This window comes from Haliotis cracherodii, unplaced genomic scaffold (genome assembly GCF_022045235.1).
Source record: "Haliotis cracherodii isolate W230 unplaced genomic scaffold, xgHalCrac1.p SCAF_10, whole genome shotgun sequence".
NCBI lineage: Eukaryota > Metazoa > Mollusca > Gastropoda > Lepetellida > Haliotidae > Haliotis > Haliotis cracherodii.
The window spans coordinates 43,248,306-43,392,484 of NW_027266265.1; the positions used below are offsets into that span (position 1 = coordinate 43,248,306).

A 144,179-nucleotide genomic window follows, 5' to 3' on the forward strand; every position below is an offset into this window, starting at 1 on the left:
AACTGGAGTCCTTCATCTCTTTCCTTATTTTCCATTTTTGACAAAGATAGTAAGACACAGGGTGGCCTTGTGGTTAAGGTGTATGTGTGTCATGAAAAAGACCAGGTTCTATTCCCCATCATCTTCCTTAGGCAAGGGAGTTATCTGACTATAAAAGTCCAGTTTCCACCCTTGCCGAACTAGGCTGGTATTCCAGAGTTACACTTTGGCTGGACTAAAGAGTCTATGCATAGTCCAATCAAAATCGCTTAACTAGACATCCTGTTTGTAAACAACATGAATTTTGCCATGCAGATTTCGGTTGACTGCAGGTTTGCAATGCATGTTTACTCTCAACTAGGCATTGTCCTGATATTTTGCAAATCTTTTCATGTTTTTAATCAAGGTGCTCAAGTGATTTGATGCACATCACAGAGTAAGTCCCGTTTTATAAAAATAAAGATCTTGATTCTGAATCAGATCCTCTAAACTGGGTGCCGCCATTTTGTTTGAAGCAAATGCAAGTGATATAAGAAATGGAATCTGATTGGTCAATAAAAGGGGAAAAGAAGGGACATAACTCGTAATAGCAACTGGTGGTGCTACGATCGAGCCTGGAAATTCCAGCGTTGTTCAGCAAGGGTTGAAACTGGACTTATATTATCAGTTAACACCCTTGCCTCAGGAAGATGATTCACCACGGGTACAGTGTGTGAAGACAATCCCTGACTTGCCCAGGTGTGATATTATTGAATGTGGGTGAAACCCGACTCCCTTGTATTCACTTAGGGGGCCCGTGGAGTAGCCTTGTGGTTTAAGTGTTCCTTTGTCGTGCCAAAGATCTGGGTTCAATTCCTCTCATGGATACTCTGTGTGAAGCCCATTTCCAGTGTTTCCCGACTTGAAATTGCTGGAATATTGATAAAAGCATTTTAAAAACATATTAACTTACATTGACTCATGATAACTTGTTGAAGAGATGCTTCCTGTCCTATATCAGGTTGTGTTTATGTGTTTGCAGGAGATTTACCACAATCAAGGCGTGTGCTACATGTACCTTCGAGACTTCCCCAAGGTTCGTAACTGTGGCCGTTTCACAAAACATTCATCATACAGGTCTGGTGATTACATCCTTGACTGAACAAAGGGAGATAACCCCCATCAGTTGCTGTGATACTGCTCTGATATTGCTGAACATTGATTTGAATTATTTTAGGTCAAGTGACCAGTTGGCTTAGAAAATAACTGGCCATCAGAAATGGAGCACCATTTGTTTTGTTATTTATTTGTATATCTGAAATACAGAAATAATTCACTCCTATTGTTTAATACTGAAATGTACAATGTTTAACAAATCATGTCCTTCCTTGGGTACATTGAGAAGATTTTTCTTGTAGTTTGTTGAAAATGCATTATTTGGTTCAGGATAAAGATATGGACTACGGTAAATCGTGAAATTAATGCGTCTCCAAAAGAATGCGACCCCTGGCCCCCAGTCAATAATGCGACTCAATATGAATGCGACACCCCCTCCTCTCAAGCATCAGTGGATTTATATCTAAAGAAAATGTCCTCTGTCAGGTTTACAGGAGAATCCTCACCCTCATCCAACCTTACATTAATCCAATCACACACCAAATAGCATCACTCATTGTTTTCAGCATATGTCTGAGTTGGTATTTCTGCTATCCAAAATGTCTTATTGTTTATATAAATGTGTTGTTTAATAATGTGAGCAAAGACCACTCACATTTTTTGCATTTAATTCAGGCTCGCATTAATTTCAAGATTTACAGTATTTGATATCAGCAATGTTCATTATATCTGAGCAATATCCAAATAATGCATCCTCGTTGTGCTGAACATCAAATTGTTTGTTATCACCATGCCACAGTTTTTTTTCTCTCTTCTGATATCATCCTTTTGTCTTCCAATGATTATTTCTGACTTGGCATTTGCAGGCCAAGGAATGTTTGAAGCAGGCCATTGAGTGCCGGCGCCATGAAATCTCTTATGTGATGCTGGGCAAGATACACTTGATGGAGAATGACATCAATGCTGCTATAGAGGTGTACAAGAGTGCAGTCGAGTAAGTCACACACACAGCTAGTACATATATCCACTCACTTGATCACCCACCCCACACCGCACGGCAACGCTCCACTCCACTCCACTCCACACCGCACACCGCAAGAGCAGCATAAAACAATACTCACTCACTCACTCACTCCAATCAGCACAACACAATCTCACTCACTCACTCACTCACTCACTCACTCACTCACTCACTCACTCACTCACTCACTCACTCTAATCCAATCCAATCCAATCCAATCCAATCCAATCAACAGAAAGCAACACAACACAACTCACTCTAATCCAATCCAATCCAATCCAATCAACAGAAAGCAACACAACACAACACATGAATATTATATCTCATTGTGAATTATCTTCTATTTTAGTTATTCCTCTGAAAATCCCGACCTACTGACGACTCTCGGCTTGCTGTACATGCAGGTATGTTCTACTGTAGCAGTACATCCGAGACAAGTCCCAGGACTCAGCCATCACCCAGTACAAACAAGGCCATGCATTTTAAAGTTTTGGGTTTACTGATGTTCTTACCAGTTAGCATGAGGTTAGGTTAAATTGGTGAAATTTGATTTACCCTCACATCAAGATTATTGCACTTATATAGCGAGGTGCATGCATGGGTGTGTGTGGCTGCTTGTACTAGTCAGGACTGATGCCGATTTATAGTGCTAGCTCACTGAGATGCCATGCACAGTTTAATGTGAATACCCCACTCAGACACAGAATAATGACTGTGAGCCTCTTAATGCCAAGTGCCAGACAGGGTAACAACAAATACCATATTTTAACATCTTTTGGTATGACGCGGCCGGGGATCGAACCCCGGACCTTCCGCTCACCAGGTGGACGCTCTACCACTTGACCATGGAGGCGGTCAGCATGGGTAGTTTGAAAGAACAATTGAAACATACTTTAGTAGTTCAATATGTTTTTTATTTATTTTTTATATCATAAACTGTTTGGGTTGGCCAACCTAGTGTGCAAAATTATTTGGTAATTGTGCATAGTTTAAATATTTTCACAGAAGGACCATATATCTTGTGACTTGACAAAGGTGACATATTCACCAGTGGTTTCGAAGATATCCACGTTGTCATGCCAATTAATGAGATAAGGATGTGATTTGACAAGAAAATACTAGTGTCCGCTATATCATAGCAAATGTTATAGAGCCCGGTCAATTCTGTGTCTCGTTTCTAACCATAGATTGGACAGTACCAGAAAGCCTTTGAGAATCTTGGCAATGCCATGACCTTTGACCCAACCCACACAAAGGCTATAATGGCTGCCGGGAGTATGATGCAGAGTCACGCAGATTTTGATGTTGCCTTGACGAAGTACAGGATCGCTGCGGTCAACACCCCAGAGAGTCCGCCCCTCTGGAACAATATTGGCATGTGTTTCTTTGGCAAGAAGAAGTTTGTGGCTGTAAGTGTTCTCTGTTGATACGGGTGGTGGTGATATTTAAATTGTTTCTTCATAATATATTCTCCCCAGCAACTACAGTAGAAAATTTTGAACTGTTCCCCTTACAACTATGTATGTACAACATTTCTCGACAATATGTGGTGTGTATTAATTTGGAACAAACTTTATTTACCATTCTTTTCCTTGTTACCTTTGGGGGCATGGGTCTAAGGCTCTGCAATTTGCTGTTCAAAGTTGAGTCCCTTGGGCACACCAGAAACCTACAGTGTGGGTTCAGATTCTTGCTCGCCCTGACTATGTTTCTAGGTTTATCAGTACCGTGCTCTTTCTCATGGATTCATGGACATCTAAGACTTCCATCACTGCAGGCTTACTTCCTTCATTAAGCTGATGTCCCGTGATATAATTGGAATACTGATCAATGTGGCGTTATACCAAACTCACTCACTCACTCACTGTGACCTTTGATTATTACATTGATGGTTTTGTAGCATGCATTGCCTGATAGATTGCTGCATATGTCAGATTTTGACTTCTTTGTGCACTTAATGCCATATTCTACCCCTTCTTTGATATAAAGTTTGTTTATTCTGAGGAAGTGGTCAGTTTTTGCAATTTTTGCCTTGATTTCTTTCCTTTTGGAATCATTGTGATGTAATGGTCAACCCATTCTACCACCACACTCAACTGCCAGGCCGTACAGGGCGCATGTTTGCCCAAACTTGCTAGCTCTATGCCATGCAGCAGTAGGGAGATAACTCCATCTATTCAATTTATTTCTCACAGTTTTTCAGCATTTCAAAAGAGTTCTTGGTTGGTTGGTTTGTTGTTTAACACCGCACTCAGCAATATTCCCGCTATATGACGGCGGTCTGTAAATAATCGAGTCTGAACCAGACAATCCAGCGATTGATATCATGAGCATCTATCCATGCAATTGGGATTGATGACCGTGCATCAACCAAGTCAGCGAGCCTGACCACCCGATCCCGTTAGTCGCCTATTACGACAAGCATAGTCGCCTTTTACGGCAATCATGGGTTGCTGAAGACCTATTCTACCCCGGAATCTTCAAAAGGGTTCTCTTCCCATGTCTGTGAGTGTGTGTAATGTGTTAACTGCCAATGAATGTAGAGCCTATTGACCAAATAATTCTGGTCAGTGTGTAATGTAACAATGATTCAGTTTCTGACTTAAATGAAGAGTTTACTCTTTAATCCATCTCTGTCTGTGTTTGAAAAGAATTGGATGCCCTTGGGTCTTAGAAGTTTTTCCAATGATATTTGAATCTGGGGAACTTAAAATTCTTTAACCTTAAAAGTTAGTGTTTTGGTTTGTTTGTTGTTTAATGCCACACTCGGCAATATTCTAGCAATATGATGGTGGCTTGTAAATAATCATGTCTTGACCAGACAATCCAGTGATTCATATTGTGACCAACGTTCCATGCCGTCATGGTGGAATGACACGCTATCAACCAAGCCTCCGAGCCTGATCCAATCCATTTGTTCGCCTCTAACAACCAGCATGGGCTTCTAGGGAATCTGTTCTAACCTGGAATCACCACAGGCCCCTCTGTTTCATGCTTACCATATTCGACGTAATAAGCGCCCAGGGCGCTCTTAAAATTAGAAATAGGTGGCCCTTATTAGAATATAATTTTCGTGAGAAAAAAAACAACAGAGGAGTTGAAAGATCGTAAATTTCATGGTTTTATGCTAACAGCCTGAAATGATACAAAAGAAAAGTCTGTGCGTATTATACACGACAGATATTTTTTTCCAGAATTTGATTGCCCATAATTAAGGGTGCATATAACACACGAGTGCGTATTATACACGAATAAATAAGTCTTGTGTACATTGATCAATAGGAAGGGGTGCTAATTGGGATTGATTACTAGCTATTCAATATATTAGCAAATATGGGCGTTTATTACGTCGAATACGGTAAGTCTGAACTCTGACTGTATGTTGCAGGCCATCAGCTGTTTAAAGCGAGCCAGCTACTTGGCGCCGTTTGACTGGAAGATCCTGTACAACCTTGGGCTGGTGCACCTCACCATGCAGCAGTACGCCTCCGCATTCCACTTCCTCAGTGCCGCCATTAACCTCCGACCCAAGATGGCGCAGCTCTTCATGCTTTTGGCTGGTAGGGACATTCTCAAATATTTATCATCTTTATTTTAATTAACAAAACATAGCTGCACTGTCCAAATATGTCATATTTGTCATGAATTTGCAACTGAGATACAAAAATCGAATTTCTTCCTTAATTCATACAACATACATGCCAATTTACAAAAAAGGGCTAATAACACACAAGGGTTAATTATCATAGACATATTAAAGAGAGCGCTTATGTATTTAGCCTTACACCATCTGCTACGAATGCAGGCACATCTTGTTTATGGCCTGGCATGAAATCCATCTATAATGTTTCATCTGTCCAATCGAGACACTCCTCTTGTATCATTGTAAGCAAGGGGCGGTCAGGTAGCCTAGTGGTTAAAGTGTTAGCTCGTCACGCCGAAGACCCGGGTTCGATTCCCGATATAGGTACAATGTGTGAAGCCCATTTCTGGTGTCCCCCGCCGTGATATTGCTGGAATATTGCCTCCCCACCCCCCACCCCCTCCCTCTATTTTGCAGTGACCATGTGACGGTGGGGATAGATCGGCTGTTACCTTGGGGTGGGTTAATACAGCAGACAATTTAGTTATTGCAAAACATATGTTATTCACATAAATCAGGCTGTAATTATTAAAAGTGATTTTAAATTTTGCCAGGGTTTGTGAAATAGGCTATTATGATGGCAGATTTTATTCTGAAAATATCTTTTTGAATGGTTATAAATTTAAACTGACCAAGTTTCATATCACCCATTCGTTTACCGGAGTTCGCTGAAGGGGCGAGGTGTAATTTTTTTCTGCACATAATATTCACATTATGTTTTTTCCAAAATGCTGAATTCGAGGGGGGTGCACATTATACTTGGGTGCGCACTATACTCAAGAAAATGTTTGTTTGATTGTTTACATGTAACTGTTATAGTACAGGCGTGTTTACACTGTTTCAGTTTCTCTGACCAACCTGGAGGACCCGGACAATGCTAAGCAGGCCTATGAGCAGGCCATGACACTAGATAGGTAGGTGTAGAACTTGTTCTGTGTCTCCACTCTATAGGAATTATTTACGAACGCTGTCATAGAGCTGGAATATTGCTGAGTGCGGCGTTAAACAACATACAAACAAACAATTCACCTCATGTGACCACAGGTATCAGGTTAGAGGAAAACATCCAGCTATGATCATAATTAATATTCTAGTTGTCAGGAGAGTGAGTATGGTTCTGTGGAACTTGTAGCAATGTTCCAGTAATATTATGGTAGGGTACACTAAGTCGGAGAATCAAGCCCAAGTCTTTTGGGGCACCTGCAAACAGTACAGCTGGAATAATGCTGAGTGCATTGTTAAGCAACAAACAAACAAACAAACAAACATCTGTACCCTGTTTGTGCGGCAGTAAGGACCCGTCCATCCCTCTCAACTATGCTGTGTTCCTGCTCAACACTGGAGACCGGAGGTCAGCTCAGAAGAATCTGTCACAGTTTGAACAGAGGGTGAAGAACTACAAGTCTGGCGTGCCCATCGATCAGGAGGTAATGTGTTGTTGATGACTGTACTCAGTGTGTACTGTGTGTTCAGATTAGGAGCTGACAATAATATATATCTACATTACTGTCATGCCAGGAGCTGCTTGTTGTATCCCCAGATTCACCCCAATAAGGGATCTGTCATCCTGATTGTGATGCTTGGTTTGTCAGCATCATGCTTGTGCTTGTAGGCTTCATCAAGATGGTCACTAAGCCCTGAAGACCCGTGAAGATTCCGGGTTAGAATAGGTCTTCAGCAACCCATGCGACTATGCTCATGGGCGGATACCGCTTTTTTTAAAAGGGGGGGTGCACAATTAAGATCTATTTATTGTCTTTGGTGGTAATTTATACAGAAATAAAGATTTTTTTTCGAAATAAAAAGGGGGGGTGCGCACTCATGCGTGGATCGATGCTCATGATATCAGTCACTGGATTGTCTGGTCCAGACTCGATTATTTACAGACCGCCGTCATATAGCTGGAATATTGCTGAGTGCGACGTTAAACAACAAACCAACCAACCAACAACATTATTTGTGGACTATGGACTTCTGTGTCTCCCCAGCTGATGGACGTGGCCAGCAAGATGGGGCCACTTCTACAGGTGGGGGGCAACCTCACCTGGAAACAGGGAGCAGCTGAACCCAAGAAAGAAGCAAAACCATCCACTCCAGAAAAATCGCCCCGTCCAACTTCGTCTGTATCTGACCCTGTTGTCATCCCTCAGTCTGGACCTCGGCCTACAACCTCGTCCGCTGTGGAAGCCAGTCTGTCGGCTACTCCTTGTATGTATCCTCTCATGCTGTGTCTTCCTTCGGAGTATTTTTTTTTACCTGTCTAATAACAATTGCAATACACTAAAATTAAGTCTTACCTTTGCGAACATTTATTTCTGTTTACAATTGGATAGTCAAATGACCACATCTTGTCAATTTAATCACGATAATGCATCGCTAAGGGAGACGAGTGAAGCAGGTGCCATCTTGTTACTGTCACTGATTTTGAGCCCCTCCCTGACAGTCAAGTTAAAAATAGATGCACAACATGATTGGTCACATGACATTGCAGACAGGAAGTTGCAAACAGAATCATCATCGGTGCATACAGTTGTTCTGATGCAAAATTATCATCAGATCAAGTTTGATTAAAATGTGCATTAGTGAAAAAGTAAGTTTTGAGGTATGCTTTCATTACTTATGTAATATCTTACGTCGTGTAGCTTAATTCGTAGCATTACTTCACCGAGCGTGGAAGCATCTACTTTGATTTCGTCATTAAGCACATAATTATGTATTGTTTAGGGGCTCGAATAGAGGTGAGGCTTGAACATATTACGTGGGGATATATCAGCTGTGTTAGGCTTAAAAAAGTAAAAGAATTGGTTATAGTGAGGGTTTTTGTTTTGTTTGTTGGTTAAATTAGTATGTAACCAAATAAACAGTTCACTACCATTAACCTGGGAAAGGTCCTCCCTACATAAACAAGCATACAAACTCCTATTGCAGCCATGACCATAAACACAAAATGTGCAGTAAAGCAGTGCACATGTAAAGGGAAGTAACTGCGTCCTATCTTGGATCGCATTGTTTTTATTAGTATTAGGATTTTAAAATGTTTTTTACAAATGGAAATATAAACAAAACATGCGTGAGACTTTAAGATGATGAGGGCAGTGTCTGAGGACCAAGACTATTATTTTCTTTAGCCTTAGTTGATCATGTTCCATCATATTGCCAGGCAGTTTGGTGGTTGAAGTGTTGGTTTAGTTTGATTCCAATTATACAGAGTGTGAAGTCCGTGGAAATTGTGGTCGCACGTTGTCCTGTGCACAGCACACTAGTCACAAATGAGGTGAAGTTTAGTAGTGCTGGTGGAGGAGAGTAGTTGGATAGGTGACCATGTAGCATGTTGTCCTGTGCACAGCGCACAGGTCACAAATGAGGTGAAGTTTAGTAGTGCTGGTGGAGAGTAGTTTGATGGGTGATCATGTAGCACATTGTCCTGTGCACAGCGCACAGGTCACAAATGAGGTGAAGTTTAGTAGTGCTGGTGGAGGAGAGTAGTTGGATGGGTGACCATATAGCATGTGTCCTGTGCACAGCGCACAGGTCACAAATGAGGTGAAGTTTAGCAGTGCTGGTGGAGGAGAGTAGTTGAATGGGTGACCATATAGCATGTGTCCTGTGCACAGCACACAAGTCACATATGAGGTGAAGTTTAGTAGTGCTGGTGGAGGAGAGTAGTTGGATGGGTTGACCATGTTCGCAGCTTGCCTCTAAGTGTTTATAGGACTTCAGTCCTGCCTTGCATTTAGACATTTTTTACATGAGGCGACTCTTTAGACAAGAGAATGAGTACTCAGAATAATGAGATGGTAATGTGGATGTAACCATCTAGCGCCTTTATCAGAAACCTACACCAAGTATTAAACTGTTTTCTTCCTGTACACTGATTATGACCAATATACATGCACATGCGTTATCAGCGATGCATGTGAAAGACTAAGAACTACCACAAACATGAGACAACCATATACTTGTAGTACCAAGCAGCCAATCATCTTCAACATTGTTTAGTGTAATGGTCTCCAAAGATAAGATATATATGTAGGCTGTAGTCATTAAGTTAGGCTGGTAAAACATGATGAGGGTGTGCTTTTTTTTATTGTCAACAGGCCCTCCTGGCCTGTGAACTTTGGAAACTACTTTTTCTAATGGGACAGATCCAGGGTAGTTTGCAGGATGTGACCTCATAGCACCAGTAGGATTTTGCACCTGTGAAGATCAGGGGTAGAATAGCTCTTCAGCAACCCTTGCATGCTGTAAAAGGCAACTATGCTTGTCGTAAAAGGCGACTAATGGGATCAGGTGATCAGGTTTGGTTGATGCATGTCATTGTATCCCAACTGCATGGGTCGATGCTCATGATGTCAATCACTGGATTGTCTGGTCCAAACTCAGTTATTTACAGGCCGCTGTCATATAGCTGGAATATTGATGACTGCTGCCTTAAACAACAAACAAGTAGGATGTTCTACCTCTTCAAATTTTCACCTCAAGATGATTCAAGACTTGACCCATCTGTTTCAGTACCAGACCTGGACAAAGAACCACCTAACTTGAAACCTGACATGCTGTATGAATCAGAGCCGACCGATCTGAGCTTGATGGGTGATGACAAGCCACCTGTCTCACGGTTCGACAACCCCTTCTCACCGCCCCCACCAGCATTGTCCTCGGACATCCCCAAGAAAGGTCATGACCTTCCCAATCTGGATGGAGGACTACCTCCGGTCAGGAGGGCTGGGATGTTGCCGAGTCTCGACTCCCTACCTGCACCACCTAGGAACAACCCGACCGAAGATGATGATGGCGATGACATTGAGGAGGAAATTGAAGAAGCAATTGAAAAGCCACAAAAGAGATCTGCTGTACCAGCTTTGTGAAGAAGAGATTCTTATATTTGATTTGTAAATAGATGGATCGTGATGTGATATGGTGGTAGAGATCTGACACTACCTTGATACTGATGAGTATCGTAGTATATAATGGAACAATGTTACAGTTTCTTTTTGTCCTCTTGGTCATTTTGTATTGGTTTCCACAAACATAACAATGGTCAGAATAGCAACATTTTTATTTTATTTTTCGTCCAGTTCAATTGTATTTCATGTTTTACAGATTTCATTTGTCAAAGACTTAAAGGTAGAAAGCACAATAAATTTGCTCCTGGAATAAAACAACATTCAAGTCAAAATTAGTTTTAAATTTCTTAAATTATGATTTACTTTTTCAAACTTGTTGGTTGGCCTTGACAAAGGAGTTGCTGTTCGATGTCTTTGTTTATCACTATCCACACTAACTAGTAGAATGCCAGTGTGAAAGTATGATTATCCCCTGCCCAACAAAGTTGGTGGGGGATATAGAAAGGGGCTCCGTCCGTCCGTCCGTCTGTCACGTTTCGATTCCGGAGCATACATGTAACTCAGAAACCGTTCAATATTTTTTCATGAAACTTTGCAGGTCTGTCATGTATGTTTCCATGGCAACAAGATGGACTTAGGTTCCAAACTCTTCTTTTTTTACAATTTCCATGACAAGTTCCACCTCGGTTGAAAAAGGTTAGGGTTTGTTTAGATTTAATTATGTCATAAATTCTGCAACAGGGGCGGGGGGATATAGCCCCGTTAGTTGCAAACACTTGTTGTTCTAATGATCCAAACCTGTGTGAACAAATAAAGATTATCTAAAGGTTCAAAGTTATTAACAGCCATATGGTAGTCTTTATGTTAATGCTGTGCTTAAGGCAGTGTAACATTTCTTCTCCCTCACTGTTTGCAATGTTTGTTTTCGGTTTCATGTAGCAGTACATGTATGTGGACATTCCATGTTTACACAGGAGTGTCAATTGAGTGAGTGTGAGTGAGTGAGTTTGGTTTTACGCCGCTTTTAGCAATATTCCAGCAATATCACGGCGGGGGACACCACAAATGGGCTTCACACATTGTACCCGGGTCTTCGGCGTGACAAGCGAACGCTTTAACCACTAGGCTACCCGACCGCCCCGAGTGTCAATTGAGAAATGTTTGTATGTTGAAATAATGGGGGCACTGGTGACCCTGTTGTCTTCAGAGTTGCTACACAGGGTTAAGTCTCTTACCCATGCCAGGATCTGCTGGCTTTGAATCCAGACATGCCTCACTTAAGATCCTTGGTCTGTCATGGGGTTCAACAAAGTGGTAAATCATCTTGACCTGCATCATGATAGACTTTCCACTCACATGAAGCACATTCAACTTGTATAGAATACTGAAATACTGTTTCAGTCTCAGAGTGAATAACCCAACTCTCTAGCTCGTTTATGTGTAAGATTGCGAACTATTGTCAGTAAGGGCCTATTTTTACAAGATGTTTTCTTGTGCTATACCTGAAAAGTAAAAGTAAGAAGTATTGCAATCTCAGTAAGTGACAGTCCGAATGTGATTTCTAATCATGCAACCTCTAAAACTTTAACTCTGAACGATAGTTACGGGTTTAATGACTGAATCCATACAATCTCGACCATTTATTAGCCATTCCAGTATGTTCTTTTGTTCAGGTTTCAAATTTGTAATCGAGAATTTGTCAAAATATGTTTCGAAGCATAGTCGCCAATTTAAAATTAGTGCCGCAAAGCACGAGAAAGCTGCCTTCTGATTGGTCATTCCATTGGTCGGTCAAATTTCGTGCAAGGTCGGTCTGACGTGACCCGTATCGGAATGTCCTCAGATCTTTGTTTAGCCATAGCGAGAACTAAGATCTGATTTTAATGAGATTGGAAGTAATGATTCTGACAGCTGGACAAACAAACAGTAGCCCTGACATCACTTTGTGAAATGAGAATCAAATAATTAATTTACTTTGGTCTTTTGAGCAGGTCATGAGAAAACAGCAGTTATATTGTTGAAGTGGGCTGGGCTGGGCTGGGCTGGGCTGGGCTGGGCTGGGATATGAGTGTTAGGGGTATCATACCTTACAACACTAGAGTGATTTAGTGAGTTTGGTTTTATGGTGCTTTAAGCAATATTCCAGTGTACCATAAATTGTACCCATGTGGAGAATCGAACATTGGCCTTTGAGCAGACACTTTAACCACTAGGCTACTCCATTGCCCTACAGCACTAGAAGTGACCATAAACCCAACTCACTCACTCCACCAAAAACCCTGTGAAGATTCCGGGTTAGAATTGGTCTTCAGCAGCCCATGCTTGTCAGGCTTAGTGACTAATCGTATCAAAACTGCATGGATCAATGCTCATGATGTCAATCACTGGATTGTCTGGTCCAGATTCGAATATTTACAGATCGCCATCATGGAAATGGAAGTAAAAATGAAACGTGTGGCAAACTTTATGACAATGTGGGCGGTGCCTGAGAACCAAGACTATTATTTTTTTAGCCTTATATTTTCAGATCAACTTGGTGAGAGGTATTTTCCTTATTATGTTTTGTAAAGCTGTGCATATTATGTAACATAATAAATAAAGTCCCCTCCCAATGCATGCTTTCCTCACCTTGTGATCAAACGGCCTTCGTGGTCAGGCGGTAAAGCGTCCGCCCAGAGTAAGGTACTGTACACTGTCATCATTGTGAATACCATTGACAGCCGTCAAATACGATTTATTAATGTGTTGCAATTGGTTTGAGCATCAATTTCATGTTGTGAGCTGCTCTCTGACAGGTTCCACTGGTTGTAGAAGGTTGTACTGATTGGCTCTGTCTCAAGGAACTCTTGTATATTTGTGGTACCCTATTCGACGTAATAAGCGCCCCGCTCTAATAAGCGCACACGGCGATATTTGCTAGTGAACAATTCAAATTCCTTCCGATTGATCAATATACACAAGACTTATTTATTCGTGTATAATACCCACTTGTGTGTTATATGCACCCTTAATTATGGGCAATTAAATTCTGGAAAACTATATCTGCCGTGTGTAATACACACAGACTTTTCTTTTGTATCATTTCAGGCTGTCAGCATAAACCACGAAATTTACAATCTTTTATTCTAATAAGAGCCCCCTATTTCTAATTTTGAGAGCACACAGGGCGCTTATTATGTTGAATACGGTAATCACTTTCTCCACCATGTACATAACTGATAGCATCAGTGGTGATGATGATGATGATGATGATGATGATGATGTGTATTTATATGCACGTGGAAGTAGACTCATTGATCTGCTTTGATCTCCGTCCATAAAGATGTACTTTTTATTACAGTGAAACTTTGTTAGATCTGTATTTTGTTTAAGAAAATTTGACTTTATCAGTAATCAACACTCAGCTTGTCTGGAGATGTATGTTTGCGAAGCTCCCGGTTTCCAGTTAGGAGGCTCCCTGTATTGTTGTTTATTTTTAATCATTACTGTTTGTTATTAATTGTCAGGAAACTGGAACCCTATATGGTGGTGAATAAAACATCTTGTTTTCTATAATTTGTTCCCATTCTGTTTCCATTTGCTTCAACTTTTTACCTTCCAGAAGATTATGAACTAGATCTATAGTATTACCTAACTCAAATCATGTGGTCATTAGTTTGGGACATTTATATTGGTGTACATTAAAAAAACATTTTCTTGTCAGAAGGATTCAGTTTAGGGTGGAGACCTAACTTAGGTGTGTGGTGACACTTGGAGTACCCAGACCCTGGCTGATGAGAGCAGTGACCCAACACATTATTGACCCCAGTCTAGCTGTACATGTTGTGGGTAGCACCGGTGGCCGAGTTTAGCCCTATATATATATTCCTTGATTGAATATAAACTTCACCCTGATTGGGGTTTGTGGTTTCTTAGTACAAGTGCTTGTGGGTTTCACTGAAGTGATAAACACATGAGCACACGCACACACACCACACACACATATACACACACACCACACATACTCACACAAACAGTGATTGTGGGTTTCACTGAAGTAGTTAACATGTGCACACACACACAAACCACACATACCCGATAAACAGTGCTTGTGGGTTTCACCAAAGTGATGCACGCACACGCACACGCACATGCGCACACACACACACACACCACACATACTCACACAAACAGTGATTGTGGGTTTCACTGAAGTGGTAAACACGTGCACGCACACACAAACCATACATACCCCATAAACAGTGCTTGTGGGTTTCACCAAAGTGATGCTGCTGGATCCAGTGTTAGACTAAATAGTTAATACATTGAATAGTCAGCAGGCAAGGTGTGTGATGCTACTTTTGAGACACCTTACCACTATCCCCTTACCTTGGGTGCAGTTCCTACGAAACACACTCTTTGGTCATAATCCTTGACCCAGCGCCAGTGGTGAGGCAGTGTAGTGGTTGCAGCGTTTGCACTGTGTACAAAGACCCAGGTTTCATTTCCCACCCCGGATGTGTAAAGCCTATTCCAGGCATTCTGCACTGTGATAAGACCAGAACTTGCTGAACCGAGCTTTATGCCACAGTCACTACTCTCCGTTTATCCATCTTTTCTGGAACATTTATTTGTGAAGGATGTTCACGTGACTGAGTGAGTTAGGCATTGAACAACTGTCTGAAGAGTTGCATCCCTTGGGCACGCCATACACGTTTGATCGTGGGTTCGAATCCCTGTTCGTCTTGATTATGTTTCTAGGTTTGTCAGCACCATACCATAATAGTGGGTTATATAAAAGTGGTAAACATCGGAGACCTACACGACATCGGTCTCTTCTCCCATTAATCTGATATAACAGGAATAATGTTAAAATCAGTATTATACCCAACTTACTCACAGTTTTTCATTTACATGTATGTCATTGCATGTCCGTTCATGTGAGAAGAAAGCAGCCGAAAATGGTCGTAATCGTATGGGGCGTTCGTGTAGACTAGTGGTTAAAGCATTCGCTCGTAACGCGGAAGACCCGGGTTCGATTCCCGACATGGGTACAATGTGTTAAGTTCATTTTTGGTGTCCCCCGCCGTGATATTGCTGGAATATTGCTAAAAGCGGCGTAAAACCATACTCACTCACTCACTCGTAACTGTATATTATTGACACTTAGTCAGGACACTGCCAAGCCAGTGTCTGGAAGCTAGTGTGGGATTCAGAACCACCTGTAGAGTAGTGGAGTTGATTGGTTTGTTGTTTAACGCCGCACTCAGCAATATTCCAGCTATATGACGGCGGTCTGTAAATAATCCAGTGATTAATATCATGAGCATCAAACCACGCAATTTGGATCAATGACATGCATCATCCAAGTCAGCGAGCCTGACCACCCGATCCCGTCAGTCGCCTTTTACGACAAGCATAGTCACCTTTTACGGCAAGCATGGGTTGCTGAAGACCTATTCTACCCCGGAATCTTCACGGGGCGTAGAGTAGTTGAGAACTACCACAGGGCAAAGGAGCAGCTACATGGTGGCATGTCTGTATTTATTATCATTCATGGGTGATCCCAAAACACGGTTTAGATAAAACTATTAAAAAAGTATCGGAATCTTAATGGAAGCATTAAAGAAGTGTGTCTATTACGGTGTAACGAAACAAGGTTTAAGCATTTCAAGAGTATTTAACACGGTTTAAAAGCCGTATCAACTGAAAATCATTTCATTAACAAAATGCAATGCTTCTGTGAGATAGCCTAGTGGTTAAAGCCTTCGCTCGTCACGCCGAAGACCCGGGTTCGATTCCCCACATGGTGAAACCCACTTCTGGAGTCCCCCGCTGTGATATTGCTGGAATATTACTAACAGTTGTGTAACACCATGCTCACTTTGCATGGCTTCAAGGTAGCGTCATAGTTGAAAAGTTAATGTCAGCAATTTCCAGCGAGTTTGTAGACATCGACGAATGCTTTGAGCGAAAAAAAAGCTTAATGATCTCGTTGCAAACACGAAAGCAAGAAAATAGAATCTTCGCCGGTCATGAAATGGTTAAATATTTTACACATTGACACGGTGTGCTGTGGCGGAGTACCTTTGACTGGCTAATTAGTTTAATCTTGAACGAACGCCGTGAATGGGAACGCTCGATAAAGAATTGTACCATTCATGTACTTTGTGCAATATTAACCAGCATAGAACTATACATATTGATAAACGATAACGAACCGCTGTCATTAGCGACAAGATGTACATGTGTAACAATACGAATGGGAAAATTATATGTTCAGTGTAATATTGGAGTGAATGAGGGGCTTCAATGTTCCTGCAATACCACGTCGGTGGTCAACAGAAATGGGCATCCCATTGCACCCTTGGGAGAAATCGAAACCTGTTTTTGAGGTTGAAGTTGTATTCTGGGCTGTCTCACTTATCCCTTATTTTGGAAAAAGCTTCTTATTAAAAAGTATCTAGGTAGGATGTGACCCATACTTGTCTGGTAGACATGGCCCATATGTTTCTAGGTCGGGTGTAAACTATAGTTGCCAGATAGACATGACCCATATGTTTCTAGGTAGGGTGTAAACTATAGTTGCCAGATAGACATGACCCATGTGTGTCTAGGTAGGGTGTAAACTATTCTAGTTTCCAGATAGACATGACCCATATGTTTCTAGGTAGGGTGTAAAGTATGCGTTTCTAGGTAAGTTGTAAACTATATGTTTCTATATAGACAAGGCCCCTACGTTACAAGGTAGGGTGTGACCCATACGTTTATAGGTAGGGAGTGACATATATTGATATGTGTACATTATGTATGACCATCACGTGTCCAGGCAGGCTATGACATTTTAATGAAAAATTTAAACCTTCTACTTAATCTTTGAACGCTACTTATGCGTTAACAATGACTTTTATTTTACAACATCTTTAACTGTCTTTGCAGGATGACATGCCACCAATTAGTATCTATCTTAGAGACTATATTGACCACCAGGTGTTGTTAGTACTACAACGTGTAGTATGATGTGCTTAGGCCTTGTTGTACGCCTGAATATTTTCCTTTGTTTGTTTGTTGTTTAACGCTGCACTCAGCAATATTCCAGCTATATGACGGCGGTCTGTAAATAATCCGCCCTGGACCAGACATTCCAGTGATTGACAACATGAGCATGGATCCACGCAGTTGGGATCGATGCATCGACGAAGTCAGCGAGCCTGACCACCCGATCCCGTTAAACGCCTCTTACGACAATCATAGTCGCCTTTTACGGCAAGCATGGGTTGCTGAAGACCTATTCTAACCTGTATCTTCACGGTTCGTACGCCAGAATACCCAACGGGGAATATAGTATGTGTGTTATTAAAGAAATAACACCAGAATTCCAAGTTTGTATTAATTTCTTACATTTTATGACAAATAAATCTCTCAAAAAATATTTTTATTACCCTCTCTCGTGAGAAGATATCGGGTGTGTTTGAAACAAAAACTAATCAAAAAGATTAAACACAACCGTTCGCAAGATATATCGCCTACGCACGATGTCAATAACGCATGTAAATTAAATGTCCACCGTTTTTCGGAAGGATTTCAAAGTAGCTCGATATCATTCGTTACGCTTTCAGAAGTTAACGTCATATCGCTGTGCGGAGCTTCGATTAGACATACACGGGTGAGAACAGCACTGACGTCACGAATAGTAATACCCATCAATTAATGAGTGGGTGGTTTTAGCATTGATTCATTAAAACTACCTTTTTAAATGTCAATGTGTTTTTTTAATTTTGATCCATTATAAAAAGTAAAAAAGCACCATTAACCAATGGTACATGCTGTAAGTCTCTTATTTAACGCTTGGAGCGACAAGTCTCGTTCACAATCACCAATCAAGCGGTACTGTTATTTTAGGGTTCGTAATTGGATCAGTTTTTTCGAGCATTAAATACCTTATCGCGACCACGCAATGGCGGACAAAACTTCCGCCCGTAACCGCTGCCTAGATTATTTTGAAAACCCAACCTTTGGCTTTTTTTCGGGCATGCCCACCCAAGGGTGTGCGGGCACTTCGTTAATATTACGCCGGAAATACTAATTAGTTTAAGATATATGGATGAACAGCTAATTTATTAAGTTGGGAGCGACGTTTTGGTGTAGGTTCCAACACCGTTATCAAGCAAGTGATAGATGTTAATGGTGTTAGAACCTACACCGAAATGTCGCTCCTCACTGTAATAAAGTTATTCTTCCATAAATCTTATCCTTAATTAGTGCTCCGACTTCTACATGCCTCTCAAAGAAGTTAGACGGTAGTACTGTTTTCAGCATGGTTAGTTGACGTGAACAATGACGTGTTTTGTACATAGCTATCAACACCACCGGCTGTGCTACTAAGAAGCTTGTCACAAGGTCTGGTGGCTTTCATAAGCTTATTCTAAAGCATTACGCTGGTTGTGTTAAGTTCCGTAGTTCACAAAGCCGCGCGGCCGAGCGGAACGACGGATCTACACAAGGCTTGTGTGGGTATTGAACACTCAGCACTGGTGAGATACAATTGTATATTTGAAAAACTTGGCAGTGACTGCGAAGTTTGGCAAGTGCGTCTGTGACGAATTCCTATGATCGGTTGTTATCGTCCACAGTGACTGAAGCACATTTATTTGTGTATGGCTGAAATGGTGTGATACGTTGACCTGTATGAGGTATTTCAAATTGTGATTGACGGGCCATGGCTGGTTCTATATTGCAATGGCTGGTGCATGCCACTACACTTTAGTCACGGAGTGTGTCCAGTTACACAACTGTACATTTCACTAACGACGTGATATGTACATAGTTTTATGTATGTTTCAATCATGAGGTTTGTGTTTCAAACGGATTGTGTATTTGTTAGGGACATGGACTCCTATGGACATGCTTGTGAATAACACAGGGAAATAAGTACCTCATTAACCCGCGCTCATATCGCCATGAACCTGAACGACCAAGTCTGCTTGTGGATACTGACAACAATATTGGTTGTCAAGGTCAAGGCTCAGAGTAAGTACGACACTATTTTGGAAACGACCGTTCTCGAATATCTCTTTAAACTTTCTCAGATTGAAAATCATAAACTGCCTGGCCAAAGGAAAGTATACACCTATGTTTGATGTCAGGCTGAAATGAAACAAACAAGAAATGGTTATTTGATAGTGATGTATCTGATACGGGTATCATAGTAGTGTTTTGGACCTTACGCCTGCATTGTTTCGGCGACTATTTTGATAAAGTAACGTTTTGATTAAATACAATTGTATACAAGAGTATACTTTCTTTTGCATGTCAGTAACTTGAAAATGTGTGTTAATATGAATATTATTAACAATAGCTATAAAAAATTTTAAAAAAAAGTTAAAACGTTAATTTTATTTCGTAGAAAGTGTCATTGAACAAAAAGTATCTCATTGGTATACTTGTATTCGTCTTCATGTTTGACCTGAACGAGTGAATGTTGTATCTGCAATATTTAGCTCGATCCGATCGGCCTATAAATAGTTCAAACAGAGGCTGGGACACTTCTGTTTGATAGCAAGAGCTATAGCAAGGGTCCATATCGTTGTGGAACAGTGACACGTACTCTGTCAAGTGGCATTGTAACCACCGATCCTCATTTCAGTAACTAACTTTAGGGTACAGGAGGCCCCACCCGTGAACATCCGGGGTAGAGTAGGTCTTCAGCAACCCATGCTTGCCGTAACAGGCGACTATGCTTGTAATAATAGGCGTCTGACGGTATCGGGTGATCAGGCTCGCTGACTTTGCTGATGCATGTCATCGTATCCCAATTTCGTAGATCGATGCTCATGACGTTAACTTTGGATTGTCTGGTCCAGACTTGATTATTTGCAGACAACCGTCATATAGTTGGAATATTGCTGAGTACGGCGTTAAACAACAAACAAGCCAACTGGGGATCCAGTGTAGCTTAGCGTGGTAAGAAGGGCACAGCGTTATAATTACCTTAATGAAGAAGCACCCGTGTGTCTAGATGTCATAATAATCAATAAGTGGAATTGTTGCTGATCTGACATCAATACAACTATTTGCTAATGTAGGAGTTAATGACGACCTATGTTTCTCATTGAGTTATAGTGTTCAAATATTTACATGAAAATCGATTTTCATTGCTTAATAAGATACAAGTCATTCGCGTATATCAGGCGTAGACAGTGTTACTAATTTGAATAAGAGTGAAAACCTGAAACCCAACCTTTCGCAAATTTAAAACACCACCACCACCACCAACAACAACAACAACAACACCATCAACAACAACAACAACAATATTAATACACCCTCACGCGAAGAATCATGTCAGACAATAGCTCCCACCACCCTCGCTCTTCCCTCAATCGCTTATATTTATGGGAGGACGTGGTTTGATTAACGTTGGGGCTATTCATGATAGAATTCTTGTGTGCACTTTTGCACACATTTATTTTGTCTGATGATCCTCTTGTGAAGCATGTCAAGCTCATGATGAAAACAAGGCATTCCACAGTATTCTAAAACTAGCCAAGGATGTGGGACATAATATCAATGTCGGTTTTGATTTTGTTGATGGTTCTGTACTGCTGGACGGTACAGAAATGAGTGTCAACCAAGTGAAGTGCCATGTCAAGTCGGTCCAGACTCAGTTTTTCAAGGTGAGGCTATCTAAACGACCACTGCATCGAGTTTATGTGCAGTGTATTGAGAAGATCAGCAATCCTGCAGAGTCCTTTGCTTGGATGAAATCGTCTGGCCTGAAAAGTGAAACAGAAGGTTTTCTGTTTGCTGTTCAGGACCAGTCACCTCCCACTCCAAACCGTCAATGTGTGATTTTGCATCAAAATTATGTAATGAAATTAATGAGACTGTCCAACGCATTGTCAGTGGATGCCCAGCTTTGGCACAAACACAGTATCTTAAACGACATGATGGTGTAGCTCGATAATTGTATTACCGTCTTCGCCATGCTATGTAGAGTGGGTCATGGAAAATGATAAATACAATATCCTTTTGAATCGGCCCATTTATAGCCTCAGACCAGAGACCATCTATTATATGGTCTCTGCTCAGACGTATCCAGGCCAACAAACCTAATCTTGTCCTTATTGATAAATCCAATGAAATCCTTTATATCATCGAATTTTCTGCCCTCCTTAACACTAATGTGATTGACAAAATTGAGGAAAAACATGGCAAATATGCGGACCTCGCTTTCGAAATGTCACGCTTGCATCCCAAGTACCAAGTTGTCCGACTCCCCATTGTTCTCGGTGCCTTAGGTTTAGTGCCTCCCAATCTGTTGACTGACATTAGGAAAGTACCCGTGTTTGCTCCCGGGAATGCAGCCCTTCTGACAATCTGGGTAATGCAGAAGGCTGCAGTGTTGGGGAATCTTCACATTATCCGAAAGGTTCTGGGTGCGTTTGACCAGGCAGCGCTTCCTGGGAGATGTCCCATTCGCTGTCTGGGCTGCGTGTAGTGGGGACAAGGGCCCTGAGCTTATGATAGGCCTAACCAGCCTGAGTGTACCAGGATCACCCAACCTCTTCGCTGCATTTTTAATTTTAATCTGTAGATAATAATAATGAATGCTTTGTTTGAGAGAAATATGCCCATTTCGAACATTATTTTGAATTATTGTTATAGCTATTTCAGCTAAAATCAACCCTGGATAAATTTTGTTTTTTTAATTTGCCAGAAGTGTTTTGGTACATTGCATGAAAAACAATATGAAATCGGTCTCGCTTACTGTATCACCTATATTAAAATGTGAAGAGTGTTAGATACATGTATAAGATAATAATACATAATGTTGATATCTCGTATAGGAAATAAACGACCCGTGGTCGTTAATTTCTTAATTAAAACACATGTGTGCCTTCACTCTATTGTACTAACGATCCGTTTACCTTCATGGATGGAGAATTTGTTGTTAATGTTTCATGCTTACATTATTGTGAAAATGCATTTCAATTAACATACATTTGGATTTGACGGATACATTTTGTTATTTTGACATTTGAATTTTGAGGGGAAAAGCATGTCGCCATCCAGAGCTCAAACAGACTTCAAAGAGCAATGGATTAGTTTCGAAATACTTTCATCAAAAGAATGTTTTGTCGTTTTTTTTTTATAGTTTGCTGTTGAACGTCTCACTTAGCAGTATTCCAGCTATTTGACGCCGGTCTGTAGATAGTCGTATCTGGACCACACAAACCAGTGACTGATATTGTTTACAACGATCCTCGCATTCAGGGTACGATGACAGCAATTAAGCAAGTCACCGAGCCCGACCACTCCATCCATTTGGTCGCCTCTTACGACAAGCATAGACTGTTAGGCCCTACCCCTGCCAAAGTATAAACCTATTTCAAATTTTAGAAAGTACAGATGTGTTTTAAGTCAGAAAACATACTTGTTACTGTCGGTTTATGAAAAGGAATCACCTCGCACCATGGGGTTCAACTTATTCACGAACCGACAACCTCAAGCATCCAGCCAGAGAAATTACAGTCGAACCTCATTATCTCGAATGTACCGATATCTCGAACCTATTCTTCAGCCCCGAAGGCCTCACTATATAAATACATATTTTGCCCGCTTACATAGCGCTATCTCGAAACTTTGACATTACTATAGACTTTTGTACCATTTGGCATTTGCCACATTTTCAGGTTTGAGAAGCGCAAATAAATTTACTACTTTCCTCACATGTGTAATTTCATTGTACGGTTAGTCGTAACATTCGAATCGGACCGTGAATGCGAATGGGTGCAGGTTATTTGTCGTAATACCCAGTGCATAAAATTCCCCCAAATTTCAGTCAGACAACCGGACTGCAAAGTTAGAGACCAGATAAAATTTTGCAAGTCCAGAGGTTTCTGGACTGTCGAACAAAAGTAACAAGAGGTTAAATAGGAGAATAGCATTGGGACAGAAACTTGATATTAACATGCCCGGAAGTGACTGAATAATGTGTTTAACGTTTACCGTTCTTTTACCTCTTACATTGGAATAAAACTAGAATGCTTAGGAAATGTAGGGAATACAATAATAGCCCGAACATCGGGCTTGAAACTTTTCAAAACTGACCCTGCATCTGCATAATAGACTCGGGCTGACGGGCAGGCTGGTAATTAATCGGTGACGCCTGTTAAGCCGATATGCAACTTACACGGTAAAGACAGGGTCTATTCTATGGGTTTATTGAGACATTCATACATAATGAACAAGACAGCATTATATATTGTGATCCAATCAAGCAAAAGGTGCTTACACCAGCTGCCGCGGGCGAGAATTAGGTTGCCAAGGCTCTCGTAGTATGTCCAACAAGATGTCGTTTAAAAGGACAATGAGGATATTTGCAAGTCATGCATGTTTTTTTCCAGTAGTGGTAAATACAATAACAGCAAATAATGAACCTTTCGTTTTTTGAAAAAAATGTATTCTTAGAAATCGAAAGAAAACTGCCCTTTTCATACATTTTAGCCAATGTCTGTAATTGTTCTTGTAAACATTTAACCCACTTACTAATAAAAAAATTCCAAAACACAATTTTAAAATTTGCCCATTCTTGTTAAAATCAATGTTCTGTCATTTCTGTTTGTTTGAGCTGACACGATAACCCACTGGTCTGGAAGCCGGATTTCGTTGTGCAGATGTGCATCTATCATGTGCGCCAGGAATCCATGGTCATAGGGATGATTGTTATTCTTGATTTGATCACCATGCTTGTGCTCCTTGGTGTCAAGATGGCAAACATCTACGAACTGTATCCTTTCAGGCTTTCCTCCCACATAGATGACACGCTGTGTCATAACGGAAATACTGTTCAAAGCGGCGTTAAATCCAACAAAGTCACTGTTAGTTTGTTCTCACTGATTTGTTAGGGGCGCTGGGTGTAGCCTAGTGTTTGAAGCATTCGCTCGTCAAACTGAAAGCCCGGGTTGGATTCCCAACATGAGTACAATGAGTCCACGTTTCTGGTACGCCCAATTGCTGGAATATTGTTTAAAACGGTGTAAATCCTCACTCACTCACTCACTCACTCACTCACTCACTCACTCACTCACTCACTCACTCACTCACTCACTCACTCACTCACTCACTCACTCACCCACCCACCCACCCACTCACTCACTCACTCACTCACTCACTCACTCACTCACTCACTCACTCGTTTTCTAAATGTTGTCTTGGACTAATATGATCACGTGTGTTCCTTGCAGGGTCCTCGTCCGGCATGGATGACTTAAGCAAAGCCTTCATATCGGCGGCCGGGTTGGTAGCAGTAGGTGTAATCGCGTTCGTGGTGTCCAAGCTAGTCGACTATTGCTACGACCGGGCTACCCTCAACGACGACGCAAGTGACATCAGCGAACACACACGGAAGTTGATCAGGGCTCGGATAGCACTGAGTCACTTCAAGAAACCAAAAACTAAGAAGAAGAAGAAGAAGAAGCTAATGACCCAGAAGGAGAAGAAAAAGAACACAAAAAGATTCTTCAAGTTATGGTCAAGCAACGCAAAAAGGAGAGGGTCTCAAAGGTCAACGGACAATGTTATAAACGTTGAAGAAGCTAATGCCAACGATAAACTCCCGGTTAAAGGAACTGTTAAGAAGTCATTAGCACATGTGACGTTTATAGATGAATTAGAACCACAGACTGAAGGAGGGATCAACGTACCCGCCATCTCCATCACGGAGCCAGAGAGTCATTACACCGCTAAATCGACAAAAGATTCAGTCTTCAGGGCGGCTTCAAAAGAACCTCCCCGTCCTCCACAGAAGGATAATGGAAAGGCGTCGGAAAACGGAAGAACCACTCCCGTTACAGCAAAGGCCACTCTCATATCTGGAAGGACAACACCCGTTAAAGATGTTTCTGGAAAGTCCTCTCCGCAGAAGGATTCACCTGTGAAAGGAAGTCCTGCGGTGGTGAAAAGGCCGGTATCGGGGGGAAGAACTACACCAACAAACCTCGGAACCAATACTGGGCGATCAAGTCCTGTGAAAGACATCTTCAAGATCAGTCCGTTAGTTGCTGCTTCTGGCAAATCTTCTCCTTCAAAGGATGTTGGGAAGAAGGACCACCCTCGCTCTTCCAGTACGAGTCCCACGAAGCTTTCCAGTGGGACCAAACTTTCAACTGGGTCCCAACGACCTAAAACAGCACCAACTCCCAGACCAGCAGCTAACAATAAGATCGTAGCTGTTAAACCAGCAGCTATCCAGAAGAACGCATCTACCCCAAAACCAGTATCAAAGACTCCATCGAAAGGATCATTAGTAACACCTAGGAGTTCCTCTCCTGTAAAAGTTGGGCCGGGGGGAAAAAACACTACGAAAAATACTGCCTCCAACAGTGCCGGTGACTGGGCTGAAGTTGAAGCATCCACGAGAACGGCAGCTTCTGTTGCTGTCAGTGTGGATGAGGATTTGCATAAAAAATACGTGCATTTTCGAGGGGATTCTGATGACCTGTTAATTCCTGTTTCGACAGACGTAAAATCAACGGAAGATCCGAAATCGTTCGAGAAGGATGTAAATTCTTCATCCAGTGGAGACTATGAATTTCTTCAATCCGACCAAAAGAACAGTTTGACCAAAAATAAAAGTGGTAAAAACTCAGGTAAAAAGTAAATTCTGACATTGAATGTTCGTCCGTGATTCTTTTGAAAATAGATATGTATATAATTATTGACTGTTCCAAACACTTCTACGCTTTGTTTTTTAAAATATTTATTATATACTTCAGTGTGAAATACTGAGTTTTCTGAAGTTGAAAAAGTGATATTTCAGTGAACACAACACTTGATATTTCACTGCAGTGAACATATTACTTTGACGGTACTATTATCATACAAGAGTTACCTCCCCTTAAACTGTCTCCCATCAAGCTCCTTCCAAGCGAACGGGCTATCGCTGCGAGGAGCTTGTGTCTCCCAGTATCGTAAATGTCTGACCCCTACTCAAACTGTTGACGTCCCTTTTACGTGAGCTCCACGTTGAAAAGGCAAAATAATGGCAGATGGTCATTAATGGAGTTAATATCACTTCTTGCCGTTTGTTTTTCTCTCGAAAATGTTTTGTTATAAACTGTGGATTTCTCATTAATAACTCGTCAATCGAGACTGTTCGTTTCGCAAAGCGCCATTTTTATTATTTGACCAGCGTGTATTTTTCCGCTTCTAACAGCGGTTAAAGTCGTTTTTGTATATAATCATATCCAAATGTATGCTAAAGAATTTTCGTGACCCTAAATATTTTTTTTTATACTTTTGGATATATTTTTAAAGATTTTGCCCACACGCATTACTTATTAAGTCGCCAATACAAAGCGTGGTAAACCAGTCCTGTGTGTCAGGTTGGGAGAATTTACGTTTCAAGGTTTTACCTTCGTAATTAAAAATATAATTTTCCGGTAGACAACTACAAAACTCTAAAAAGTATATAATAAATAGGATATTCCACCTTCTATAGGTCTCGTGAAATATTATGTTTCTCTCATCTCGTGACGAGGGGAAAGAAGGAGATCAGAATGTGTCACTCGACACATGAAATATCCTCTATTTAAGTTATTTATGTTAACATTACAGGATGATCTACAACGCATGCCATTGCTGTCAGGAGTATAGCCATATTACTGCATAATAATGGTTTCGTTGTATACGAATATTTGTTATTCCACACGATTTCATTATGAACGGTCCAGTCTGGATTAACGATTCGGAAGAATGAATAATGCGTTTATAACGACAAACAGTTGGATAAACAACGAACCTAGCCGACACTTGTTTATTTTCATGTGTCGGCATATTTATTTTCTTTCATTTGTTGTGTGGCGGAAAATGCAGTGACCACGAGGGTTAAAGCGACACATTCCGACATTTTACTGAGGCTTAATATCATATTTAATAAAAAGCAACGTTCTTGCCCTCCTTAAATATTTTTTAACACTATTGTTTTAGGTTTGTTGGTTAGTAACACCCTGTGTTTTGTGTTTTGCAGGGATCATGTATGGGTTCGTGTTCTATGTGAGGTATTTCACCCATCAATCGTCCATGTGTTTTGTAGTATATATTTATGTAGAAAATAATATATAAATAATAAAGTTGTGTTTTTTTACATTAGCCTTGCTTATGTACGTTGGAGTAAGTGAGTGAGTATGGTTTTACGCCGCTTTTAGCAATATTCCAGCAATATCACGGCGGGGACACCAGAAATGGGCTTCACACATTGTACCCATGTCGGGAATCGAACCTGGGTCTTCGGGGTACCGAGCGAAAGCTTTAACCAATAGGCTACCCGACCGCCCCTGTACGTTGGAGACAAATGATTACGGAAGTGATATTTACTCTCACCTTGTACCAGCTTCAGACGTTATCCATATAAGCTGAGGAGGAAAATAAACAATACCCCCCAGTTGCAATTGAAAATTTCTTAAGTTATCGATATTATATCGCCAGAAATATCTGTACTGGCGATATAATATCGATAACTTAAGATACTTAAGTTTACTTCTACATGATCTTATTCGTAAAAATATAATTTGATTTTAATCTTTTCAAAATTAGAAAAAAAGTCATAAAAAACAAAGGGGGCACGGGTGGCCCACTCGTCAAAGGCGCCGCGATTCGCTGTACAGAGTTGCGTCAGAAACCTAGTAGTTGATATACGAAAACACTTTTCAGCAATATGCCAGCCATTCCAGGTCGGAGGCACACCTGACAGTATACCCTAATGGTTAACCGAACGCTTTACAGCTAGACTGTCCCACCGCCATTGACGTTATACCAGGTGGCAACCGAATAACCTCGCTGTTGTAGTTTTATCGTAGCTGTTAAGGATATACCAGATAAAATGAGACAACATCAGGATACCTTACAGTGAAACAATTATAGTGTGCCGAGGTACAACGGGAATTGGATCTAGAGAAAGACCACGCACAACGTGCACACAACCAAAGTCATGGCATGTAAAATTGAAATTCCTTCATCGCCTGCCCCGCTGGCTCAGTGGGAATAAAACAGTTGGTTATTGACTAATGACTATTAAACAATCAAAAATCAACATTATATTCACATCAAAAGGCCAGTTAAGAAAATGTCAATTGGAAAACCTAGGTCTTAGAATTCAAACGTAAAACCTCACAGCAGGTTCATAAACCTTCAAATGTAAAGCCTTGGTCTTACAATTCAAATGTAAAACTTCTAACCAGGCCTCACTTGAAAGTAGTACCTGTCACAAGGTTACTATAAGATAAGAAGATACCCACAATACAACAGACAAAAGTGGCAGTAGGTTTATAACAATAGTTAGTGAGTTGGGTTTAACGCCGCTTTTAACAGTATTCTAGTTATATCACGGCGTGTCAGCTTAATGTGGGAGGAAAGTCCAAAGTGATGCAGGTCTCAGACGTTTACAACTTCGGTGAAACCCACGTGCACGAGTATGGTGATGACAAACCTAGAAACATAATCGGGGCGAACCGGGATTCGAACTCACAATCATAGGTTTCTGGCGTCCCCAAGGGACGCTACTCTGCACAGCGAATCGCGGCGCCTTAGACGACTGGACCACCCGTGCCCCCTATAACAATGATGTAACTCACAAGTCCGAGTATTGTGCTCTCAGATAAAGAATCATAATCTAGGCAGATCTTGGATACGCGCCAAAGACCAGCGTATCCTGACACAGCAAGTTGCGGAAACTCTGCCCAAAGTAATGCGACGCCCGACACTGCTATGCCACCCCATGCCCCTTTTGATAATTAAAGAATAAAGTAGTAAATAAACGTAGTACAACATCGATAATATTTATATTGATAACAGTCTCATTAATTGTGATATAAGGTCTTCTACACTTGGAGATGACATTGGCAATAATTGTAAATTGACAGTTCTAAACATATGCAGTTAAGCAATTTATCGGTCACGTGCTCCTACAGGAGTCAGATGTCATGGTGTCAGATGGTTGGTTTTCTTATCGGTCACATGATATGAGGTCAAGTTGAGCTGTCACCTCTGCCATCACCTCAGACACCGCGTCTGCCAGACTGTCCGTCTCCCTGGAAGGATGCTCCGTCTAGTATTCCTCTCCGTCTGTCTCTCGCTGGGGCTCGGCGCCGCACCGATCGCCGACACCAAGTACGGGCCGATTCAGGGAGCTGAGACCGCCACTAATGTCATATACCATGGAGTGCCGTATGCGCAGCCCCCTGTCGGTGCTCTCAGGTTTGTCACTCTTCGTTGTAGCAGTGCTTTACCTTCATATGTTTATGACGTCTACTAAATGAGAGTCGTCTACTAGATGAGAGACATCAGCATTGGTTAAACTGATGATGCGGTTGAGCAAACGGATCCCCATTTGCTACCTATAGTGATTATTGTATCATTCAAAAGAAGTTACAGAAAGCTCTTCTTTTGAATAGTATACAAAGAAGTCATAGAATAGGTCTTCAAAAACCCATGCTTGCCGTAAAAGGCGACTGTGTCTGTCGTAAGAGGCGACTAACGGGACAGGGTGGTCAGACTCGATCTCAAGTGCGTGTCAACCACTGGATTGTCTGGTCCAGACTCGATTATTTACAGACCGCCGTCATATAGCTGAAATATTGCTGAGTGCGACGTTTAACAACAAACAAGTAAGCAAACAAACAAACAAAGAGTAAGCCCACAATTGGAGCTGTGTGTTGCAATACCAACCAGCCATGACATATTAATTGCAGTCACATAAAAAATCGGCTCTTCTTTATCTTATTTTGAGTAATATGTTATTTCAGTGATAAATAAGAGACGTGATCCCATATTTGATTATTAGTTTAAACGTGCATCCTTTAATCTGGAGGCCATCAGAATGGTTAGCAGTGCGATTCATCTTCATCAACCTGACCCATCTCTTGGAAGCAATATACAGTGCAGTACAAGCGTTATACTATTGTGTTTCATTCATGTGATTGTACCACAGTATGTATGACGTATGTTTCACATTGGCCCAATCCCGCTCCTAAACCCTGTGCCAATACAGCATTTACCCAGTACAGAATACACACATCTTCTAGGTAATTAATCTAAGGAGCGTTGGGGTAGCCTAGTGGTTAAAACGTTCGCTTGCCACGCCGAAGGCCCGGGTTCGAATCCCGTCATGGGTACAATGTGTGAAGCATATTTTTGATGTCCCGGTCGTAATATTGCTGGAATATGGCTAAAAACGGCGTAAAACCATACTCACTCTTCAATCCCATGAGTCCACCCGAAAACAGAGCTCCGTAGTGCATGCTGGTTCACTGATTGTGTTGGGTCGGTCGGGTAGCCTAGTGGTTAAAGCTTGGCTCGTCACGCCGAAGACCCGGGTTCGATTCCCGACATGGGTACAAGGTGTGAAGCCCATTTCTGGTGTCCCCCGCCGTTATATTGCTGGAATATTGCTAAAAGCGGCGTAAAACCATACTCACTCAATCACCCCCTTCCCCTCCGTGCTCTGTGGTAGAGCGTCCGCCCGGAGAGCGTCATACCTAAAGACTTTAAAAGATGGTACTTGTTGTTATCCTGCCTGGTGCTCGGCATTAAGGTTCTAAAACAAGGACTGGTTGGCTCGGAGTCTGTATACTGTGTCTGAGTGGGATATTCATGTTAAACTGCGGCATGGTATCTCAGTGTGCTTGCACTATAAAATCGGCGTCAGTCAGGAGTAGTACTAATCTTAGACGCGACGTTTAACCCCATTTCACCTAACCTCACCCATGAAGAATATGAAGACGGAGACATGCACGCCGCTGCTTGTAAACTTATAACCACTATATCTTGGCATACCAATGTAATTAGGGCTTAACATCCAAAAACTATTTATAAACAGTTATGTACCAAAATGTACTACTGACTTATTCTGATAAACAACATCTGGGACGTTCAGACTTTGTCCGCGTAGATAAGCAGTATCTTGCCATTCCCGAAGATACACAGCTGTTTTTGTAGACGTCCACAGTTATATACCAGGGTCTACTCACTCTCTCATCTCTCACTCTACAATGCGGTTATCTGTTTGTTATTACGCCCGTGCTCGTTTCAGGACAATCTGTCAACCCAAGCAAATATTCACCAAACCTAACCCCACCCAACATCTACCCCATTTGGTCTTCAGCAACCATGCTTGTAAGAGGCGACTGATGGGATCAGATGGTCATGCTAGATGACTCAGTTCATGCATGTCATCATATTCGACCTGCGTTGATCGATGCTCATGATGTCAATCACTGAATTGTCTGGTCCAGACTCGATAATTCACAGACCGCCGCCATATAGCTGGAAAATTGCTGAGTGTGGTGTTAAACACCACTAGCAAAAGCATCCACCTTCAACCATCCTCCATCCGACTCATCATCCTCATCATCATCCTTCGCCTATCACAAATCCCCCATCTATCAACGACCCCATCCATCACCCACCTCAATCCATCACGCCCCTTTACACACTAGTTATCGTAACTGATCACGTACATTTGTTATCATGTGGTCATGTGGATAACACTTACGTTTAAAGTGGAATACGGGTGGTTCGGTTGTCTCAGGCGCAAATCACGTTCGCGACCAACTCGTGTTATTCCGGAACAAGCCTAATAGCGACTCGTGCCCCTCGTGGACATTTTTGCGACTGGGTTTCGTCTAAGCGCAAATTGGCATAGCTAAAAGAATTGTCAACTCGTTGGGTAATTATGCACGCATATTTCAGCCATATATCATATATATTTCAGATGTTATTTAAAACACATCGGGACATACAGTATCATACAGTATGATTGATCTGTATCTTGAGTATATTTTATATACAAGACATAATTATGTAAAATCAAAATATATTCCTGGGGGCTTCTTTGTCCAAGTACTTCAAGTCATAAACGCATTTTGATTGGTATTTTCGCACATAACATTTATCGATAGGGGGACGAGTCTTCTTGCAGGTTACAGAAAGGGGCGAGTGGTGACGAATCTCGCAAATTAATGTGAGTTGCGTCCCTTCTACGTTCTAGGATCCTGTTATCAGAATCACAGTTTCACCCTGATAATGATATACAATAAATCCATTTGGGAGATTTAACGAGCGCTTTCAGCATAACAGGTATCGTGATTGGTAGAGTTGTACTGACAGGTTTGGTATTTATTGGAAATGTGTCAACACGTTTGACCTCCACTTAAATGCATTCGAATCGAGTATTCATTATCTACTCCCAAGAAGACCGATACTGTGGTAGGTCTTGTAGGAACTTTTTGGCTATTTTTTGATGGAACATACACATATTCGGTGTCAAAGATTTAATTGTTGATGATGTATTTTGGTTGGCTTTTGTTTTATTTGCGAGAGGAGGTTTGTGTGTTTGTTTGTTTGTTGTTTAACGCCGCACACAGTAATATTCCAGCTATATGACGGTGGTCTGTAAATAATCGAGTCTGGACCAGACAATCCAGTGATTGATATCATGAGCATCGTCCTGGAAATTGGGATACGATGACCTGCAGCGAGCCTGACCTCCCGATCCCGGTAGTCGCCTCTTACGACGAGTTAACGTCAACGATACCTTGATTGACTCCTGTCTGCACTGACCGAGGTTTGGAATTCGTTTCGCCCTGATTGTTTCTTGATTTGTCAGAACCGTACCCGTGCTCGTGGGTTTCCGTTTGTAAACGTCCAGTAACGTCGGGCTTTTCTCCCACATAGCATAACATTAGAGACGTTTGACCATACTCACTGACTCTACCTACCTCCAGATGGGCACCCCCTAAGGAACCTGCATCATGGGCCCCTTCCGTGTACACCGCCACCCATATTAAACCAGGCTGTCCACAGTTCAAGTGTGACGCCTTGGACCCCCCGATGGTCTGCCCTCAAATAGTGAGTACATACATATACGACTATATCCTCCCTCGAATATACATCGGTCACCCTCGATAAGCCAGTCTATGATATCTCAATTTTATGTTCATGAATAAGGACCCATTCACTTTCACAACTTTGTATTGAGTACGATTCGCATGACACAGTGTTCAAATAACCGTCAAATCGAAATACACTGAATGCGACAGATGTTCGATGGGAACTCTTTGATAAGAGAGATGAAGACGGTGATGTCACTTCCCAAAGGTGACGAAGGGTCCAGGTATGTACTATAATAGGATGGAGATATACACCGGATGCAAACGTCTTTAAAAGGAACAGTACGGAAAAGTATTTCTCAGTTTTATTATGAGAGTTGAGAAATGAATTTTGGTAGAAGAAGAAGTTTATTTGCATAAAGGCATCAGACCCGTATGTACAAAACCATATACACACAGGAACTAGATGATACAATACATGGATACAGAAACATAAATACAAACACACAAGGACTATATCAGTCCATTACAATCGATTTACGTTTTTCATAAGCACATAACAAGTATAGTTACAAATTTTTTAGTAAACGTTCATTGTGAGTGCCCAAACTAGACTTAGGGTTAGTTAGGTTAGGATATTTACAGAAACTTTGTGGTAGATGTATTTTATTTAAGTCTATATCATATGTGGAATTACCAATGAAAACATTGCTAAAATAATCGAACCAAGTATCATTAATCATATTGTTATGTATAATACTTGGTTTCGAAATGCCGCGAAGAACCTTCCGAAACACTTGTTTTACTAAAACTTTTGGTAGTGTCAAAAGTAACCAAAGCGCGACAATGCGAAAAAGAGTTCGCGTTTTCGTACTTTGAATAATATTTTCACTTTTACCAAAAGGGCGACACTACGACAACTCGACATTTTTTAAGGTCGCATACCACAACCTTGATCCTATCACCCACTAACTAATAAATATTTGAAATGAGAGACAATTCAGAACAAAGCTCACGAAGCATGGAGACAAGGAAAGAGGTTTAAATGTACATTCATAAGTCTTTGATGTTATTCATAGACGTCTGAGGACTGCCTGTACTTGAACATCTGGGCCCCTCTCGGCACCAACGCCACCTCCTCCCTCGCCGTCATGGTCTACATTCACGGCGGCAACTTCGTCCACATGAGTGGTGGCAGCTTGTTGTACGACGGCAGCATTCTATCCCAGAAAGGCGACATCATCCTGGTCAATGTGGACTACCGGCTCGGTGAGTCCAATGCATTGCTTGTTTCATTTACTAGTATTAAGTGGACACGGTTTGTCTACAGCGCCACAATCAGCTGTGCAGAATTGCGTCCCTTTGATTTATTATCTTATCTTTGATCAATGGTACCGATCGCCAACCTCCTCAACAAGATCTAATGTTGTACAATGTACCTGTATTGCAAAACGATCTACACATTTTGAGGCAGTTGTTTTATTATATGTTTAGTCAAAACATGTAAGAGTCAAATTCCTAAATAAGGAATAATTGAACAGTTTTTTCTTCACGTGGGGTTCATTAACGAAGAAAACTTTAAAGTCGGGAAATATAAAATAGGCAGAAACCCTTTAATCAACAAATCATTTAAAAAACACCACGTTCATGTAGCCCGTCCGATATGTTTTGTGTGTGATTACTTAAAAAAAACATGTTTTAATAATTGTATTATATTTTCTTTCCGATTTTATTCCGACCGGCAATTTTACCTTGAATATGTTTCATAAATAATATTTCTTTCGGTGTCGGGCACATTACAACGTTATTGACAGACCAATAGAAAACATATTCAAGGTTTCTTTTTTAACTTCTTGTATAACTTGTATTCTTGTTACCTTTAAACCTAGAAACGTTGTTGATGTCGTAGGTGCCCTTGGTTTCCTGGTAACTGGAAAAGGCGAGGGAGACGCCGTGGGGAACTACGGGATCTTGGACCAGAGACAGGCCCTGAAGTGGGTCAGCGAGAACATCAAGGCGTTTGGAGGCGACCCAAGCAGAGTGAGAATTGTCGACTTGTCACATTTAGATTCCGTGTCAAACGGTCGTTTTGATATTCAGCAAGGCTGGAAATTGCCTTTGGTCATCGTCGATTTTGGTGGCCTAGTCGGTGGGGTAGCCTAGTGGTTTAAGCGTTCGCTCGTCACGCCGAAGGCCCGGGGTTCGATTCCCCAAATGGGTTCAATGTGTGAAGCCCATTTCTGGTGTCCCCCGCCGTGATATTGCTGGCGTAAAACCATACTCACTCACTTAGAATAAATATATTTCACTCACTCTTTACCATAGATTCGTTGTGATCTCAGGTCGATGGCGCGACGCTAAAATAAGGCACCCAATCAAATAACTACACGAGCGAGAGAAGTTCTGTGCTAAGCTTGTGATAGGAGAGATGCAATGGAGACGTCACTTCTAAGGCGAAGCTATGGCGGCAAATTAAATTGGTTAGGGGCATTTATAACTGTAATAGAATGGTTATAGTCGAGGATGGTCTTAGATGCACAAAGCTAACATTTAGTTCCTATTCATGTTAATGTATCAGTCAAGATACCTACCTGTTTATACGACCCATGATGATCCGGGGTAGAATAGGTCGTCAGCAACCCATGCTTGCCGTTAAAGGCGATTATGCTTGTCGGAAGAGGCGACTAACGGGATCGGGTGGGCAGGCTCGCTGACTTGGTTGATGAATGTCATCGTATCCCAATTGCGTAGATCGATGCTCATGTCAATCAAGGAATTGTCTGGTCCAGACCGCCGTTATAGAGCGGAAATATTGCTGAGTGCGGCGTAAAACAACAAACCAAACCAAAATCTGTTTATACCTGCCTTTATATAGGCGTACCAGAATCCAGTGGTCGTGGGTTCGAATCCCATTTTGACCCTGATTAGGAGTCTTGGCCTGTCGACCCGTGAAGATTCCGGACTTGAATAGGTCGTTAGCAACCCATACTTGCCGTAAAAGGCGACTATGCTTGTCGTAAAAGGCGACTAACGGGATCGGGTGGTCAGGCTCGCCTACTTGGTTGAGACATGTCATCGTATCCCAATTGCGTGGATCGATGCTCATGATATCAATCACTGGATTGTCTGGTCCAGACTCGATAATTTTGCTGACCGCCGTCATATAGCGGGAATATTGCTGAGTGCGGCGTTAAAAAACAAACAAACAAACAAACAAATCTTGGCCTGTCAGCATAATCGTGCCCTAGATAAACCTGCATTACTTCTGGCATGCTTCCCTAAGTGAGCAGAAATACTGTGGCAAACAAAGTGGTGTTAAAACAATGGACAATGCATTTAGCGCAGCTTCATTACTTTTCGGAAGTATGAAGAGGCCAATGGCGATATTAGAAAACAAACTTCTAACTAAATACCATGGTTATAATTCAACTACGTCATGTTTTTACAGGTGACCATGTTTGGCCAGAGTGCAGGAGCGCAGTCCACAATGATTCACCTCGGCTCGGCTGAAAGCGGGGCGTATTTCCGTAACGCCATCATAGAGAGCGCCCCCTTTGCCATCCCATACAAGACGTACCCAGAAGCTCTCCTCCTTGGAGCTCACATGGCCAAACTCCTGAACTGCACCGCCAGGGACCTCGGCTGCCTCCGCCAGAGGAACAGCGCCGACATCGCCTACGCCCAGTACCTCATCAGGAACAAACTATCCTCATTAAAGTTACTGGAAGACTTCGAGCCGTGGGGTCCCTGGGTTGACGGCGTCATCGTGACAGGGGAACCGGTAACTACCATGGACAAGGGCCACTTCCAGAGAAAACCTATAATGTTGGGGACAACGTCTGAAGAGACTCGCCTCTACATCTACGGCGCTTGGAACAAACCTGTAGACAACGTTCTTTACGAAGCTGCTGTAACAGCAACGCACCCTAACCACGCTATAGCAATCCTTCGCGAATACCCTGCCAACTCGCCTCAAGACGAGAGGGACAATTTGGTCGCACTTGCAACAGACTATGTCTTTGGTTGTCCCACACGGCACGTCACACACGAGATTGTGAAGTACGGCATTGCTGACGTGTGGCTGTACATTTACGACCACGCGTTCTCCTTCCCTGGCTGGGGCAATCTGACCTTCTGTCAAGGTTATGTCTGCCATGGGTCGGAAGTTCCGTTTGTATTCCAGTCGGCTGGCATTGGGGGGTTTAAGTACACCCCCGAAGAATTGGTTCTTAGTGATTTGGTTATCAGTTACTGGTCAAACTTTGCCAAGACCGGTAACCCCCAAGGTGTGTCTGACACTGGGGCCAAGGTCAAGGCCGTCCCGGACTGGCCTCAGTATCATTCAGAGAACCAGTGGCCCTATCAGCACTTCAAAACGCCATCTTCTTTCGTTGATACATATTACAACGCACCCTTCTGTGACTTCTGGGATAAAGTTGGATATAACAACTGACATGTACGCATGTTTAGTGTAAAATAAATTGAAATTTTGATATTGTCACTATTTTAGGTATTTTCCTATTCGTATATGTTTGCAATCTGTTTGTGTCGGATGACTAAAACAAGCAGTTCCAACGATTAGACGCCACTTAACCCATGACTAATATTACGAAGTAACCACATTTAAACATATTTTCAACTCCATGGCAGTTGCCGCTATGTGATGCAATATCATGCACGTGGAGCTCTGAGCCTTCCGCACGTGCATATTGCTCGCAGACTACTACAGTTATGAAATACATGTTCCAGGGCACGTGTAAAGTTCCCTGGAATCAACTCAAGCATATTAATCAACCACTGATTGATTTCATTTCCATGTTGATTGTCCTGAGTAACGCACACATGTAAATACATGCATTCCGTCGCCTGTGTTGTGAACTGCAATATCGATTGTGAAATCTTCAGCTTTCAATAAAACATGTAGAAGAGTTCGATGTAGAGTATGGTGTATGTAGAGCAGAGTGTATGTAGAGTAGAGTGTATGTAGAGTAGAGTGTATGTAGAGTAGAGGGTATGTAGAGTAGAGTGTATGTAGAGCAGATTGTATGCAGAGTAGAGTGTATGTAGAGTAGAGTGTATGTAGAGCAGAGTGTATGTAGAGTAGAGAGAATGTAGAGTAGAGGGTTTGTAGAGTAGAGCGTATGTAGAGTAGGGTGTATGTAGAGTAGAGTGTATGTAGAGCAGAGTGTATGTAGAGTAGAGTGTATGTAGAGTAGTGTGTATGTAGAGTAGAGTGTATGTAGAGTAGAGCGTATGTAGAGTGTATGAAGAGTAGAGTGTATGAAGAGTTTATGTAGAGTAGAGTGTATGTAGAGTAGGGTGTATGAAGAGTGTATGTAGAGTAGAGCGTATGTAGAGTAGGGTGTATGTAGAGTAGAGTGTATGTAGAGTAGAGCGTATGTAGAGTAGAGCGTATGTAGAGTAGAGTGTATGTAGAGTAGGGTTTATGTAGAGTAGAGTGTATGTAGAGTAGAGTGTATGTAGAGTAGAGTGTATGTAGAGTAGAGTGTATGTAGAGCAGAGAGTATGTAGAGTAAAGCGTATGTAGAGCAGAGCGTATGTAGAGTAGATTGTATGTAGAGTAGAGTGTATGTAGAGTAGAGCGTGTGTAGAGTAGAGCGTATGTAGAGTAGAGTGTATGTATAGTAGAGCGTATGTAGAGCAGAGTGTATGTAGAGTAGAGCGTATGTAGAGGAGAGTGTATGTAGAGTAGAGTGTATGTAGAGTAGAGTGTATGTACAGTAGATTGTAAGTAGAGTAGAGTGTATGAAGAGCAGAGTGTATGAAGAGTAGAGCGTATGTAGAGCAGAGTGTATGTACAGTAGATTGTAAGTAGAGTAGAGTGTATGAAGAGTAGAGTGTATGAAGAGTAGAGCGTATGTACAGTACATTGTAAGTAGAGTAGAGTGTATGGAGAGTAGAGAGTATGAAGAGTAGAGCGTATTTAGAGTGTATGAAGGGTAGCGTATGTAGAGTAGAGTGTATGAAGAGTATAGTGTATGAAGAGTAGAGCGTATGTAGAGTGTATGTAGAGTAGAGCGTATGTAGAGTAGAGTGTATGTAGAGTAGAGCGTATGTAGAGGAGAGTGTATGTAGAGTAGAGTGTATGTAGAGTAGAGTGTATGAAGAGTAGAGTGTATGAAGAGTAGAGCGTATGTAGAGTAGAGCGTATGTAGAGCAGAGTGTATGAAGAGTAGAGTGTATGAAGAGTAGAGCGTATGTAGAGTAGAGCGTATGTAGAGTAGAGCGTATGTAGAGCAGAGTGTATGAAGAGTAGAGTTTATGAAGAGTAGAGCGTATGTAGAGTAGAGCGTATGTAGAGTGTATGTAGAGCAGAGCGTATGAAGAGTAGAGTGTATGAAGAGTAGAGCGTATGTAGAGTGTATGTAGAGCAGAGTGTATGTAGAGTAGAGTGTATGTAGAGTAGAGCGTATGTAGAGTGTATGTAGAGTAGAGCGTGTGTAGAGTAGAGCGTATGTAGAGCAGAGTGTATGAAGAGTAGAGTGTATGAAGAGTAGAGCGTATGTAGAGGAGAGTGTATGTAGAGTAGAGTGTATGTAGAGTAGAGTGTATGTACAGTAGATTGTAAGTAGAGTAGAGTGTATGAAGAGTAGAGTGTATGTAGAGTAGAGTGTATGTAGAGTAGAGCGTATGTAGAGTAGAGTGTATGTAGAGTAGAGCGTATGTAGAGTGTATGTAGAGTAGAGTGTATGTAGAGCAGAGTGTATGTAGAGTAGAGAGAATGTAGAGTAGAGGGTTTGTAGAGTAGAGCGTATGTAGAGTAGGGTGTATGTAGAGTAGAGTGTATGTAGAGCAGAGTGTATGTAGAGTAGAGTGTATGTAGAGTAGTGTGTATGTAGAGTAGAGTGTATGTAGAGTAGAGCGTATGTAGAGTGTATGAAGAGTAGAGTGTATGAAGAGTTTATGTAGAGTAGAGTGTATGTAGAGTAGGGTGTATGAAGAGTGTATGTAGAGTAGAGCGTATGTAGAGTAGGGTGTATGTAGAGTAGAGTGTATGTAGAGTAGAGCGTATGTAGAGTAGAGCGTATGTAGAGTAGAGTGTATGTAGAGTAGGGTTTATGTAGAGTAGAGTGTATGTAGAGTAGAGTGTATGTAGAGTAGAGTGTATGTAGAGTAGAGTGTATGTAGAGCAGAGAGTATGTAGAGTAAAGCGTATGTAGAGCAGAGCGTATGTAGAGTAGATTGTATGTAGAGTAGAGTGTATGTAGAGTAGAGCGTGTGTAGAGTAGAGCGTATGTAGAGTAGAGTGTATGTATAGTAGAGCGTATGTAGAGCAGAGTGTATGTAGAGTAGAGCGTATGTAGAGGAGAGTGTATGTAGAGTAGAGTGTATGTAGAGTAGAGTGTATGTACAGTAGATTGTAAGTAGAGTAGAGTGTATGAAGAGCAGAGTGTATGAAGAGTAGAGCGTATGTAGAGCAGAGTGTATGTACAGTAGATTGTAAGTAGAGTAGAGTGTATGAAGAGTAGAGTGTATGAAGAGTAGAGCGTATGTACAGTACATTGTAAGTAGAGTAGAGTGTATGGAGAGTAGAGAGTATGAAGAGTAGAGCGTATTTAGAGTGTATGAAGGGTAGCGTATGTAGAGTAGAGTGTATGAAGAGTATAGTGTATGAAGAGTAGAGCGTATGTAGAGTGTATGTAGAGTAGAGCGTATGTAGAGTAGAGTGTATGTAGAGTAGAGCGTATGTAGAGGAGAGTGTATGTAGAGTAGAGTGTATGTAGAGTAGAGTGTATGAAGAGTAGAGTGTATGAAGAGTAGAGCGTATGTAGAGTAGAGCGTATGTAGAGCAGAGTGTATGAAGAGTAGAGTGTATGAAGAGTAGAGCGTATGTAGAGTAGAGCGTATGTAGAGTAGAGCGTATGTAGAGCAGAGTGTATGAAGAGTAGAGTTTATGAAGAGTAGAGCGTATGTAGAGTAGAGCGTATGTAGAGTGTATGTAGAGCAGAGCGTATGAAGAGTAGAGTGTATGAAGAGTAGAGCGTATGTAGAGTGTATGTAGAGCAGAGTGTATGTAGAGTAGAGTGTATGTAGAGTAGAGCGTATGTAGAGTGTATGTAGAGTAGAGCGTGTGTAGAGTAGAGCGTATGTAGAGCAGAGTGTATGAAGAGTAGAGTGTATGAAGAGTAGAGCGTATGTAGAGGAGAGTGTATGTAGAGTAGAGTGTATGTAGAGTAGAGTGTATGTACAGTAGATTGTAAGTAGAGTAGAGTGTATGAAGAGTAGAGTGTATGTAGAGTAGAGCGTATGTAGAGTAGAGCGTATGTAGAGTAGAGTGTATGTAGAGTAGAGCGTATGTAGAGTGTATGTAGAGTAGAGCGTATGTAGAGCAGAGGGTATGTATAGTAGAGCGTATGTAGAGTAGAGTGTATGTAGAGTAGAGCGTATGTAGAGTAGAGTGTATGTAGAGTAGAGCGTATGTAGAGTAGAGTGTATGTAGAGTAGAGTGTATGTAGAGTAGAGTGTATGTAGAGCAGAGTGTATGGAGAGTAGAGAGTATGAAGAGTAGAGCGTATGTAGAGTGTATGTAGAGTAGAGCGTATGTAGAGAAGAGGGCAGGGATAATGTAGTTAATGTAGAGAATGTAGTGTTAGATGTTTGCCAACAATTCAGTGAAAGTCTGGAGAAAGACAACTGATTATCATGGTTAAAATATAATTGAAGGGACGCAGATATATATGTTTCTTTAATCTGGATATGTCGCTGGTAACGACTGGTTCACAGAATATCAGAAACCGCCCTACTTGCAAATGGATTTGGGAAATACGATCCAAGGGAGGTAACTCTTATCGGGCTGTCGTCACCTGTGAAAAACAGGGGTTAGAAACATGGATTGCCAGACTCTAAACTTAATCGAATTCTGCGTTTCCACTTGTAAATAGTTCAAAGCAGAACGCTCGCAATAAAGTGGGAGCCACAAATACAATAATGCTGTACCCGTTCTTTCATAATCTTTTGGTGTTGTTGATTGGACGAAACAAGAAGTTCACGGTAATGACACCCTCACATGAAGAATCATGTCAGAAAATAGATCCCACCACCCACATTTATTTGTCTGATTATCCTCTTGTGAAGCATGTCAAGACTCATGATGAAAACAAGGCATTACACAGTTTTCTAAAACGAGCCAAGGATGTGGGACATAATGTAAATGTCAGTTTTGATTTTGTTGATGGTTCTGTACTGAATGGATGGCACAGAAAGGAGTCACTTTCCACTCGAAACCGTCAACGTGTGATTTTGCATCAAAATGTAAATATGAAATGTAGATTATGCAATTAATTTAATGAGACTACCCAACACATTGTCAGTGGATGCCCCGCTTTGGCACAAACATGGTATCTTAAGTGACATGAGGGAGTGTCTCGATCATTTTATTACCGTTTTCGCCATTCTTGTGGTTTTGACACAGAGGCCCATTCATGGTACAATTCAGAATATGTTGAGGGCATCATGGAAAATGATATACAAAATTCATAGGCATAGGCCCGTTTGCAGACTTAGACGTATCCCCGCCAACAAACCTGATCTTGTCCTTTTTCATAGATCCAATGAAATCATTTGTATTATTAAATTTTCTGTCCCTTTTGACACTAATGTGATTGACAAGATTGAAGAAAAACATGGCAAATATGCAGACCTCGCCTTTGAAATGTCACGCTTGCATTTCTGGTGCCAAGTTGTCCGACTCCCCATTGTTCTCGGTACCTTAGGTTTGGTACCTCCCAGGGCCCTGAGCTGATGATGAACCTAACCAGCCTGACTGTGCCGGGATTACCCAAACCCTCTTTGCTGCGCTTTTTATTTTGTATCAGTTTTGTAATTTGTAAGTTTGTATCAACATACATGCGTGCGGTCAGGTAAACACCATTCATTATAGTCGTTTAGCTGTAACACACGGCTTCAACTATGCATGGACATCACTAAAGAAATGCATTATGCAATAATATTCATCGAAGGGCCATCGCGGATTTTTGCTATGGCCACAACGGCGGTCACTTTCCAAAATGTGTTCGTTGTTGTACAGGTACTCATGTTCTAGACCACCTTCATTCCTGTGGCTAACCCGACATTTTCAAGGATGAGGAATGCAGTGGTACTATTCACACAAACTAGCAACTACATAACAACTTATTACTAGCATTCAAGTAATTACATTGTAGTGAAATCATCAAAATATATACACGTTTTAGAATTGTGACGTGAGAAAACAACGCAGTACGTGTTTATTGTTCATTCATAACACTTGGTAGTTAGTTTATGTGAGCACATTGTTAACGAGACCATGTTGTATCTTCGGTATTGCATAGTCCAGTGTTGTTTAATGTGTTAGTGGTGAGAAAAAGTCTACCACATGTACAATACTTCCTCAACATTTGAATAATAATAAGAATAAAAGTGTATTTATTTATTTATTTTATTTATTTTATTTATTTTATTTTATTTTATTTTATTTTATTTTATTTTATTTTATTTTATTTTATTTTATTTTATTTATTTATTTATTTATTTATTTATTTATTTATTTATTTATTTATCTATCTATCTATCTATCTATCTATCTATCTATCTATCTATCTATCTATCTATCTATCTATCTATCTATTTATTTATTTATTTATTTATTTATTTATTTATTTATTTATTTATTTGAATCACCAATAATTTCCTACATCACTAGTTAGTTGTGTTCAGTGCCATGACACTGACTGTAAACGACTGGAAAGCGAATGTGCAGAGACAAAATTATGTCTTCGAAGCGGCAAGTTCACTTTTATAATCTGTCATCTTCCTAAAATGTATGGGCGAATTGTGCCTTTGGTGATACAAGCACAAGCTTTGGTACACTTTCAGAGCATGCCCTTATGAAGAAGTTGAGCTTTAGGACGATCGCAGGTTTGTCCTCTGGCAACAATTTTCCAAAATGGCCGCCAACGGTTGTTATTTTACCAGTAACTCTGGTTGAAGAACACAAAGGACCTTAAGTCCAGCGGCTCATCCTACATTGTCGCGGATGAGCTATGCAGTGGTACAACACTCCAGCAACTACACAACAACATATATCTTGCATTTGGGGAAATAAATATTCGTGAAGTTTTACACATTTTTTTGTGAATTACAGAGTCGGCCTTTGATATGTGTGCAGACATCGTGTGTTTATGTGTCTACATCTGTTTCGTTGCACATGCATCATGCTGAACATCGGAATGATGACAGAGTGATAATTCATGTTGACAGCACAGTTCACGGTACTTGCATACATCTGGTTACAGCACCTGATCTGCAAGTAAATGTGTATGCTTTCGGCTGACCTGGCATGATGCAGTTAGCTGTGCACTCCCGTGTGACTGACCGTGCAGGTAACATAGTTTCGTGGTAGTTTCAGCTCACATTCAGGTGTAAACGACCAGAAGAATGGGGGTGAGGGGTGAGGGGGGGGGGGGGGGGGGGGATGGTTCACACACATTTGACTGTGGCCCGGATTGTGGTGGATGAATTAACGAAATACATGCGACTGCGGAAAGTATGCTACGAGTAAAATTATTGATTATTAGTGACTGACATATTCCCTAATCATAAATCCCTATTTATAACCCTCTCTAATTCTAAACACATTAGGGGCCACAGTCGTCTGAGGCGCCGCGATTCGCTGTGGAGAGTTGCGAACACGCCAGGAACCTATGATTGTGGGTTCGAATCCCGGTTCGCCCCGATTATGTTTCTAGGTTTGTCAGCACCATACCCGTGGTACCGGTTTTCATCGAAGTGGTAAACGTCGGAGACCTGCATCACTTTGGGCTTTCCTCCCACATTAGGCTGACACGCCATGATATAACTGGAATACTGTTAAAAGCGGCGTTAAACCCAACTCACTCACTCACTCACTTACTCTAAACACATTAATTTGAAGATACAAGCGGTTTACTTGTCTCCTGCTGAGATCTGAGTAACCTATTGTTATATGACGTCATTACATTACAGGGTGACCTCATCTAGTTTATTTGGTTCAAATTGTCATTGTTAACTGACCAGTCACTGGGGTCAGATGAAGCGGGCTATCACTTGGATACAATGTTACAATGCCTTTTAAACTGAAGTTTAACTTCTTTGATGATGGGTAATTTATTCTAGCTGGCAAACCATGTTTGGGAGAAGGATTCATTGTTGAAACATAATAAAAGAGAGCATAAATTCCTCGACTACTTGGCTCTATAAAACGATCTCATTTTTGTGCTACAAGAATACTTTGGAGGGACGACATTGCAAGAAAGTTGAGACGCCCCCCCCCCCCCCCCCCCAACACACACACACACACACACACATCTCCTTCGTACAGAAGTTAGCATGTCCAACTTATGACGTTTAAGACAAAGATATTTTCGATTTTTTTATGTAAAACTTGTACATCTCCTTGCCCCCAATCTTCCAAAACTGAAGCCATGTCATTATGTGCAAAATATATGACGCCATGAAGTTTTGCCCGTCACAAGTATGATTACAACTGCAATGTTTATTGTTATTTAGCTGATACAATACTGAAATAAGCTTATATTACGACTAACAAAACGTATACTACTGCAATAACAAACAAACAAAAAACATGAACGTTAAAGATCGATGGGGGGCGGTCGGGTAGCCTAGTGGTTAAAGCGTTCGCTCGTCCCGCCGAAGACCTGGGTTCAATTCCCGACATGGGTACAATGTTTGAAGCCCATTTCTGGTGTCCCCCGCCGTGATATTGCTGGAATATTGCTAAAAGCAATAAATATTGTACCCATGGAATTCAAACCACAATACATTAATTATCATATCCAACTTTGTCCCAGAAGTCACAGTAAGGACCGTTATAGTTCGGATCTACGAACGACTTCGGTGTCTGGAAATGTTGATAGGGCCAGTGCAGCTGCTGGATCTCTGCATCATAACGAGGCCAAGCCGGGACGGCCTTGACCTTGTCTCTAGAGCCGGGCAATCCCTGTGGGTCACCTGTCTTGGCAAAGTTTGACCAGTAGCTGATGACCAGATCACTGAGGGCCAATTCGTCGGGTGTGTATTTGAACCCTCCCCGACCAGCCGACTGGAACACGAACGGAACTTCCGACCCATGGCAAACGTGACCTTGACAGAAGGTCATGTTCCCCCAGCCAGGGAAGGAGAACGCGTGGTCGTAGACGTAGAGCCATACGTCGCGCACGCCGTATTCCAGCATCTTCCTTGTCACGTGGCGGGAGGCACAACCGAAGATGAAATCGGTAGCAACAACGGCCAAATTGTTCCTCTGATCCTGAGGTTCATCTGGTGGGTATTCGTACATGATATCTACACCATGGTTAGGATGAGTGGCAAGAATTGCGGCAGTGTAAATAACAGTGTCTATGGGCTTATCCCACGCACTGTAGATGTACAGACGGGTCTCCTCTGACGTCGTGCCAATCATGACAGGTTTCTTCTGAAACAAACCCTTGTCCATGGCTGTGACGGGTTCTGCCTTGACAGTGACCCCGTCCACCCAGGGGCCCCAGGGTTCGAACTCCTCGAGGTATCTCAGTGAAGAGAGCTTACTTCTGCTGATGAACTGAGCCTGAGCTATATCCACCGAGTTCTTCTGTCTCAGGCAGTTGATGTCTCTGGCTGTACAGTTTAACAGGCTTGCGAGATGGGCTCCTAGGATCAGTGCCTCGGCGTGGGTTTTGTACGGGATGGAGAATGGGGAACTCTCAATGATAGCGTAGCGGAACAAGGCGCTGCTTTCTTCTGAGGCCAGATGGATCATAGCTGACTGAGCTCCAGCACTTTGGCCGAACAAGGTCACCTGTGAAATATAGACGTTGTCTAATTAGAGACGTCTTCTTCATGTCTTGTTTGATTATTGTTTAACGCTCTAGTCAGAAATATTTACAGCTACATGGCAGAGTGTTGTACATAACCGAGTCTGGACCCACGCAAATTACTAATTGATGTCTTGGGCAACGTCCCATACAGTAGAAGTACGATGAAACGCTATCATAAGAGTGACCGAGACACCCAATCCATTGAGTTGCCCCTTACGGCAAGCATAGGGTGCTATCCACTGCTATATATTACTGGGCCATCACAACGTCAAATTCCATGAACTGCTTCTTTTCGTTCGTTTCATACTTGAATTAGTACGTATAGCTTCCCAAACTCGCATATCAGTCATAAGACCCTATTGATAAAGAATCGAACTTAGTCTTAGCTGAGCGGAAGACGCACATAATGGTTAATGAGTACATGTCGTCAGTGCTCACTCTGCTTGGGTCACCTCCAAACGCCTTGATGTTCTCGCTGACCCACTTCAGGGCCAGTCTCTGATCTAGGATTCCGTAGTTCCCGACAGCATCTCCATCCTCAGTTCCAGTTACCAGGAAACCAAGAGCACCTGCAATTAGAAGCATTGTCATATTATTCCGGGGAAATGTGTCTTAAATAAAGCCTATCAGGTGGTAAAGTATCCTTGCGGTTAAAGCGTTTGATCGTCACGTCGAAGACCCGGGTTCGATTCCCGACATGGTTACAATGTGTGAAGCCCATTTCTGGTGTCCCCCGCCGTGATATTGCTGGATTATTGCCAAAAGCGACATAAAACGATATTCACCCACTCGTCACACCTAGTTCAATCTCACACATGTGTGAAGATAATTATTGGTGTCCGGCGACCTGAGATAGCTGGAATACAAATGAAAGTGCTATAAAGCCCCCACCCACTCACTCACTCAAAAACCAAAGCATCACCTAGCCTGTAGTCCACGTTGACGACAATGACGTTTCCCTTCTTACTGAGAACACTGCCGTCGTACAACAAGCCACCGCCACTCATGTGGACGAAGTTGCCGCCGTGAATGTAGACCATGACGGCGAGGGAGGAGGTCATGTTGGTGCCGAGAGGGACCCAAATGTTCAGGTACAGGCAGTCTTCAGACACCTAAAACATGGAACAGAGTCAATAGGACCCAAACTTTGTGTCCATGCAGGTGAGCTACATGACCTATTTTGAACTGGATCTAGATGTGAGTATGTCCTGTGGGTCGTATACGTGGATATATTGTCATGCTATAATATGTATACTCACCGCCAAGAGAAACGCGAACCGCAGAAACATTTAGAGAGGTATATACCTGTTTCCAATGTGTACCACTTAATGACACACACCACTCTAATATTTCTTGAATATGAGTAATTCTTTATATATTAACGGATATGTATGGTATTCGCGTTTCTTTTGTCGGTGAGTATATATACGGTTGACTTGATAAGCTGCTGGTGTCAGGTGGACCTGATGCAAGAAAACACAACCAGATGGGAAAATCATACTTTACACTGAAATTTCTATCAAAATTGTTTTCAGTCACTCGCAATTAACAGGGCATCTTCCCAAGGCAAAGGAGTTAACTGACTATAAAAGTCCAGTTTCCACCCTTGCCGAACTAGGCTGGTATTATGGAGTTACATTTTGGCTGGACTAACGAGTCTATGCATAGTCTAATCAAAATCGCGCAACGAAATCGAAATCCGGTAAACTCTCGTGCAGATTTCGGTCGATTGCAGGATTTGCAAAGCATGTGCACCGCCAACTCGTTGTCAACAGATATTTTCCAAATCTGTCCATGTTTTAATCAAGGTGCTGACGTGATTTGATGCACTTCGCGATGTAAGACCAGTTTTATCACAATATAGATCTTGATTATGGATCAGATCGTCTTGACTTTGGTCCCGCCATTTTGTTTGAAGCAAATGCAAGTGATACGAAAGGTGGAATCTGATTGGTCCATAGGAGAGGCTTAGAAGGGACATAACTCGTAATAGCCACTGGTGGCGCTACGATCGAGCCCAGTAATTCCAACCTAGATAGGCAAGGATGGAAACTGGCTTTTTAAAGTCAGTTAACTCTCATGCCTCGGGAAGATGTTACCAGGGTATATAAACTTAATTTTAACTCATTTCTAAATGCTCCCGGTACTTACATGCGTCGGGCACACTAGCGGTGGATTGAAGTTCTCGCATTTATATTGGGGACATCCAGGTTTTATGTTCGTAGCATTGTACACAGAAGACCATTGTGTTGGGTCCCTCGGGGGCGTCCACCTGTAGGAAGACGGTCGTGGATGAGTGGAGACTTAGGGAGCAGGGAATTCGGGGTGTACACACCGATTATTATTGGCAAATGTGTGAGTCCAACCCAAATTTAAGGGAATACAACATTAAAGGAAATAGATCAGTGTTTTATTCTTGGCGCTTGAGCACACTAAATATACTCTGCATTCCGTGACGACCCGCTTTCGAATACGACAACTTCATTCTTTTGCGGTTCGGAAGAGGAGACGAAATTAGATCGAATGGTCTGGATGTAGTTGTTTGTTTGTTTGTTTGTTGCTTAACGCCGCACTCAGCAATATTCCGGCTATATGACGGCGGTATGTAAATAATACAAGTCCTGACCAGACAATCCAGAGATTGACATCATGAGCACCGATCTACACATTTGGAGTATGATGATATACATCGACCAAGTCAGCGAGCTTGACCACCCGATCACGTTAGTCGCCTTTTACAAGCATGTGTTCCCCAAGACCCGGATCTTCAAGGGTGGGATCTGGTTTTCGTACCTCAACTGCGCGTAATGCAGCACACTGTACCAAACGCTATTCTGTATGTCTTTGTATGCAAATGTTTGTTGAAATGAGGATGAGGCTCTCATCGTTTGGGAAAGGCCTGGTGCACTTCAAATACAAAACGCCTGGCTCATATCTCGGAATACAATATGCGTGTGTAAACATTATTCTAATAATTGTTATTTTACTGTTATTGTCGCAATTTTGTTATTATCTGAGGTGGTGGTGAGGTGAAATGGGGTTTAACGTCGCGTCCAAGATGATTGCACTTATGTAGCCACGTGCATGTACCTGTGTGTGTTTGTGTGGCTGCTTGTACTAGTCCGGACTGATGCCGATTTATAGTGCTAGCTCACTGAGATACCATGCCGCAGTTTAACATGAATACCCCACTCAGACACAGTAAACTGACTCCGAGCCGACCGGTCCTTGTTTTAGCCCCTTAATGCCAATCTTTAAACGTCTTTTGTATGACTGGCCGGGGATCGAACCCCGGACCTTCCGCTCTCAGGGCGGACGCTCTACCACTAGACCACGGAGGCGGTCGTTATTATCTGAAACTGAAAGCAAATGTTTGATTGTTGTCAAACCTGAGTGCGCCGACTGGAGGCTGGGCGTAGGGGACCCCGTAGTAAGCGTAGTTGGTGCTCGTCTCGACTCCCTCTAGTTTACCAAATTTGGTATCAACGACGGGAGCGGAACCCGACAGATGAAGAAGACACACACAGAGAACGACAAGATGCAGCATCCTGACACACCGCGCAAACACTCACACACAATCACACCCACATTTCATATATGCCTGTAAACGGGGACGCATTAAGAGTGGTGATAGGTGTCGTGACCTCGACCAAGCCAAAGGGTCGATAAGAAGGTCGAGGTTCTATGAGAAACGAGGTTGCTGATACCTTATCGCTAGGACTTTCGCTCTCTGTTGATAATAAGTGTTCGAACGTGGGGTAACTATGATAGTGAGTGAGTGTTGTTTTACGCCGCTTTTAGCAAAATTCGAGCAATATCACGGCGGGGGACACCAGAAATGGGCTTCCAACATTGTACCCATGTCGGGAATCGAACCCGGGTCTTCGGCGCGACGAGTGCACGTTTTAACCACTAGGCTACCCGACCGCCCCTATCTATGATAGATTGAGCTGAGTAACTGCTAAATCCGCGATCTACATTTTCTCCAGGAATCAGGTCGACCTCAAGGGAATTTCACCCTCCCACGCAAAATGAAAGACGACGTTCTCACAAAACTTGAACCGATGAGATACAGCTTTCGAGAATCAATATTCGGACGCTTTACAGAGCTCATTTGTTGGCTGATGTTCAGCGTTAAAGCTGATATGTCTTGACACGTTGAGGCAAGGAGGCAGCAGAGATGCTGGAGTCCATACAACCAGTAATCAGATTATCGATTTACTTGAATCTTACAACTTCGTGTAGGAGTGCGCGTAATTAAACCTACGATGTAAATTGAACATCGGATACGTACCAATATACGGTTGTATATATTACTGCCGAGACTAGATGAGCGTTCGTGTTAGGAGATGAGTGTGATGTGCAAGTGTGGTGCCACGTGGGGGGTGGTGGTGATTGTGATGATGGCAGCTCTACTATATCTGACAACTACTTCTCTGCATCTGACAACGGCGCCCACTGTATCATTTCATCTAACGACGTCGATACTGCATCTTTCGACTAATTCTTTGCATCTGACAACAACTTCACTGCATCTGATGACATCGCCACTGCATCTGACGTCAACGCCACTGTGTCCGACGACGACCCCACTGTCTCCAGCGACTACGATCCTGCATCTGACGTCCACGCCACTGTGTCCGACGACGACCCCACTGTCTCCAGCGACTACGATCCTGCATCTGACGTCCACGCCATTGTGTCAGACGACTCCACTGTATCCAGCGACTACGATACTTCATCTGACGTCCACGCCACTGTGTCCGACGACGACCCCACCGTGTCCAGCGACTACGATACTTCATCTGACGTCCACGCCACTGTGTCAGACGACGACCCCACCGTGTCCAGCGACTACGATACTTCATCTTACGTCCACGCCACTGTGTCAGACGACGACCCCACTGTCTCCAGCGACTACGACACTGCATCTGATGTCCACGCCACTGTGTCAGACGACGACTCCACTGTATCCAGCGACTACGATACTGCATCTGACGTCCACGCCACTGTGTCAGACGACGACCCCACCGTGTCCAGCGACTACGATACTTCATCTTACGTCCACGCCACTGTGTCAGACGACGACCCCACCGTGTCCAGCGACTACGATACTTCATCTTACGTTCACGCCACTGTGTCAGACGACGACCCCACCGTGTCCAGCGACTACGATACTTCATCTTACGTCCACGCCACTGTGTCAGACGACGACCCCACCGTGTCCAGCGACTACGATACTGCATCTGACGTCCACGCCACTGTGTCAGACGACGACCCCACCGTGTCCAGCGACTACGATACTTCATCTGACGTCCATGTCACTGTGTCAGACGACGACCCCACCGTGTCCAGCGACTACGATACTTCATCTGACGTCCACGCCACTGTGTCAGACGACGACCCCACCGTGTCCAGCGACTACGATACTTCATCTGACGTCCACGCCACTGTGTCAGACGACGACCCCACCGTGTCCAGCGACTACGATACTTCATCTGACGTCCACGCCACTGTGCCAGACGACGACCCCACCGTGTCCAGCGACTACGATACTTCATCTGACTTCCACGCCACTGTGTCAGACGACGACCCCACCGTGTCCAGCGACTACGATACTGCATCTGACGTCCACGCCACTGTGTCAGACGACGACTCCACTCTTTCCAGCGACTACGATACTGCATCTGACGTCCACGCCATTGTGCCAGACGACGACCCCACTGTATCCAGCGACTACGATATTGCATCTGATGTCCACGCCACTGCGTCAGACGACGACTCCACTCTTTCCAGCGACTACGATACTGCATCTGACGTCCACGCCATTGTGCCAGACGACGACCCCACTGTATCCAGCGACTACGATATTGCATCTGATGTCCACGCCACTGCGTCAGACGACGACTCCACTCTTTCCAGCGACTACGATATTGCATCTGACGTCCACGCCACTGTGTCAGACGACGACCCCACCGTGTCCAGCGACTACGATACTTCATCTGACGTCCACGCCACTGTGCCAGACGACGACTCCACTGTATCCACAACCAAGACGGTACAGGCCAATGTGACATATTACACGACCAATACTGTACAGGCCAATGTGACATATGTCACAACCAAGACTGTACAGGCCAATGTGACATATGACACAACCAAGACTGTACAGGCCAATGTGACATATGACACGACCAAGACTGTACAGGCCAATGTGACATATGACACGACCAAGACTGTACAGGCCAATGTGACATATGACACAAACAAGACTGTACAGGCCAATGTGACATATGGCACAACCAAGACGGTACAGGCCAATGTGACATATGACACAACCAAGACTGTACAGGCCAATGTGTCCGACGACGACCCCACTGTCTCCAGCGACTACGATCCTGCATCTGACGTCCACGCCACTGTGTCTGACGACGACCCCACTGTCTCCAGCGACTACGATCCTGCATCTGACGTCCACGCCACTGTGTCAGACGACTCCACTGTATCCAGCGACTACAATACTTCATCTGACGTCCACGCCACTGTGTCAGACGACGACCCCACCGTGTCCAGCGACTACGATACTTCATCTTACGTCCACGCCACTGTGTCAGACGACGACCCCACCGTGTCCAGCGACTACGATACTTCATCTGACGTCCACGCCACTGTGTCAGACGACGACTCCACTGTATCCAGCGACTACGATACTTCATCTGACGTCCACGCCACTGTGCCAGACGACGACTCCACTCTTTCCAGCGACTACGATATTGCATCTGATGTCCACGCCACTGTGCCAGACGACGACTCCACTGTATCCAGCGACTACGATACTTCATCTGACGTCCAAGCCACTGTGTCAGACGACGACCCCACCGTGTCCAGCGACTACGATACTTCATCTGACGTCCACGCCACTGTGCCAGATGACGACCCCACCGTGTCCAGCGACTACGATACTTCATCTGACGTCCACGCCACTGTGTCAGACGACGACCCCACCGTGTCCAGCGACTACGATACTGCATCTGACGTCCACGCCACTGTGTCAGACGACGACTCCACGGTCTCCAGCGACTACGATCCTGCATCTGACGTCCACGCCACTGTGTCAGACGACGACCCCACTGTATCCAGCGACTACGATATTGCATCTGACGTCCACGCCATTGTGCCAGACGACGACCCCACTGTATCCAGCGACTACGATACTTCATCTGACGTCCACACCACTGTGTCAGACGACGACTCCACTGTATCCAGCGACCACGATATTACATCTGATGTCCACGCCACTGTGTCAGACGACGACTCCACTCTTTCCAGCGACTACGATACTGCATCTGACGTCCACGCCATTGTGCCAGACGACGACCCCACTGTATCCAGCGACTACGATATTGCATCTGATGTCCACGCCACTGCGTCAGACGACGACTCCACTCTTTCCAGCGACTACGATATTGCATCTGACGTCCACGCCACTGAGTCAGACGACGACCCCACCGTGTCCAGCGACTACGATACTTCATCTGACGTCCACGCCACTGTGCCAGACGACGACTCCACTGTATCCAGCGACTACGATATTGCATCTGACGTCCACGCCACTGTGCCAGACGACGACTCCACTGTATCCAGCGACTACGATATTACATCTGATGTCCACGCCACTGTGTCAGACGAACTCCTCGACTGTATCCAGCGACTATGATACTGCATCTGACGTCCACGCCACTGTGTCAGACGACGACTCCACTGTATCCAGCGACTACGATATTACATCTGACGTCCACGCCACTGTGTCAGACGACGACTCCACTCTTTCCAGCGACTGCGATATTGCATCTGACGTCCACGCCACTGTGTCAGACGACGACTCCACTCTTTCCAGCGACTACGATATTGCATCTGACGTCCACGCCACTGCGTCAGACGACGACTCCACTGTATCCAGCGACTACGATACTGCATCTGACATCCACGCCACTGTGTCAGACGACGACTCCACTCTTTCCAGCGACTACGATACTGCATCTTACGTCCACGCCACTGTGCCAGACGACGACTCCACTTTATCCAGCGACTACGATATTGCATCTGATGTCCACGCCACTGTGCCAGACGACGACTCCACTGTATCCAGCGACTACGATACTTCATCTGACGTCCAAGCCACTGTGTCAGACGACGACTCCACTACGCTGAGATCCTCAGCCGTGACAAGATCCGGTGGCAGTGTTCGTTCGGATCCCGGATTCGCCCAGATTATGATCCGTGGTATCTCGAATAATATTCCCGTTCCTCATAGGTTCATTCTTGAAGTGTTAAACGACTAAACGGGTAAACGAGTAAACGGGAAAGGATATGCGAACTTGTAGGTTAAAAATGCAGTTGTGTTTACTACAACATTCAGAGTATGTGTGTCAATACAATGTCTGTTTGTTCGTTGTTTAACGCCGCAATATTCCAGCTATATGACGACGGTATGTAAATAATCTGGACAAGACCATCCAGTTATTAACATCATGATCATCGATCCACGCAATTGGGAAACGATGATATGCATCAACCAAGTCAGCGAGCCTGACCACCCGATCTCGTTAGTCTCCTCTTACGGCACGCAATTTTTTTTATTTTTTGTTAAAATACGTGTTTTGTTTTTAGCAGAGATTTCTTATGATCATGTAAATGGTTTAGACGCTAATATTTACTGAAAGATTGGCCGAAACGTTAATATCCTGTAAACTATAGAATACCTATAAAAAGGAGGCTCGGGCGGAGGGGTAAGCCTAGTGGTTCAACCGTTCGCTTGTCATGTCGAAGCCCTGGTTTCGATTCCCCACATGGGTACATGGTCAATGTGACATGACACGACCAACTAAGATTTCACAGGTCACTTTGGCATATGATACAACCAGCTAAGACTCTATAGGTCAATGTGACATATGGCACGACCAAGCAAGAGTTCACTGGTTAATGTGACAAATGACGTGTCAAGTAAGATTACAGGTCACTGTGACATATGACACAACCAGGACTGCACAGGTCAATGTGGCATATGACACGACCAAGACTGTACAGGCCAATGTGACATATATACATGACCAGCCAAGACTGCACAGGTCAATGTGACATGTGACACAACCATGACTATACAGGTCAATGTGACATATGACACGACCAGCCAAGTCTTCATAGGTCAATGTAACATATGACACAACCAAGACTGTACAGGTCAATGTGGCTTATGACACGACTAACCAAGACTTCACAGGTCAATGTGACATATGAAACGACTAGCCAAAACTTCACTGGCCAATGTGACATATGACACAACAAAGTGAGTGAGTGAGTGAGTGAGTGAGTATGGTTTTACGCCGCTTTTAGCAATATCCCAGCAATATCACGGCGGGGGACACCAGAAATGGGCTTCACACAATGTACCCATGTCGGGAATAGAACCCGGGTCTTCGGCGTGACGACTCAACAAAAACTGTACATGTCAATGTAACATATGACACAACCAAGACTGCACAGGTCAATGTGACATTTGACACGACCAGCCAAGATTTCACAGGTCAATGTACCATTAGACACAACCAAGACTGTACAGGTCAATGTTGCATATGACACGACTAGCCAAGACTTCACAGGTCAATGTGACATTTGACACAACCACAACTGTACAGGCCAATGTGACATATACACACGACCAGCCAAGACTTCACAGGTCAATTTGACATATGACACAACCAAGACGGTACAGGCCAATGTGACATATTACACGACCAATACTGTACAGGCCAATGTGACATATGACACAACCAAGACGGTACAGGCCAATGTGACATATGACACAACCAAGACTGTACAGGCCAATGTGACATATGGCACAACCACGACGGTACAGGCCAATTTGACATATGACACAACCAAGACGGTACAGGCCAATGTGACATATTACACGACCAATACTGTACAGGCCAATGTGACATATGACACAACCAAGACGGTACAGGCCAATGTGACATATGACACAACCAAGACGGTACAGGCCAATGTGACATATGACACAACCAAGACGGTACAGGCCAATGTGACATATGACACAACCACGACGGCACAGGCCAATGTGACATATGACACGACCAAGACTGTACAGGCCAATGTGACATATGACACGACCAAGACGGTACAGGCCAATGTGACATATGACACAACCAAGACTGTACAGGCCAATGTGACATATGTCACAACCAAGACGGTACAGGCCAATGTGACATATGACACAACCAAGACTGTACAGGCCAATGTGACATATGGCACAACCAAGACGGTACAGGCCAATGTGACATATGACACAACTAGCCAAGACTTCACAGGTCAATGTGACATTTGACACAACCACAACTATACAGGCCAATGTGACATATACACACGACCAGCCAAGACTTCACAGGTCAGTTTGACATATGACACAACCAAGACGGTACAGGCCAATGTGACATATGACACAACCAAGACGGTACAGGCCAATGTGACATATGACACAACCAAGACTGTACAGGCCAATGTGACATATGACACGACCAAGACTGTACAGGCCAATGTGACATATGACACGACCAAGACGGTACAGGCCAATGTGACATATGATACAACCAAGACTGTACAGGCCAATGTGACATATGACACAACCAAGACTGTACAGGCCAATGTGACATATGTCACAACCAAGACTGTACAGGCCAATGTGACATATGTCACAACCAAGACGGTACAGGCCAATGTGACATATGACACAACCAAGACTGTACAGGCCAATGTGACATATGGCACAACCAAGACGGTACAGGCCAATGTGACATATGACACAACTAGCCAAGACTTCACAGGTCAATGTGACATTTGACACAACCACAACTATACAGGCCAATGTGACATATACACACGACCAGCCAAGACTTCACAGGTCAATTTGACATATGACACAACCAAGACGGTACAGGCCAATGTGACATATTACACGACCAATACTGTACAGGCCAATGTGACATATGTCACAACCAAGACTGTACAGGCCAATGTGACATATGACACAACCAAGACGGTACAGGCCAATGTGACATATTACACGGCCAATACTGTACAGGCCAATGTGACATATGATACAACCAAGACTGTACAGGCCAATGTGACATATTACACGGCCAATACTGTACAGGCCAATGTGACATATGACACAACCATGACTGTACAGGCCAATGTGACATATGGCACAACCAAGACTGTACAGGCCAATGTGACATATGGCACAACCAAGACTGCACAGGTCAATGTGACATATGGCACAACCACGACGGTACAGGCCAATGTGACATATTACACGGCCAATACTGTACAGGCCAATGTGACATATGACACAACCAAGACTGTACAGGCCAATGTGACATATGTCACAACCAAGACTGTACAGGCCAATGTGACATATGACACAACCAAGACGGTACAGGCCAATGTGACATATTACACGGCCAATACTGTACAGGCCAATGTGACATATGACACAACCAAGACTGCACAGGTCAATGTGACATATGGCACAACCAAGACTGTACAGGCCAATGTGACATATTACACGGCCAATACTGTACAGGCCAATGTGACATATGACACAACCATGACTGTACAGGCCAATGTGACATATGGCACAACCAAGACTGTACAGGCCAATGTGACATATGGCACAACCAAGACTGCACAGGTCAATGTGACATATGACACAACCAAGACTGTACAGGTCAATGTGACATATGGCACAACCAAGACTGTACAGGCCAATGTGATATATGACACTACTAGCCAAGACTTCACAGGTCAATGTGACATCCCAGCCTAGTAACATTTGCAGGTCACCGTGACCTACAAGCCCTCCATGACATGTGGCCACCGAGTGTCCCTTTGCACGCCATGGTGACATGCTACAACAACACCGCAGGTCAAATTGTTTGATAGGCATTTCTAAGAAGCTAATGGATGACACAGTAGACACAATTTATCGATAACAACTTCTTTAATTACTTGCTTGACAATGGTATCAGGATATATACCGAAACGTCGCATTAACAGTAATTAAAGAAGTTGTTCTCAATAAATTGTGTCTACTTTAACAGTGAAGGTCACCCCAACAAACGCCTAAGACGTTCTGTTACCTGCTCCCAGGCCCATGAACTTGAACAATTTTCGCGTCATCAAATACAGTTGAAAAGAAAGACACACATATTTAAGCACTAGAAAAACGATTTATTCTTGTTCGTTTCAGTGAAGTGATAGTGATTTTGTGTAATGCCATCAAAATTTTATGGTTGATATATCTTAAATCGAGTAAACACAGCTGATCTTCCATACTTAGAAAATAGATCACACACACGTTATTTCACTTTGGTAGGATAGTCATATTCGTATTTGACAATATGGCTTACGAAATTAAAATGCTTACATCATTAATCATAACATGTGCATGTGTCGCATCACATATCCGGTATGGCGGAATTGGATGATATTGATGCTATCACGATACTTATTTGTTTGTATTACAAACGGTTAATATCGAAAGCGTTGATGAGAAGATTATCTTTGGCATGTCTGACCAGTCGTTCTAATCGAATGAGACAGTATAACGCCCTTGAAAACGAAAGCAGAGCTGTTTCAATATGGACAAGCAAGTGCACATGATATACGAACAAGCATCAACCCGCTCAATATGATGTTCTTGGATCATATTCCACAGTTGATGTTTCAGTTATTTAACACAATGGAAAACTAAACACATGTTGTCAAATAACGATATTTGATTATTTCAGAAACTCCAGCTTGAACAAATGTGTTCTAAGGAATCGTGGGACCAAAAACCTTCTTTTTAAAACATAATTTACAGTGAACATAATATTCTAAAGTTCAGGTTAACGTATATTTTTCACATGGCTACGTTGTGTTTACACCAGGGGAGATTACACCAGTATTTAAATCTATTTAAAGATGTTTTTTTTGAAGCCTTGCCAAATCATATACCATGCCTAAAAACATATAAAAAACTTTAAATTTTATTTATCAATTCTATACTTCACCATTTGTGACATTTATCCGGTACGTTTTTTATTTTTTAATAATTGCTAATATCAGAACTGTTAATGATCACAATAATAATGTGTTATCGTGATCCCTTAAATGAATTATGACTGATTAGGTCGTTATTTGTGTCATTTAACATCCATTTCGAATCCAAAGACAACATTAAAATGAAAATTGCAAAATGAAAACTAATATTCAACGTACAATCTGTACGAACGTTCATCATACACACATAAAAAATATATTCATAAAACTACAAACATCATCATGACAATAATATATATATCAACTCTGACATTGTGACTGGTATGTGAATTGCTCACACATGTAAGAAAATGAATCGTGGGCTATACCCACAACAAGATCTGAGAAAACAAGTAAGTTGTTAACTGGATGAAGATGCATGTTGTTTTGCATGAGTTAACGTGAGCTGAGATTAAAAACAACAACAAACACTATTCACCGTCTCGTAACATATCTAGTTTAAAAATAGCTGTGCTGATTCTTTCACTACTTACTAGTTCTGTCTCATTATAAAGCGTTTTTGTAACATTATTTTCAGAAATCCAAAGTGACTGTTCTTGGGATTCTATTTCATACGGACTAACAATATATATAGCTGGAAATAATACACACATACACACACACGTACAATCTTTAGTTACGATATATTCACCAACAATATATACTCACATTGACCCCTTATGATTTCTACATGTAGGTTAGGACTATCCATGCACTGACATTTTTTAAGCGACTGCAAACGTCTCGGTCTATAGTTAAAAAAGATCACATCCGTGGAAGTGGGGTCGGGAACCACGCTGTTTCAATGCAGCATGTATATAATCTCTGCAACGAACTCTACTGACTTAGTCTATACAAAATATTGAAGGTTCATTTATAAGGCAGTACGTCACAAATCGCCGAAACAATAGGCTAGGACACAAACAGTAAACAGACAACACTCGTCTTAATGAACTGCCTGATGAAAAAAAATAAGAGATTGAAAATATCAATTCGATTTGTCTAGTTGGATTAAGACTTGGATTAAGATTTGTAAGTACACAGGTGTCTACAGTACCTGCAAAAACTGAAGCAGACCTTTTACTTGAATGCCACACACTTTCACACACAGAAACAGCACCATTCAGACAAAATCAGGTGACAGCTGACTTGCCAAGATCCATTTTATTCAGCCATACGTCATGTTGTAAATTATAAAAAATACCCCACACCTACTGCAGCGAAAGTGCATTTCGCGTATAATGACATCACTTCCGGTTCATGCGCTTCCGGCTGATGACATCACTACCAGATTTTGAAAACACATCGTTAGTACAGTACAGCTTTAGAACGTGTCAGTTTCATGTGGGAGGAAAGCCCGGGTATGGTGCTGACAAACTTGTCTTCTCGATTGAGTGAATGAAGGGTCTTGTTTGAAAGTACACTGTGGCGAGAAATGGAGGCATTGAATATTTGACGAGTTTAGCTGATGAACATTGTGTCATTATAGACGTTATAGGGTATATACATGTACATCAATATTCCATGGACACACAACTTACTGAGACACAGAACATCATTGGAAGACAATGTCGGGTTCATCAGCAAGAATGGATATAATACCGTTGGCACCACGTATTTCGTAAAATTAATGTTGAGACGAATGGATGAATAGTCTGTGAACAATAATGAACATATAATGAAATTGTGATTCTAAGCAGTTGTTTATATTTACTATCACAATCTTCTCTAAATTTGGGTCATATTTCTTAGGCATTTTTCAATCATCTTAACAATAAGAATATTTTATCACAGTTTAGACGAGCAAAAATTGTGTTTAGAATAAGTTTGATCTATTTCGACATTAAAGCTTCAGTACAAAACAAACTCATTGGGAGATAGGTCACAGCTATTCAAGGTCAAGGTGACATTGCGGTACAGTTATTCCCTGCGGGTGACGCAATGCAGCCTCCCTGTGCGCATGTCTTGTCTAAAATCAATAGCAATGGCGACAAGGGCTGGATCGAGGCATAGAATGCAGATATAAGGCTATCGCTCGGGACTAGTCATGTCAGTACATTACTAAGCCATCTCAATAATTCTACAATGTGTAAACATATAGAGACATGTTCTCGTGCATAGTGAAGATAAGGTTTGGTAGGATCTGGGTCCGTTAAAAAACTGCAGCTGCGAATATTAACATAGCGTTTGAGATCGGAGGGAATGTGACGAGTCTTCACTTATACATCTTTTCAAACATTCACTTCTGATTTTACTTAGTCTGTAAAATACATGTATATCAACTCACAGAAATTTACATTTGCTTGACTACAATGACCCACATACATCGCCAAAAAATGTTTTTAAAGAGGCAGTTAATAAGTTATGACAGATCTGGCAACCAATTAATATTAACACACAAATATAATTTCTTAATTATTGTTTGTGTTTTGTTTTTTGCCGAAGTTTAAAAAAGAACCAAAATGCATACATGAAGACATGCATTGGTTTCTTTGAAAATAAAATGGTCGGCCCCAATACAAATCAGTACTTGACCTGTAAAGCTTTGCTACCATTATTCATGGTGAACATATCTTTACCACGAAGGTTGGACTGGGAGGTGTGTGTGTGTTAAAAAATCAAGTTGGTCGTACAGAAACACCTCCTTTGGCAACTGATGTGGTAACGGGATACAGTTCGATGCATGCTTGAAAACTACACTTACAAACTTTTCAAAGCGTTTCATAATTGAGTGACAAGCCTCGTCAAAACTAAGATCCAAGTTTTCGATATGTTCTCTCTGACACACTATAACCCATCGTTTAGGATCGTTTTCAGGAAATATACGACTGTTCGCTGAGGAACTTGGAGTGGACTGTGACGCCATTTTGGGGACAGTCGTCGATGGCGATACTTGTGGCACTAGGGGACGACACCGACAGTTCCCCTGTCCGGTTGAGGGGGTCCTTTATTTCAGAGAAGTCAGAGTCCCGGGGGAGGCTCTCAGCGGGACCCCAGTCGGCCGACGGTTTCTTGGTTTGGATGAAGCGCTGAAATAGAAGTTCAGCAGATGAACTATGTGGGTTGATTGAGATGTTGAGACCAGTGAATGAATGGGTTGGGACTAACGCTGCTTTGAACAGTATTCAAGCTCTATCACGGCTTGTCGGGTTCATGTGGGAGGAAGGTGGTGCGGGTCTTTAACCACTTTAGTAGATACACGAGCACGGGTATGGTGATGTCAAACCTAGAAAAAATAATCGGGGCGAACCGGGATTCCGGCTCACAATCATAGGTTTCTGGCGTGCCCAAGGGACGCAACACGGCACAGCGAATTGCGGCGAGGAAAACGACTGGGCCACCCGTACCATAATCCGGGGAACCTGTGAAGATCCGGGATGGGATTGAGCAACCCATGCTTGCCGTAAAATGCGACTATGCTTGCCGTAAAAGGCGACTATGCTTGTCGTAAGAGGCGACAAACGGGATCGGGTGGTCAGGCTCGCTGACTTGGTTTTTGCATGTCATCGATCCCAATTGCGTGGATCGATGATAATGATATTAATCACTGGATTGTCTGGTCCAGACTCGAGTATTTACAGACCGCTGTCATGTAGCTGGAATATTGCTGAGTACGGCGTTAAACAACAAACCAACCAAACCAACCAAACCAACCTAATCCGGGAAATTCTATCAGTGGAAATTGGTGTATGCCGCTTTTATAAAATTACAGATATATCAGGATGGGTTGTAGTAAGGTATTAGATTCCATAAGGTTCCATCACACACTACGATATCTCCACATCATCCGAGCCATTATTGACTCAGCACGCAACCCATCCCACCCTACGCTATCCCCCAACAACCCACACTTAATACATCCATCACCACAATCCACAGGGCCACCCGTCACGACCACATCCGATTTCCCCCAAACAACACAATTAATACATCCACCATTACAATCCAACCGCCGTAACCCAATCCAACACTATCCTCAAAGCAACCCTACCTTACTTAATGCCTCCACCTCCATAATCCACCCACCATAACTAAAGCCAACACTATCGCCAAATCAGCCCAACCTTAATACATCCACATCCACCTGTCGGAACCTCATCCACCTCGTCAGGTAACACACAATATATGCATTCACCACCAGAGCCACTATTCTTGTCCATCCAGCAACATTCGTTTAATGTTCAAAAATGGAGACGGACTATTACGGAAGCCTTTAGGGGCCTTTTGTTTTTTCTTGTTTTTCTTGAAATGTCAAGATACTAAGTTGAAATTTCAAATCAGTATCTTGTAATTTCCACTTAGTATCTTGTAATTTCAACTTAGTATCATGAAATTTCAAGAAAATTAAAAACAAAACACAAAACAAATGGCCCCAATAGGCTTCCTTACGTTATTCCATAAGTGACCATATTCTGCCTCCTCATATCTGAGTTGTCAAGCTGGGAAACAGCCATAAAGGGAGTGAACCCTTGCGATCACGTGAACGGATGAGTTACATACCTTAATGAAGGGCCCGGACGCTCTGAAGAACTTGTAGACGACGAAGATCGGGATTGGAACCACGGACATCATACCAATCAACCAACCCGCTGCAATGGCGCCGACTGGGTATGTGTATTTATCGTACGTTGGTGCCTGGTAGCTGACAAAGGCCGAGACGAGGGTGGTCTGTGTAGAGGGAAATAAGATGAACACATTCCTCAACAGAAACAGTACTATTACCATAAGAAAGTTTTTGAAAACAACTATTTTTTATCGTTGTTGGCTGTATGGAATACCGTTGTATATGACGTAGTATTTTGATTTAGGTAAGTCACGTGACAGGAAGTCGTCTGCTTACAAAGAGAAGGACCGGAGTCACGAATTTCCAGCAGATAGTGAAGAATTGTGGGGGTCGTCTTCCGATCATCATGCTGATGTCATCACTCAGGCGGTCCGTTCCTAAACCGGAAGCACATTCTTGATTAAATATGTCAACACGCAAAGGCACGTCGGGGCGGAAGGTTTACAAAATGGTTCACAAAAGCTAATCACATTCTCAAGTTCCTCAAGATATCAGCAGAATGTCAGTTTAGCGGCCAAACCAATCAAATAAACGTCTCAGTCATTGAATTGTTCCGCTCAAAATATTAGTTTTTTATCTGAAATTGGAACTCTCCGAAATTCATAGTTCTTACCCTTCTAATCCCCCTACTGCCCTTTACCTTATTCCCCAAACACGTACCGTATATCCAGGCGAACACAACACACTCCACAAAGCCGATCAGGGGAAGACCGAACGAAGTGGAGTACCAGTCCATCAGTTGGAAGTAGTAGACACCCGCCTGCAAACCATGAGAGATACATAGAGTGAGTGAGTGGACTTTTAACGCCGCTATGAACGGTATCTCAATTTAATTCATACAGTTTTGGTGCAGTGCATGTTCGAGGGAACTGGCGCAATACAAATGTCCACTATTATGTACAAATTAAAATATAAAATGCAGCAAAGAGGGTTTGTGAGGCTGGTTACGCTCATCATCAGCTCGGGGCCTTGCCCCCTCTACACGCAGCCCAGACAGCGAATGGGACTTCGATAGTCCTGATTAGTAATAACGAGATACACACTATAATCTAGGTCATTATTTTAAGTGGCTTATGTCTATTAGGTGTCAGGTGCAGATTTCAAGAAATTTAGGCGGATGTACAATATTATGAAATACATTGTCACTTCACGATGACGCATAAACAAGCTGATATCACTCCACCTGATTAATGTATAAATGCGCACAGATGTGTACAGACAGTAATCCAGTCAGCCCACCGCATCACATGCACCTGCCTCAACTCGTGTTATTCCGGGGGCCAATCGCCTTAGCCGGAAATGCACGAGTGGTTACGAATCCATCAAGTTAAGGCGATAGGTTGAGACTGTGACAACACACGCTTGAGTCTCAATGTTTAACTTCGCAGCAGCTGAGTAATCGGCTCAAACTGGTCTCTGGCGATCGCTCTAGGCAAGCGGACAATCCTGTGATCGATAGCGATTTCACTACTGGCATCCCCTCGCGTTCCCCGCTCGCTTCCAGCGTGTCGTTGCAGTCTTAGCATCGGAAACAAAACCAGTCATCTCAGGGTCACCCGACACATACCGGCTAGGGTGGTGTCAAACGATAGACACCGACAGGGGTGATGCCAAACGATAGACACCGACAGGGGTGACGTCAAACGATAGACATCGACAGGGGTGATGTCAAACGATAGACATCGACAGGCTTGATGTCAAACGATAGACATCGACAGGGGTGATGTCAAACAACGAACACATACTTGCTTGGGGTGACGTCAAACAACGGACACATACCGGCTAGGGATTATTTCCAACAATAGACATCGACAGGGGTGATGTCAAACGATAGACATCGACAGGGGTGATGTCAAACGATAGACATCGACAGGGGTGATGTCAAATAACAGACCCATACAAGCTAGGTGTGATGTCAAACAACATACTAATACAGGCTAGGTGTGATGTCAAACAACAGACGCATACAGGCTAGGGGAGATGTCAAACAACAGACTCATACAGGCTAGGGGAGATGTCAAATAACAGACCCATACAGGCTAGGGGAGATGTCAAACAACAGATGCATACAGGCTAGGAGTGATGTCAAACAACAGACGCATACAGGCTAGGAGAGATGTCAAACAACAGACTCATACAGGCTAGGGGAGATGTCAAATAACAGACCCATACAGGTTAGAGGTGATGTCAAACAACAGACTCATACAGGCTAGGGGAGATGTCAAATAACAGACCCATACAGGCTAGAGGTGATGTCAAATAACAGACTCATACAAGCTAGGGGAGATGTCAAATCTAGAGGTGATGTCAAACAACATACTAATACAGGCTAGGAGTGATGTCAAACAACAGACTCATACAGGCTAGGAGTGATGTCAAACAACAGACCCATACAGGCTAGGAGTGATGTCAAACAACAGACCCATACAGGCTAGGAGTGATGTCAAACAACAGACTCTTACAGGCTAGGAGAGATGTCAAACAACACTCATACAGGCTAGGAGTGATGTCAAACAACAGACTCATACAGGCTAGAGGTGATGTCGGTAGCCACACACTGATCACAATTGGACACCCGTTCGAAGCACCGAAGGAACGTTTGTTTTACAGCAGTTAGTGAAGATTTGTGGGGGCCGTCTTCCGATCATCATAACCCAGGTAACTTTCTGTACATTGAGTTGTACCCTTCCCAAATTCGGAATATTAAATAATAGTCGGAACTGTTTTCTGCAATGTTCCGACAATATTACAACAAGGGGCACACATGGGAATCAAACCCACATCTTCGACGTGATTCATCAACACTTTAACCACTTGGCTATCTCACTTTTCTTGAGTAACCTGTTGCGAGTGTGAATGGATTTATCGCCGCTTTGAACAGTATTAGAGCTCCACCTGACTATCAGCTTAATGTGGGTGAACAACCAACTAATAGGTGATGCAGAGCTTAGACGATGAGGTCCTAGAGCCTGGACATAGTCCTGACAAACCAAGAGTCAAACTCAGAGCAAATCTGGATTCGGGCCCACCTTCATAGGATACTGGCGGGCCTAAGGGAGACAACTAGCAAATTGCGGCCCGTATCAAGTGAAGACTAGGACATCGGAGGACATCCTATTACAGGTCACACCAGAACGACATTTCCCCCGACCAATCAGAGAGTCGTTTACCAGATCTCGAAAGTGAAAGTCCGAATGTGTTTTCTCCTCATCTAGCTTCCTGTCTCTCGCTTCAATGCAATAAATATTTGAAACGAAAGAGACCTTCCATAGTCCGTGGGATGTACTGCCATACAATCTAGGCTATCTATAAGAAATTCGAGAATTGTCTTTTGTTCAGTTTTGAATCGAGAATTTACTAGAATTTTTTTTTAAGCGTAATCTGGAATAGAAGTCGCCATTTTGGAACGTCGTAAAGCACGGGGAAGCTGCTTTCTGATAAACTAATGTCGACTTCCTGTTTGACATTTCATTGGTCCGTCAAAGTTCGCGAGAGGTCGTTGTGACGTGACCTGTAATGGGATATCCGACCTGTAATGGGATGTAGCGGTGGGGAGCACAAACATCCAATTTGATTGGCGAGAGATTCACAGAACAATGTCGTCGTCGGTGGTATTCCAACAACACGTCTACAGAATCTCCTCTCGCAGGCAAATAATGCTATTTATTCGGTAACTACAGTTGTTTCTCGGGTACTCTCGCACACAACACTCAGGACTACAGTGACAAGGACATTGACGGTCTTACCGATGTTGTCAAGGGCAGCCCAAGGATGAAGAACCCGCCACAGATAGCTGCAGTCACCAGTGTTCTCCTCTTTGCCAGCTTCCGCGGGAAACTCTCCAACACAGTGCCACATATGATCTCCGTCATTCCGAACTGAAACGTTAGATGTCATCGTAAGGCGAGTTCGACTGGTAACCACAGAGACTATTTCGCAAATAATATTCACGGTTTGGGGTTATTTCTGGAGACTTAACTGTGTACATGTTATTGGAAAGGATAAGTCAAATTCCCTAATACGTCATGAAAAAGGTTCCATGTGATTACTAGTTTTTTTATTCGTAAGGCGAGTTCGACTGGTAACCACAGAGACTATTTCGCAAATAATATTCACGGTTTGGGGTTATTTCTGGAGACTTAACTGTGTACATGTTATTGGAAAGGATAAGTCAAATTCCCTAATACGTCATGAAAAAGGTTCCATGTGATTACTAGTTTTTATATTTGTGAAGATATATTGTTGTGTCACTTATGCTTCTAAAGTGATGACAAGTAACCCAGTGTGATTAACTGAAAACGCCCTAATTGTTAATATTATTGAAAAACCAAAAGGCATCATTTAATTTGAGAAGGTTTTGGTTGAGGAATGTTGACTTGTAGTTGAATTCTCCTCCCTACCGCTACCGGCAGTAGTTGATAGCAAGTGCTGTTTCAGTATATAAAAGAACTAGTAATAAATGACTGATTGACTGATATTGAAGGAATGAAGGAATGACCCCCCCCCCCCCCCCCACACACACACACACACACACACACACCACCCTCTCCCCGTTTAGCAGCATGTGGTTTCCAACGATTTATTGAAGTGAGTAAGCACCCCGTCATGACCACGATGACAAATAACCTTCGAAAAAGAATAGAATGATCAAATCAATATATCATGTCGTTATTTAACGCAACACTTGAGTGGGCTGATTGACGACACTTCACAGCGGCATCACGGCGGTTGCAACTACGGTGATATCCCATAGTGATCCATGAGCACACTGGGACTTCCCACGCTCTACGCGTACCACTGGAATATCACGTTAGGCATACTCGTGCCAGATTCGTGTAGACTTACATACAGTCCCGAAGTAAAGTTCTATATGAGGTTAAACACAAATAATTCCATGACTGAACCGACGAATAGTTAGGAATTCCCAAGTCTTGTTAATTTCAAGCCTAGAGATGAGATAGGGTAAGATTACAGGCTGCTCAAGATGTGAAAGGGTGAGAGCTGGAGTGAATATTTTATTATTTAATTTATTATTAAATTTGATGTCGAGTCTACGTGTCCGTTCTTGTCTTTACCTACATAAAATTACTGCTTCAGATTTCGTCGCATTTCGATCAATAGAAAGTTCGGTGAAAATCGGTGAAATCCTGCAATCTGGACCTCCCGTATCCCAGACATATACTATTGGCTTCGTCTGTATCTTAATTGACATGATATGGGGTTTAACGTCGAGTCAAGATTATTATTATTATTTACATGCCGCCGTCGCATGGCAGGATTACTCCTGGTGTCAACAAAACACATACGTTTTATGCACATTTGGTGAGTGGCAGATGCTACCGGGGGACAGCATGCTGTTGTAAGCACCTGGTGCCATCACCTATTTTCAGTGATCCATTCATAATATTTTCACGGCTATTTTGCTTTTTTCGCCCAATTGAATCTGTTTCGTCGGATAATTTAGACTGATTATTCTATGGCGTTGCCGTTATATATTTATATTGTGTAAAACAAAGATCCATTGGTGATAGATCTTTTTCCAAGTTTCAAGAAGACAAAACACAACAATGAGTCAACAATGAGTCAACCATAGTCAGCCCTGTGGGAACAGATTAATGTAAACAGTTAATCACTTTTACGATGATCAATGCAATTCAGGGGAAAAAATCAATCGCATATTTTGTGTGTTCGGGTATAGAATGAGTCACTTGTATTGAATGAGTGTATTCTCAAGTCATACGAGATGTTGGTATCTAGCTAACTGCGGAATTTTCATTTCACATGAAAACATTTAGAATCCAGTTTAATATTTGCCCTATTACGGCAATCTCGGGACAGAGTTATCTGAAGATTGTTTCTGATCAATATATTGTAATATTTCAAGCTTTTCCGGCTCCACTCGCCCGTTTGTGACTGATTGTTCTCTAAGGCTGTGCATGTGTCCCGGAAGCACGTCTGTGTATGGTAATGACAGTTCAGTAATATACAGGGCGCAATAGTGCTATACAAGTCATAAAAAGCCTGCATTCCGCGTGATTCATTATGAAATGCATATCGGGTGTACTAGTTCTAAGTTGCGAAGATATAATTTTCATTCCAGGCATTCATTTAGGAGATAAATACACGGTGTCTTCACTGTGGCGCTAGGTTACCTGTAGAGTAATCCGAGCTAAATTTAACATTTGAAACCTCGCTGCATGTATTGCCACGTATTGTAGTAACCGCAACTTTGCATTTTGAAACCTGTAAATGCAGATATAATTACTTAAATATTCCTAATGACAATGACTAAAAATAAGGACTATTCTATGAATATTAGCTTCCGCGGTGATGTGCCCGCCAAACCATCTGTTTCAATCAGAAGGCCCAGCCCTTACTGTAATGCTATAACCCTAAATGAAGCAAGTCTAGATTTTCTATGGGTTCTGAATCTCTCATCTCACTGGGGCTCCTTGTCAATTTAAATGGATTTATTGTTTCTATCAAAATTATATATTTTCAGAGACTAGGCGTCAGTCTACCCCGGTTCCTGAGGCCGACCCAGTTGCACTGGCCCAAACCCTAGTTCTGCTTGGGTGACCAATCCACACGGAACAGACAAACCTCAGTATCTAGCATAGACTTGCACAAGTCTCTAAGGCAATAGTTTTTAGTATAAATCATTATTTCTATCTTATGTAAATAATAAGAACAAGTTGTCCCTATAAGAGACTGGTGTCCTTGTAGTCCACATATCTAGACTTGCTTAATAGGAGGATAGAATTACTACACATCCATGGACTTATCTTTCAGTACAGCCTTGGAGCAAGACTATATCTAGCAGGATATCCGTTGACAAGATGTGCATATGGTTATCAGGCAATGGTTGCAGATTCAAGAGTAATTACATGTGGTCCATGGTTCTCTTCACAACAACATCCGCCTGCACATTCTTGTGTCAGGTTATAAAACCCGTAACTCACTACGCAATGTTTGCTGGAATCGCTGTGGTATTATTACTCCGGCCAAAGGATCAGTGAGCATTCGGTTGTTGCCATTCGCAGCTCCCTGGGCAATATACACCTTAGCTGTCTGAGAAGCGCTAGAAGGTTAACAGTCATCCGTGAAGATCCGGATAAAGGTAGGTCTTCAGCAACCCATGCTTGCCGTAAAAGAGGACTGACGGGATCGGGTAGTCAGACTCGCTGACTTGGTTCATACATGTCATCGTATCCCAATTGCGTGGATCGATGCTCATGATGTCAGTCACTGGATTGTCTGGTCCGATTATTTACAGACCGCAGTCGTATAGCTGGAATATTGCTGAGTGCGGCGTTAAAAACAGCCAAAAAACCAAAACATCCCTTTCTATCGGGTACCCATTCACTGCTGGGTGAATAGAGGCTTATTTCGAACAAAGTCGCATGTGCTACATGTGTGGGGCGGGATCGAAAAAACGCTCTGGAGTTAGGCAGCCGAATACAGTCACCCATCAAAGCCCTCAAAAAGATATATATTAAATAGAATTCATAATTCATGCTAATTCAGGTTCGACAAATCATTCGGATAATGATATTTCGGTTATATGTATCTATCGGTGATCGCGACAGAGGTCTACTGTCAAAATCACCTTGGGCGTTTCTCCTACACAGTATTAGCTCCCTGTCATACCCATCACAAAAGGCACCGACCCACTCATTCATATTTCGAATTCTTTAGTTCTGTTTACATCACTTTCACATGATGATATAGTCTATGAATATGTTACGCAACGGTGACTCTGTTGGGTTTAACGCTGCTTTCAACAACGATGAGCTTTGTAGCCCTAGATCGACTAGATTGTAGTGAAAACCATGGCCCGGTTCAAACCTCGCGCACGACATCAACGGGGTGTAAACAAGTGATCTCGGAGTCAGTATACTCTGTCTGAGTGGGGTATCCATGTTAAACTGCGATATTGGTTGGTTGGTTTGTTGTTTAACGCCGCACTCAGCAATATTACAGCTATTTGACGGCGGTCTGTAAATAATCGAGTCTGGACCAGACAATCCAGTGATTAATATCATGAGCATCGATCCACGTAATTGGGATCGATGACATGTATCAACCAAGTCAGCGAGCCTGACCACCCGATCCCGTTAGTCGCCTTTTACGACAAGCATAGTCGCCTTTTACGGCAAGCATGGGTTGCTGAAGACTTATTCCTTCCAGATATCTTCACGGGTCTAAACTGCAACATAATATCCATATAACGGGCATTGGCCCGGACTCGTACAAACAGCCCTACAAACATGTTGCATGCGTCCATAAAAGCGAAACACACTTGATAAGGACATTAAACCCAACTGCACTTAATCTCCCTCACCTCATTGCGAACAAATGCCTCTCTGGTTAAGCTTGAGAACAGCTGTGCAGTCTACCAGTGGTAGGAAGTGTGAGTATATCGAATACAGTAAAACCACGACCAGCGATCAGGGTCTATAGCCATGCCTTCTATAATTGCGAGTCGCTGATCACGTTGCCGATCCAGCCAATAAGTCAATATTAATTCGCAGTCAGTCTGTATTTTGGCCACTGCCCCCTATTGTGATCACAGACCAATGTCGTTGGTAAGAGCTACAGTTTTCTTCGCTGTAGGATTCCCAGGCTCGTAGAAGCAAAACAATAACACCTCTCGTAACCTTGATTCCGTGCCAACTGCTTCAGTCAGTGAAGTCGATGTTTTCCCGCGACACTGTTTATGTCAGTTTCCCCATGTGCCGCACATGATGTCGCAGCGAGTATTCGGTTTCTCGCATACACGCATCCGGCAAAATTGTCCTGATGCATGATGTTTGTTTTCTTTCTTTGATTGTTGTTTAACGCCGCACTTAGCAACAACCAATGCTTGTTGTAAGAGGCGACGAACGGGATCGGATGGTCAGGCTCGCTGACTTGGTTGATGCATGTCATCGATTCCCATGTGCGTGGACCGACGACCATGATGTCAATCACTGGAGTGTCTGGTCCAGACTCGATTATTTTCAGATCGCCGTCAAATAGCTTGAATACTGTGGCGTTAAACAACAAACAAACAAACAAACAACTGACTACCTATCCTGTTGGGCCCCTCTTACAACCAGCATATGTTGCTGGGGAACTCTTCTAGCCCGACAGGTGGTATAATTTATACAGAAACGCGTAATTCGGTACAAACTGGAAAACGTACAATAAAATATCAATAATCAATAATTCATCAATTTATGTATGATCCAAAATGCTCATAATGTTCCTGTCCTGGTTATTGCGACTGCAAACAAGCACTCCATCAATATAATGGCTGTTTGGTCGTAATAAATATACCTACTAGCTTTTAGGCTTTCATTATTTCATTATTTATCAGCACAGTTTTTTTGTCTCCATATTGTCGGAGACACTGAACCAAAGAAGTTGCAAGTTCACATGATTCTTAGTATCAACTACGACGCCCCAATTTGTTGATTTTAAACATGGCCCTAACAACAGCCATATTGAAAACCCATCACAGGCCATTATTGTTCATGATGTAATGAAATTTAGTACTTGGTCTAGTGTGGGTTATTTTATTTTAATTTGACCGTGATTTGACCTTTGCGATTGAACCATTTTCCTAATTTAATTTTCCCACCATGGTGACACCTAAGGTTGTTCAGTGAGTGAGTGAGTGAGTTGGGTTTAACGCCGCTTTTAACAGTATTCCAGTTATATCGCGGCATGTCAGCTTAATGTGGGAGGAAAGCCCGAAGTGATGCAGGTCTCTGACGTTTACCACTTCGGTGAAACCCACGAGCACGGGTATGGTGCTGACAAACCTAGAAACATAATTGGGGCGAACCGAGATTCGAACCCACAATCATAGGTTTCTGGCGTGCCCAAGGGATGCAACTCTGCAAGAGAAACGCGGCGCCTCAGACGACTGGGCCACCCCTAATGACCCCTAAAGTTGTTCACGTGTTCCGAAAATAACTATTAATGGCCATCACTCGGCCACTTTGTGTTGCATATGTTATATTATGTTCTAATTAGCCCTGCTTGACAACGGTATAAGGATATATACCAAAACATCGCAACTACAGTAAAATATAGACGTTATTGTGGGCCCAAGGATTATAGCTTGCCATGGTAGAATATGACACCTTTGACGTTACTTAGCCCATTTACACCTCTGGTACATTAGCCTATATTGTAAAAACGAGCTGTTTATTACTTTATGCAACAGAAGCCTGTGTTCGGCGTGCTATGTCGTGTTGATGATAACTTAAGGACTTTGTGTGAATGCGTGTGTTCCCCAACTGTTGCATAAGGGTGTGTCAGCAGTATCCACATAGACTGAGAGTGATGAAAGAAATAACTTGCATACATAAGAATAGGCAGGCCATGGTGTGATGGCTATGGGGTGTCATATTAGGTATGTGTAGGATGTGTAGGATATCAGCTTAATAAACATTTCACAAAGGGTTTGCACATTCTTAAAAATGTCAAGCTTGGTCATCGTGACCTCGCTGACCTGGCCGACAGCCGGGGACCATATGAAGCCGGTATTCGTCGAAAACCCCACCAAGGAACAGCGAGCATGTATTGCGCTCTTAAATTACCATGCGTTAACCGGTAAGCGGTATTTCACGTGCCGGCAGGGTGATGAGTGAGCGAGTTAAAATTTAACGTCACATCGGCATTATTTCAGCCATATCGTGACGAGCAAAAGTATTATATTCAAAATAGATATATTTAGATTGTATAAAAAAACTGTCTTCGAAAAACAGTAAAAAAAATCAATATTTATCACAGATTTTATTTAAAACTAGTGGATAACCATAAAAAGAGTGAGTGAGTGAGTATGGTTTTACGCCGCTTTTAGCAATATTCCAGCAATATCACGGCGGGGGGACACCAGAAAATGGGCTTCACACATTGTACCCATGTCGGGAATCGAACCCGGGTCTTCAGCGTGACGAGCGATCGCTTTAACCACCAGGCTACCCGACCTCCCCAACCATAAAAAGATAACACCATACGTAACAATACAAGATAAAAATGAGCTATAGATCGCCAGCCACTGAAGAGAGATCACCATGCTAATGGGAGGTGGAGGTGTATGTATATATTTTAACATGGAAATTTAACTTACCCTTAGAGTCATAAAGATTGCGCAATGGCTGACGATAAAGGATGAAACATGAGGAAAGCGAACATTACACGCATACGTGATTCTTTCCTCAGTAATAGTTAGAATCTAAGGAGAGCCATCAATGTGGCGAAGAAGAGGCGGGAAAAGACTGCACTGCGGCTAACACAGTGCAGGATGAAACGATGACGAATAACCAACAAGCGAGGAGTAGCTTCTTGACCATGATGTCATGTGATAATAGCAGGGCTTGATTTAGCGTTTTGATTTTTAAGACATGCACCAGTGCTACCTAATATTGAAAAATGCAACCTAATATTTAAATAGTTATGTCTATATGCACCAGTTGCATGCTAAAGTGTTTCGAATTTGTCTCTGACTAACCCTTACTGGTCAACACAAGTGAGCACATTCAATACCTTTAAGCTGTATTTACCATACTACATCACACATATCTGTGTTAGTTTTAATTTGTCATGCTTTCGTGGGCTTGACGTCAGCAAACTGTGGGTACTTCAAGATTATGTGCACATGTTACTAATACGCTTTACAACAACACGTCATCAGTTAATGTGACACAGTCAGAAGCCTCGCCAAGATTTCAACTTTGATAAATTTATTAGACCAGGGTGCAGCCTGGTTCTGTCCTATGCTATGTTTTAATGGCAACAGGCAAAAGATACTCCAAGTTCCTTTAAGCAAGCCCTGAAAGTCATTGTATATTCTTGCCATGAGTATCAATATACCACTGATTAGTGAAAGAGTGAGTATGGTTTTATGCCGCTTTAAGCAATATTCCAGAAAACATCACGGCGGGAAACACCAGAAATGGGCTTCACACATTGTACCCATGTTGGGAATCGAACCCGGGTCTTCGGCGTGAACGCTTTAACCACTAGGCTACCCGACCGCCCCGCGACTGATCAGAGGCCTGCCTTAGATCGGAGTTCCATGCTAAACAACAGTATCAAGTCCAATATGAGCACTACCTGTGTGTCGAGACCAACAGTCAGAAGCATGAGGAAGAACAGGATGTTCCAGAGTTGAGGGAGAGGCAGAGTCGTGAGTGCCTCAGGATAAGCAATAAATCCAAGTCCGGGCCCTGAAATATAACCGCTAGAATTAGCATACCTTCAAAACAGTACACGTGTATAATGCAATTACTTTTCGAAGAATGATACAGGAAGTTTCGATAACAAATGATAATAAACTATTCCAAACGAGTCGTCTGTTCATTTACAACATGATAGAAACATGTTTCACCTTTAACTTACCTGTCATAAAATTAAAATGTTTCCTGGAACAGTTTTGAGTTAGTTAGTCGAACAGCGAAAAGGGAATGGTTATCACGGCATAATGCTGCGTTTAACACAAATTAGTTATTATTACACATGTAAGTCTGAGAATGGGAAACGGAAGGTAGGGTAGGGGTTCGTTTCACACCGAGTTGTCAAGAAATGGAGCAACTAAGTGCTTATTAGTCGTTAACAGTGAAACTCAGTGCGTCGCAGCTCCGATACATTTGAGTGATTGAAATTATTATAATGCATTATTTAAAAAATACAGTGGATCATAAAAAAACCATCTGACTGTAAATGGAAATGACTACAGGTCTTCCATAATATAGAAAAGCAAAATATAAGTATATCCAGGAAAATGTCGTTTAGCATGAAATACAACTATGGATCTATTTAAAAAGTATTCGACAAATACTGCATTAGTATTCATCTAATTAGTGGAATGAAAAAATCAATATCACAAATGAAACTATCTCGATTATATAAAGAACGGAATAATAGAAATAATAGTCTTCGAATGATTTGTGTAAAGGCATAGCATGAGAGAAAGAGAAATGGTGAATCGCTTCATTCCCTTTGAATAGGATAATGCCTCCATTCAATCACCCCTTTCCTTTTTATTGACATGCAGATTTGCATTCAATGTATTCGAAATCCAGTATTTCTGTACATGCATGTATCGAAAAGTGTCCGTAAACGGGGACGTGGCTTTGGTTTTGATTCCATTAGTGCTTGGAGCGACGAAAATACTGTCCGACAAGAAACAGCAACCACCCCAAACTAGGTGTAGAGTTATCTCCCATCTATATTAAGAGTAACCTCCCCTTCCCATTCCTTGGTTTTAAATGCAAGCATAATTTTGAGGGATGGAGTCAACCTGATTTAACAACTTCTGATACGGGGACTCCAGCTTTTTGTGCCATATATCCAAGCACTGAAAATATGGCAAAGCCTCCATATAAACTGGTCCCTTCCCCAAGGAAAGTGATAAGCACTGCATCTCTGAAAACACAAGAAAAGAGCGTTGAGCACATAAGGCACGTCCTTTAAGGACCGTGCAGGGAATTGGTGTAATGCATAAACATCGCCGTGTCAAATTTGTAGGTATTTGGATAGCAATCCAATGAGCGAAGGTAAGTTTAGTAATGATAATAGCTTACAATTTTTTGCTAAATCTAAAAAAAAATAATTCTTGGATTCAAATGTTTATATATGGTCTTATGCACAGCCTTCGTATTTCAATGGATTTCTAGAAAAAGGAATCATCTCAATAGCAGCAGTTTTATGATTTCATGTAAGATTATAGTCAACCTGCATCTCCGCTCATGGATGTTTTCCGGGCAAAACATGACAAAACTTCAGTCAACCACGGTTTGTGTCTGTTCAAAAATTGTCTCTTGAAAACTGTCTTCTTGGAAAATATCAAAAAAAGGTTCTTGCACTCACAAACAATTTAATCGATGAAGTATGCAGGATTGTACTACAATACACTTAAATGAGATATACCCCCCTGACCATTCTAATTATATTTTTTACAAAAGCATTCTCCAAGGTAATAGCTTCCAAGAGACAAATGTTTCTCTTAACGCAGAGTCATTTCAAATTGATTAACAACCTGGTTGTCCAAAGAAGTTCCTTCAAACCTGCTCGTGTTGATACAAGTCTCTCAAGACCAAATCATCTCTTGTCATCCCTTCTGAAAACAAAGGTTAACTGCAGGAACATCTTTGGAGAAACAGGAGTTGTTCGCGTTGACTAATTTTCCATTGTTTCTACATTTTCGGCGATTCTAGGCATGAGTTGTGCTTTTCTAGCAACAAGGAGACAATAACTCGTTTGGAGATCAATGCTGAACAGCCTTGGTCCTTCGTCTTGGAATGGTTCTTCTTGGGAGTGATTTGTAACCCACTGAAATCCACGAACACGGAGTAGTCCAATAACAAGCCAGAAAGATTCAAAAGGATGAAACGAACGCAATACAAACTAGAAAACAAGTTTATTTAACTGACTGTTGAATAATTGCCAACTTATAAACATATCCATCCATTTCAGTACATGACGAAAGGGTATGACACCAGTGTGGACCACCAACAATAACTCAAGTTTATATAGCTGAACATGATGCATTCTTGTTACTATGGGAAAGAATCGTCGTCCTTGTATGATAGGCATCCGAGGCCTCCATGATCAACAACCAGAAACTGAATCACGTGAAGAATCAACCGACCAGTACAACCCAACATTTTAAGTGTGTTGGATGAGTACGAACGACTACTTTATTGGAAGAATTAAGGATGACCTCAATGTGATTGTTTGCCATGAACTAATGACCAGTTAATCACACTAAACAATCCCTCTTTGTTGACTGGATGTGGCAAGACATGCCCAAGATTTTATATATAAAAAACCAATGTTATAGACCATCAGAACGTTTCGGAATATCCACAAAACAACCATTATGCCACGCACGACTCCTATAAGAGGCAAAAAGGCACAATCCATTTGCAGATTTCGAGCTTAAATTTGCTTAGGATTCAAAATGCAGCTGTAAGTTTATGAGGCCAATTACAATATAATTTAATCAACTTGAGCATTTAAAGATACTTTGAATGTGAATTTGAATATGTCGATGTATTTGAAAAGCTCTCCGAGTTTGAAGATGTAAAATACACATGTGAACACACAGAATAGTAGTATCTTTAAGGTAAATAATATCTGCCAGGCTGAGACTGAAACATTGTTTCTAGATACATTGCTTGTCATCTTCAAATGCATAACTGTGAAGTAAATCATATTTTGTTATAGTTTACAAAGATGTTTACAATATATTATAAGGGAAAATATGCGATATAGTTAGAAACTGTAAGCATCATTTGAAGATGTTTGGAAGCATATCTTAAGAACAATATCAGATTTTGTCAGAAAATGTAAGCATAGTTTGCAAGCAGATTTTGGTAAGCTTATCTTAAGAACATTTTTTTTATTCAAGTTCTGGCTAAATTAAATTAGGAAATCTCCTATTGCATAGATGAGTCAAAAGAACAGGCCACAGCCTTAAAATATGCTTCCTCCACAACGTATTTAGAAACAACACTCCACAAAACATTACCAATTTGAATACTTGAAATGCATTTAAACAAAAGTTAACTTTGAAGGATTATCGAACTGCTGGATAGCATTAAAGGATATTTTGATAGGCAACAGAGAATATGCAAGTAACCCTCTCCACTATGCTTCAATCAGAATCCGTTGTTTACAAATTGATTCGGCTTTTTTTCATTCAGGAAACAACACGTTTGTGAGTTTGTCAGTTGGATACAGATACACATAGGACATGATGTAGTAGAATGATGTTACTATTGTTTGGTTTCATGCCCATTTTCTTCCAAGATAATATCATCGGTAGAAACTGGCCTTGCGAGTGAACGACGCTTTCATTTCAACCATTGACGCTTCTGGGTAAATGTTTTGTTTGTTTGTTGTTTAACGCCTCCCTCGGCAATATTCCAGCTATATGACGGCGGTCTGTAAATAATCGAGTCTGGACCAGACAATCCAGTCATTGATATCATGAGCATCGATCTACGCAATTGGGATACGTTGACATGCATCAACCAAGTCAGCGAGCCTGACCACTCGATCCCGTTGGTCGCCTCTTACAACAAGCATGGTTGCCTCTTAAGGCAAGCATGGGTTGCTGAAGACCTATTCTCTTCCTGGATCTTCTCGGGGGTCTGGGCAAATGTACACCCACAAGGGTTAGGGAATAAAGTACTTGGTGTGGAATATTCTCTTCCACTACTGAATTGAGATATTAAATATTATATACTATTATTAGCGATTTTGGGGTCTGGTTGCTTTGAAATTCTTCCTGGTGACTGTAGTACCGAATCTCCATCATCAAACAGGACACGATACAAGGCCAGTCTGACAACTTACAAAGTGGACTGGGAATGTTATGAGGATAAAGGGCCAGTGAAAAAAATCCAAAGTAAACTTTTGTACTGTCTTGTATTTAAAGTGAATGCAGGCTTTCACAGCATCTATTGTCGTAAATGATTTGTTCCTTTCACTCAAAGTTATATGCCCCGGGAGATAATGTCTGCAAGAAAAGTCTTTATTATAAACAAACACACAGATATGAAGCTGTGTGACGTGTATGACGTCAGAGTGACATCATATTACGTCACACAGCACTGTCGATATACTGACCTGAGGCAGTTGTTGGTGAACTTGTTGTGACTTGACATGACAATCAGTAAGCCCCATGCCGGTCCGAGTGAATAAAAGACCTGTGAGCCAGCTTCTATCCATACCTGCAACCAATGACCTCTTTTAATTGGGGCTGAAACGTTTTGGTGGTTAACACTGGCGACAAACAGGGTCACGCTGAGTTGAACAATTACGTGTTACAATATTGACAGTAGCGGGTGACCTCGCCAAGGTGAACACGACCAAACTGAATATGTCACGTGATAACGTTGTCAATCGAGCGGAGTCATACAGAACTACTTTAGGGGGATTCCTCAATGTCTAAAAATAACATTAAAATCATTTGGTTTTGGTTTTGGTTTTGTTTATTGTTTAACGCTGCACTCAGCAATATTCCCGCTATATGATGGTGGTCTGTAAAAATCGAGTCTGGACCAGACAATTCAGTGATTAATATCATGAGCATCGATCCACGCCATTGGGATCGATGACATGCATCAACCAAGTCAGCGAGCCTGACCACCCGATCCCGTTAGTCGCCTTTTACGACAAACATAGTCACCTTTTACGGCAAGCATGGGTTGCTGAAGACCTAATCTTCCCCGGAATCTTCACGGGTCTTAAAATCATTTGGGAAAACTGAGAGCGACATCGATTCAGGCTATGAATGATGCACTCTTTGAAGCCAAACATCATGTATCTGTTGGGTCACCGAAATGAAACGTCCATTCGAATCTTCACGGGTCAAACACAACAGGAGACCCTAGCGGCAAAGGGATGTTATTCTGCATAGCGAGTTGCGACCCTATGGTTGATATTTACCAAATTTGTTCATGTTTTTAATCAAAGTTTACATGTGATTAGAAACATTTCGCGAAGAAAGAAGCGTTTTATTACAATGTAGATCTTGATTATCGATCAGATCGTCTTGACTGGGCGCCGCCATTTTGTTTGATGCAAAAACAAGTAATATGAGAGATGGAATCTGATTGGTCAATGGGAGGAACATGGATGGGACATAACCCGTAATAGCCACTGGTGTCGCAACGACCGAGCCCAGAAATTCCAGCCTAGTACGACAGGGGCGGAAAGTGGACTTTTATAGTCAGTTAACTCCCTTGCCTTTTGATGACGACGTCTTTTCAAACACTAACAGTCGCCTTCAGTAAGGCATCATTCATATGGAACGCTAAACAGGAAACGCGTGTTTTCAATACAATATGGCAAGGTCGTTAACCGAATTAAGACGACGATGTATGAAACACGTGCCACTCCGTTCTCTGTAAAATCAAGTTACATGACGGTCTTGCTGTACAACGGTTAATAAGGATATGTACAAATACGTCACTATTACAGCATTAAAAAGGAGTTATTGTCCATTTAATTTTGTCTACTTGTCATCCGTCAACAATGCCTGTCAAACAATTTTGTACTTTCATTGTCACTTTGGTTTGTTGTTTGTTTATTTGTTGTTTAACACCGCACTCAGCAATATTCCAGCTGTATAACGGCGGTCTGTAAATAATCTGGAGTCTGGGCCAGACAATTCAGTGATTGACATCATGAGCATCGGTTCACGCAATTGGGATACGATGACATGCATCAACCAAGTCAGCGAGCCTGACCACCCGATCTCGTTAGTCGCCTCTTCCGACAAGCATAGTCGCCTTTTACGACAAGCATAGATTGCTGAAGACCTATTCTACCCCGGATCTTTTACGTCTTAGCTTTGGTAACTGTGTGTTTGTTGTTTAACACAGCACTCAGCAATATTCCAGCTATATGACGGCGGCATATAAATAATAGCGTCTGGACCAGACAATCCAGTGATGAACAACCACCCACGTCGTCGGGGAACGACGAGACGTCATCAACCACGTCACCGAGCCTGACCACCCGATCCCTCTAGTCGCCTATTAGACAAGGATAGATTGATGGGACCACTTCTAAAAACAAAACATACCCAAGGGACGTTTAGTATTTTCCAGAAACAACTTAAACCGTGTCTTCGTGCTCTGACTGCGTTTGATCGTCAAATTGTGTTACCAGATTCTTCTAAGGCACATTATCTGTTAATGTATTCCTCTGTCGGTATATGGAAGGGTCTAGGGTCCGTTAAAGAACAGTTTATCTACTTGTGGAAGTGAAACCATCCAGTGCTACGAGTGACGCCCATAATTGTCCAATTAACATTTATAAAGTAATTCTAGTTTAGGATACAGCTACTATAATGCTACTTACTGTCGATGTTAATCTGAGGAATATTCATGCGCAGTAGATCTTTCAGGATAGCTAATTAGCGAGTTGTGTCTACGGTGTTTTGAACAGTTAGACGCTATGTTGTTGATAATGATGATGTTGGAAATTTAACGACCGCTTCCGGACGGCATGTCAGCTTTATTTGAGTGAGTGGGGTTTAAACCCGCTTTGAAAAGTATTCCAGTCATATCACGGCGTGTCAGCTTGATGTGGATGGAAATCCGACGTTTACGAGTTTGGTGGAACCAGCGAGCAAACAAACCTAGAAACATAATCGGGGCGAACCGGGATTCGAACCCACCCAAGATCATAGGTTTCTGGTGTGCCGAAGGAACGCAACTCTGCACAGCCAACGACTGGGAAATGCAAATCAAAGACTCCAAACTCCCCAACATAGCTATGGTAAATAAGCAATGATCAATGGGGTTCGAACCCACGGGTATAAGATCCTGGCGCACCTAAAAGACGCATCCCTGTTCAGCATCTCGGTGTTTTAGACTGCTGGGACACGCTGTCGGCATCAAGAACGAACTCATGTTCACTGAGGCCATTTTATCTTTAAAGATCTCGTCAACTGTGTCAAACCCCTCAGACACTGGCGCTCATTGTACAGCTCTATATAGACAGACCCGACCAAGTGGGACAATTAGATACATATCCCTCACATCCTGAATTCGCTATAAATACGACGATTGACGTTGATAAACCGAACTGGGACATGTAAGTTCATTAACACTCAGTTGAAGTTGATGGTTGTACCTGGAGTCGAATGCGTGTATGTCTGGGAATGCTATTTGGATTTTTGTTTAGACGTGGCTGAAGTAAGGTGGTACTGTCCATATCTACTCCTGCAGACGGAACGCCACTGTCCTATTTAGGACCATCAAGTCTCCGCTACTTAAAGAGACGAGTGAGAGCAATTGCATGCCACTTGTCGCATATTCCATTTACACATTTTCTTTTACGTATAGGGGGCACGGGTGGCCCAGTCGTCTCAGGCGCCGCGATTCGCTATGCAGAGTTGCGTCCCCTGGGCACGCCAGGAACTTATAATTGGTTCGAATCCCGGTTTGCTACGATTATGTTTCTAAGTGCTCGTGGTAAACGTCTGAGACCCGCATCACTTCGGGCTTTCCTCCAACATTAAGCTGACACGCCGTGATATGACTGGAAAAGTGCTAAAAGCAACGTTAAACCCAACTCACTCACTCTTTTACGTATAATTTCTAAACCGTTTTAGGGGGCACGGGTGGCCCAGTCGTCTAAGGCGCCGCGATTCGCTGTGCAGATCGAGTTGCGTCCCTTGGGCACGCCAGTAACCTATGATTGTGGGTTCGAATCCCGGTTCGCCCAGGTTATGTTTCTAGGTTTGTCAGCACCATAGCCGTGCCCGTGGTTTTCACCGAAGTGGTAAACGCCTGAGACCTGTATCACTTCGGGCTTTCCTCCCACATTAAGCTGACATGCCGTGATATAACTGGAATACTGTTAAAAGCGGCGATAGGCCTAACTCACTCACTCACTAAACTGTTTTTATCCAGCCTAACGAGGCTGTAAATGCACAATAAAACTGTCTTATGAAGGGGAACACAATATCGGCTTTCACATAATGTATCCATGTGGGGAATCGAACCCAGGTCTTCCATGCGACGAGCAAAACGTTTTATACCACTGGGCGTTCCCGGTGGATCCTGTCCTCTAATTTTTTATGGTTTCATTTTACAGATCTTTACAATGTGATCTGAAATGAAAACCGAAATTATGGATTCGAAATGTATTCAACAGTTTATGCAAATGGCCCATCCACACATGTCATATTCTGGCTAACATCCACATATTTGGATTCCTGACAGCAATGACCTGGTTTTATCCCCATATAGTGAAATCATATGGGCATCTGCGAATGGGAATGAGGAAGTATCAAACTTCCACCTCTTAACAGTATTGCAGTTACACCTCTGTCAGATGAGCATCTAGGGTAGAATAGGTCTTGTGCAACCAATGCTTGCGCGTAAAAGGCGACTATGCTTGTCGTAAGAGGCGACTAACGGGATCGTGTGGTTAGGCTCGCTGACTTGGTTGAAGCATGTCATCGATCCCAATTGCGTGGACCGATGCCCATGATATCAATCACTGGATTGTCTGGTCCAGACTCAATTATTTACAGACCGCCGTCATATAGCTGGGATATTGCTGACTGCGGCGTTAAACAACAAACCAACCAACAACCTCTGTCAGGTTTTCAATGTAATGCCAGGTAATTTGAGTGAAATCCCATGGGACGCAGTCCGTAGGCATTTACGAAGAACAGGACGGTTTGTTCTGACAAATAAATGATCATTATTGCCGTGAAACGATTCAGTTGGTAATTTGACAAAGATGTTATCTGTACATTGACACGGGACAATATAGGAACACTGTGTCATCGCAATGTTAGCTTGATGCTATTTCACATACAAGAATGAGTGAGTATGGTTTTACGCCGCTTTTAGCAATATTCCATCAGTATCACGGAGGAGGACACCAGAAATGGGCTTCATACATTGTACCCAAGTTGGGAATCGAACCCGGGTCTTTGACGTGAGGGGCGAACGCTTTAACCACTAGGCTACCCGAACGCCCTTCACACACAAGAGGACACAGGGACTTATACCGCCCTACTCGAAAACAATAGGCGTTGACAGCCATGGCTACGGCTTGTATAGTAGCGACAGGTGACATGCGTGTTGTTCATCTACAAATTATTTATGGTGGTAATTACGTCACTTGAACATATGAATGTTCTTTGTAAAAAATATCACAACTGAGGAACGATCAATGAGCCATCAGACCATTGTGTATTCAGAGTAGAGACAATTTATGAATAACAACTTTTTTATTTACTGTAAAGACACGTTTCGGTAAAGATCCTTATACGACAACGGAGTAAGGATATACAGTAAACTACGTTTATAACGAACACGCTTATAACGAACTGACGGATATAGCGAACTTTCTGTTTTGTCCCGACTATTTGCTGTATATATGCTTATAACGAACTACGGTTATAACGAACTAAAATAAGTGGTCCCTTTGAGTTCGTTATATCCGTAGTTTACTGTATACCGAAACGTTGCCTTTACAACAAATACAGAAGTTGTTATCCTTAAATTGTCTCTATTTTGTAATGCCTATTACATATTATCGTGCATCTGTACTTTAGGGAGTGAACGGTGAACCAGATGCTGTAGTTCAAATAGCCACTGCCAAAGGTCAGGCCAGTGTTTACGCAGATATCTTAGACCATGTGCTGCCCACTCTGGGGCCTTCCTGGGAATTCGGTCAACTTAAACAAATGCTTCCATACATGATCATCGACCGACATCGAGTTCATGACCTCTCGCGGTGGTCTGGAAGGCATCAGTTTCACAATCATTTACTGTGGCAAAGCAACACGATAATGTACCCTTGTTAACGAGAACACCAAAATAGTGGAGCATGGTTCTTATGAGTAAAAGTCCACTATAACGGGTTATCAGTTGTTCAAGATAAGGCTAATTCCAACATTCGACCATAATGTCAGTAAGAATTCTGCTAGGACTGTGTGTGAATGTCGTGTTCAATGATATATTGTGATAGACGAGTTCGAGATAGCAAGGTTTCTTTCTCTGTGTGTAACTAGTCCACCCACCCACCCATCCAGAGGGACACACATACTCACTAGCGTGCGTAATAAGGTTACTGAAATGTCCCATTGAAAGAAAAAAGAAAAAAGTCCATGTCAACCCAAACTCAGAAATTAACAGTCATAAACACATGCTTAGGATATGGTCAAAATCGTACGATGGAGATTTCTTATACGTCATCAACAAAATGTTCAGGCAAAGAAAATCTGCATCTTCACCCTAACAATATAATCATAGCAATATTTGTATTCTGTTTTGTATGTCAATGTTTTAATTAGTCATGTTCATGTTTTGTACCCTGCTCCCTGTGGGTGTTTATGTACAATAAATATTCTTCTTCTTCTATGATTATGGAAAGGTTTTGTCGTTTTATATGGATTGAAAGTTCTGCTTCTAAAATGCTATTACAATGCACAAATCCATACGGCGTCCTTTGCAATGTGCATACACTTGCAACTAATCAACTAATTCAAAAGACGCTGCTTATGTGCATTACCGCTAATCACCATATAAAAAACCCATTACAATGAAACAGAAATCATTGAGCCAGAACATAAGGTTCGACTTTACAAAGTAATTACTGACAAAATAACCACGCATGAATAAACCAGACCTGGAAATACATGAGTCAGATAAGAACATCAAAAATGTGTTAAAATGTGGTACGCCGGTACTATGTTGTTTTAGACTAGTGTTTTTGGCATGTAGTTATTTCGGAAGGATAGCATCTCCCCCCCCCCCCACCCCCCGCACGCACTCACACACACGCACACGCACACACACGCACACACACGCACACACACGCACACACACACACACGCACACACACACACACACACACACACACACACACACACACACCATAAGTATCAAATGTTTCATGAGAAACAAGAGTTTGCCACTAATATTGAACGTTTTATGAGTTATGCTCCGGAAACGAACCCTACTCTCACAGAACCTAAGTCCATTAGTTGCCATGGAAACGTAAAAAATAAAAATTTCTAAAATTTCTAAATAGCAAAAGGCACCAGTTCAGCATGTACCTGACAGACCAGCAAAGTTTGATGAAAAAATATTGAACGGTTTATGAGTTATGCTCCGGAAACGAAACGTGACGGACGGACAGACGTACGTACGTACGGACGGAGCCCGTTTCTATATCCCCCGCCAACTTCGTTGGGAGGGGGATAATAACAAGCGAATTAACATCACCGACTTTCTTGAAACATTAATCAATATTGAACTTGAAATAATCTTTGAAGAAACCTCGTTAACGTTCTTTTGGTCATTTCTGTAACGGTCAATGGACGTCACGTTACATCTATCACTAAACAGACGATTGCGTATCCGGGGCGATGATGTAACCAGCATCCTGCGGAGATGAAAGCGCGACTTTGTCCACGCAGACTGAAACCGGGGAATTTAGAAATCAATGATTGGAAAAACAGCCGTGGGGAAATGATTAATTAAAGTAGGACGTCAAGTCAGCAGTGTTTCGAATGTTCTTCTCGCTGCTTGAAGAATATATTGATTTAGGGGAACATGAGCGGTTTGAATGGTTGAGGGATTCATCCACCACGACACCTTTTGATGGAAGTCGTCAGAGAAACCAACGAATGGTTGTAGGACAAGAGCCTCCTAACACACACGCTATGAAATACAGCGCCGAGGAGTCTGAGGGATACCAATTTTCTTATGAAATTATATTTTAAGCAATAAATTAGGCCAAAGAATCAGCGTACTTCAACAGAGGCGACATTTGATTAGGATTAAGTATTATCATAGTCGGCGAAAAACGTCACTGAATACGCCAATGTACCACCGTACTCTGGGTCATTAAAAAGGCCAGAGTATTATGAAAATTTGCACTGAACAGGTTAACGTATCATATGTTCTGACGACGAAGGGGATTAGAACAGGGAAATGGAATGGTTTGATAAATAGTAGCATTAAAGTAGGCTCGGCTACAAACGTATTCGCCTTGTGTGTTAGCAATGAAATAGCGTATTCACCATGTGTGTTAGCAATGAAATAACGTATTCACCATGTGTGTTAGCAATGAAATAACGTATTCATCATGTGTGTTAGCAATGAAATAACGTATTCACCATGTGTTAGCAATGAAATAACGTATTCACCATGTGTGTTAGCAATGAAATAACGTATTCACCATGTGTGTTAGCAATGAAATAACGTATTCATCATGTGTGTTAGCAATGAAATAACGTATTCACCATGTGTTAGCAATGAAATAACGTATTCACCATGTGTGTTAGCCCCTTTGTCGAAAGGGGCGAGTAGTGGTGATGCATGTTATCGTATCCCAATTGCGTTGATCGATGCTCATGATATCAATCCCTGGATTTTGGGGGCAAGACTCGATTATTTACAGACCGACTGCTGAGTGCGGTGTTAAACAAATAAACAAACACAATATGATTCAGAAACTTTATCTGTTATAGTTTCTTTTGTTTTTAACGCCGCAAGCAGCTAGACATCTTTACCACGACGACCTGTTAACAATCTAGTTAAACAAATGGTCGATATCATGAGCAACGTTCCATGTCGAAGTACGACAACACGCAATCAAACAGATCAACACTCTGAGTGAGTGAGTGAGTGAGTGACTTGGGTTCAAGGCCGCTTTGAACAGTATTCCAGGTTAATCATGTGGAAGGATTCACGTCTAAGACGTTTACGGCTTTGGTGAAACCCACGAGCACGGGTGGGTATGGTTTTGACAATAATCGGGTCGAACCGGGATTCGAACCCACACTGATAGGTTTCTGGCGTGCCCAAGGGGCGCAAATAAGCACGGCGAATAGCGGCGCCTTAGGCGACTGGGCCACCCGTGCCATTCTTAACAACTGACAACCAGATTCAATTTCAACAAGGAACAGAGTGGCGTGGAGCTACTTCAGCTTGGTCTTCACAGAGGGAGGGGGGAACGCGTTACTGACCTGTGGGTGAAGGAGCTTGGTAAAGTCCGGCTTCAGATAGAAGATGATACCCTCATAAGACCCCGGCAACGTGACCCCTCTGATGAGGATGATAGTGAGGAGCAGATAGGGAATGGTCGCTGTCACGTACACCACCTGGAGAGGAAGAAGCAGTCAAAGTAATACAAGAAGGGTGAAGTCGTTGGCAACTGGGTCACAATGTTGGTGCAGTGAAACCTCGTTAGATCGGACCCCGTCAATCCGGACACCTCACATTCCAGACGATTACTGGTGGTACTGTTTCAATGTATACAAATTAACATTTCTCCGTAATCGTTAATCCGGAAAGTTGTTAATCCGGACAATTTCAGGAGAACGCTACCTTACGGATTAATGAGGTTTCACTGTATTGACAACGTTGGTGACAACAATGGTCGATCATGATGTCATTAAATGCATGTTTGGTATTAACAGTGTTGGTAACAACACTGGGTGATTATCATGTCATTCAATGCTTGTTTGGTATTAACAACGTTGGTGACAACACTGGGTGATAATCGTGTTATTAAATGCTTGTTTTGTATTAACAGTGTTGGTGACAACACTGAGTGATAATCGTGTTATTAAAAGCTTGTTTGGTATTAACAACGTTGGTGACAACACTGAGTGATAATAGTGTTATTAAAAGCTTGTTTGGTATTAACAACGTTGGTGACAACACTGAGTGATAATCGTGTTATTAAAAGCTTGTTTGGTATTAACAACGTTGGTGACAACACTGGGTGGTAATCGTGTTATTAAATGTTGTTTTGTATTAACAACGTTGGTGACAACACTGAGTGATAATCGCGTTATTAAATGCTTGTTTGGTATTAACAACGTTGGTGACAACGATTAACAGACATTACCAAAATGTGTACTGTTGGTCTTCAGGAGATGGGTGGGACGGGACAGTTTGGTGTACTGGGGATCACAGAGGGGTGGGCGTGTCACTTCAGTGTGGGACAAGACAGAGTACCTCAGTAGATCACCCCGGAACAGAATAGTACACGCTGTACCAACAGTAGACTTGCTCCAAGACCGTACTAAATGGTGAGTCCATTGGTGTTTAGTAATTCTACCATACGCAAGTCTAGTAGGACCAAGTCTCTTATAGGGACAACTTGTTCTTATTATTTATCTAATCAAGAAAGGCTGATTGAATCTAATAATTATTGCCTTTGAGCCAGCCTTGTGCAAATCTATTCCAATATCACCGCGCAGGCGAATACTTACTTTTCCAAGTGATTTGACTCCTTTCATTAGACAGAGGAAGATGAGGAGCCAGGCCCCCATGAAACACAGTAACAGATGCCACTGGATGTTGCCGACATCTGTGACGCCTGAGGACATCTGCAACATGTTGTACCTGTAAACAGAGGGTGGAGATGCACACCATGATGTACCAAGATGTACCATGTTGTACCAAGATGTACCATGATGACTACCATGTACCATCGACTCAAGCCATTCTAACTATGAATACTTTTTCTTTGTTAACACAAAGTTGATATGGGTTCTTTTCTGCAATATTTCGTTCAATGAGACTTTGTCACCTCAAACAGAGAGTTGGTACGCTCTCATTTTTTTAGAGAGACGATCGAACGCTTTAACCGTTTGGTTACCCCACCGCCCCTCTCAAACACTTGTAGATGACAACACGCGAAGGCACACCAGCTGAGCACCAGAGGTCACCCCGTAATCATTTATTCACATGCAGTAAGCCATGAATAATATCGCCAAACATCCGGGAACATTAAACACATTTCATATTCTGTAGAATGTCAGTTTTGAAAGGGACATTCTCCAATTCTCTTTGTCCCCTCGTTGTGTCATACTCAAATGCCTGTTGACGGTGACGCCTATGGAAAATTTTCAGAGAATTAATCGATTGCAGCAAACGCGGTTCAGGTGTCATGTGGGGTACACGGTGAGGTCATGAGTATAGCACATCGTGCAAAACGTGACGTCACTACAAACTTGAAAGAACCAGTGAATGCTGCACCAATGGACCCCACCATCTCTATTCAACACAAGGATAACTTAGAGCATTATTAATTCAATTAACAAGAATGCTCACAAAGCCGAATTGTAAAGACTCATAAAACACCTCAGAGGATGTCAATAAGTGTGATCAACCATATTTCTACTTCTGTTGTTTTATACTATGTTAACAAAATTCATCCGGGTTAAGTATATCCGGATTGAGGAAGGGTTTTAATGAGAGTTGATTTGTATTCATATTATACGATGCTAATAGAGCTTGTCCTGAATGTGGGGGTTCTGCACTATAACGAAGGTTCACTGAACATGTTTCATTCATGTTTGTACATGTTTGTAATGTGAATAGATTATGTACAACTACCGTTTGTTTGTTTGTTGTTAAACGTCACACTTAGCAATGCTCCTTAAATTGCCGGGTCTGGATCAGACAATCCCGTGATTGACAGCATGAGCATCGATCTACGCATTTGTGCTACGATGACATGCATCATCCAAAGGCCTGCCCACCCGATCCCGTTAGACGCGTCTTACGACAAGCATGGGTTGCCGAAGACCAATTCTAACAAGGATCTTCACAGGTCTATAGATCCTTGCAGCATTAACATGGTCTTAGATACATGTGAGGCGGTTCGTCATCAAAGCAACATATGAACAAAGTCAATGTAGCTCTAAAGCAGTTATTATTAAAGGTGAACGGTCAAAATAACCTTTGGATGTGAGTACTTAGATAAGAAAACATTTAACCTGTTTTCAGGCATCTACTTAGAGTGGACAGTTTAAATACGTATGTCAAGCAAGTTGTATGAAGAAATATAACAAAAATTCAAAACAAGAATTATGACCAAATTAAATGTGTCTATAAATCGAATTTGGAAATTCAAGTTCAAAAGTTCAAACACGCTCGATAACAAAACAAAAACAAAAGGAAATATGGAGTTTTGTTACTTGAGGTTGGAAGCATCAGATATGAATGTCTGAAATATACACACTCTTTCACCTTTAAAAGGCTGGTGTTTCTAAACATGTGTCAATGTTGACAGTAGTCGAGAGACTTTCTACTTTGTTTGTTGTTAAACGCCGCACTATTTCAGCGATATGACGGCAGTCTGTAAATAATCGAGTCTGGACCAGACAATCAAGTGATTGATATCATGAGCATCGATCCACGCAATCGGGATACGATGACATGCATCAACCAAGTCAGCGAGCCTGACCACCCGATCCCGTTAGTCGCTTCTTACGAGCACAGTCACCTTTTAGTTTTACGGCAAGCTGGGGTTGCTTTAAACCCCGGATCTTCACGGGTCAGCCGAGACACACGTAGACCGAACCAATCAAAGCGCTCTTGTCAAAAAGCCAACTAAGATGGCGGACCAAAGCCTGGAGTCATCACGCTAAGAGTGAGTGAGTTGGGTTTAACGCCGCTTTTAACAGTATTCCAGTTATATCACGGCGTGTCAGCTTAATGTGGGAGGAGAGCACGAAGTGATGCAGGTCTCTGACGTTTACCACTTCGGTGAAACCCACGAGCACGGGTATGGTGCTGACAAACCTAGAAACATAATCGGGGCGAACCGGGATTCGAACCCACAACCATAGGTTTTTGGCGTGCCCAAGGGACGCAACTCTGCACAGCGACATCACGCTAAGAAAATATTCTAGCAGGACAATACAACCTAAAGTGAAAACTAAATGACTCCAAGAAATGTGACGACCAAGCGTGAGTAATAAGCGAAGCGATGTACTTCAAGACACTAAATGTTTTGTATTATACGTATGATTGAATGTTTAATTCCGTTCCATGGCCCCGTTCCACAAGAGCTATGTTAGCGCTGTAACGATCGTAACTATTCTTTAACACTGACTTACAACAATCGTAGCGTTAAGATCGCTTTGTGGAACGGGTCATGTTGCCTAACAAACATAACCAATAGAATATAACGACATCTCCAATATAGGAAATACACGATTTATTGTTTGTTGTTGACGCCGCACTTGGCAATATTTCAGCAATATGACGGCAGTCTGTATATAATCGAATCTGGACCAGACAATCAAGTGGTTGATATCATGAGCATCGATCCACGCAATTGGGAGACGATGACAGCCAGCCTGACCACCTGATCCTGTTAGTCGCCTCTTTCGACAAGCATAGTCGCCACTTAAGACAAGCATATGCTGCTGAAGACCTATTCTCTACCTGGATCTTCATGGGTGCCCGATGTACTACACAACGTATAACAGACTCTTACTGCCAGAATTCCTCGGCCGCTGTCAAGCCTCCCTTCCCTGCGGTGTAGTTGCACACCGTGCTGTCAGGGGCAGTAACGTTGAGTTGGTTGACGTTGGACCAGCTGTCGTTGGATAGAAGGACGTTGTTGTAAACGTTTTGCGACGTTGTGTACATTTCACCAAAAGCTTCAGAAGTGTTCCTGGTCATAGCTGATTTGTTGGCTTTCCTCTGATTGGCTAGACACTCGTCCAATGAAAAACAAGTAGGGGTATTCCATGCGTTGTCACACGAGGTCCAGGGAAGCTTTGGGAGGAAGGAGTTACCGAGGTAGTATAGCGTCCATGCGATGATGACGTTGTAGTAGAGGGCGCACATGCCGCTCACGACGTTCATTGAAACACCGATTCCTATAATTTCAATGATAATATATCAGACTGAGTGCTTGAGCCCATTTAAGCTGTGTCGTCACACAAAAATGTTATCACTTTCAGGAACAAAAGTTAACAAAGCACAATATAATGTGTTGCTATAAGGATATTAGAATGTTTACAATGTCTTCGTCATAACGTCGGGGACACGGGTGGCCCAGTTGTCTAAGGCACTGCAATCCACTGTGCAGAGTTGCGTCCCTTGGTTCGCCCCGATTATGTTTCTAGGTTTGTCAGGACCATACCCGTGCTCGTATGTTTCATCAAAGTGGTAAACGTCTGAGACCCGCATCACTTTGGGCAACGCAAACCGATACAAAGTACAGCGTCACAAGACGAACAGTGGGATGAATGTTGGGACAGGATAAAAAAAAAAAAATTATAAAAGGAAATTCCCTTTGATAAGCTAGTGCTTTATTCATTACATAAAAAAACACAATGAAATTCCCCACAATGACCCGTCTTGTCCCATTAACCAGAGCGAAATTCTGCACCTTAGACTTTTTCAAATCCTCCAAAAAAAATGAAATGTAAATAAAATTTAAAACATGAAAAACATTGTTTTCTATTCTGCAAACCAGAAACAAATATAAACATTTTTAAAATTTACTGTCGCTGTCAATATGAAATTACCTACATTTTGAAGAAATTACAAACAATATTTGAAGTTGGATTTCTTTTCATCTTACGTTTTTCGACCTACTGACCCCCAAACCCTCATACCCTTCGTGGCTGTCCTCGCACTGAAGTTTGGTAAACGGTATAGGGTTAGACTAACATCTAGTCTCTGAAATGAACATATTTTACAGAAAAAATAGTTGTTAAATTATAGTTATAAAATATATTAAGAAGGTGCCCAGGGACTTTCTTCATTTTCAGTATTGCAGTAATCTAGACTTGCCAAACATTATAGACCTGCATGGACTGTATTGGATATATTTGTTTAAGGGTCTGTATGACAGACTAGGCTAGGGTAGTCGACAAGGATATCGGTTAGTAACTTACCAACAAACAGCGGAGAAACTTTCCACACATGTAGAGCACTCTTGCCCGAGAACTGCCCCACCGAGAGCTCCAGGAAAAACAACGGCAGGCCACACAGTATAAGGAAGGTTATGAACGGGATGAGGAAGGCGCCTGCAATACAAGGAAATAATTAGTTTATGCTGCTTCATGGTAAATCCTAAAGTATCTTGTTTACAATGTGTGACGATACTAATTCATTGCAAACATTTGATTACCGAGCACATAAACATTTTAGAAGTTTAAATGTAGCCGCTAACATAGTCTGTTTTCTAGATCCTAGATAATAAAAAAAATGAATCCAGTTCAAGTTTAGAATGATTGGTAAGTCTAGATTGCCTCTGTTACTAATTCTGCTGCTGCTGATACTACGACAAAAGAAACTACATGTACATACTTGGATGATGCATGCCATCGTATACGAACTGTGTAGATGGATGCTAATACTACCAACCTCTCTCTCTCTCTCTCTCTCTCTCTCTCTCGCTCTCTCTCTCTCACACACACGCACACACCACTGAGGAGAATGTATTTGAATAATATGAGGTAAACATTACAAATTCAGGTTTGCCAAAGCAAGACAACACTCTCTCTCTCTCTCTCTCTCTCTCTCTCTCTCTCTCTCTCTCTCGTCCACCCAATCCTCATTTTGTCGTCTAATACAACAATCACGTGTGGTGATGGAGATCTAGTCTGACCCGGGCGCATATTAAGCGCAGGAATTATTGTGATGTTAGAAGGACAATGTGACCCCGTCTGGTGCCACACGTGTGACATGTTGCTGGCATTGTTGACAAACGAGCCCAATCACCGACAGGTATATGAGTACATGTGCTTACCACAACATCAGTGTGGAATGGGGTAACTATCAACACTATGATATGATGGATGGCGAGTCATGGCCACATGTGTACACTTAATACCGAGCGACACATGAAACTGTTAAATTCACTATATCAGTGGGGATTAGTCCATGCAGGATGATGGGTCTCTCGTGCAACAAAATAAAAATATTAATTTTTTTTTTTAATGATAATGGATATGATGATGATGATATGATGATGATGATGATGATGATTATTATTATTATTATTATTTTCAACGTTAAGTAAATTTGCTTTTAAAAACGGACAAATATGTCGATTGTATAACGCCGTTGCCGGTAAGATATCTGCGCAGTACTGAGGCGATAGAACATTGTTTGCCTACAAGTTGGCTTCGGCTGAAATATCTGGCTATTACTGGTTCTTGGTGCTGATATTCAGACAAGATGAGAGAAGACCAATAAATGGCGCTCGTAGGCGACAAACATAAATCATTCGATTCGTGTAAGCCTACGTCAGCCTGGCGAGCCAGGCCATTGGACGTTGCCGGGCGATGGGCAGCTTGTTGTCCTCAGGTTATTCTTAGGCTTGGACATTACTGGAAGTGCTCTGTGAGAATTCCAGTCCGGCAATGTCCTTTACGGTTCTTCCGAGATACACATAGCAAAGGGACTGTAGCTCACCCTGTTCGTGTATTCAATGCAATCTATTTGTATACTGGTATTCATTTTGAACGTTTGATTGGTTGGTTGGTTTGTTATTTAACGCCGCACTCAGCAGTATTCCAGCTATATGACGTCGGTCTGTACATAATCGAGTCTGGACCAGACAATCCAGTGATTGATATCATGAGCATCGGTCCACGCAATTTGAACGTTTGAAGGCAAAACACATGACGTCAGTTGCGAAACCAGAGTTTCCCTCATCCTTCACGATGACATCTTCGTAGGTTTGGAAAGTGTTTTGGTGAGCATAAGGCGAGGTCAATTACCCAAAAAGAGTTTCGAAAAAAGGCTGCCATTGCGGCAATATTGAGAACAATCAGGATCTCTTGAAAAACTGTGTGTCGTCATTTGTGAGAACTTAAATAAAAGCGACACAACCGTGTTTTCATAATCATGAGAAATATCTACTGAAAGCAGAGTCGATTGTACGATTCTGACTAAATTATGAGCTCCTGTTTATGAATCAGTATCAACTAGTGTGGATACCAGGTGTTCGCGAAGAGGTGTATCCTGCCCCACCGATGACACCCATCACAAACACAAAACAGGTCAATTATTCACCTAAAAAAACACGTGGACACGTGAATTGCATCTGACATCAGTTTTGTCATTAAAGCGTAAAATAAAGTGTCAGCTTTTGTGGCTCAGCGGCTGGTTACGAAGTATACGTAGATATCACAATCAGCTCACAATAGTTTTTATCTTGGATCTAAACGCGCAGTTAGTTGAAATGTAATACCGAGTACAATACATTATGTGCATGCTGATATGAGTGATTGAACGTCAAGAGAATTTATTTCAATAATAACAGGTACACGTTACAAATTCGGGTTTGCCAAAGCAAGATCATGCGTGTAATATTTGGTTCACATTTCCTGCCACTTATGATAATGGGGGAAATTAAAACGAAATATTATTTACCAATACGGCTGATGGAGTTATTGGGGAACGACCTGAAAACACGCCAGTTGTCTACCCTTTACAGAAGAAAGGTTTTCGGTTTTGTTTTCAAAAGCCACAGCACACTAGCTCCCCGATGCTCCACTCGCCCTACCATACCTATAATTATAGAATGCCAACACTCTATTCCATTTCACATGGTGGCAATCGAGTGTATATAATGACCAAATCATTACATTAACAACCCGATAATTATTATAACTATTAAATAGGTTTCAGGACGGTGACATCCTTTGAGTCAAAGTGATGAGGTTCAACCATTAAGATTATTAATGTTCCCTTAAAATGTTTCCACACAGGAAATTCTGTGGATAACACTCGAGTGTTGTTCTTGATTAAGCTGTAAAATTGATGATGATTTAGAAGGACGTTTGACCACGGGAGATAGGAACTGTGGCAGGGTCGGTCATTAGGAGGTATCATACATCATCAGCTGGAGGTTATCGCTGCAGGATGAAGCTATCTGCCCTCAACTGGGTCGTGATTAAAGCAGAAAACTATGTGACCAAAACATCAAAGATGGCGCGCACCGCGGTTATGGAGTCAATAGGCCATGATATCTCGGAATGCGAAGTGCAGAGAACGTTGCCTGTTTGAACTAGAATGAAACATGAAGTGGGAAACGTAGAATCACATCTAGTCTCTGAAATGAACAATTTTACAGAAAAACAGTTGTTATATTATAGTTATAAAATATAATAAAAAGGAGCCCAGAGACTCTCTTCATTTTCAGATACTGCAGTAATCTCGACTTGCCGAACATTACAGACTGAATGGGTAGTATTGGATATATTTTGTTTCAGGGTTGGTACGTGGACAGAGGGTCGATGTTACATTGATAGAAATCGGGACTTTTTGCATAAATCAGTTGGACAGAAGGTTCTACTACACCAAATCAGAACCAGTTTGGATAGTGCGGTTTCGTAGGGTAGCCTTCAGTGCAGATCGAGAGATATCTGCAGGCTATGATTGGAGGATATTGTGTAAGAATCTTATGTCTTTTAAATGTACATCCATCTAGTTATTAAAACTGACCATGTTTTTCTATATTTAGTACTGTCTTTTTCAACATGATGACTTATGCTGAATGTGACCATAGCTATTTTCAAGTAGGTGACATCTGGTGCGAAACTGGGGGTGGTGTGTTTAGCTTCCTGTACTCGGAAAAGGAACTGGCTAAGCTAGTCATTTTTGTGCGTTTTTCATGCTGCTCTAAGGCCAAACTGTGCACACACGTACAGGTTATAGCTGTTGAATGCTTAGTTATTCAAAAAAAATATATAACGTTACTATAGAAGTCTCTGGGAAAACATTTGGTTGTGTGTAACCTGTAGTCAGCTGTTTTGGGAGAGGGTAGAAGAAAAATGACAAACCTTTGGACCAACAGGTTAAACAGTTTGAATTAATATCATGATCATCGATACATGCAATTGGGATACGATTAGATGCATCAACCAAGCCAGTGAGCCTGACCACCCGATCGCCTCTTACGTGCATGCATGTGTGTGTCAGTGTTTGTGCGTTGTACTATAGCAGTTTAGCGCATGTCTTTTAAGCGTGAACAAACACACGCTACGGGTTGAGGTCTTTATTGCGATGTGATGCATAAGATCAAGTATTACATAGATCTGTCATCCATTAAAACACTAGATAGACTGAGCCCTTAACGATTATACTAGAACATATACAATAATATACATGCTACAGAAGACCGACATTCAAGGGCGATCACTCCTTGACTTTCATTTGACTGTAATATATACACAATATGAATACATAACGCTTACACATGTAGATTACATCTTAAGTCTTAGACAAATATAAATAATACAATGCATACCCTGTGGGTGATACAAGGGTGTGGATCCCAACTGCCACACATATGGCAACACCATACGTCATTGATCAAGCCTACCAGTCCTTGTTCTATCCAACTAATGTCAAGCGGCAGGCAGGGTAACAACAAGTACCATCTTTCAACGTAATTAGCGATGACGCGGCCGGGAATGTAACCGCCGACCTTACTTTCTCCGGACAGACGCTCTAGCACTAGACCAGGGAGGCAGTTGATCTGGACCCACTTGCACAAAGCGATCTTAGCGCTAAGATGATCGTAACTCCCATACTTTAACATAGGCTTACAATAGTCCTATCGGTAAGATCGCTTTGTGCAAGTGGGTCCTGTACCAGATAATTGTGCGGAAATGCTCACACTGAAGTTATGCATGTAAAGGTATTGCATATAAACCAATCGGGTGTGACATATTTATACTTGATGTTATTAACTGTGATGTGGGAAAATATTAAATTTTTAAAGAAACCGGGTTCGTGACTTTATTAATATAAAAAGCTCAGAACGGAGGTCATTGATTTTCAAATAGCAACGCCATAGAACATAATATAGGATGACGTCACAAACAAGAAACGTGATACCAATGACGTCACATGGCAATAGACTAGATCGCTGTCCGTCGTTAGGAAAAGGCGGACTGCTATCAAGTTACAGTGCCCCGCAGAATTTTTATGATAATTCTATCCGTTTTAGCTATAATACAGTTAACTACGGATATAAAGAACTCAAAGGGAGCTCTAATTGTAGTTCTTTATAACCGTAGTTCGTAATAAGCATGTATAAAGTATTTATACAACAAATTGCCGCGACCAAATAAGACAGTTCGTTATATCCGTTAGTTCGTTATAAGCGTGTACATTATAAACGTAGTTTACTGTCCTTGCTTAAACTTCACATTTAGTGCATTATATATTCCAATTGTTAACGTTTGTGTTTACATATACGCGTTGTATCGGAGACATGAATTCTTGTTGGCATTTTTACTGGTTGTTAGTGTCAAGCTTTCAATTTGAAATGACATGTGCGATAACGAGACAACATTGTGTAAACTTTCAGCATAATAGATTCATCATGGTGTCTTTAGTCGTCGACTACGGTGTCATGTTAGGTTAGTAGAAAATAATATTGGGCGAGGCGCGACTCCATAACTAGTAATATATCGCGGTTCAAATATTCTCGGTCCTTTCGTATGATATATGAACAAAACTGAACAAGAACTGAGATATAAAAAAAAAAACCAGAAATGCGAAAGTTATGATTAGCTGAAGCTAAAACATGATATGCACCTAATTCTTATTTGGAAGATTTCAACACACCTCTTTGTCTGTCTCGCATACATTACAGTACACGTTGATGACGCACATGCGCACAAGTTTAGATTGAGCTATTACGTCACTCAGACGTGTGATAACCGAGACGGGCAGAATAGTCTTTTCTATAACGCAAGTGCTGACCTAAAGGGAAGCATTCCCGCTATACGGCGAGCAATAGATAATTTTGCATATTGTGTGCTTTTTCGTCCTTTGGGGAAAAAAGGGTTGTTATTACTCATTTGTTATTTGAAAAGGAATCATCCATGCGCAGTCAAGATCTGTTTCTTTCATTCACATTGGAAGGAGGTCTCTTCGGCGTTTGTCGATTTAAGCTAAGATTGCGTGGGCCTGCCAACGTCTCCCATAGAGAGGCAGGGTCAGCTACAGTCAGTTTGACCTATCTCGTTTATCGATTAGTAGCCCCTGCAAGTGATGAGGATGTTATAATTGTGTCACAACCGCTGATGGTCATTCGAGTGCCCCGTTAACACCCTCCTGTGTAACATTAACATGACAAGCGGTTGCTCTTGAAGAAAACCTACACCATTCGAAATCCACAGTATGCGAATGAATTAAAAACCAAATGCTCCATTTCATCTGATTAACTGAATAATGGCATAAATACATTATGCATGAAATATATTTCGACATTATTCAAGAGGTTTTTAGATAATTACCAAGAGATGGGAATATTTGTTATTGTCCTGTTTTGTAAAGGTTCAGTAAAAAAATGTGGTTGCCGGGTGACGTCAGTGTGTATGAGCGTACGTCAATACATCGCAGATTGACCAGGACTATGTTTTCATTTGAAACATAATATCAAATTCAGGATTGCATTAACATATATGGAGAAATGCTTGTAATAATTTCCATATTGAAAATGCTGGTGTAACACTATTGTTGCATTCGCGACGGTAGTATTTGTTTGTTTGTTTGTTGTTTAACGCCGCACTCAGCGATCTTCCAGCTCAATGGCTGCGGTATGTAAATAATCTAGTTTGGACCAGACAATCCAGTGACTGACATCATCCATGTCAGCGAGCCTGACCAGCCGTTCCCGTTAGTTGCCTCTCACGACAAGCATAGGTTGCTCAAGACCTCTTCTCTCCCCGGATCTTCACGGATCTCTCGTAAGAGCCGACTAACGAGATCGGGTGGTTAGGCTCGCTGTCTTGGTTTGACGCATGGTATCGTATCCCAATTGCTTAGATCCATTCTCTTGCTGTCAGTTACTGGATGGTCTGGTCCAGACTCGATTATTTACAGACCGCCATTATGCAGCTTGAACATTGCTGGGTGTGGCGTTACACAACCAACGGACAAAAGAAACGCGTGATTATGGCATTTGCTTGCAGCACATGTCCTCACAACGTGTCTCTGCAATGAATACACTTATATAACTATTAAGATTAAACGCATGTGACACGATGTAGGATATGGGATAACGGTGGAGGACAATGAACCTCTACAGCTTAACACTGTAGGATAGATGTGCTTCACAGCTCTACCATAGTGTGTAAAATTTAGCCTAAACAGACACTTACAACGTTTTACAATTACAGTAAACTACGGTTATAACGAACTCAAATGGACTACTAATTTTAGTTCGTTATAACCGTAATTCGTTATAAGCATATATACAGCATAACTACAGCATATAGTCGGGTCTAAAAAGTTAGTTCGTTATATCCGTCAGTTCGTTATAAGCGTGTTCGTTATAACTGTAGTTTACTGTAATTCCCCGAAGAAACTTGAAGGTGCATTTTGGATTTCAACAATGGGTTCCCATTCGAACGTAGGCGTTGTGCTGACACCAGCCATGCAGATGTGTCTTCAAGTCAGAATGTTTGAACACAAGGCATCACGCATGTTAGATGGGTATGCTGTTAAAACATGTGTGTGGCAGCTATATTAGGTGGCTTGTTTAGCGTGGGTGGGGGTGGGAGATTCAATCTGAGTTCTGGAACCGTACACCGTTACCTACGTACAACACATGCCTGGTTCGTGAGTTTGTGGCCTGTGAACTATCGTGACGACACGTGATCCGTCCGTACTTTTCCCACAATGAACATGGTGTGTTGTTAAACGTTTCCCTTAACAACCACCCCTCCCCCTGCGACCCCCTCTCTAGATGTCGCTACACCGAACACAATCACGCACTCCCTCTAGCAACACATAATACCCGCCACCACCCTTACCCCGCCCCGCCCCACCTTTCATTACGCATGTACCCCCCCCCCCCCCCCCCCACACACACACACACACACACACACATACACACACACACACACACACACACACACACACACACACACACACACACACACACACATACACACACACACACACACGGACACCTCCCTTAAGTCTGTTCCCAATTGCGTAGATTGATGTTCATAATATCAATCGCCGGGTTGTCTGGCCCAGACTCGCATAATTACAGACAGTCGTCTTATAGCTGGAATATTGCCGAGTGTGGCGTTAACAACAAACAAACACAAAGGTTGTTTTGTTAGCGAGCAGGATCTCCCAGATTCTAGTGCTCAACATCCCGGCCCTCTTCCCTTTCTTAACATCCGACACGCAACCGGATTTATCAGCGTTTACCACTGTGGCAATTCACCATCAGCAGCACCTGGTCTTCTACGTCGTATAGGCTCCATACCCAAACTACGTATCCTGTCAGGCCATCATCGATTCACACTTATCACACTTCTCGTCTTCAGTCCATGCATTATAGATCAGCGCGCAGATTTGATGCTAATTTGAAATAACATATGGTGACTTTTAAAAGCCCAGACACCACTACCAAACGAAGAGTTGCGTGTTGTTGCCAAAGATCTTCTCCATGTACATTAAGAACAGTCCTGTCCGGAAAACACGAGATCTGTGAAGATCCGGGGTAGAATAGGTCTTCAGCAACCCATTCTTGCCGTAAAAGGCTACTATACTTGTCGTAAGAGGCGACTAACGGGATCGGGTGGTCAGGCTCGCTGACTTGGTTGATGCATGTCATCGATCCCAATTGCGTAGATCAATGCTCATGATATCAATCACTGGATTTCTGGTCCAGACTCGATTATTTACAGACTGACGTCATATAGCTTGAAAATAAGAAATTTATAAAAATCATCAATAGGCACCAGTTCACCTTAAGTTTCAACAAGAAATTTTTAATGGATTTTTTTAGTTCTGGTAAAGAACTTTTTTTCATCATGGAAAATCATGAAAAAAAGTTTTTAAAAATATATAATAAACGGACTGACAGCCATAGTTATCGCTATATCCCCCTGTTTTCATTAACAAATCTCATTGCTTTGGACCAGGGGAGAATTTTGTCTCATAGGTAAAACTTTCAAGGATAATCACCTGATTGGTATTTACTTTTAATGTAGATATATTTGAACGTGAAGTAGGGGTTTGTTTGCTAATAATTACAATGTTAACGAGTGACCTTCTGGTGCACCTAATCCTGCATGGTGCCTTGACATTTGTGCACAAACACAAGGTTAACGCGACATAGATTCATTGCAGCAGTCACTCCTCTATGTGCAGTCGGCTTACAACCGGCACTCCGACAGATATTCAGATTCCCGGTTACCTGTATATGTTAAAACAGAACCGAACCACCGACGCATACCCGTTTAACAATGCTCAGCATACGTCAGACCGGCAGGCTATTAGGCACGTGTAGGGTTAGCGGTTTGTTTGTTGTTTAACGCCGCATTCAGCAATATTCCAGCTGTCTGACGGTGGTCTGTAAAATAATCGAGTCTGGACCAGACAATCCAGTGATTGACATCATGAGCATCGATCCACGCAATTGGGATCGATGACATGCATCAACCAAGTCAGCGAGCCTGACCACCCGATCGCGTTAGTCGCCCCTTACGACAAGCATAGTCGCCTTTTACGACAAGCATAGATTGCTGAAGACCTATTCTACCCCGGATCTTCACGGGGCATGATACTACTAAGATCTTAATCAATAACATGACATACGATAAATCGAACCACCGATTAGTACATGTGCGACAAGCCTTGGTTAGCCTGGACCAATTCTACCCCTTTCCCGACTGCATGGAACCGTATGACAGAACCAACAAAGAGCATAACCCAAAGACTTCGAACAGTTTAGAAATTGAAAAAATGTCCCAAATATTTGACGGAAAGTGTGCTCAAGATCAGTGCTACATGTTCACTCAAAGGTGTATTTCAATATCATATATTCCAACATCACAGCACATGTACTCCACTTTTAACTGCTTTTGTTGTTGAACGCCGCACTCCAGCAATATTTAGCAATTCGTAAAGTTTAGATCAGACCATCCTGTAGTCATGAGCATTGATCTAGTTGGAATACGATGACCCGCAATCAACCAACCCACAGAGCCGGAACACTGGTGGCTTTCAGTCTCCTCTTAGGACCAGGGCCCACTTGCACAAAGCGATCTTAGCGCTAAGACTATTGTAAGCCTATGTTAAAGTATGGAAGTTACGATCATCTTAGCGCTAAGATCGCTTTGTGCAAGTGGGCCCTGAACAGGTTGCTGGGTCCTGTTAGACTAACATCTAGTCTCTGACATGAACATATTTTGCAGAAGAGTGAGTGAGTGAGTTGGGTTTAACGCCGCTTTTAACAGTATTCCAGTTATATCAAGGCGTTTTGCAGAAGAAAAAAATGTTGTAAAATTATAGGTATAAAATATAATAAAAAGGAGCCCAGAGACTTCCTTCATTTTCAGATACAGCAGCAATCTTGCCAAACATTATAGACTTGCATGGGCTGCATTGGATATATGTTTCAGGGTCTGTATGACAGACCAGGGACCGCTTAACCATGACAACTTGCACAAGTCCCTAAGGCAATGAATATTACTTTAAATAATACTTTCTAGATCATATAGATATTAAGAACATGCGTCCCCATAACAGAATGGCGTCCACAGTCGTGTCCGCTTATCTAGACTTGCCCATCAGAGGGATGGAATTACTATATATCCATGGACCTCTCATTCAGTTTTGCCTTGGAGCAAGGCTAAGCTTAACCACTTAAACTGACTGTCGTAGAGTCGTCGTTGCCAGGCTGCACTGTTTCATATCCTTTATTCGTCTCCAGACTCGTACTTTCTATCATGGATGTGTTTGCAAATCAAAGCTCCAAAACCATTTTCCAAAATCATGAGAAACCCGGTGTACATTTCCGATTATTTAATGTAACCATGTTTTCCATGAATCGTAATGAATTAGTGATGCCGTCAAACGTTCGCAATGAGGTCAAAGTGGCATGCCCCACTGGTGACAGCCGTCACCTGACAAAATACGAAACATATTGTCACGGAAAACAGTTGCTTCTTCAAACACCAAACATTAACCTGCCAAAATGATAACAAAGTATCTTGAACTCCTGTTCTGAAAAAGCAAAATATGTTACACAAATTATCTCTGACATGTTTATGAAAAGAACCTATCTTGTTGACAACGTTCAGATATGACGTTAAAGCTCGACTACAGTGAGTGAGTGAGTATGGTTTTACGCCGCTCTTTGCAATATTCCAGCGATATCACGGCGGGGAACACCAGCAATGGGCTTCACATTGTACCCATGTCGGGAATCGAACCCGGGTCTTCGGCTTGGCGAGCGAATGAATACAAATAATATGTCAAATATCTAATTCTTGAATTCTTGATTCTATGGTACAGGTCCATATGGTGAATCCCATCGGAAATCATTTTGGTCACTGGAAATTTGGAAATGTCCCCCACAACCACATACGTCACTGGAGAAGTATCTTCAAAAGCACCTTATAACTGCTTGTTTTCAATGATATCTGTAAGTTTCATATTGAAGTCCGTCTTTGTCCTATATGACAAGTCTCCACGTTGTAGGTTGTTCCCAGCTGTATCAGCATAGAAGGACCATCCTGTTGCTGTTCAGACGACCTTGACCTCTACAAACATATGCTAAGAACGTGACCCAGTTCAGTGTTTTGTCGTTCTTAACACAGTTCTTCTACAAACATTCAGAAAGCTAGGAGATCAAATGTATTGCAAGCCAGCTATGTCCGTTTGTTGAAATATCCTGTTTTGAGTCATGGCGCCAATTCGTCTCCTGTTTAGACTGGTATTATGTACAATTGCGGTTTTGATTGGTTGGTTGGTTTGTTGTTTAACGCCGCACTCAGCAATATTCCAGCTATATGACGGCGGTCTGTAAATAATCGAGTCTGGACCAGACAATCCAGTGATTATTATCATGAGCAATTGGGATCGATGACATGTATCAACCAAGTCAGCGAGCCTGACCACCCAATCCCGTTAGTCGCCTTTTGCGACAAGCATAGTCACCTTTTACGGCAAGCATGGGTTGCTGAAGACCTAGTCTACCCCGGAATCTTTAAGGGTTTGAATAGGTAGCCCATGCTTGCCGTAAAAAGGGACTAAGCTTGTATCCAACTTTCTTGGATCGATGCTCATGATGTCAATCACTTGATTGTCTGGTCCAGACTCGACTAAACTATGTATAGCTGGAATATTGCGGCAAACAAACAAACAAACACTACTTGCGTACGTCATAATGCGCATCGATGCTCGGAACAAGTTTCCTAGTCATCGGTGCTTTTCTTACGTTATTGTAAATCTTTCATCATTGTTCGTGGTACTTGTTCATCGTGGTTTGAGAAATAATTTTTTAAGGAAAAACACCTTGCAAGAATGAATGTTTTGGCAGCAATTTCGTTGTTGCTTTTCAGACAGAAAAACAGTCAGAAGCATACTTATTTTTTTAAAGAATTTAAGGGGGCAATGTATTTATTTTTTAATAAAAGCGGCTAAAAAACTTATCGGGCGTTTCCGGATCAACAGGAGAAGAAGTGTGTTCTGGCGTCGAGTATCACGTCACGACCCTTTACCTGGAGTGCCATAAAAATCGAAGGCAGTCGTATTGCGTGCAAACATATTTGGGTTCAAGACTTCCATCGAGCTGTAATAATTCCATAGGCTGTTAATTAATCACCTCGATACCGAAAGGGACACACGTTTGTGACTTAGTTGGTAGTGAGAGCGAGTAAAAAACGAGATCTAGGCTCGATTCCTTTAAATCACAATTTTGTATTTATTTTTTATGTTTATTCAGGACACAACCATTTGTTTATCACAATATAGATCTTGATTATCGATCAGATCGTCTTGACTTGGGTGCCGCCATTTTGTTTGAAGCAAATGCAAGTGATACGAGAGGTGAAATGTGATTGGTCCATAGGATAGGCTTAGTTGGGACATAACTCATAACAGCCATTGGTGGCGCTACGATCGAGCCCAGGAATTCCAGCCTAGTTCGGCGAGGGTGGAAACTGGACTTTTAAAGTCAGTTAACTCCCTTGCCTCGGGAAGATGGTGGAAACCGCACCCTTGTATTTGACATTTCGAGGTTTGAATGCACATTGTCAACCGATTGAGATCGTTGGTATAACCCGCTTATCAATCACGACACACCCAAGTCATAGCGCGCACACATTGTGTAATACATTGAGGATATTTATAGTCGTCAAATACATTGTTAATCTCGTTCAATGGCGTTGTTAGATACGTTCACGTGAGGCATACTTCCTGCATATCAGATTTCATAATGACACCGAGTCGACACACCGATTTAACTGACTGCAATAACTAATTTCAATGCAACGATAGTTATTAACACATTACAGTTTTACCCCGTTACTCCGGACTCGACTGTTCCATCTGAAATCGCCCGGATTAAGGCTTTTCCGGATTATTAGGGTTTAAATGTACCCAGTGACCCATAAATATCACTCAGATTTAACTGACTGCAATAACTAATTTCAATGCAACGATAGTTATTAACAAATTACAGTTTTACCCCGTTACTCCGGACTCGACGGTTCCATCTGATATCGCCCGGATTAAGGCGTTTCCGGATTATTAGGGTTTAAATGTACCCAGTGACCCATATATATCACTCAGAACAAGCAGTATACACATTAAAGTAGGGTAATTGTATACCCAGCATTTATGCTTATCTACCTGGCATCATCAGTGTCAGAGAATAAACCGGATAATCGTACCCCTCAAGAACATTCCGCAACAACGGCGTATCTAAATTACACCTGGAGACAAATGATTTGGGGGAGTTTCAATAGTTAGACCCCCACTGAAGAAAACCGCCATTGTTGTGCGCCGAGCCGGCCGGAAACACGAATATCCCAATCTAGCCTTGCACGGTAAATCATCGACCTCAATCACGTCACCATGTAAGCAAATATGGTTGTGTTGGTTCAAGGAACTATCCAATGTTCTTAAAACGGTGCAAAGCGGTCCGACAACAAACGCTCCTTTTTGAGCGGTTGAAGCAATATGTTAATGGCCGAAAGAGTTGATAAGGACTACAACACTGTCTCAACATCTAGAAAACCAAACCATTTTTTAAACTAAGTTCATAAAGAAATTATCATAATTGCGGCTGACGCTAATATATACTGAACAAAAAAAGTTAGAGATGATGAATATTTTGGGGGGATTTGTGTGCTCGATCTCCACTACAAAAATGTCCCCCAAAATATTCAAGATCCGTAACATTTTTTCAAACCAGAGTATTTTTGTTTGCAAATATTGTAAGTTGTATCAGCGTCACACGTATGCCTCCCGGCTCTTGGTATAAAACCTGACGAGGGACGCAGAACACCATATGTATCCCGAGTGTTACAACTGCAACGAATTTATGTTACCGACATGTTTTAATAAATTCAAAATCGATAGAAAACAGCTTTTCGATTGATCTGGGGCTTAACTTGTGCTATGTCACGTGAGTCTCATTGACTCGGAAAAAGCGTGCGTCCTTTTTTCTTCGCAGCGGGATATAAGGGATTTATTCTCCCGCTCAGAAATTTATTTTCCTCCCAAGCGGGATATATCGTATTTTATCAAGATCACGTGAAACAATCAGGCCTCATTCTGACATAGAGATATGATAATCTGAATTGCCACATGTTTGGTTACGAAATTTACACGCAATTGTACATTTATTCTCAAAACTTCCAAATGTATTTTTTCTGTAAATCGTACGGCAATCAAGTTAAAAAATTCAAAAAGGTGTTTGTTAATGCTTGTGATTAATTGCTTTATTTTGTTGAAATGGTTTCTGCGTGATCGCACGATTTCATCTGTATCACTAATTACTTAACATTAAAATACACTGCATTCACAACAAAAACTGACATAGCATGTAAACATTACATAATATATAGTGTCATTTGAAAACACACATTTATATTGTCATGAACATCCGGGGTAGAATAGGTCTTCAGCAACCCATGCTTGCCGTAAGCTTGTCGTTAGAGGCGAATTAAGGGATTGGGTGGTCAGGCTCGCTGACTTGGTTGATGAATGTCATCGTATCCCAATTGCATGGATCGATGTTCATGATGTCAATCACTGGATTGTCTGGTACAGACCCGATTATTTACAGACCGCCGTCATACAGCTGGAATATTGCTGTGTATGCTACTGGAACAAGCTGGAACGTGTGACTCACTAGATTTTCTTTTCCAGCTAAATTTTATACAGACCACCGCTATATAGCTGTAATATAGCCGAGTGCGGTGTTAAAAAAACCCACACGATTACAAAACTTGTTTCTTTGCGAGCAGGACGTCCTTAAGGAAGTGGTTCAGGGAAATACACGAGGTCATTCAAGACGCCATTGCAGCAACCGAGATTTGAAACTATCAATAATCATATAAACAGAATCCCCGTTAATCCGGACGGCACCTTTACCAGCGTAACCGTGTGGATTAAGGCATGTCTAGAGTAACGAATCATACATCGACCTTCCTTACACTTAGCGTCCACAATTGTGGGTGTCTGGATTATCGAGGCTTCAATGTATATGACAGAATGACCGTGAATGCACGTCGGTCGCCGGTAATCCACACATCTCGTTTGAGTGTACATAAGGTCGTATCCTTCCCATTTCAAGTGAAGCCTCGTAAATCAGGACCCACCCGCTGGAAATTCATTATGAGATAAACTGTTTTCCTTTAAAGGGGAAGTGTACACGCAAAAATCACTTTCTTTCTTTTTCTAAACAAAACGCAATTTTAGAATTAGTTAGTATCTGTGTTTGAAAATATACACTCATTTTTTTTCACAGTGAAAGTAGGAAGCTCACAATAGTGTGAAAGTGATATGCCGTTATGAGGCCTTCGTTTTACGAGCGAAATAGGCCTGAGTTATCCCCCTTAGATTATGACGTAATTGGTGCCAATTCAACTGGGTCCCTGTCTATTCTCAACGCAAAATATATCAAGGACCAGTTTGCGGTAAAACAACATGGTCTACGACACACTCCGGCGCAGTGGTGACTCAGCATAACACAATTCTGGCTGGCATCTGAGATGCTAGAATCACAAAACTGTACCTACACCACGTGAAGCGGCTCTAACAAAGCATGATGACGTCATAATGTTTATCAATTGGCACCAATGACGTCATATTGCAAGGGACATAAGCCATGGTGTTTTTGTTATGGAAATAGAACACTTGGTAAATGTGAAAAATATAAATCGTTTTAGTGCAAAAAATATGTTAATTAAATATGATGTTTTTATATTTTTGTCTATGACACTTCTATGTTAACACTTTTAATGTGGAAAAAGTACAAGAAAAAAAGGTTCATTTCCGTGTGAACTTGCCCTTTAAAGCATAACAGTTGATTCAGTGCAAAAGCATGTGAATTAATGTGATTTCGATATGAGTCGATATTACTATAGAGTAAATACGTTATCATCGTCCGTACTGAAAGGTTTCCAGATTAATGAGGTCTAGCGTAGGCACATCTGTTGAAATATTACACCTCTTATATCAAGTCCGCCTTGAAACACGTTCATCAAACTTCAAGTGGAGCCTACACTCCCTGTAAAACAGTTTTTTTTCATGTGAGGGTAATTAAATACATGTACTTGTAAAACGAAATGTAAGCCCTAGGCTGAATGGAGTGATAAGCGCAATTAGCCACACAAATTTCGCGTAGAATGACTGCGAAAAACAAATGGACTGACATGTGTCTTTTCTCGTGTTGTCAAGGCAACACACTGCCTCACTGCATAAGAAACGTTTTAGTCAGCGTTGCCCGTCTCTGCGTGTTTTCTCGGGAGATCGCTTCAGATATGCCAGGTATTATACGACCTGCCTCAAATTGTCGTCCTTTCTCTTCACTCCTATGTCATCAGCGATAGACTCAGTTGTCTTCGGGTCTTTCCTTATTGTGATCATCAATGTTAATTGTCGCAAAATGCTCGCAAGGCGGACCCATTGTTTTCAGACATATTTTAACTAACCGGATCAAACGAGATATCACGTCGATGCTCCACGGCTGTTTCAGCGTTCATTGGAGTCGTGCTAACTCGAAAACATGAACATATGAAACTTCGAGAGAAGAAAAAATTCCAGATGGAGAAATAATCTATGAAACCTGTCCTGCGCGTCCACTTGAGATACACGTTATTTCGAGACCGTATTGTTCGGTATACGGCAGGTTCAATGATATTTTTTATTAAGCCTCAACCCATTTAACGTGGTTTTATATATCTGGTTCATAACTTTCAGATACCTTTTGTTTTCGGTCACATGTGACTTTCATTGATTTAGTTTTGTATGTTCAAATTCGACTTATTTATTTTATAATCACTGACAATTTATGAAAAGAAGTATTTCGAAATTTTGTCTTTCTCCGTTAAAAATTCACAAAACACGTGTTTCAGATTTAGTAATAAATATCTTTTAAATACTAAACAAACATCTCAAATAACTACAATATTTTATTTACTTTCAGGGAGGAGGAAATGTTTGTTAACAGTTACTTCCTGCACATCTTTCTAGGAAATAGAGATAGGGAAAGAGAGTCGTTAAATGTCGCTTTGACAAAATTTTCCACTGAAAGAGAACAAAAGAAAATTGCACTTACCGCCCCCGTTCCTATTGCAGAGGTAGGGGAATCGCCACAGATTGCCTAGGCCCACGCTGTACCCGGCAAGGGACAAAAGAAAGTCGAGTTTTCGTGTCCATTTTTCCTTCGGAATAATTGCCGGCAAGGAATCTTTTCCATCGACCATTTTGTAGAGCGGACCTGTGGTAAAAGTAGAAAGATCCGTGACTCACTCAAACTGTGCCTGCGAAAATCCAGATTTCAGAAAAAAATAAGAAAGAGGATTTTCATATGAGAAACCGTCTCCTTTGAGTATAAAGTCGAGTGATGAGCGCGTGGTGTGCAACTATAATGCTTACAGTCAACGGAGATGAGTAGTTGTCCTTTACACTGCTTGATTTACACAGCCCGGCGATCACACTCACTTATGAATGGGCTGCCTCTCCCATCTGCTTATTATTCGACGTTTTCGCGCTCTGCGCATGTGCGTCATCCCACGTGACAAAACTGGGTCACCGTGATCGATTTTCACACGCGGCGTGTTCCGGGATTGTTAATGTTATCAGCCCTGCACGTTGTTTATGAAACTGTGCGAATCTAAAGCGCACACGTGTGTGCGAGGCTTTCCCTGTTATTATGCTAAACTACACAACAACTTAAGTTAACTCTCTTATAACAGAAAGATATAGTCTAGAAATAATTACCAATCTGAATTGACAGATGAAATGCCTTTAAGAACCGAGATACACATAAATATTAGATGTATTGAAACTGATCTTTTTCATATACATATATAACTTGCTTCTGTGTTTGCTAAGAAACACTAAATCTGGAATATTTTATATAATATAATTACATCAATCAGAGAACATATACCGGTATATTGTCGCTGTATCAAGAACTACCAATGCACCCAAACATATCATCATTTCATGGTCTCATTTTATTTTTTGAAACATAAACGTACTTATTGTTTGATAGAAGTTGACGGGTGACAACGCTGACTTAGGTTTAAAGTGTTGTTTTTTTATGCTGTAATAGAGACGTCTCGGTGTAGATTCTATACCGCTGTCAAGCAAGACTGAACGACATTAGCATGACACCGCGGGTATGCGGGTATATGGATCTATAAAGAACCCTCGCTATTACAGTACAAGTAGAGATTGCTGCAGAGCATCAATAGCTCCCTGCAATATAATGTTATGTGCAGAGGAAGGAAGTGTAAGCTATGGGAGGAGAGAATACTTATCTTTGGAAAGCACAATAAAAGAAACAGTGTCTTTAATTGGTCAGCAAAAAGAAAACCCAGGCAAGAAAACTGGGCCTGTCAGGCAAAACTTGATATATACCCACTATTAGTGCCAATGAAAAAAATCCTATATAGATAACACAACAAATGTCATTCTAAAGCATGCTTTTGCAGCAAATATCAATATTTCTGGTCAAAATGTTGGGGTGGGTTAAATAAAGCAAACTTTTAAAATAGTAAACACAAAAAATGTAATGGATCCACTCTAAATATACTTCAGTTCAAATGTAAAAATTCACGCAATCATTAATGGATTCCCATTTATCTAGCAGCAAGTTAGGGAACATACAGTTTGGCCACGTTATCTATGAATATTGAGAATTATCTTACATATTGTAAAAACAAAGGCCATAGTTCACTTTTCTCAAAACTTCTATTAAGTAATCACAAACTAAAAATTGAAACAATTGTAGATATACAAAAACACCAACCCCATTTGAACAACGTCTCTGTGAAACATGTGATGTCTAAGAAGATGAACAACATTACGCACTGTCTTACATAATACAACCAAGAAAGAGAACCACAAATAATCCCCAGTCACGATAAAGAATTTGGTACACTCTGTTAAAAGGAGCAGATTCTTAATAAGTTTACCAACAGTTATCCAGAAACAACTTCCAAGATCTGTTAACATATCAACAATTACAAACAAATTCCTTGTACAGGTATGTACAACATTACCATAGTTTTGCTCAATTCTCATATTGTTTCGATATAATTATAATACACTTGTTTTTTAATTAAAATTGTTATAATGTACCTCCTTTGAATGTTGAATGTTCCTGTGTTTTTTAATTGTCGTTTATTGTGCATGTATTTTGTAGTTTGTGATTGTGTAATATTGCCACTGTTTCTTCATGGAATGTTCCGCAATACATATCTCATCTAAAACATCTTTGTTGTATAATAGTTTCTTACAGTTGTTTACGGGGGCATGGTTGGCCCAGTCGCCGAAGGCGCTGCAATTCGCTATGCAGAGTTGTGTCCCTTGGGCACGCCAGAAACCTATGACAGTGTGTTTGAATCTCGCTTCGCCCCGATTTTGTTGTCAGCACAAAACCCTTGCTCGTTGGTTTCACCAAAGTGCTGAACGTCTAAGACCTGCATCACTTCAGACTTTCCTCCCACATCAAGCTGACACGGAATACTATTCAAGACGGCGTTAAACCCAACTACCTCACTCACTCTTGTGTATACAGTTAAGTATTTAAAACAATGCTGTGCTCAACTATGCACTGCAAGCACCATACATGTGATTATGAAGACAACTAATAAAATATTTCTAATATCAAAGCCGTTGTTTTACATGTGTTGCTTATGGAACAAAGTCATATTTTATAGAAGCCAGTTATTTAATCGTGTTGAACAATATGTTGCAATGGCAGTGTGAAAATTGAGTGCGCGTGACAGGCTTGGCCTAAATTCCTTCCTGGAACGTTTCTCGATGGCTGCCTGAATAGCATACGATACATTGCAAAGGTAGTGCACAATTGAACGGTTCGTGTAAGGGAGATAATCACTCACTCTCAGTGATACAGCTTGAATAAGATACGATGTACAGCAATGCAAGGTCAGTGCGTGATTTATCACTTCTATACTACGCCTATAGCTAAAGGAGATAATCGCTCAATGCGCAATAGTTTATTCTTACAAAATATAGACCGGTTAACTTTAGCGAAATAGGATCATTTTTAGATCTTTTAAAAACAAAATGAACTAATTTCATGGGTTATCAGCATTACGAAAAGTGACTAAGTCTCAGAATAGCAAGATGATTTTGAAGTATCTCTTATTGCTGGAAAAGATAAACATCAACATTTCACGCACATTTCACATGATTTGTATGTTTCGTTTCGGTAACTGTGTGGCTTGAAATTTCAAAGAAACCAACATGTCGACTTACATGCTATACAATTAACCTCTCCCGTATACTTCCCCGCCTTAAGGGGGGGGGGGGGAGAATAATAAAGACGTTGCGAGCCATAAACTTTTGTGTAGTTTGAAAAACTCACTAGTATTTTGTCATGTTATAATGTTGTGTTTCTGTTAAAAGTTTTGTTCTTGTTATGATTTACATAAGGAATATAACTGTACCACAATGGCAACCACCTGGTATTATTTTACAGAATTATTCTTGAGTGTCCGCCCTTATGCATATGTGTCTTCGGTTTAATAGTAAGTAGTTTCTTTTCTAGGACCGAGAATCGCTAAGTAAGGATTGTGGAGTTTCAAGTTACAAAATGACATTCCATTAACAGACTCAGTGCTGGTCCTTATGTAGCGGGGCCTTGGGGTGGATCTTGAGACAGATAACAGAGATCATATTAACAAGCAAAAACCACTGTGTAGCCAAGTATGTAACGTAACAATGACAATAGCGGGAGAAGTACAACGTTGTCCTAGCCGACAGTCAACGTTATGCTTTTGACTTCATGAACATACATGACGAAGTGCATACATACATAATACATAATTTACCCTCACGTTTTACCAAAAAAGGGTTCATAACTCGTTTACTGGGCGTGCATGTTGTTTTGAGAAATAATAAACATTACTGACCACGAAGAAGACACAGGTGTCTAAATTGAACGAGATTTATTAAAACACGCCCCGCGCTTCCGATTTTCATTCTTCATGCCGCCGTGGGTTTTTTTGGTGATTGTTCTGTTCAAGATCTGTGGGAACATGGGGGTTTATTGGTAATTTTATGGGAAATTTATGCATTACTAATTTTATCTACAATTGTCTGTGACAATTCATTTTTGGTATAAGTGTTAAACACATCTCGGTAGGTTGTGTCTTCAGTTCTATTGTTAACGAAGCCCCAGAATTCATACCACGTGTTAGACAATTTGTCACAATAATGAAAGGGAGACCCTGAATAGTCTACCGCGTTTTTTCCACGGTTTTTCAAAGGTGTTTAGGAACTCAGTACGGGAGGTAACCGCATACGAAGCAAAAACAATAGTGATACATATAAAAGTGGAACTAGTTAACGAATATTGCATTCAAACGATACATTGATTTTCTTCTTAATGCGTATATATTAATATTACATTCTAAATAACTATTTTTTATGCGTATATATTAATATTACATTCTAAATAACTATTTTTTTTTCTTTTTTCACTGGCATGTTATGATATATGAGACAAGCAATTTTTCCATAAATTGTACTTTATTATGATGGTTAGCGTTGCTTTGTTGGCATAATAATATGAGTATTTGTATGGATGGATTATAAAAATCAAAATTAGGACAGTGGTAAGTAAAATATATTTAAAAGGGATTTGATTCCTATAATAAAAAAAATAATAATGTATTTGGTGATTTCTTTGAGGGGCATTTAGAATTTGGAGTACTAAGTAAGGATAAGATATATGGATGAACAACTTCTTTATTACAATCATGAGCGACGTTTCGGTGTATGTTCTCACACGTTAGAATATCACCTGCTTGATAACCTACACCGAAATGGCGCTCCTAATTGTAATTATGTTGTTCATCCATACATCTTATCCTTACTTATTTGGTGATTGTCTAAGGTCCCCTACACACAAACCTCTGTGTTTTTCCAAATCCCCGTCACATACCGTTATTGTATCAACAAGAGAAATGACTCCAAAAAACACATGTTGCTAAAAGAAATCGATGTCTCAATAAATATTGATACAAGTACAGTATACTGCGGTTATAACTAACTCAAAGGGACCTCTAAACTTAGTTCGTAATAACCGTAGTTCGTTATAAGCATATATAAAGCATATATACAACAAATGGCCGGGAATAAAAAATAAGTTCGTTATATCGGTCAGTTCGTTATGAGCGTGTTCGTTATAAACGTAGTTGACTGTATATGATGTTTGGTTTACTAGATATATAAGATATTTGTAAAAGAATATTCTCTCTCTAACTTATTTGAAAGGAAGCTATCGTATAAAGATTAGCGTCAAATACTTACATAAATTGTAAATTGAAACTTAAGTAACTTAAATAGGTGATATTCTGCAGTTACCATGTAAGGGACTATATTATTCCCACACAAGTTATTCCGTTACATTCCAACTACGGTAAACTACGTTTATAACGAACACGCTCATAACGAACTGACCGATATAACGAACTTATTTTTAGTCCCGGCCATTTGTTGTACATATGCTGTATATATGCTTATATCGAACTACGGTTATAACAAACTAAAATTAGTGGTCCCTTTGAGTTCGTTATAACCGTAGTTTATTGTATACCAAAGCTGTTTGTTTTATATCCAGCACATTGCTTTTACTATGTTTGTACTTTCTTTAAATTAGTTCATAAGATTGTAATTGGTTTTCCTCTTTACACCTCAAATTGAACGATCTTTGGATATTAAAGTTTGTTTGTTTGTTGTTTTACGCCACACTAATCAAGATCCCACCTGTATGGCGGCTGCTTGTACAAAATCATGACTTGAGCAGGCACACCAGTAACTGACATTGTAAGCAACGAGCCACGCCGTCGGGGTACAGAGGCGCGAAACCACGTTATCGAGTCTGAGGTTCTACTACACCAAACCAGAACTGTTGTGCATGTTAGGTATGTTTACATTGTAAGTGCGCCAATGCGCACGTGCAGTGACGTCACTTTAGGTGTGACGTCATTATGTTGTTGTAACCTGGGCAGCTGTGTGAGGCAGTGCCAGTTCCACATTAAACAGTGATTGAGCCAACTGCGATTTTGTTATGTACTGAAGATTTGATGTTCCTCCAATGTGCGGGTCGGACAAATAACATAATACATACACAACAGTGGCGACGAGGATAAAACTTTCTATACGTGAATACAGTCAGTGCTTTTCCATAATGGCAGGCGTCATTGGAGATGTTGGACAGTTCGATGAAAGTTTAGAAGATTGGATGTCATATTCTGAAAGAGTGAGTTTATATTTCGATGCTAATGACATTCCAAATGAACGAAGAGTTTCCGGGTTTCTTTCCATGATTGGTGCAAAAACTTACAATGTTCTCAAATCGTTGGTTTCTCCTGATTTGCCTCGTACACGTACTTTGGAACAATTATTCACTGTTTTACGTGATCATTTTATGCCTAGACCAAGTGTTATTGCTGAAAGATACAGATTTCACAAGAAAATGCAGACCGAAAACGAAACTGTTTCACAATATGTTGTTGTTTTGAAAGGACTGGCTAGATTTTGTGACTTCGGCGCTACACTGAATGAACGTTTAAGAGATCAACTAGTTCTTGGACTGAAAAGTGTAAATGTTCAAAGGAAATTGCTTGCAGAATTAGAATTGACACTAGAACGTGCAGTTTCAATTGCAAATTCAATGGAATTAGCTGCGAAAGATTCAGAAGAATTGTGCCGCAACGGATTACCGAAGGAACAATCACAGTCAGAGGTGTTTTCTTTCAACAACAGAAGATCTAATGCAAGGTATGAACGTTATTGCTATAGATGTGGAAAGCCTTCGCATTTAGCTGATACTTGTAATTTCAAAGATACAGTTTGCTCATTCTGTCAAAAGAAAGGCCATATTCAGGAGGTATGCAAAGCGAAGAAATGGAGTCAAAGGTCAGGTCAAAGTTCAACATCCGGGTTTCGTCAAACAGGAAGTGCTAGCTCCAGCAATGTAAACAGAAACGGTCGGCGTCAAACTTTTCGTGTAAATGCTATCAATGAAGAACTTTGTTCAACCCATGAATATGAAGATGACATTCTAGATGATTTAGGTGACTGTCTAAATTATTTGCTCGCTATTCACGGTGCTGCAGATGTCATATGGGTGACAGTGAATGTAAATGGACGTGATCTTAAGATGGAGTTAGATACTGGCTCAAGAAGTTCTATCATTACTGAAGGCGTTTACAGACAGAACTTTTCAGAATGCAGCTTACAAGAATCGCCAATCCCAATGAAAACATACACAGGTGAGCTTGTCACAAATCTTGGTATCATACATGTTGACGTTCGTGACGGTGAAAGAGTCAACCAGTTACCACTACATGTCGTGCAGGGAAAAGGTCCTCCGTTACTGGGAAGGGCGTGGTTACCATACGTAAATATTGACTGGAAATCATTAGGAAATAATGTCAACACGTGTCACAAAATGTCAAATGACGATCAACTCAGTGAAATGTTTGTGAAATACTGTGATGTATTTTCTGATGGACTGGGTACAATTAATGGAATCAAAGCCCATTTAGAAGTGAAAGATGGCATGTCTCCTAAATACATGAAAGCTAGGCCTGTTCCTTATGCACTTCATGATAGAGTGAGTGAAGAAATTTCAAGAATGGAGAAAAATGGCGTGATTATCAAAGTAGAACATTCTGAGTGGGCTACACCAATAGTTCCAGTGGTCAAACCTGACAAATCTGTCAGAATTTGTGGCGATTTCAAATCTACTGTAAACCCAGCTTTAAATGTGAACCAGTATCCACAAAACAAGATTGAAGACATGTTCGCTCAACTTGCCGGAGGTCAGAAATTCTCAAAGATTGATCTTGCTCATGCTTATCAACAAATGGAGGTGGATGAAGACTCACAGAAACTACTCACCATCAATACTCCAAAAGGACTCTACAGGTACACAAGACTTGCTTTCGGCATTGCTTCAGCTCCTGCAATTTTTCAAGCTACAATGGACCAAATTCTTCAAGGTTTGCAGAAAGTATTATGTCATCAAGATGATATTCTAGTGACCGGTTCAAATGATGAAGAACACTTACAGAACTTAGATGCAGTTTTGTCAAGATTACAACAATTTGGCTTGAGAGTAAAACAAAGTAAGTGTAAATTCTTTGTAGACTCAGTCAAGTATCTCGGTCATGTTATTGACAAAGAAGGACTTCATACTTCAGAAGATAAGGTGAAAGCTATCATCAGTGCTCCAAGACCTGAAAATGTGACACAACTACGTTCCTTTCTTGGTGGAGTCAACTACTATGGCAGATTCATCCAGAACCTTTCTACAATCGTTCACCCGTTAAACGAACTGTTGCAGAAAGACAAGAAATGGCTATGGTCAATTGAATGTGAGAAATCTTTCAAAATGTCTAAAGCAAAAATTGCAAGTTCCGATGTGTTGTGTCATTATGATCCATTGTTGCCAATAACATTGGCATGTGATGCATCCTCCTATGGCGTGGGTGCTGTGTTGTCTCATGTGATGAGTGATGGTACTGAACGACCGATTGCATTTGCTTCAAGAACACTGAACAAGGCTGAAAAGGGATATTCACAAATTGACAGAGAAGCCCTAGCGATTATATTTGGTGTGAAAAGATTTCATCAGTATGTGTATGGTAGGCATTTCACTCTCGTGACAGATCATCGACCTCTCACTGCCCTGTTTGGTGAGGGACGGTCAGTACCATCATTAGTTGCTGCTCGTCTACAGAGATGGGCATTGATTCTCAGTGCATATGATTACAAAATTCTGTACAAATCTTCCTCTGCCAATGCAAATGCTGATGTGTTGTCTCGTTTACCTCTACCTGATACTACGAAATGTGTGAGTGATGATGTAGAATTGTTCTATGCAAGTCAGTTTGAACATCTGCCTATTACAGCAGGTGATGTGAGAAATGAGACAAGGCGAGATCCTGTTCTTTCACAAGTGTACATGGCAGTGATGAATGGTTGGGATAAAGATCACAGTGAGAACAAAATAATGAAACCATTTCACTCAAGAAGATATGAGCTTTCAATTCAATTAGGATGCATTGTATGGGGAATGAGAGTAGTGATTCCTTCTAAACTCAGAAACGGTGTTCTAAATGAGTTACATGGTGGTCATTTTGGAATGGTGAAAATGAAATCAGTTGCTAGAAGTTATGTGTGGTGGCCTGGAGTAGATGCTGATATTGAAAGTACTGCAAGAATGTGTATTACATGCCAGAATGTTCAAAATGATCCAACAAAAGCTCCTGTTCATCATTGGTCATGGCCATCAAAACCATGGTGTCGCATTCATTTGGACTTTGCTGGTCCTTTCATGGGTCACATGTACCTGATTGTTGTAGATTCTCATTCCAAATGGTTAGAGGTGATTGTTATGAATTCAACTACTGCTGATGCGACAGTGAAAGTGATGAGAGGTTTGTTCGCGAAATATGGATTACCACTGCAAGTTGTTACAGATAATGGTCCACAATTTGTGTCAAATGAGTTTGAAACATTCTTGAGAAGTAATGGTGTAAAACACATTTTATCTGCTCCATATCATCCTGCTACTAACGGACTGGCTGAGAGAGCTGTTCAATCCTTCAAACAAGCTATGAAATCAACTAGAGGGGATGATGCAACATTACAGAAGAAGATTGATAGGTTTCTGCTAGCCTATCGTTCTAGTCCCCATTGCACAACTCAAGAAACTCCAGCAAAACTTTTTCTTGGAAGAGAACTAAGATGTAGACTTGACTTAATCAAGCCTAATCATGCTGATGTTGTTGCTACAAAACAGTCTTCTTCATTGTGTCAACCTGGCGACACAAGACAGCTAAATGACAATGATAAGGTGTGGGTGCGTGAGTACAACAAAGAAGACAAATGGACGGCTGGCAAGGTGATGACAAAATGTGGTGAAAGACATTATGATGTTGACATTGGCAATAGAACTGTCAAGCGTCATATTGATCAATTGAGGTGTAGAGATGCAACTAGTAACCATGGTAACGAGAACATGATTGTTCAAAGTGACTGTAGTGCAGGGACTGTAGAAAGTATCAGGGTCAACAAAGGCGACCCTATAGGAATACCTAGTGCATCACAGCAATGTGATGAACGCCAGTGTGAAGACAGTGAGGTGACAATTGCAAATGTACCGGCAAAACAAACCGTGAGACGTTCAGAAAGAGTGAGAAAACCTCCCGATAGACTAACCCTGTGAGAACACAATGTAGAATAAAGTATTCAGCAATGTGTAGCAGATATTATATATATATATATATATGAGTTTATCATTTATGGTTGAAAGTTGTAACATTGTTAAATTATAACTTTAGAAAATAGCTCATAGTACTGTGTTCTGAATATTGTAAATGTATTGGTTAGAGAAGTAGAAAGTAATTTCTTTTAAGGGGGAGAAATGTTGTGCATGTTAGGTATGTTTACATTGTAAGTGCGCCAATGCGCACGTGCAGTGACGTCACTTTAGGTGTGACGTCATTATGTTGTTGTAACCTGGGCAGCTGTGTGAGGCAGTGCCAGTTCCACATTAAACAGTGATTGAGCCAACTGCGATTTTGTTATGTACTGAAGATTTGATGTTCCTCCAATGTGCGGGTCGGACAAATAACATAATACATACACAACAAGAACCAGTTTGCCTTCAGTGCAGATCGAGAGATATCTGCAGGTTGTGATTGGAGGATATTCTGTAGGATTTTTATGTCTTTGAAATGTACAAATTAAAACTGACCATGTTTTTCTATATTCAGTACTGTCTTTTTCAACATGATGACTTATGCTGAATGTGACCATAGCTATTTTCAAGTAGGTGACATTTGGTGCGAAACTGGGGGTGGTGTGTTTAGCTTCCGGTACTCGGAAAAGGAGCTGGCTAAGCTAGTCGTTTTTTTAATTTTTTTATTCGGTTCTATGGCCAAACTGTGCCTCTAACGACAAGCTTAGGCTGCTTGGTAATACCCCTGGGGTGTGAATATTAAAATGGCCACATTATGTTGTGGGTATTTATTTTAAAATACTTCTATACATGGTGGCTATGGCCACATGGTGGCTATTGCTTTCCTTCATAATGTAATTGTAAAGAATTCATATATATATATATATATATATATATATATATATATATACGCACGCACACACACACACACACATATATATATATATATATATATATATATATATATAGAGAGAGAGAGAGAGAGAGAGAGAGAGAGAGAGAGAGATAGATATATATTGCCATGGGAATATATACTTATTTGTTAACGCTGTACATGAAAAGGCAAATTCAGTCATGAAATAAATAAGTATTCAAGTGTCGTTAAAAGCAAGGAGAAGAATGTGTCATCGCAAATTTTTCCTATGGTAACAATGGCGGACAGTTTTCAAATATTTTTAAATGGCCGCCCTAGCGATTGTTATTGTACAAGTATCTCAAACTCTCAACCAACTAGGACCTTGATTCCTGTTGCTAATTCTACATTTTAAGCATGAGAAATGCAGGAATCCCAATGTTGTTTGATATGTTAGTGGTGAGGACAAATCCACTACAATCCCTCCCCAAATATTGAATAATAATTACATAATTTCCTTCGTATGCAAATATACCAAAGAAGAATAAAATTGTATTTTTTTATGAGAACCGGCAATAACTTCCTACATCACTAGTTGGTTGGTTTTCAATGACGTGATACTGACACTGACTTAATCAGCTAGAACTCACGTACAGAGATAAAATTATCATGTCTTCGAAGCGGAAAATTTACTGCTATAGCCCGGGAGCTTTGTAAAGCTAGAGCTAGATTTTTCCCATGGCAACAATTTTCCAAAATGGCCGCCAACGGTTGTTATTTTACCAGTAGCGCTGGTTCTAAACCACCCAGGATCTTAGTCCTGTGGCTGATCCTACATTTTCAAGGATCATAATTGCAGTGGTACAACATAACTACATAACAACATTTATCATATATATTGGTAGGTTTCTCGGCAGGATAAAGCCAACGGATAAAAACGATATCCGTTGGGGTCATATGCGGATAGAGATGCAAATATCAAAGGTCAAGTAGGGACTACTTTCACTGTTTATAAACAAACATGGCGTCGCCCTTGTCATTCGGCGATCGAGTCAGAATTAACCATCGGGAATCTGGATAAACTACAGGGATAATTGCTATCATTATCAAAAGAACAGTCTAATATACTGAAAATCTGTGTCTAACTGTGACGTAGCTAAGGCATTTTATAAGTTTTGTCAACTTTGGAGATATAAATTTCGAAACAATTTGGCGAGGGCACGAGGCCTAGCTAAGCGGGATCAGTAGCCATATCTGTGCTTGTAGACCTCTGCGGCTTGAAACCTCCTCCACAAATTAAAATAGTTGGATTTGGCGGAAATATGTTTGAATTGTTACCTTGTTTCGTTTTGTCGCTGTGTGTACATCTGACTACACTTCTTATCGTTATGACAGGACAGACCGACTGTCAACAACGTCTGACCGTGGCCGTGACGACTCATAGACTATGGATAGAGTAGTTTCCCTTTGAGAGCAGTTACTCTAGCGGACAGACCGATGGATTGTCGCGAAAGGCAATTAAAAACAATTGTTGTTTTGCGTATATGTTGCTTCGCCACTGTATAAGAAACAGATTTTAGTTGGAACTATATTGGCTACTGTCACTGTCCGACTGACACATGACTTACTGTGACCTAATAAATATTAATGCGCGCATTCCTGGAAAACTCGCAATGTTTCGGTAATGTTTGTGAGAGAGGGAAAGCGATTTTGAAGCACAGAATTAAAGAATGACATTATATGATAAAGAGGTTATCACGCTTGTGTGTTTGGGGATGGTAAATATCCTGTATTAGGAATAAACACTATGTATTTAGCTCGCCAAGGCTCGCTAAATACAATGTTTATTGCTAATGCAGGATATTTACCATCCCCAAACACACTCGCGTGATAACCTCTATATATCTAGCATTTGGGGAAACAAATATTGCTAAAAACATACAAATATTGGTGGGGTTACACACATTTTCTTGAATTACAGAGTGGGCCCGTGAGTTGTGTGCCGACCTCATAAGTTCATGTGTCTGCACCTATTTTGTTGATAGTACAGGTGATAGGACTTGCATACATCTTGCTATAGCATACAAAGACTGGTAGTGATACAAGATTGTTCTGGATTCAAATTCCCTACACCACTCTTCACTACAAGCTGACCGGAAAATGCTGTTATCTTTGTATTGGTTGGTTGGGTTGTTGTTTAACGCCGCACTCAGCAATATTACAGCTATATGACGGCGGTCTGTCAATAATCGAGTCTGGACCAGACAATCCAGTGATTAATATCATGAGCATAGATCCACGCAATTGGGATCGATGACATGCTTCAACCAAGTCAGCGAACCTGACCACCCGATCCCGTTAGTCGCCTTTTACGACAAGAATAGTCACCTTTTACGGCAAGCATGGTTTGCTGAAGACCTATTCTACCCCGGAATCTTCACGGGTCTATCTTTGTATGGGCTGTTGTGGGCATGATATGCAGCCCAAGATACATTCATGTGTTTCATCTGTAGTCCAGATCATCATTTCGACTCCTCCTGCATGTGATTATGATAGTTGCTTCTGTTCAGACTTGTCAATTTCCATGTTGGAATGGTTGATCCTTGATGTTTGATTAACGGAAGGGACATTTGTATACATAGTAATTTGACAAATGGCTTAACAGTCTTGGAACTGAAATGCCCGTTCATAGTTTTGTACGATTATAACCTTCATGTTTAACACTGCGGTGCTGAAACAACGATATGCCAGTTCCATGAAATGAATCTTTGGCAGTTGACGAGCTTGAATTATGATCAATTTTGTCAATATTGTTGTGAAGACTTGACCTTGCATTGTCAAAAGGTAAACTACATTTTCTTTTTCGAAATGGTCACACACTCTGCTGCCTAAATCAGATAAGCTGCTGAGTACTCTGTCACGAGAGATGTTTATGCCAAGATCATGTTACTTGTCAACCAACTTCCTTTTCCGAGTCTGAGCATGAAGCACCAATCCAATGTAAACAGATACTTGGGTTTCCTTATCTAGGTTGTGCCTTGTAGAAATTGCATTTATTTGTGCTGAGCGCCTGTGTCTGACACTGTAAGGAACTGAGATATTGTAAGTGTTGATGACGATTTATGACTTGATCTTTTATACTTCCACCTTCCAGTAGCATTCTTACTAAAGCAATCAATAAACTTAAGACAGAGTCTGCTTAATATCTTTTTTTTGAATTGCCAATAAAATGTGATATTAGTGAACAACTGTTTGCGTGGTATCTGTGCAGCTCTTGCCACGTGAACAGCATCAGCGTCACTGTCATGTTCACAAACGTTTGCCAATATCTCTGTCAAAGACAACATCTCGGTCCTTAACGGCTTGTAAATCTGGAAACTGAGCGAGCAATCGTTCCTTAAATCGAGTGTTATATACTCTTTTGTCAGTCCCAAACTGTCGCAGTTATCCTGCTATCCTGTTATCAATGTCCTCGTTGTTCTAGCTCGATTGTATAGTGACACCAAACACTTACTGTGCTATTTGGGTTCTAAGGCAACCATACCACCCATACTTTGCGAATAAATTAGTGTCTTCAAGTAGTGTTATACATTCTCGGACTCGTTTGTCTACTTCAAATGTTGCAGCGCCACGAAGAACAACAGATCCAGCTGCAGGAGGCTCACAGAAGAACGGTGAGTTTTGTGAGTGTCTGATGTTACTGAAGACAAATATCTACACGCTTGCACATACTTGGTCTATTGTCTGTCTCTGTAGTTTGTTTTTTCAATAACCTGTCCTGCTCTTTGTAGCATTTTATTGTTAAACCACAGTCTGCATGTTTATGCCATTTCGCCTTTTTGGCAGCCAGAGAAGTCTCAACACCTGACCCATCATCCCATCATCATCAGTCGATACAGTCGGATGTTGAGACATTTGCTGACTTTGATGTGTCTACAATTATGAGTTTAGGCATTGTTATGGTGTTAAGCATGAAGTCCAAATTCAATATTGTAACTTGTAAGTTTTATCACAACTGGCATGGGACTGTTCATCATGACTGTGCATTGTTTTTATAGGAACATGAACATTGTTACCAAAACATTTTCTACTAAAACAATTCTAGGACATAAATTTCGTTTTATCTTCAACATTTCTGAAACATAAATATCACAGCTTAATTTTGTCTGGGTGATGTGTGTGTATGGGTGATGTGTACATTTACAACGAAATACGAATGATTACGGAAAATATGAAATTGAGGTTAAATAGTGACTGACACATTTTTCTGTTATCACGAGAACCAAGTTGGTTATTCTATGTAAACACCATTCTCTTTCTTAACACATTAATTTGATGAAAGCTGAACCCGTAATACGTTTCCATAATGGGGCTTACTTGTATCCCGCCGAGATCTGACGTTACCTATTGTTATATGACGTCATTACATTACAAAAGTGACCTCCGTCATTGTTTGGTTCAAATTGTCATTTTTAACAGACCAAGCAGCAGTTGCCATCACCAAAACACCTCACTGGTGTCAGAAGAAGCGGGGCATTGTACTTGGATACAATGCTACAATGGTTTTGAAAAATGATGAACGTCTGCAGTAGATTTATCTGGTAAATATATAGACAGGTCATAGTTGTTCAAATCTGAACCAGTAACTTCATTAATAAGCGCATCCCGACCATTTTTGGAGACTTCAAACATCCTTTTATGAAGGGTGTTATAGTTATCTATTCACGCTACGTTTGGGACAAGGGGATTCAATATTGAAATATAACAAAAGAGTAGTATAAATCGCTAGACTAGTTAGATATATGAAATGATTTCATCGCATAGGGACATTTTGTGCTGCAATAATATATGCATTTGTTTAGTCGTATGAGGGTCGTGTTTGGTCGTACGAGGGTCTTGTTTGGTTAAGAAATTTTCATAAACCACAAGGTCGAGCACGAATCAACACGATTTTTCAACTTCGCAATAGAAACCAGTAGAAATTGACATGAAAATAATTAAACCCGGACATTTAGTATAACAACCAAGTTTTTATACAAAATAAGATTAGCTGGGTGCAATGAAGCCAGGAACCCCCCACAAAAATTGGCACCCTTAATTTCCATTCACTTCTGGTGAGATACTACTTTCTTGAAAAACTAATTAGATTTCATATTATTTTCAAGACCGTCTGGTGATTATTAACATGCTAATGACATATATTGTATTTGTTTCATTGCTGATTAATTCATAATCTGTATTTGATTATTGATTTCATTAAGAAATAAAAATGAAGTATGAGATTTCATTACTTCCACTGGAATCCAGATTTTAAATGAATTTTGAAAAATATTTTTTTTGTTAATATGTATTATTATTTCAATAAAATTAAAACAAATACTTTGTTATATTGATTTGATAATACATATGTCATTAATTTATATATCAATACATTTTGATGCATTTAATTAATTATAATTCATTCACCAAAATGTATTGATACATAAATTAATGACATAGATAGATAGATAGATAGATAGATAGATAGATGTTTGCATCATTTGCCAAAAAGATGGTGCTGCTGTACAATTGTCAAGCAAGGGACAGCTGTCACTCATTACACTATCAGGGCAACGGAATGACAATCTTCACTTACGCCTTGATTTAAAGGAGGAAACCCATGTCAATAAAAATTGTAGGAAATCTTAAACAGCCCATAAGAATGCTGCCCATGTCCAGAAAGGCACTCTGCTGTGCAGCACAGAATCAGAAAAGTTGAGTCCACCTTTTATTATGAGACTTGCTGTATCATATGTGGCAAAACGATTGATCTCAAGGCAGTTCTGAGACACCAGACAGGCACCAGCCTAGCAAGGTTGAGCTAGAAGGCCCAGACAAGAACCGTTTACTTCCAGAATATCTTTTGTATATCTGCAGTGGGTGGACTGATGCAGCTGCAACAAACAAAGTCCTGTATTGTGTATGCAATTAATATCAGAGCCGTCGAAGCAAGATACCATCGACGGTGTCTGCAGAAACTTTCTCCTCTCCAAAGAATGTCCTTCACATAGGCAGTACAGAGACTCCACGTTTATTGGAGAAAGATAACAACAAGGTTTTTGCCAGTTTATGCACATGGTCAGACAATGGAACCTAAAATGAACAATTCACACTTCAGGAATTTCAAGAGAAATTCAGCATATCTTATGTTCTGTTTGTTTGTTTAACGCTGCACTAAGCAATATTGCAGCTATATGACGGTGGTAGCATATCTTATGATCAAGTCTTAGACTTTGAAAAGGCCGCTGCTGTTAGTCAGACCTTCAACGATGTACCTCAGCCCAGAGTGATGGATTTTGTCAATGGATTGCAGACAACTTTGATCACAATGAAGATACTCTCTCATGACACAACATGTAATGGGCATTCTACCGTGAATTTGGAATTTACTCGATTCTGATTGGCCAATCAGAGGCTATTAAATCACAATAAACCCCCTCTGATTGAAACAGCTGGTTTGACGACCGCATCACCGCGGAAGCTGATATTCACAGAATAGAACTTTTTTCAGTCATTGTCGGTAGGCATATTTAAATAATTATATCTACAATTACAGGTTACAAAATGCACAGGTGCGGTTACTACAATATTCAAAGGATGTGTGGCAATGCGTTTCGTGCAGACAACACGATAGAAATATACAAAGGGAATGGATTTACGTTTTGGAGACATCAGAGAGCCTGGAATTTTGGCGCTTTTCTATATACGACTGTGACGTCATAGCTTTTGCGTCACAATGAGCGATATGACGTCATAATGGTGACGAGCGACAGCCCTGCAAAGCTTGCTTTGTTTTCTTTACGGATGCCCACCTCATGTTAGCTTACCAAGTTGCCGTGCATATATGCTTTCAATGCCTGTCATATGTTCGAGTGAAGTACTACGGTGTAAACAAACTGCTTGAGTATACACGGCGCCATATTTTGTTCGATGATTCCGTAATTCAGATCGATAACCCACTCAAAACACTGGACTCAACCCATGCCGCTTCACTCAGTATATTTGCTAACACCAAAGAGTTCGCGTTTTATTTAGTCATGGTAGAATGGAGATAAACATACTGTGTTTTCAATGTAGAGCTAGGTTACCTGTAGATTTAACCGCGCTAAATTTAACATTTGAAACCTCACGCTGCGCGTTCGGTTCCAAATTCATTTGGCGGGGTTAAATCTACAGGTAACCTAGCTCTACATTGAAAACACAGTTTTTTTATCTCCTAATTATTGTGTGCAAGGCTCCTGAAGAAGAGCACAATATATCCATCAGCAGAACGATAGTCTCAAACACGAAATCCTCGAAGCGGGAAAATTTAGGGACATCACCAAATTATACAAACAACCAGCTGAGAGTGTTTTCTCGGATATCAAATTCCTTGAGTTACAACCCATAGATCTGCACCATTCACAGTATGAATATCTTGATACGCTTTGGTTTTTGGTCACAGTTTGCAGTCGGTGTCACTTTCACTTTCAATGGCTTCTTTTGACTGGAAGAGGGCTTTGGGGATTAACGATATTAATCGTTATTTTTCCACCACTAATGGTTGCCAGCAAACATAGTGTTGTCACCACCAGAAACATTTGTAATTTGTGACCGCTCACTGTGTTGTCTACTGGCGATTTGGATATAACGCGAAGGGCCGCTCTGCATGACGGGAGTTTCATCAACAAGCTGGGATGTCACAGTGTGGGATGGAGTGTTTCGCGAAATAATGTTGGATATTTGCCCTGTGCTGGTCAGGATTAATATGGCAGTAATTGTTCACAGAATGGATGTTTTTGTGACCATTTATCTGCATTATTTGTGTTTGCGGAACATCGTGGTCATTCAACTTTTGCGCAGGTGTTTGCGTGCAGAGTGATTATTGAGTGGTTTCGATGTTTTCATGAGAAAGGAAAGGTTTTTAATACGATAACGCGTCCGGATTAACCACTGATTGCCAGGTCAAGGCATGCCTAAAGTGTGTGTGCCGAAGTAAAAGGGGTCGTCATCTCGACAGAAGTCATGACTGACTTCAGAAAATGCGTGATTTCATATAAAAAAAACATGAACATGCCAAAATGTCAATATACAAATCAATAGCGTGTGTGTCCACCTCTGGTTGCGATGCAAGCAACACATCTTCGTCTCATGGAATGGACCAGGCGTCGCACAAAGTCCTGTGAGATATCTGTCCATATCTGCTGGAGCATGTTTCGAAGTTTCTGGAGTGTCTTTTGAACACGTGGTTGACGTCGAAGGCGCCGATCCATCTCATCCCACAAGTGCTCGATTGGTGAGAGATCAGGGGAGCGAGCGGCCAGGGGATGACATTCACGTTGTTTTGTTGAAGTGAATCCTGAACAAGTCGAGCAATATGAGGCCGGGCGTTGTTATGTTGAAAGGTAATGCCTGGGCCATGACGACCCAAAAACGGTAGAACAACAGGGCCAATGATCTTGTCGCGGTAGCACTGTCCATTGCGATTTCCCTCTACCACCATCAAACGGGTCCTCTGTCTTGCTGTAATCCCATCCCATACCATAACGCTGCCGCCCCTAACCGATCTTCTTCCATGACACAGTGATTGACGTAATTTTCATCTCGACGTCGGCACACTCGATTCCGTCCATCGCTGTTTGTGAAGATTTTCGTCGGAGGCCAGGGATGCTTCTTGCAGTCACCGTTGCTGACTGGAATCGATTTCGTAGGTTTGTTGTTCGAATCCAGTTGTCTTGTCGATTATTAGTTACGCGTGGCCTGCCACTCTGAGAATGGTGTTTCTGTAGACGTTAAATGGTCTTGCAACATCACGTTGACTCGATCCTGCTTCAAGCATACCAATGGCTCGCAGTCGCTCATTTTTCGGACAGGCGCGGCATTTCGTAATGTTGAGTAATTGCGTAAATGTTGTTATTTTTCTGAGTGGTTGTTGTCAACACGATGCTAAACAATGCATATGGAATCCCGTTAACGCACATGTTTTTATACCCATTCTTGAGTAGGGAAATGCATTGGGCTTGCAAGTCAACTTTTGCATGGAATGCATGCTTTTCTGTAGCAGTTGCGTTTTTGTGACTTGATTCCATACAAGTACTACAATATTGAAAACCAAACTTTGCTTGTTTGAAAAATACTCTAAAAAATTGGTGTCAGAGGAACTTTTGTTGTTGAGTATATAAAATAACTTTATTTCAGGGACTAAATGTCAGTCTAGGTGTCTGACAAACGGGCGCAATAAGGAAAAAGGTATGCATCATCTTGGTATGACAAGTAGGTGCATGTTAATATAGAGTTATTGTTATGGAGTTGACATGACCGTATAACTTTAAAAATACGACCAAGTCTTTGAGTTGTTTTTTACTGGTTTAACACTTTCTATCTACAGGGGTCAACCTGTGACTTCTTTCCAGATCCAGTGTCCAAACTCCAAATATCTCCCCATGATCCCCTTGGATAAAGGGACTGGTCCACGGAACATTAACAGGTACTTTTTACATGCATGGATAAACGCAATAGCCGACCGATCGCATCCCAAACCGGGAGACATATACAATCGGTATTGGGAGAAAGGGTACAGGTAATCGACGTGAAGATCGTGAGAATATGCGGAAAATACTCACCTGTGCACAAACTTCCGAGGTCGGATTCTGTTGAGGGAGTCATTATTATTTAAATACATGTAAATATATTTAAAGCTTGCACATTTTATCATCATCCTTAAAGCATCATCCTGTAGCGCTCGCTCACTCGCTTACTCACGCACTGAATACAGCTATATATATGACCGCCCTCGTGTTTATTTCTCCCTGTAGTGTTGTATTGTACGATAAACAACTCCCAAGCGTCGTATATATATTGCTAGCTCGCTTGTTTAATCACGCTTGTTTACTCGAAACAAATTATGCAGCTAATCGTTTTGCCAATACGTGCCTATATATGACTGCCCGGGGTAGCAAATATTATAGATTTTCAATAAATCTGTATGCTGAATACTTGAACTTTGTTCATGGATATGAAGGAAAGTGACAGCATGCTGTGTAACATCGGACCGCCTCCGTGGTCTAGCGGTAGAGCGTCCTCCCGGAGAGCGGAAGGTACGGGGTTAGATCCCCGGCCGCGTCATACCAAAAGACGTTAAAAGATGGTACTTGTTGTTACCCTGTCTGGCGCTCGGCATTAAGGGGCTAAAACAAGGACTGGTCGGCTCGGAGTCAGTATACTGTGTCTGAGTGGGGTATTCATGTTAAACTGCGGCATGGTATCTCAGTGAGCTAGCACTGTAAATCGGCATCAGTCCGGACTAGTACAAGCAGCCACACAAACACACACACGTACATGTACGTCGCTATATAAGTGCAATAATCTTGGACGCGACGTTAAACCCCATTTCACCTCACCCCACCTGTGTGACATCGTCGTAATAATGCATTTTTGTAAAACCAGGAATAGTGCCTCGATTCTGTTGGAACTACATGATTAACCAGCTAGCAGTTTAAAAATAATTATAAATAAGATTATCACGTTCGGAAAACTGCTGCATGTGACATAAACACGAATGCGTTTGGTTTGCATAGGTTTTGTATCGGAGAAGGTGGTAAAGGTCTCTTGAAGGATTTGACAGTTGCACTTCATTTCTCATGGTCAAAAATGTTTCAGGACTATGTGGATATATTGATTTAAAGAAAAGTTGTCTAGATCTCTTGGCATAGGTACATGTATAAGTATGAATACATGTACTATTGAAATTACATGACAATAGTGATCTGTGTATGAACTTGAAGCAATTTGAAAGAAATGCAGTTGGTGTCTCGGGTTTCCAGAATATTTAAGAACAGCACGATAGCAAGCATATACATACACAGAACCAAGAGTCATCTACATGACTATGAAGCTATAGGCAAAATATAGTAAACTACGTTTATAAAGAACTCGCTTATAACGAACTTACCGATATTATGAACTTATTTTTTAGTCCCGGTCATGTTTTGAATATATGCTGAATATATGCTTAAAACGAACTGCGGTTATAACGAACTAAAAGGTCCCTTTGAGTTCCTTATAACCGTAGTTTACTGAATGAACATGTGAGAGGAACTTTGGCGGCCATCTTGTATTTGCCGTGCCTGACGTTTTGTTCCTCGCTTTGAAGGAACAATACCTGTTGTTTGCTCCAACAGGACTAACAACTGGCTAGTAAGGCAGTAATAGCCCTTTAAAAGGATCGTGACATCAGATTGAAGCCACTGAAAGAGACTGTCACCCAAACGCCACATGTACTTTCAAACATTTTGAAAATGCATAATTATCATTTAGTGTGAGTGAGTTTGGTTTAACGCCGATTTGTATAGTATAATTCCAGTTCCAAGTCTGAAGCGATGCAGGTGTCAGGCGTTTACCACTTTGGTGAAATCCACAAGCACGGGTATGGTGCTGAAAAATCTGGTAAACCAAGCAAAATTAGGGCTAACCGATATTTGCCCCCACAACAAAAAGTTTTTGTGGTGCCCAAGGGACGCAACTCTGCATAGCGAATTGCGGTGCCTTGAACGACTGGGCGACCCGTGCCCCCTGGATATCATAAAGACATGCACCAATTATTTAAATGCCCGTTCCGATAACAAATTGATTAGATACATATGTAAAGGGCTGGAGCAGTGGGGTTGCTTTGACAACGTGTCCGATTCGTCGAATGCTGGAGTATAGTTCAAGTATCCTCTTTATAAATGATATCAATGTTTATTTGTGACGGCCCATGGACCAGCTCTTTACTGTGGCTTAAAACTTTGAGGCAGTGACAAGAACGTTACTAAATGCTTTCAGGGGTATTTGTGAATATCTGTGCATGACACGACCTGGCCTTTTTGAACAGCATAGACATAATATATGCATATGTACATGCTGGAGAGGAACTTTATGTGTTTAACCTTTAGCCTGCTGAATTATTCAGCATAAGGCGCTCTAAAGAGGGTGGGTGATTTCAAACAGTTGGTGCGTCATTAAACAAGGGCCAATTGAAGAAATATTTTGCACATTTATTCATGATAGAAAGCTACACAATTCTATATAAAAATATCCCGATGTTTTTAATCATACCAAGGTTGAGACCAAAGCGAACACAAAATTTGTAAATTTTCTTGAACTTACCTGAATTGCGTTATTGAAGGTGGTTTGCGTTTCATACTAGGAACCTTTAATATCGTAACATTTGTGCAAATTGATTTCAATAATCATATATCTGATATCTTACTTTTAATTGAGTAAAAATTCGATTTTTTTTTATCGGCAAATAACAACGCGCTGGTAAATTATGAATCATTTCAGTAAATTTATTATCCAAACGTAAACAGAAAAAAACCCTTAATTTTCGAGGTCTTCATGTCGGTTGCAGAACTACGAACATTCGGGTTAATCTAACGTGTCATGTTATTAAATTTGCAGGAAACAATTAATGACTTACAAATATTCATCAATCCTAATTCAACGACGATTGACGATATACGAATAAGTAAATCCCGTGTCATGATGCTAGCAGACGTATGAAAATCAAACATGGCGCGCTTCGCACGACCTCTGCATAACTTATTGCTATTTTGATATCAACAAAGTTTACATTGCCTTCACATATATGCCTTGGCGAAAGTTGACGATCTTCTCATTCGATGAATGTTTCATTTGTCATTTTCCGTTTAATATGACGAAAGTAAAACGAAAATAAAGATCGTGAACTCTGATAGCAATATTTCAGTAAGTGCAAAGGTCACCGGATGTGATGTCACAGATAGGGGTAGTCTGCTGATAATCTTTCGTAACAAAACAATTACAGTAAATTTTGAAAAAGTTCGCCAGAATTAACACAAATCAATACATACTATCAATAATCACCACTAATATGAAATAAAAATATGACTTTGACGATATAATTGACGTATTACTTAATCCGTTTGACCTTGCATGCTCCCGTGACCCGGAAACGGTAGACGATGAATCAACATTCCACATGCAAGTTTCACGGTATCTTTTATTTAAACTTTTATTTAAGAATGACCATTCGATGTTACGTTGAACATAAATGGATATGATTCATGTTTCTGCGATGTACACGCTGATAATTTTTTTTCACAATAATAATTGTGCCCCACGCAATACGTCTCTGGAAATATCGTGGATCGACAATGATCACCCTCCACAACAGGTGCACGAAAAAGGGCATGACAAAATGTTTGTCTCACAATAACATTCATGCTTTTGATAGATATTCTCAACGCAAAAATATAAGCAATTTTAGTTACAAATAAAATTGGTGATATTTTACTTATTTTTGCCTTTACTTTATATACATTATCCAGGTCCAGAATCTATAGCATAACTGAATTTAGAACAATTTCACATAACGTTTATAATCAAAATTAGACTATATCAACATTTAAAATTCCTCCTTGGTTGCAAATTGAAAAGATTCATTAATGCTGAATTATTTGCACCTTGTAACATTTTCAGTCACTGTTATATTGTCATTTTTTCTTCTTTAATATGTCAGGCAAGGACTTTCCAGGTATATCATAGTGTATACTCAGGTGTCGCTGCCATTGAAGCTCGAATGCATTTGAATAAGTCAGTTTTTAGTACCATTAACAATATATGTGCAAAAAGATTAATTACTAAATACATAAATAATAGAGAGAAACAGTAACACTTTCATTAACATGTATATACATTTGATTGGCATAGAATTATTTTTTTTGTATTATGTTTGCAAACAAAATGATGTTCTAACAACCATAACTGTAAACAGTAACATGAACATGATAAATAACATATAACAGTACATGTTGGCTTTTAATCATGAAGACCTGGGTTGCATGTTATTCTATAATTTACTAAGGAATGATACCTTTCAAAACATGGAACAGGGCACATGTAAACATTGCAGCTCTTGCAAATGAAGGTGGTCTGATGCCTTCTTGCAGTTCTGTTGGAACACATGACACAATCATTGCATGACATCTTACCTTTGGGGGTTTTCTCCTGAGTCTTACCAGGGAAATGACGAGCTGTAAGTCTGGCAGGACGCTCCAGGCTGGCTGCAGGACGCCCAGGATTTACTACTCCAAGTCGATCATATCCCTCCAGAAACTTTGTTGCAATAACCAATCTAAATTTCGCAGAATTGACCCTCTTACCTGGGTTTGCAGCTTTGAAGATGACAAGTGCATTGTTGAAAGAGAGTTCCATGAGGTACACAAATACCTTTTTCCACCACTTACAACACCTGTGGAGCACCATGTAATACTGCAGGTGCTTGTCTGCCAGGTCCACGCCTCCCATGTGCTGACTGTATAACTGAACTGCTTTTGGCTTTCTTACCTCCCTGAAGCAGTTTGGTGAAGCTTTTGATCTTACTCTTTTCAAAAAACAAGAACCATTATGAATACTGGTCAAGAGGTTGACTTTTCTTTTATCTGTCCATGTGATAAATGTGATAATTTTCACGAAATAAATGCGGATCATCACCAGCCTTGGGTCGAGCATCCTTGACAGGCTGCGGTACATCCAGTCGGTAGGCCCTCATTGTTCCACAAGCACCTGTCTGGTTGTCAGATAATTCCTGGAAGAGAGTGGGAGAAGTGAAAAAATTGTCCATGTAGACATGATGACCCTTATCATACAGTGGTTGACACAATGATGTGACAACCTCGTAAGTCCAACCATGTGGTCTCCCTCCCTCCTGTCTCCCAGTATAAACCTGCCAGTTCCACATGTACCCGGTCCTGCTGTCTGCCAGACCCCATGACTTGATCCCCCACTTATGTGGCTTATTTGGCATATATTGCAGCAAACCTGTTCGACCCTTGTATGCTATCATACTTTCATCAACAGATACCTCCCTGTCTGGTCGAAAGTGCCTCTGCCATCCTGAAACAAGAATTGTCACTAGAGGTCTTATTTTGAATAATTTGTCATGCCTTGGATCCTCTATTGGGAAGTCTTTGGCATTGTCATTTAAATTCAAAAACATAAGAATCTGCATAAACCTGTCACTGGACATGATGGCTTTGAACCCTTTACATTCAATTAGTGGGTCACTTGACCAGTACGATTCATAAGATGGCTTCTTTGACAGGCCCATCACAAACAAGATAGAAATGAAACCTCATTTCGGAGGTGTCAATGTTTTTTTTCAATTATTCGCACGTGAATGTAATTTCAACGTCTCAATCTTATCGGCTAAAAATTGAGCCGCATACCTGTTGGTTTCAGTGACAAGTAAATCAAACACTTCATTACTGAAAAAAAGTGAGAAAGCTTCATACTCACTCAAATTTTCACCTATATTTTTAGGCCCCGACCGGTCGACAAAATCTCGTAGCCACGGTGTTAACAATGACCGTTACTCGTGGTTGTATGCCGAGTAATTTGACCGTTACTTTTTTAACTCGCGGGATTTTCTATTTTAGATAAATAAACTACTAAAAGTTGTTATATTTAGCAAGCTGAGCATTTATGCATGTCATGCGTAATTTAAATGTTACACAAAGCCTTCTTGGTAAATAGATATGGCGAGTTTTATTTTGGGGTGTCGTTATGCTAGTCGCCTGTCGAATGGGTTCGACATCAGATGCACGGGGATTGACACCTGTCGAATGGGTTCGACGTTAGCGTGCAGAGCTTTAACAGAAAAGAAAATACAATCAGTGTCTACAGTGGGGTTTTTATATTTTGACGGAGACCAACGACGCCATATTGGATTGCCGAATCACATTCTGCCCACTTCATTAGCTTTGCAAATGAAGTAAACCCCAAAGCAGGTCTTACTGGGAAGGTAAGACCTTAATATGTATATTCAAAGCCGCTTCCGGCATTCAACTTGATTTAGTCCAGGTATTTGCTCTGATCACAAAACCCCGTTTTGAAACAAGGGATGACGTCACCGGATGTTTATTATATACTTAACGAGGACGACATCGTGAATATATTCCATTGACAAGGTGTTTTTTTATAATTATTATCTACACAAGTGTCTCTTGCTTGTCGCCAAAACTGAGTCCGGATGAAGCGGTCAGTTTGGGTATATTTATCGTTTCCAAATGGCTTTATGTGTGATGGCTGCTCATGTTTGGCGTCAAATATTTACAGGCCGCAGTGACATACTAAAAAAAATGACATTGTCAAAGTAGACACAATTTATGGATAACAACTTCAATATTTACTGTAAAGGTGACGTTTCGGTTTAGATCCTTATACCGTTGTCAAGCAGAACTGAAACAGATGTATACGCCTGCATATTGCCACCAGACTGACAGCAATCACCGAAACACTGCAAACTGAAGACCCGTGAAGATTCCGGGGTAGAATAGGTCTTCAGCAACCCATGCTTGCCGTAAAAGGCGACTATGCTTGTCGTAAAAGGCGACTAACGGGATCGGGTGGTCAGGCTCGCTGACTTGGTTGATGCCATCGATGCCAATTGCGTGGATCGATGCTCATGATATCGATCACTGGGTTGTCTGGTCCAGACTCGATTATCTACAGACCGCCGTCATATAGCTGGAATATTGCTGAGTGCGACGTTAAACAACAAACCAATCAAGCAAACTGAAGGGCCAAAACACAACTATGGTACCGGTAACATATTACATTACCATCGAATATACATTTCTTGTTTGTTCATTTTTAAGACACCATCAAACATAGGTGTGTGTGTGTGTGTAAACTTTCTTTTGCTCGGCAGTTTAATTTGAATAGTCCAGCTGACTGAACATCATACATCCATTTACTCACTCACTCCGACGTAACCCGTATTGCACTGTAAAAATATGTTTAGCTCGTAAACCCCGAACTCAAACACGTTCCTTGTCCCATAATTTTGACATGAATAGGTCTAAACATGTTAAGGATTGTCTTTTAAGCTAAACGGTTTTAGGGTCTAAAAGCGTTATGCTGAAGTTCTTATCCATATTTGACTTATTGCCCAATGATATGCACTTTATTGAAAGATTTTTAAATTCGAAATATGTTTTTTAACTTAAAACATGTTCAAATTGAAAACATGTTTAAACATGTTTAAATTCTAAACATATTTAAACTTTAAACATGTTTAAAATCTAAACATGTTAAAAATTGTTCAAAAGTTGTGTTTAGATTATGGGGATGTTCTGTTCAGATGGTGTTTAGGCTGTGGGACAACAGCTCAATTCATGTGTTTAGACCTAAATGGAATTACAATGGAATTCCTAAATGGAATTCTAAACACTTTTCTTACAGCGTGGCATATCCTCAGATCTTTGTTCGGCGGAGAGCAAGGATTAAGATCTGATTTTAATGAGATTGAATACTACCCATCGTCTGGTTAATTTCAGGTCCAAAACCAAGAAGGAGAAACTAGTTTTTAGCAAACCAAATGAACAGTATCCTGGTCTTATTAGATCAATTTGACGTACAAACTGGTTCTGGTAAATGCAAACGAGCCCCATGGGACGTCAGGCACCATCTTTACGAGGCAAAGGGGGTTAACAGACTATTAAAGTCCAGTTTCCACACTTGCCAAACTCAATTTCCCTAGTCACAACAAACCGAGTTTGGTTAAATTGTACATTTTTATGTTAATTTATGTGTTATGCAAGTGCCCATGAGTCCGATTTGCAAATCTAATTTCAATATTATATTATACATCTCATCCATATTTGACTTATTGCCTAATGATAAACGTGTCTAAACTCGAAACATGTTGAAAGATGAATTGTTTGATACCATTATCAAGCAGACGGAAAGGTGTTTATACTCTAAACATGTTTTAACGTGTTTATACCCTGAACATGTTTAGATTATGTGGAAATATTGTAAAAGGTGGTGTTTAAGCTGTGAGACGATAGCTCATTGTTCTGTTAATGTATTCCTGGTGGCATGTGTGTTATGCAAGTGCCCATGAACAATTTGATCATCTTATTTCGATTTTGTATTGTAATGAGAGTCATTGCTGAACTCTATAGTACACGACAGAGACACTTATGCATTGTATACCGGTTATAGTAATGCAAGCATATGCAAATCATATATGCGTATTAATTCAGCGATATTGAATACTAATCGTATGATAATATTTCCAGGCAATCAGACACATGAAACGCATTATTACATCTCTTTCAAAGGATGACGATTATATATATATATATGTATATATATAATATTCAATATCGCTGAATTAATACGCATATATGATTTGCATATGCTTGCATTACATCTCTTTCAAAGGATGACGATTACATACATATATATATATATATATATATATATATAATCGTCATCCTTTGAAAGAGATGTAATAATGCGTTTCATGTACTTTCCTTGCTTAATCGGGGGGCACGGGTGGCCCAGACGTCTAAGGCGCCGCAATTCGCTGTGAGTTGCGTCCCCTGGGCACGCCTGGGTTCGAATCCCGGTTGAGTATGAGTATGAAAGTCCAGTTTCCACCCTTGCCGAACAAGGCTGGTGTTATGGAGTTTGATTTTGGCTGGACTAACGAGTCTATTCATAGACCAATCAACGATTAGTATTCAATATCGCAAAACTAATACGCAAATCCAACAATATGCATATCACTAATGAAATTATTATAATTACTAAGAATTCATAAAAAAAACATACATACTTATCTGAAAGTAAAAATCCCGTCTGTTGCACAAAGTCAGTAAACGACCTTTTCATATCCAAAGACTCATTGAAACGCCGACTCGTGTAAATAAAACACGGTAAAGAAGTTAAAGAGAAAAACAACAACGACAAAAAAACAAACATACACTGTCATGCAGAGCTAGCCACCAGCTAGTGAATCACCTCTGTACGCATCTGCACGGCATCTGTACGGCTACCAATGCGTGAATGCAGAACATGAGACAGCTTGGGGAAATGAAGTCACACTGGCATGTTTTTAGTAGATGGTTGTTCAAGCTGGTTTCTGGTATCGATTGGTACAATAAGTTCGGGAAAAGTGCACCAAATCGTGTTGTACAAGACCTTGGCGATGCCAGTATGGTGCTCTTGCACTGCGTAGGTGCTTTGGGTATACCCCCACCTGGGACAGTGTTTCAGTTATATCTCGGCTTCATGCCAACCTCACGTGGGACTAAAACCTAATTCTAGACGTCTTCACGTTTGGTGATACAGTAAAGTACGGTTATAACGAACTCAAAGGGTCTACTAATTTTAGTTTGTTATAACCGTA

The 144,179-nt window shown here is 41.4% G+C and overlaps 6 protein-coding genes across 7 annotated transcripts in view; 4 read left to right on the forward strand and 2 right to left on the reverse strand.

Annotated features, from left to right (window-relative positions):
• Window positions 1-11,671, forward strand: part of LOC139454407 (BBSome complex member BBS4-like) — a 24,831-nt gene extending 13,160 nt beyond the window's left edge. For both annotated transcript variants that reach the window (XM_071236096.1, XM_071236097.1), the window contains 9 exons: window positions 1,001-1,054; window positions 1,941-2,068; window positions 2,445-2,499; window positions 3,283-3,504; window positions 5,484-5,655; window positions 6,583-6,652; window positions 7,030-7,165; window positions 7,727-7,946; window positions 10,251-11,671. In XM_071236096.1, coding sequence (XP_071092197.1) covers window positions 1,001-1,054; window positions 1,941-2,068; window positions 2,445-2,499; window positions 3,283-3,504; window positions 5,484-5,655; window positions 6,583-6,652; window positions 7,030-7,165; window positions 7,727-7,946; window positions 10,251-10,606 — 1,413 coding nt within the window. In that variant the 3' untranslated portion in view covers window positions 10,607-11,671. The remainder of the gene's footprint in view (window positions 1-1,000; window positions 1,055-1,940; window positions 2,069-2,444; window positions 2,500-3,282; window positions 3,505-5,483; window positions 5,656-6,582; window positions 6,653-7,029; window positions 7,166-7,726; window positions 7,947-10,250) is intronic.
• Window positions 11,672-19,169: 7,498 nt separating this feature from the next.
• Window positions 19,170-27,657, forward strand: LOC139450992 (cylicin-2-like). Its single transcript, XM_071232816.1, has 2 exons — window positions 19,170-19,594; window positions 24,814-27,657. Exons 1-2 carry the CDS (start codon window positions 19,525-19,527, stop codon window positions 26,226-26,228), a joined length of 1,485 nt encoding a protein of 494 aa, XP_071088917.1. The 5' UTR covers window positions 19,170-19,524; the 3' UTR covers window positions 26,229-27,657.
• A 1,937-nt stretch (window positions 27,658-29,594) lies between these two features.
• On the forward strand, window positions 29,595-37,957 carry LOC139451000 (cAMP-regulated D2 protein-like). Its single transcript, XM_071232822.1, has 5 exons — window positions 29,595-29,821; window positions 33,349-33,472; window positions 34,533-34,722; window positions 35,363-35,493; window positions 36,902-37,957. Exons 1-5 carry the CDS (start codon window positions 29,664-29,666, stop codon window positions 37,904-37,906), a joined length of 1,608 nt encoding a protein of 535 aa, XP_071088923.1. The 5' UTR covers window positions 29,595-29,663; the 3' UTR covers window positions 37,907-37,957.
• Window positions 37,958-46,237: 8,280 nt separating this feature from the next.
• On the reverse strand, window positions 46,238-50,869 carry LOC139451010 (crystal protein-like). Its single transcript, XM_071232830.1, has 5 exons — window positions 50,696-50,869; window positions 49,458-49,578; window positions 48,229-48,418; window positions 47,745-47,875; window positions 46,238-47,287 (listed from the first exon to the last, which is right to left on the reverse strand). Exons 1-5 carry the CDS (start codon window positions 50,851-50,853, stop codon window positions 46,274-46,276), a joined length of 1,614 nt encoding a protein of 537 aa, XP_071088931.1. The 5' UTR covers window positions 50,854-50,869; the 3' UTR covers window positions 46,238-46,273.
• A 786-nt stretch (window positions 50,870-51,655) lies between these two features.
• On the forward strand, window positions 51,656-59,211 carry LOC139453835 (streptococcal hemagglutinin-like). The gene is made up of 6 exons (XM_071235289.1): window positions 51,656-51,684; window positions 51,909-55,006; window positions 55,056-55,589; window positions 57,002-57,694; window positions 57,731-58,161; window positions 58,357-59,211. Exons 1-6 carry the CDS (start codon window positions 51,656-51,658, stop codon window positions 59,209-59,211), a joined length of 5,640 nt encoding a protein of 1,879 aa, XP_071091390.1.
• Window positions 59,212-59,605: 394 nt separating this feature from the next.
• On the reverse strand, window positions 59,606-114,310 carry LOC139454409 (sodium- and chloride-dependent glycine transporter 1-like). Its single transcript, XM_071236098.1, has 14 exons — window positions 114,228-114,310; window positions 113,908-114,069; window positions 96,236-96,367; window positions 94,822-95,209; window positions 91,802-91,934; window positions 90,548-90,682; window positions 81,664-81,767; window positions 78,329-78,453; window positions 77,143-77,255; window positions 68,778-68,909; window positions 65,692-65,791; window positions 65,308-65,408; window positions 64,968-65,135; window positions 59,606-63,496 (listed from the first exon to the last, which is right to left on the reverse strand). The coding sequence occupies exons 2-14, from the start codon at window positions 114,053-114,055 to the stop codon at window positions 63,281-63,283; spliced, it is 1,995 nt and encodes a 664-aa protein (XP_071092199.1). The 5' UTR covers window positions 114,056-114,069; window positions 114,228-114,310; the 3' UTR covers window positions 59,606-63,280.
• Window positions 114,311-144,179: the final 29,869 nt, after the last annotated feature.

Excerpts from the sequence above, each read along its gene's own strand:
- LOC139450992 (XM_071232816.1), top strand. The coding sequence starts at position 19,525 with ATGAACCTGAACGACCAAGTCTGCTTGTGGATACTGACAACAATATTG. Across the intron at positions 19,595-24,813 it reads TGTCAAGGTCAAGGCTCAGA|GGTCCTCGTCCGGCATGGAT; the intron begins GTAAGTACGACA and ends TGTTCCTTGCAG.
- LOC139451000 (XM_071232822.1), top strand. The coding sequence starts at position 29,664 with ATGCTCCGTCTAGTATTCCTCTCCGTCTGTCTCTCGCTGGGGCTCGGC. Across the intron at positions 29,822-33,348 it reads CCCCCTGTCGGTGCTCTCAG|ATGGGCACCCCCTAAGGAAC; the intron begins GTTTGTCACTCT and ends ACCTACCTCCAG. Across the intron at positions 33,473-34,532 it reads CGATGGTCTGCCCTCAAATA|ACGTCTGAGGACTGCCTGTA; the intron begins GTGAGTACATAC and ends TGTTATTCATAG.
- LOC139451010 (XM_071232830.1), bottom strand. The coding sequence starts at position 50,853 with ATGCTGCATCTTGTCGTTCTCTGTGTGTGTCTTCTTCATCTGTCGGGT. Across the intron at positions 48,419-49,457 it reads CGCTAGTGTGCCCGACGCAT|GTGTCTGAAGACTGCCTGTA; the intron begins GTAAGTACCGGG and ends TCCATGTTTTAG. Across the intron at positions 47,288-47,744 it reads TTGGAGGTGACCCAAGCAGA|GTGACCTTGTTCGGCCAAAG; the intron begins GTGAGCACTGAC and ends TATATTTCACAG.
- LOC139453835 (XM_071235289.1), top strand. The coding sequence starts at position 51,656 with ATGAGTGTGATGTGCAAGTGTGGTGCCAC. Across the intron at positions 55,590-57,001 it reads CGCCCAGATTATGATCCGTG|GCCAATGTGACATATACACA; the intron begins GTATCTCGAATA and ends ACAACTGTACAG. Across the intron at positions 58,162-58,356 it reads CATATGGCACAACCAAGACG|GCCAATGTGACATATGTCAC; the intron begins GTACAGGCCAAT and ends AATACTGTACAG.
- LOC139454409 (XM_071236098.1), bottom strand. The coding sequence starts at position 114,055 with ATGGTCGATGGAAAAGATTCCTTGCCGGCAATTATTCCGAAGGAAAAA. Across the intron at positions 65,792-68,777 it reads GGCTGCCCTTGACAACATCG|GCGGGTGTCTACTACTTCCA; the intron begins GTAAGACCGTCA and ends CATGGTTTGCAG. Across the intron at positions 65,409-65,691 it reads TGTGTTCGCCTGGATATACG|GAACGGACCGCCTGAGTGAT; the intron begins GTACGTGTTTGG and ends CTTCCGGTTTAG.